The sequence below is a fragment of the Amphiprion ocellaris genome, chromosome 5 (genome assembly GCF_022539595.1).
Source record: "Amphiprion ocellaris isolate individual 3 ecotype Okinawa chromosome 5, ASM2253959v1, whole genome shotgun sequence".
Classification (NCBI taxonomy): Eukaryota; Metazoa; Chordata; class Actinopteri; family Pomacentridae; genus Amphiprion; species Amphiprion ocellaris.
The window spans coordinates 15,778,722-15,922,070 of record NC_072770.1 but is presented as its reverse complement, the minus strand read 5'-3'; the positions used below and the strand labels follow the sequence as shown (position 1 = coordinate 15,922,070).

At 40.8% G+C, this 143,349-nt stretch overlaps 4 protein-coding genes across 5 annotated transcripts; 2 read left to right on the top strand and 2 right to left on the bottom strand.

Annotated features, from left to right (window-relative positions):
* Window positions 1–15,923: 15,923 nt before the first annotated feature.
* Window positions 15,924–33,982, bottom strand: rybpb (RING1 and YY1 binding protein b). The gene is made up of 5 exons (XM_023299730.3): window positions 33,825–33,982; window positions 33,083–33,208; window positions 19,668–19,973; window positions 19,472–19,570; window positions 15,924–19,136 (listed from the first exon to the last, which is right to left on the bottom strand). Exons 1-5 carry the CDS (start codon window positions 33,848–33,850, stop codon window positions 18,887–18,889), a joined length of 807 nt encoding a protein of 268 aa, XP_023155498.1. The 5' UTR covers window positions 33,851–33,982; the 3' UTR covers window positions 15,924–18,886.
* A 25,918-nt stretch (window positions 33,983–59,900) lies between these two features.
* Window positions 59,901–98,926, bottom strand: shq1 (SHQ1, H/ACA ribonucleoprotein assembly factor). Its single transcript, XM_023299705.3, has 12 exons — window positions 98,827–98,926; window positions 97,790–97,956; window positions 97,238–97,302; window positions 91,699–91,827; window positions 91,403–91,563; window positions 91,180–91,292; window positions 90,993–91,090; window positions 83,283–83,440; window positions 82,692–82,745; window positions 77,031–77,154; window positions 69,966–70,086; window positions 59,901–61,166 (listed from the first exon to the last, which is right to left on the bottom strand). The coding sequence occupies exons 2-12, from the start codon at window positions 97,930–97,932 to the stop codon at window positions 60,488–60,490; spliced, it is 1,845 nt and encodes a 614-aa protein (XP_023155473.1). The 5' UTR covers window positions 97,933–97,956; window positions 98,827–98,926; the 3' UTR covers window positions 59,901–60,487.
* A 2,436-nt stretch (window positions 98,927–101,362) lies between these two features.
* Window positions 101,363–133,781, top strand: gxylt2 (glucoside xylosyltransferase 2). 2 transcript variants are annotated; one of them, XM_035943617.2, is made up of 8 exons: window positions 101,363–101,841; window positions 113,088–113,286; window positions 114,303–114,434; window positions 119,362–119,613; window positions 119,910–120,033; window positions 122,174–122,346; window positions 126,054–126,212; window positions 127,140–133,781. In XM_035943617.2, exons 1-7 carry the CDS (start codon window positions 101,534–101,536, stop codon window positions 126,186–126,188), a joined length of 1,323 nt encoding a protein of 440 aa, XP_035799510.2. In that variant the 5' UTR covers window positions 101,363–101,533; the 3' UTR covers window positions 126,189–126,212; window positions 127,140–133,781. The 2 variants fall into 2 exon arrangements, with proteins under 2 accessions (XP_035799510.2, XP_023155484.2); XM_023299716.3 differs by lacking the exons at window positions 126,054–126,212; window positions 127,140–133,781 and adding an exon at window positions 123,892–125,076.
* Window positions 133,782–133,957: 176 nt separating this feature from the next.
* On the top strand, window positions 133,958–142,677 carry ppp4r2b (protein phosphatase 4, regulatory subunit 2b). The gene is made up of 9 exons (XM_023299682.3): window positions 133,958–134,088; window positions 134,790–134,871; window positions 135,378–135,548; window positions 136,398–136,491; window positions 137,250–137,287; window positions 137,404–137,478; window positions 137,614–137,754; window positions 137,854–138,158; window positions 141,154–142,677. The coding sequence occupies exons 1-9, from the start codon at window positions 134,055–134,057 to the stop codon at window positions 141,528–141,530; spliced, it is 1,317 nt and encodes a 438-aa protein (XP_023155450.1). The 5' UTR covers window positions 133,958–134,054; the 3' UTR covers window positions 141,531–142,677.
* Window positions 142,678–143,349: the final 672 nt, after the last annotated feature.

Below are 143,349 nucleotides of genomic sequence, written 5' to 3'. Positions count from 1 at the left end.
TGACCTACTGAACATTCTGACAGTCAGAGAGAATGACAAGCTGCTGGCTTCACATTCAGTGGCAACGTGAGACACTGACAGATTTATGTGGAGTCCAGTGTCTTCTAGCTAGTCATCCACACTGACCAGCCTACTTGGTTCTGATAAGAATACCTCTGTGAGGTCACCTGTTAAATGTATTCCTTCCAAACCTGCAGGGAGAGAGAGAGAGAGGTCCCAGAGGAGGTGCATGAATTAGGACTTGGACTACAACCAAGCTGCCTTTTTAACCTGACCCTAGTACTCACTGATAGAATGCATGTATGGGTAATCTCTGTGGGTACATTTGAATGCCAGGTCAAACAAAGAACAGCAAGAAGAGATTACACTATTGTATAATCAGCCAGCTGAGTGAAGCCTTTTGATCTGAATTTAGGAACTTGTACTGGAATGCTATAATATGTCTATCTAATTACATGAATGCAATAATTGTAGTATTCATGATCATAGATTTTATAATTTCATGAATTACATCATTGATAGGATAAAAATGTAAAGCTTTTATTATACTCTCTCGTGAACATGCACACGGAAAACTGTAAAATGCATAGTAGAATTAGTTACATAACTTTTATGCACGTTGACATTCGTACTGAGCCCACACGTTATTGGCGCTGTAGCTTTGTTAGACATAGATTTTGAGATGCAGACAGTTTTGGACTTGTAGAGATGATGAAATTTACGTGACATGAACCCAAGCAAATTTACTACAACTGCGTACATAAAGTACAGTCTGACTCACCAAATGCAGATTCCACATATAAGCTCACCATTGGCAAAGCTTGCTCCTAACCTTTTGCTACTTGCTTGTTAGCATTTTGTAAAACCCCTCTACTATATGAAACAACAGCTTTCATGCAGCAACCTACCGCAACAGACAATGTGAAAGTTTTGATTGTCCAGTACCATTATAAAAATTCTACACAGCACTGTGTAGAATAGTCTAACACGTCCCTAATACTAGGTTCATATCAAAAGTGGAGCTGAAGTCAGGAGGCAATTAGCTTAGCTTAGCATTATGACTTGAAACGAGGGGCAACAGCTAGCCTGGTTTTCTACCAAAAAAAGGTTAACTGATTAATGTTTTGTTGCTCATTTGTATAATTTGTTCAGAAACTAGGACATAAAAATGACAAGTTTTGGTTATGACATAAATGCCAAGTATTTCTTCTCCGAGTGTAGTGATTTCCCTGAATCTCTTGTAACATAATGAAAGAAATGACTGTTTCTGTTCAATTTCTGTTTATGTTTATTAATTAAGATAGATCTTAAAAAAGAAATATGTTCATAAATCCTTTATGACTGGCTGTTTTCTACTTCTTCCCAGCTCTTTAAGTTAAACAAAGGTATTTACCTGCTTCACATATATGATACAACCATGAGACAGATGTCCATCTTTCCATTTAACTGTTAGTATTTCTAGAATGTTGCACAATTTCCTTAACAGTGACAGAGATGGCAATACATGTGGCTGGATAACTTAAAATTCTGTTATTAGTGAAATTGAATTAGCAACCTGTTGATAAGTCAACAGCTAACAAGTGTCTGGTAAAATAATTAATTGGTTTATTTCTGTTACGAGTGGAGCTTCAAGATCAGGAGTAACCCACTACACAGACTAAAAGCCTCTACTGAGTATTACAGAAACACTGCAAGAGCAACGGTAAATGTAAAATGCATGAAGCATTATCAAGTCACTGTAGACTTACTAAGACGATGAGAGTGTATTAATGATTTTTAGCTGTAGGTCTATCTGCTGTGGCCAGCTACCTCCCTGTTTCCACGGCAGCACGGAGCAGCAGAGGTGCATAACAGCACAGCAGCCTGCTTTCACATTCATAGAAATCCTAGCCATTAATTCCCAAGAATGGAGGTGAGTTCCAATGCTGATGAAATATATGAGAGGAGCAGAGGCAATTTCTATCTTTAAGCCAACAGACAGCCCCTTCACTTCATTCTGTCTTGGCTGGCTGGGGTGGTGTGGTGAGGAGTAGCAAGGTGATGTAGAGAAAGTGGGCCGATGGTTTTTTTTCCCTGCCAGTAAGTCCCCCTGCATCTCAATCAGATTGTGAAAATATCAGTCTGACTTACGCTATGATGGAAGACGGAGGCTGGCTGGCTGCAATTCATGACTGCTGCAACAAAGCCGAGCTACAGCGTTTTCCACTCTGCCGTTATATTTGTCTTACCCCCTAAATCTCCTTTACAGTACATCGCAAAAAAAGTGTGTCATACAAGCGTTGGCAAGTTGAAGCGAGAACATAAATGATTCACTGGCTCGCTGACTCTGAGGGGCCCACGGTGCTCTGTGGGCGCAGCAGGAGAGACGCTCAATATGCAGCGCTGGTTGTGCCAGTTGGCAACAGGGCACCGTCGGCTGGCACCGCTCACAGCCCTTGTAGGTACTGACATCTTCAACATGATTGTAACATCCCATATGCCCCCATTCTTCCACCCCCGCTCCTGAATCCAGACAACCATCCTCACCGGAGCCTGAAATAAGGCTGAGGCTCTACATACTGTGCTCTATCTCCTCTCAACATCTCATTATGCTCCCTGCTGCAGACAGAGTGGTTTTCACAGCTACATGCAAGCCTTGGAAGATAATCAGGCAGCAGCTAAGGCACTTTTCAATCACACCAGTGCATGACAACCACTCACTTGTGAATTAAATGTCACAGCAGAAGCACCTTTATTTTTCCTCCCTTCAGATTTCTAATCCCTCTCCTCCACCACCGCCTCCTCTTCTTCTTCTGTGTCGTCTTCATTATCAGCCGCTGTTAGGAGAGCTGCAGCTGCAGCAGCGCAGGCAGCAGCTGTGGCGTTGCTGCTATGTTCACTGTCACCTCCGTGAAGATCAGAAGCCTCCAAAATCACTATCTAGAACCCAGATAAACATCAGGGTTTTATGAGCAACTTCACAAGCACTGACAGGTGAAATCCCTGTAAACCCCAGCCAAAGCAGCAGATTACGTTATCTGTGAGGTGATAACGTTGCGCTCTATTCCTGACATGAGATGCTTTATGAAATGGTCTCCTCCTATGTCAATCTGTGAGCGCTGCTCCTTGAAAAAGTCTTTGTCTCAGCATTTTGGTGCATAACGTGTACAGTCTCCTGCGTTGTTGCTGTGTTGTTGCACAGCAAAGACGTCCTCATCATGATTGGAAAATCTGGAGGACTACTACCGCTGTGACACTGTAAAGAGGAGGCAGATTTTCAGGTGCTGTAACAGTTTGACAGCCCTAGCAGCAGCAACAGAGGCATACTTGCAAATGTACACTGGCAGCGCAGGTTCCCCAGCTGGAAGAAGAGTTGAAAGTCACGCTTTCAGCACTTCATTATTTCATCTCTACCTCAAACACTGAATGGCAAAGCTGTCAAACTGTGTTCTTTGGGGCTAAGTAATCTTGTGAAGTGAGTACATTGTAGAGAAACAGCTCGACCTGGGAGTGGATTCCTTTTCCTACGCTGTGATGTTAGAATTCTAGGGGGGAAAAAAGCTCCTGAAGCCCGGGGTCGCTCCAAGTGAACAAGTTCATGTTAGCCTTACTCCAGTTCCCTGGATCGCTCATTAGGAGCTTGGCTGAGCACTCAAGGTTTTGTTTGGATGGCTCCCAAATGGAAACACAAGTTTGGAGCCGTGCCAAGCTGTCAGCCTGGTGCATGAGCTGCAGCGTGAATGATGGTCAGCGGCTCAGATAGAGCAGTCCTCCGGGGCTGTCTGTGGAACAAACTTTGTGTCCAAATGAGGAAAGCACTAATCACTCAGAGCAGCATGATCTGACTGGAATATTAATTTTAATCTGACAACAACTGAACAAACAGTAATGGTTTTTAGATATTCTGGTAAATGTCTGCCTTCCTGCTTTCACCATTCTATAAACAGGTTTCCGTTTACAATTGATGATGCACATGCAGCAGTTAGTAAAAAATGAGACTAAATAAAGCTCATTGTTGGTGCTACTTGGAAATTGTAGTGAAATAAGCGAGCAGTTATTCTATCAGGGACACTGCTGGACACACATTGAGATGAATCTTTTCAGAAACATGTACCTTGTCACATATTATGGACATTCTTAACATGTTTTTAGTTTAAAAAGCCATACCCTGCACACGCAAATAAAACTTTTTCCCATAAAATGAGTGGCAATGACCTGTCGATTCCAAGATCGTCCCATCCTAAACTAAACTCTGCACTATTGCCGATTTTACTCGAAATAGGAACATGACTGTACTTACAAAGTCTTGAAACTAGTTATTCAGTCACTAAATTCATTAGAAAAATATTTACAAAAGTAGCAAATCAAGTGAGAAATAGGATCAATTTCTCTTAGATTTCTATACAGTCAGACTTCTTTTTGCAACCAGAGGAGTCGCCCCCTGCTGACCATTAGAAAGAATGCAGGTTTAAGGGTCTTCGACATTGGCTTCATGTTCAAGATCCAGAGGCTACATCCATCTTTTACATACAGTCCATGGTTAATATATCTTGTCTTCTGGGACTTCCCATTGCTCCTTATTTCCACAACAGTCATAAAGTCACATTATAGCTACCTTAATGGAGCAGATGCTATGAATTATCCTTTAATATGTGTCAGCCACACAGGACTATGAAACGAGACTCTGCACACCTATTTATTAAAAATATTCAAAGCATAACAATGCAATAAATTTCATCAGTCTGCTACCACATGTCAAAGAAATCACCGTAGCTCTGATCACAGCGCCTCATATACATTTGCAACATCCATTAAACAGCCATTCCCAACAGACATTTTTTCCTCATCAGCTCCCTGCAGAACTCTTCGCCAACATCCGACCAGACTCCTGGATGCTTGTAAATGAATTCTGAGAGGTTTTATTTTTGGCATATTGAACATTTTTCACATTACCTCTCCAGCTCGTCAAATGCGAGGCAAAACACAACTTGTCACAGAGATCTCCCTGTAAACTCTCAGTTTGTTTCCTGATCCCCACAAACACGATACCAGGAGCAAAAATGTCACTAAGTGTGTGGGAAAACATAGATGTTCCACTAAAAATGATCCTCTTTTTCCATAATTTCATTGTAATAGTCAGGGTCCTGTATTGGGCAGTGTGTTGCTGTTGATCCCATTTTATTACAGGAGTCTCCTTGAATCAGCTGTAGTTCCAGTTTCCCTCATCCTGGCTCCGATTCGGCTTCCTCTCCCTCTCCGTTGACTTCACTGGGCTGTGCAACTGCAGTTATTAGGAGCACAGATTAAATGGATGGTGCATCCCACGCTGTTTGATCCTATTAATAATTAAGCAGGGCGAATATTATACAGTTCACATACTTAAAACACGGAGTTCAGTGAGTAGGTCAAGAATGATTACACACTGCTGGCTGACAGGCAGCGAGAATCCATTTGTTCAGCAGTAATTAGCCTAAATGATAAAGTAATGCATGCCCATTAAGGGAGAGAAGGCCCAGCATTCAGGAGAACACTAAAACTGCAGAGGAGCCACAACATCCCGTGTAGCACAGACAAGGATTTATTTGCATGAGAACAATACAATCTCCTAAATCCTGTGAAGACTCTTGAGGCTGATTTATATACAGTATTTCTTGCAGCAGTCATGTTTAATGTATTTATCGTCTAAGTATGATGTCTAAATGGTGTCAGATAGCAGCCAGCAGGCCCTGAGGGCGAGCTGTGACAGCTATCAGAGGCTGAGTTTCTGACCTCCAGGTGAAGCTTCTTTACAAGCCTCCCAAGGCTCCAAGGTTCATCAATAATTTACTGCACCGGCGGTCATGTTAACACCATCCTTAAGCGCGTCTATTATGTACCTCACACACACACACACATACATATATTCAACACAGATGCAAAGACTCTGATATCGGTTCGCTCCATCCTCTAAACACACACAAACGGGGGAATGAGGTTATAAAATGATCCTCATTACTTTGAATCCTCTGGACGAGCCGCATAATAAAAAACAGTCTTGTGATGCATTCACAATGAAGGGGATTTAATGTAAAATATTCCAAGACATATAGGATTGCCTGCAATGCGCGTTTCTTTTTCTCTTTAGCTCTTGGCACAAAATAGGAAGAAAAAATGCAGCAGCTGTAAAAAAAAAATAAAAAGTGTCCTCCCACAGACAGGCTGGAAAAAAAAGAGGTAAAGTTCTTCAACAGAGATTTACTGTGGCTGCTGCTCAATAAATCCTTTATCATTGTGCTTTTATTGGGAGATCTGATCTCAGCAGACAGATGGGGGGCAGTGCCAAAACTTCACAAGCCCACACTGATCATGTCGGTGCGATGATGCTCGTGGTGTTCGCTCATGTGGTGAGTAATCGTGGCTGAAGGCTGAAGCTTCCTCCATGGACCTGTAAGCTCCCACGGCTTGTGCCAAGGCTCCGGTGGGCTGCAGTTTGTCATGCGTCCTTGATTGAGATGTCTTCATGGGCTTTATCATAATCGCGTCAATAGAAATACACCACAGAGCTCTTCAGTCAGCTGTCTGGCCATAAATAGACATCTCCGAAATGAGCTATCATCTCTGCCCAGCCACAATTACACAGAGCCGTTTGCAAAGAGAGATTCATTCCCTCAGAATGGAGGTCGATGTCATATTGATTGATAGGCACTAAATAAGTGGTTCTCTCTACAAAGGTAAAATAAGGACTACTGGGGTTTATGTTTGTCTATATGCTTTTTATATGTACTGATTACCACTCTGGTAAATAACAGCGTTTGGTGTAAAAAAAACAAAACATTTCTGCACAGCTTGAATATGTGGAGAGGATGGATCTATAATACCGAACAAAAACAATTCATCTCTCTCGTTCAGATCCACTCTGACTTTCAGGACGTGAGCTTTGGTTGAGCTGATTTCTATCGAAGTACAGGAGCTCTGAAGCAAAATCAAGTCCGACTTCTAAGGTGTAAACACGCAGGATGTACAGCACAAAGCTTGTCTAACATGCTGCGAGCTGCTGCCAGTCATCAGTTAAAAAGAAGATGCCTACCTCCTATAGCGAATCCCCTGCTTCCTCAGCCTTTTCTGTCCAAAAGAAAACAGCAAATATTTGATACTTTTGGCATTTTTCGAGTGTAGAGTTAAAACAAGTTGTTAAAAGCTCCTTTCCTTGGTATTGACTTATCTCTGTTCTTTAAAATTACCGTAACTCTCCTCAGACATGGTCTCAACTTTGCACAAAGGCAAGTTGTAATATTGAAGTAGTTAAGATATGAAAACGGAAATTGATTCTGAAGAAGCAGAAGAAAAGTGGATTGTAATCAGAAAGGTAGTGTATTTCATGCATTGCTCTTTACAACTCTAGTAACATAACAGTTATAGTTAAATTGAGCCTTCAGCTTGACTATGTTATCAAAAAGATTCTACTATGTTTCAAATGTTAGAAAAAAAGCTGGTCAGAATTTCTCCTTTTGCAAATTTGCAACCAAAAACAGTACATCTCTTATTCTGTGCTTCTCATCTGATGAAGAAAGCCTCAACCTGCAAGTTGACAGGATTGGTTCCTTCCATGGTTTCGATTGTTTGTCATTGGTACACTTCATTAAAGGAGTCCATTGGGGTTGGATTACCACAGGTTTTATGGAACCCAACACAGATCTTGTGAGATCATGCAGGTATTTTTTCTCATGTGGGAGTATGCAGTCAAAAACGAAACTGTAGGTCCTGGAATTTACAGCTAACCTGAAGAAGAGTCAGAAATGAAGTTTGATGACTTTATTGCAGGCACGTATACAAAGAAACTTCAAAGGGTTGTTCTTGCATACTTTTTAACATAGTCTCCTTTAACTTTAATACACTTGGTCCACTGATTATGGTTCTGTGTAACTTCATGGAGGAAGGTTACATCTTGAGCCTCCAGATTCTCCTCAACAGCATGCATGACGTCATCGTTTCCCTCAAAATGGCAACCACATTAGTAGAATCTGAGTTTGGGAAACAGAAGTCAGAAGGTGCAGGTCGAGTGAGTAAGGTTCGTGGACCAACAGTTCAAAGCCACATTTGGCTGCTTCTGCCACTTGTGATGTGTGGATGGACATATTGCCCTGGAGCAGTAACACATCAGCTCCAAGCTTTCCTCTCCTTTTTCTTTGATTGTGTTAAACATGCGAGTCTTTGTGAACAGTGATATAAGGCCTTATAGTATACAGTCATGCCCCAAATGGGAGTTACGCCCCTTGCTTCCAGGTGAGGTCAAGAACCCTCCAACAACTGGCAAAAATCTGCCACTTGTGGGTTGAGGCATCATGCATGCTCTGTTCTCCCCGGTCAAAGTAAACCCTATTTTAAAGATTAAGCAGTTTTTCCTGCACATTTTACACAAGTCGCTATCAGGAAAATGTATGAGATGTGTACTTACCGCACTAGAAAAACAAATTACTTGAATATATTAGTAACTTTGCTTCAATATTATTGACAGGGAAGTGTCTGTTCATTAATACCACACAGTAAAATAAGCATTTTTTTCCTACAGGATGGGAGAAAACACAAAATCAGTAAAGCTCGATATTGTGTGGGTGTGAAGGCTCGCGGGTCTATACAAGAGTGGAACACACACACACTGTGGGAGTGGGCAGTAATGGTGAGAAATCCAGTGGGACTAAGAAAAAAAAGACTCCTGTACAGTTTCAAGGTGGATTCTTGTCCATGGCTGCTTATTTTGCTCATGTGTCTTTTGGCACATATATATATATATATATATATATATATAAAAATAAAAACATTTTTTTTTTTTTTTTTTTTTTTTTTAAAAACAGCATTCGGACACAATATCAAGGTAAAGAAACTGCATTTTTTTACTGAAGGGTGTCTAATAATAGTCTCCTGTGGTTGGATTTACATAAAACAACAAAAGTCTTGAAATTATGAAACAATATCCCTGAAACATATGATTCACAGACTCAGTTTATTCTTAACTGCATATATACAATAAACTTTGAAAAAGAGTTCTCCATGTAGTCCAGATATGTAAACAATAACGTCATTCTCATGTTTAGTTTTAAACTAGCAGAAGGAACATTCATTAGGTTTATAAATAGCTAGTAAGTAAATTATTCAAGTTCCAAACTGAAACTGTGCTTGAAATTAAATTTGTATCTTAAATGTGACTCGACTACAACATTTTATTTTATGGCTTATGTGGAAACAGTCCACTGCTTCAGCTAGTAAAGGCGAGAGAACCGGGTTAGTTGGTTTTACTTGCACAAATCTGAACAAACTCATAGAAGAACAATCAATTTCACCAACAGAAAGAACACAACAGACGTCTAGAAGAGTGGCATTATTCCTGAACTGTACGTACAACTGTGAGCACACGACACGCACAAGTGTTTGGCAGCTTGAATATCAGCAGCAGCAGCTACTTGACAAACCGACTGGCAACACACAAAGCACCCAGTTGGAGGTTTACTTCACCCACAGAGGCAAAACAGTCTTGTCCACTCCACTCTGTCACTACACACATTTTATTATTTATGATATTTTGAAAGCTGTAATGACTGTGGCCCCACGTTCCCTGTTGTGGTCCGTTCTTTTTACTTGTTTTCCACTGTGCCACCTTAACAGTGCTCTGATTATTGTATCAAACAGCCCAAATCACAACGCTGAACAATCGGTCCGAGGTTTTCCATTTGGGACACATGAAGAATTTTAGGTTTTTACACCAACAATGGGGACAATCCAGCGTTACCCCAAAATATTTTATATTTTATTTAAGATTTTTTTAAAAAGCTTGTGGTCCTAATGTTTTCAGAAATGTTCAAAAAAATGCATTGTGGCCGGTGTAAAACTGAAAAAGTCTGTAAACTGCATCATGTTGCTTTGATGCTATTTCTAACTGAAATAATCATAGTTTGTCCACAGTAGTTTGTGTCAAATTCATCTTTAGTGAAGTGATGGAGCTGCTGTGTTTTTCCATGTAGCTTTCTGTTACCTTCATAATTTAAACAAAATAAATAATTTCAAAGTCTAATATGAGCTGTAATAATGTGTCATTTTACACATTTTCCGAAACCGAGACTCAGATCCACCCTTTCCTTTTCTCACACCTGCTTTTTGTCTGTTTAATTACAATAAATCCTAAAAAATGTTAAAATGAGCATCATCTCAATAAAGTGAGAAAGTGTCTTTAACAGTTCTATTAGGCTAAACTTTGTAGGTTTTTTGTTTGTTTTGTTTTTGTTTTTACACCATGGTTTATTCTAAGTTCTCGATCAGCAGCTGACCTTACCACTTTTAGGCAGCATCGATAACGAGGGAGTGGACTGCAGGAAAAGAAAGATGCATTCCTGACGAGGGCCTTTCCATTCAGCTCCAGAAAAAAATGCACTGGATTCAGGAGCTGGTGGCGACAATCAGGGCCAAGTCAGGCCGAATCTTGGGACGGCATGTTGAGTTTCTTTTAAAAAAGTGGTTGAAGAATAGGGGTCAGTGCTGCCCTTTCAGAAAGGCACCCCTGCGGTGTTGAATAAGCCTATTCTGATTGGCAGAGCATGTGCATGCTAATTTTCAGCGTGCCGATCCCAAAATGATGTGCCCACAGAGCCCCCATCATTTTTACCATCACTTGTTGCCAAGGTTTCCGTAGCCTCCATCTATAAATGTCACATCTTGCCAAATTGCCAGCAAACCCAGACTGGACCTGTGGTAAGAGTGTGTGATAAAGCTGTGGAATGTAAGTGGACCCTGAGCTGAGATTGGCAAGAAAAAACTATAAGCTTGAGGTGTTTTTATGTTTGAGCAACTGAGTAAAACAGTGAAGCCTATTTACGATACAGTGCTCTATGCAGTATTTACTGTCTACTGTTTTACCTGAATGCCCAGACTGAAAGTGAGTAAACTTATCTACTATAACCTAAACAGTTGTGCAATGGAATGAAAAGTGCAGCGTCTGTAGCATGTCCAGTACATTCAGTTAACAATCCCACAATGCTGTGTGTCACATTTTACAGGGATTCGACAGCTGGCGATGGCGACGCATCCAAAATTGCAATTTACTACGCATTATTGAGTCAACGCTGGAGGGTCCATTACACAGGGAGCAGAGAATTTCTGACACAGTATTTTGTGAACTATTTCGGGTGTTTTTGACACCTTATGACAGAAAATGTTCATTTCCTAGATCAGCTTGGTTGAAGTTTCTTCCATTTTACTGTTTGCCTTTGCTTGCGCCGTATATTGGAAGAGAGAAAATGGCATACGGAATTTGGTCAGCTGTGTTATTCAAATGACTAGAGTTAGTTACAGATAGCATAAGTAGTACAGAGACTATCAGTATTTAACCCTCCTGTTCTCTTCATTTAAGGCCACCAAAAAATATTGTTTCCTTGTCTGTAAAAAATCCAAAAATTCTGCAAAAAAATTCCCCAAATTTCTGAAAATGTGCAAAACCTTCTGGAAGAAAATTCCAATAATTCTTTAAAAGTTTCCCTTATAAATTTTACTTTTGAAAAAAAATCCCCCAAATTTGGCAAGAAAATTCTTCTAAATATTTTCAAAAAACGAATAAAAATCTTCCAAAAAAATCCTAAAAATATCTAAAGTGATTACATATTTACCAGTAAAACTTCTAATATTTTCTTTAAGAACATTCACAAAAAATCAACCAAAATCCAGCGAAATTCGCTGGATTTTGGTTGATTTTTTTTGTGAATGTTCTTAAGAAACATTTTTAACATTTCTTTTTTATCACCAAAAAATGTTCAAAGATTTCCCAAAAATGTTGAATTTTCACTGTGAAAATATTTTTTTCTTTCACATTTTCAAACTTTAAAACTGGTCAATTTTCACTCGTAGGACGACACGAGGGTTAAATTGATAGTCCCTATACTAATCCTCCTTATTTAATGGGATTCATAAGCACCCTAAAAAGGGTCCAAATTCTTCCAAAGGTTGTGCAAGGAATCTTTAAGGCAATATGTGATTTTCTCAAGTTTCAGAAAATGCACACTGTCTCTAAACCATCTAAACCATTTAATTGCATTAACTTTGCCTTTAAGGGAGCAAGTTTCAGGGGTCAAACTAAATAAAGCACATTAGGAGTGATGGCTTTCTGAAATACTTTGGTGTATTTTGCCACATCTGGAGCAGGACCAGAACATGGGCATTAGGACCTGCTGGTTGGAATGAAGAGTCTATATGAGGGAAACATTTAGTCAGTCTTGCTAAATTTCAAATCAGATGAGTTCTCAAGACATCCTTAAGTTGTATCAGCTTGTGCCTGGCATAAAGGGAAGAAATCTGTAATTTCTTTTCAGCCGTCGTTCTCCCAAACTTTCCTAACATCTTACATTACAGTGATGGATGATATATATACTATATATATTGTTACAGATGACTCAGATTACATCTTAATATGTGGCAGTGAAAGGAGAATATAATTAGCCTTATTGTTTAATGAAAAATCTTACTTTCCTGAACAAAGTGCCTAAAGTGGAGATCTGAAGTGCCAAGAGCCTATTAGTTGTATTTTTTTCACAAGCTGCCTCTGTGCTGTAATTAAACTGTCTTTATGCTATTTTCTGTATTTCTGGAAATTATGTGCATTTGTGTGAGATTATATAATCGTGTGGCTACAAACGTGAACTTGTAAAACCTTATTTTTGCCATTTTCGACAAGATCAGTTGGATGGCACAGCCCACATATGGAGTAGAGTCGTGAATAAGAAGTGGGATGAATGACTCATCGTGACTACGGCTCAGTGGTAAGAAACAAACATGAGTGAGCTGAAGTTGTTGATAATGTTACTATTTAAACTGTCTATCATGCTCAGTTCATCCGGTGCACAAGGACAGGAACCCGATGTAAACATCACACAGTTTGTGGTTTGAGAGGAAACATGGCTCGCTTCACCTTCTGCTTCACAGATTTCCAGTATTCTGCATCGGGCGTCTTGATTTCCTTCTCACAAAAAAGTGGTGTTTTTTGGGGGTGGGGTGAGGGGTTTATCTGCAGATGTTCAAACCCCTCCTCGGCATATGGATCTAGTCAAGATATGTTCAGTTTGGGCTGGCAGAGGGGTTGATTCTAGTGGAAGACGCTCATCTTTTTGGAGCTTGACCTGAACGGAATCAGTCCCAGAGAAGCTTTTGACTGCTTTGAACTGAAGCAAAGAAGAAAAGAAAGAAAGAAAGAAAGAAAGAAAGCAGCGGAGAAAGAAAGAAAGCAAGCAGCGGTCAGTTTTGATGTTTGGCGAACCAGAGCAACAAAAACTAAGGCCTAAATTTCCCTCTCCTCCTCAGAACTCTACCATAGCTTTCCAGAGATTACACTAATGGATTGCTGATATCCTGCCTGCACTGTTTGGCTACGCTTCTGGAATATTTGAAGACCTTGCGAACAAACATCATAACGTGTCCTTTAAAGCGAACGCCAACTTGTTCCATTTTTACTCTGTCACATCAAACAGCAATTTCATTTTATGGCTTAAAAGCTACCTTATATGTTAGGTTTTTGCCCTTGCTACTTGGGCAGTGACCTGAAAGCAATTTTCTTTTTATTATGTACCTCATTTATCCCTCAAGGGGGAGATTCTCTATGCTGCCTCCTAAGCGGCCCTGGAGCAGGTAGGTTAAATATCAAGGCTCAAGGATACCTGGGGATATATGGCCAGAGGTGGGAAGAATACCAAAATATCCTGCTTGAGCTGGAGAACTGCAACTTTGATGATATTTTACTCAAGTATACTTACTGCTGTGCAATTTTAAAAGTTGAGTAAAAGTAAGAATTTGTTCATTACACTGAAAATTTGTTCTACTCCTCTTTGGAACAATACCAACACATTTTGTGAATTATGAATATTGTTTATTTTTAAATCCCCTGTGAAATATCCAAATTTTTGAACCTTAGTGTGTCTGGCCCATTTTTTGAATCTTGTCTAAAATTATGTCAATTTTGGCTATTTTCTTCTGCTGTTTTGTGTTCTTCCAATGCACATGAAGGAAATAAACACGTGTATACCAAAAACATTTGTAATTGCAACAATTTCTGGGAGAAATGGTGTATTTTCTGGAAAAATTCCAGGGGTGCCAATATTTTCGGCCACGACTGTATCTGCTCCTTGTAAATGAAATAATGAGGGAACAACAAACCGTGGAACAGCTGAGCAGCCAGCTGTCCAGTTACATTTGGTCCTTTTAAAAGGTGTTGTAATTCCTACACCGTTCACCTGATTTGGATGTAAATACCTTCAAATTAAAGCTGAAAGTCTGCACTTAAGGCACATTGTTTTATTTCAAATCCATTATTGTGGTGGTGTACAGTGGTGTAAATGCTGAAAACTCGGTCCAAATATTTGTGGGCCTGACTGTATAGACGATTCCCACTTTCATGGGTTGTCCTTACTGACCCACATGATTGCTCACTGTGCGACGCAAAACAGACTGTATATGAAAGTTGGATGTGGCCACTGTGACGTGATCCATTGGTTTTTGTTAACCTTTTTTTGAAGGCTCAAGTTTGGAAATTGGCCGACGCCACCTCTTTACTTTGGAAACTCTGGAGTTGGCTGTTGAGAGAAGGATGTTGCACAAGCTGCTCAACATAATGAACATCGCTTCCCCTGCGTGACCTACTAATCAGGCAGCAGAGTGTTTTCAATTGGAGGCTCCTTCAACCTAACAACCGCTGCTGAGACATCTCTGCCCACTGCACTAATGCAGCACAGTGACTCACCTCTGTGCCACTAGAAGAGGCTTATCTTGTGGGGACTTTGGACATTGAACTTTATTTCCCACATTCAGTTTGATTTTGCACTGCGAGAGTGGTTTATTATCTTATTGTGAATCATAATGTACAACAGTAGTGTGGTCTGTGCAGGATAAAGCAGGTGAAGCTAAATGATGGATGGACTGATTTGTGTCCTGCAATGGTCAAACTGTGAACATTTATTTTAACCCTCATGTTGTCCTCATTTACGGCCACCAAAAAAATATTATTTCCTTGTCTGAAAAAATCCAAAAATTCAGCAAAAAAATTCCCCAAATTTCTGAAAATTTGCAAAACCGTCAGGAAGAAAATTCCGATAATTGCTTAAAAATTACCCTTACAAGTTTAATTTTTTAAAAAAAATCCCCCAAGATTTTCTTTGGCAAGAAAATTCTTCTAAATATTTTCAAAAAATGAGTAAAAATCTTGCAAAAAATCCTAAAAATATCTAGTGATTACAGTAAAACTTCTATTTTCTTTAAGAACATTTTTGTGAATTTTCTTAGGAAACATTTTTAACATTTCTTTTTTTTCACCAAAAAATGTTCAAAGATTTCCCAAAAATGTTGAAAATGTGAACATCAGAAGTTTCACTGTGAAAATGTATATTTTTTCCCACATTTTCAAACTTTTAACAGGGTCAATTTTGACCTGCAGGACGACACGAGGGTTAAAACCATATTAACACTAGAAGGCAGAAGTGAAGAAAAAAAACTTCAATAATCAAAAAGGGAATTTTAGAGAGTTTTTTTAATAACAGTTTTTACAATGTGGACAATCTTAATACATAACTTCATCAGCAAAGTGAATCTGATTTTAAAACAAATGTGAGCATCGACTACTCCTTTCATATCTGCGTAGATTATCAGCGATGACAGAAAAGAGCAAAGAAGTCACTGGTCAGGGCTTTTAGATGGTGCATTAGACTGCTGCTAACCAGCCCCTGGGGAGACAATGATTGAAAGCTGTTGTCAATATGAGGGCTCCCTAAAGCCATGTGTCCTAACACCGCGAGACTTTCTCTCCTACACCCTCACTAGGACATCCCAAATCAATATATATACATCCCATTATCTACAAAACAACTGGAGATGGTGAACTCACGTCAATAGACGCATGATGTAAACAGTATCAATAAAAGAACACAGAAGAGCCAGAAAATAGATAATTTTAACAATTTTATTTGTGAAAAACTACAAGCAAAATTCATAAATAGACATTTCTATTTGAAGCGGAGGAAAATGATCAGGTTAGCCTATAAGCGCAAAGTCGTGCACATGCCAGAAACATGTATTAGTTTAACATTATAAGCTAGACAAGGAGCCGTGATTTGCTGAAAATGCTGCGTACATTTCCACACCAGGAACATAAGGTGACCATTTCACAAGGGGAAACAATGACACATCAGCTATAAGTTAAAAGAAAAAAACAACAAAAGAAAAGAAAAACTGGATTAAACAAAGAATGGATTATTGTTCTCTCCCTACATTTTTTTCTTTTTTCTTTTTTTAAACCGAGCAATAACTTTAAAAGCATTGTACAAGACATTGTTATAGGAAGAAATGAGTTTGTATAATACACTTAATTGGAAATTCACGGTTAAGGTTATACAGTCAGTAAACAAGCATTCTATATTTGGGTCTCTGACAAACAAAGCTAAAAAATGTAACCATCTTTACACAGTAAATTAAGGTTACTGGTCGCACACAAGAACAGAACTGCTTGCGCGGGAAGGAAACGGGAAACAAAAGACTTCAGCTCCAATGCCATTATTCATAGTGTTTGCCTTTGCACCTTTTTAAAATTCTATATACAAGCAATAATTCATATACTCAGCAAATGGTCATTTGTCAATAATTTAACAATGAATCCTTTCTGTCGGAGTACTCAGTCGAGTGAATGTGGTTGCAGATAAGGCAGGTGAAAAGATGGCTTTTTAGGCCCATTTCTAATAGATTGCATTACAAAGCAGGGTTTTATTCTCAGTTAAAACATTTTCCCCTTCTGACCCAAGAAGTCCCATTTTTTAAGTTTCTATTCACATTGCTTTTCCTCACTTTCAACACTGATTCCATATTTGTATGCAATAAAGTACATAATTACATATTAACCATAGCTTAAAAGCAAAAAAAAAAAAGAATACATATCTCCTGGACTTCGAACATTGCTTACGACACGCATGTGATTATCATCCCTACGTGTGAAACCGCAAAGCATTTAGTCGACACAGATCAAATCCTGCCCCTGGGATCCGAGGAGGAGTTTATTTGGGGCATGTTAATCTCACCTAACCTGGTTTTATTTGTGGCTCAGCTGTTGAGCTGGGGTCTCTGTCGGGGGTAGCTACAGGTGCTGGTGGTAGTCCAGCAGAGTGAAGAGGGGCTTACTAAGGCCAAAGTTCTAAACCAGGAGTTCTTCCCAGCTACCCAAACTGCCTCTATTGCCCCCACGATGAGGCAACATCCACTACTTTGTGTGGACCACGACGATCTCTGCCCCGATTTAGCCGCGCACAGAGATGAGTGGACAATAAGAACACCATTTACATGGATTATATTAGTCTTTATTTAAACTGTTATTCATCTCACACATTAGATAATTGCATTTCAAATTGTTATTCATCTGTCTATGCATCATGTCATTATGAAATTCCTTTGGTCCTTCAATAAATAAAACTAAGATATCATATACACATTTATTCTTTATACAATTTCATACAGTTAAAAGGAAATTATGTTGGTCTAGTATCAGCTAAGGTGAAAGTGAATTAAAACCCTTAAATAAGCCTTGCTGTTATAAAATTGAAAGTACAATTGTATTGTATTCACTACTGCAGTATTTTTTTTGCCTTCAATGACAGGAGTCTTAAATTAACACAAAAAAAAACAAGTCAATTGAATTGTCAATCTTTCTAAATTGTTCATGTCTTTGCACTTGTTTTCTGAGTTGAGCGGATGAAGATTCAAAAGTTGTCTTCAGGACCACAAAAAAAAGAGGAAAGAAAAAGAAGTCGATTCACAACAGCTTGACACAACAGGTCTATTTTACAGTTCGACATGGTTTTACCAAGTGGAACTGTGTGTAACCATCCTTCAGTCACAACAGAACAAACTCTGGCTCTGGAGCTGAGAGGACAGCTCTGCCTTCAGCCAGAAAACTCAATATTTAAGTACGGAATGCAGAAAATATCAACAGCTTTTAGTGTTTTACACAACAGCCTACACTGTACAGTTAAGGACATAAGATACTGTATAATCTGCTATAGCATACTAAATCATAGACAATCTATTTGAAAAAGTCAGGTGTCTGAACTTCAGGTGACCTTCTTCTGATGCACACTGACCTGTACAGAAAAGTAGACGGACCTGACGGAGGTCCCGACAGTGTTCAGAGTGAGACAGTGTTGTTGAGAAAAGTGAATGAGAATTTTATTCATCAGCACTTCGTCACATTGAGTGAATGGGCAATCCCAGATCTGCAAAACCGCTTCACAGTGTATCTAGCACCAGTGTGTGTGTGTGTTCGTTTGTGTGTATGTGGTGTTTGTGTGTATGATGTCCTATCATTTTCAAACTGTATTAAAAACACTGAAGGAACCATCGATCGGCAGAGCTACGCAGCAAAGCTTCAACATAAAAAGGAGAATATCAAAGTATACAGGTGCAACAGGTAATAAATAAGGGTAATAATAGTTTAAAGTTATTAAAATGGTGGTGGTTATTGTGCCCAGCGGAGAATTCTTCTTTACAAAAACAAAACAAAGAAAATGTCGACTTGGCCTCACATCCACGTACAAATATAAAACAATACATACAAGTGTCTGGATGCTACCGCAGGGGGGTCGGGGTGGGGGCGTTATTCCGTCTAGCCCAGCTCTCCTCGCCTGTGCCACGGGTGTAACCACGAGGGAAGTTCCCAAAGCGTGGCGTTTGTTTCCGCGGCAGGCGCACCGCACTGTTCCTCTCGGCCAGCCAGCTCCTCTCAGCATCCAGGGGTGATCATGGAATGGAGGCGGGGCAGCGATGGGAAAAGGTGAAATCTCTCCCCCTATGGGATCCATAGTGTCCAGAAACAAGGGGGAAAAGGGGGAGTGGAGCAGGGTGAGGATGGGGCAAAAGAGGCGGGACCTCAGAATGATTCGTCGTGCCCCACAGAGAGATCCCCTTTAGGGGTGGAGGCGCGCGACGAGCCCTTGTCCATGCTCTCGGAGCCGGAGCTCTGGTGCTGCTGTTCGGAGCCCGCGCTGGACGTGATGGTGGACGAGGATGTGGAGGAGGAGCGGGTCTTCTCCTTAAAGTCTGTTATAATCACTGTCACATTCCCTACGGTGATAGCCAACTGCTGGGCGGTACTCCGGTCAATGTTCTTCAGTTTGGGCCTAAAGAGCACAGACAGAGAAAGGAATACACTGATGTCAACAGCCAGAATTGCCAACCACAATATGTGTGTTACAGCAACAAGGGGGAGGCTTCCAGCACTGTGGGGGCGGTTACACTAAATTGCTCAATTCATTGGGTGACACATGAACAGTCAGAACAAGTGCATCAAAAGTGAGAGTGGGTGTTTAGTGTAAAAGATCATTTGTGAATCATTTGAGGTTTCCTACTAACCTCATGCTACACGACTTTCTCTAACAAGAAGTGCTGTGTAGTCATAGAAGAGAAACCATGTGTTCTGCCAAACACATGCAAAGTAAGAGAGGGTGCTACACACCTGGAAATGTGAGAGTTCTTGTTGGTCTTAGTTGTGGATTTGCCAGACTGTATGCTGTGTTTGTCGCTGGGTGGACTCTGATGGTTGTCTGATTTGGGTCTAGGGGACAACAGAGGAAAAGCAGTGGGATTAATACCAGCACAGCAGGCACCCAGAGGCACAAGTGAAGCCCTGACACACTGATTTGAACACTGACCTGGTCTTTTTGCTGCTGGGCTTCTTCGTGACAGCTGGGCTGATGTCCTTCTCTGTGTCGGGTTTGTCTTTGATTGGCTGCTCCTTCTCGCTCTTGTCCTTCTCTGGGGTTTCCACTTCTGGCCTCACTCTCTCTGGACGCTCAACCTCTGGGCGTCCCTCTCCATTAGCTCGCTCTCCTTCGCCGTCTGGGCGCTCCTTATCTGTGCGCTCGCTCCTCTCTCTCCGCTCCTTCTTGGGCGGGGGAGGCATCGGGTACTGCTGAGCCACCTGCTGAGCAACCAGCTGGGAGTTGATCCTGGGTTTCCTGTGGAGGAGATCCAAGGCACAAACATGGATTAGCCTTGTAGTGGAGCGGTGAGCTGACTCTGACCACTCACCAGCACAGTCACACCGCAGCTGACAAAGAGAGGTGACTGAACTTAATGGTCAGCAAGGGAAAGGGGTTGCTGCTCCCAGCTGCTGCAGAGGTAGGTTTACACGGCCGCTTCCTGGTGGAGCAGCTCTGTTTTGAGGGCTAATCTCATTAGCTCACGGCTGTAATAAAATGAATGCACAGGATCACAAGGTGGGACATTTGTAGCACATCACTTAGGTCCTCTAATCTGATTACTGCAGGGTTGGCCCCATTTGTCACAGACTGAGATTCACTTGGACGTGGTGTTGCTGGTCTGCTCACTGAGCTCATCAGCAACCACAGAGCCCTTTTTCTGACTCAACTTAACCACATAAATAACCCGAGAAAAGCAACAACCTCTCTTGAATTTAATCATTCTTATTCTGCAAACACTAAAAGTAAGAAAGATTAATGTGTCATGCAGCTTTTAATTATCTAAAGTGGAGGTTCACATAATGCCATCTGTTTCTGAAATCTTTTTGATCTTTTCCGTGGTTTAACACCACTAAAAGGCTACAAACAAGCAAGAGCAGCATCACCCTCCAACAGCTCTGCAGATGAACAGGGCCTGAAGTCGTGAGGCAAAATGCTAACCCGAAGTCCACGTGTCAGAGCCAACACACACACCTGCAGCATAATGGACACCAGCTGGCAGCATCTGGAGGGGAGCAGAGGACCTCGGGGGAGAGGGAAGGATGACTGCAGCCTTCCAGAAACTCAGCAGAGACCAAACTGCAGCCAGCAACATGGATAATCACAAGCCAGCACTGGGCAAGCATGGTGAGGAGTAAACCACAAGTACGCTCATACACACAAACATGCACTTGAAAAGCTTAGCATGCAAACAAACAGCCTGGCACAGCTTGATGGCTGCTCAGGAGGCCTTTTCAACAGGAACACAAGTTATAGTAGCTACTTGTGTGTACCAAACCCTTCAAAAGTGAATTCTAGCCTTGGCAGGAAGAGTTTTTGTGATATCCCAACAGAGTAGAAGACGGCCCTTGATCCTTGACCCCTAACTGCTTTCGGCGACCTGTGGTCAAGCAGAGAGTCTTGAAAGTTGTAGAGACTCTGCTGGCCTAAGCATCAGTCCAGATAAACAAGTGTTATTGCTGCAAAATGAGGCCCTAGTGTGTCAGACTGATTTCAGTGGCTTGCTGTAGAAAGTGGTTTTCAGACAGCCGCTTAAGTGGTTAGCCCCAGTGTTTCAATTTGGCAACATCATATTGCCAGTCCAGTTACTCTTGTTTCTGCACTTAAATCCTCCCACGCCTTACACGACTGACTCTCCACTGCCCAAGTGTCTCTGCCTTTTAGAAGGTGTCTAACAAAACATAATATGCAGTTTTTCAGAAATATAAAGAAAACAAATACAATCCACAAAGTCCTTTTCTCATTTATTTAAAAGAAATGAAAATATTAAAAAGTGTTTAATGGGCCATAATTCTCGCTCTAACAGTTATGGCTCTTATATCTGGCATACTATCCATAAGAAAAGACTGGGGGGTTGACTCTCAAGCATAAAATGCCCATCAAGACAAGTGCAACATATTCATAATTAAATTAACCATTAAAGCCAGCGGTGTACTTTCAGCTTGAAAAATGGAACAAAGCCTAGCACTAAAAACCTCAGCATTTGCTTTGTCTTCACTCTATTTCTCAGCTCAGTTCCCTCACAACTTTTTCTCAACTGCTCCATCTAACTCATTTAGTCTCCTCATGCTGCGACCCATCACAGACTGCGAGGGGCTCTCCTTGAGGAGGGGGTTGGGACATGCAGCTGATCAGAAGGCAATCAATTGAGGCATAATGGAGCATCATGTTGTAATGCTCACACTACACTCCAATCAATACACCAGCTGTGGTGAATGCTGATGAGCCCTGGGCTGTTGATTCGGCATACATTAGCTGCTGTGGTTCTCTGGAGCCTGGGGTTTTTTCTACCTGCTGCCCTTGTGTGAAATCCTCTTTGGGGATGTTCGGTGGTTGAAAATTAGAGTTGGGAGTGAAATTTTTCTCCGATCCCATCTTTATAATTGCTAACACTATCCTAGTCCCATCAAATAGATCCCAATTCCAATTCAATTTAGAGTAATTACTTTCTGCGCTGAGTATTAGAAGTCGTCCTTATAGTACCTTGGGTAAGTCACAGGATGCTCAGCAAAGCTTTAAAATATATCAGCAATTAACTGGACAATTGCTCAATAAATTATTATATTCATTTTAAAGCAATGGACCTGTACCCTGTACAGACGCATTATTAATTTGTTGTAACATGCCTTTATTGTAGAATAAGCTATGGCATTTAAAACAAACGTCAGAGGATAATAACATAAAAGTCCTATTGACTTCTGTGTATTCCTGAGCTTCACTCTGTCCTGTCTCTGTTCTGATGACATAATGCAGTTCATCCCATTAGATTGCAGCCGGTCCCTGGAATACCACTGGATCCAGTGTCAACAACTTGAGGGAAATGTCACTATGCCACCACTGAGAAAGTCTGAGAAAAATTCTGCTTTTGGGCAGGCAGCTTAAACTACACCAAAAAGCAGCAGCAGTCAAATCTACAATGATGACATGCACTCACCCATGTATACACTCTTGAAAAATTATTTGTTTCTCTAACCCAGAGAGTAAACAGATTGTGCACACAGATCACATCCCACCAGACCAGAAATAATTTTGTTTGGCAGCGAGACCTGTTAGTCAAACAGGTGGTGAATGAGTGAGTGATTGATTGGCTGATAAGCTTCAGGCCTCCTTTGCCCACTGTGGACTCAATGCCTTGGTCAGAGCCCGAGATTTGTGTCAGCAGCAGGAGTGGTGGCAGAAGTTGTCTTAGTAGTTAGGCAGTGATTCAGTGCCAGCTGTAAGTCAGCCATGAGTTGCTCCTGGCATGATACAGCCACCGCTCTCTTTGCCCCATTATTTATTTACTGACCACACATCATCACTTTGCACAGCACTGCTCTGTGGCTCATTAACATGGCTGGGGTTTCTGCATGACACTGTATGTGTGCCACTCTATTTTAATAAATAGCAGTGGCTCACAACAGGTCCTGCTTAAAAATAAACCCATATTCAAATCAAAAATGTATTACAATTCACATCAAAATAATTTGTCCACAGTATAAAGAATATAACATACTAATCAAACTACAACTTTGAGGAAAATTACTCTACAACTGAACCATACTGTTTTTCAAATAGGAACAATCTATACAACACAAGGCTTGAAATGCCGGAAATGATACTGGGAGCAGGACCAGAAGTGAACCCCGGGGTCCAATTGCAGAAATTGCTCCAACCTCCCACTGATGCCAATATATTCCTGGGGAATCTGTGGGGGTGTGAGTGTTATGTGTGTGTGTGTAGGTGTCAAGTGTGTAAAGCCTGCTGTAGAATCATTTCCCACTGTGAGGTCTTACAGCATATTACCTCCCGTTCGCACAACAATAGGCTGTGATTGACAGCTCCTCCTATGCTTGCCCCTAAATTCTACCGTCTGGGAAAGGGAGGAGCGGGGAGGCTCCCTCCACGGGATGCCCTGAAATAACTATCATCATGCTTAAAAGCTCCTAATTCAGTCAGACTGACACCCATAGTTAGACTGCTCCACTCAGCCTGAACTGTCACAGAGACAGACACACCTCTGCTCAGCTGGTGCTCTTGCTGGTCAGGAGCAGCCGATACTTGCCAGCCAAGAGCAAAAGCTGAAGCGGCTGTTTAAGAGGGAACTCTTTCTACACAAACCAAAACAATGAGCCCAAGCACTTCATAGAGAGAGAGTAATGAAGAGAGTGAACGAGCGATGGAGAGTGCGATAGAGAGAGACAGAGATGAAGGAAAGCCCTCATTAACACAGCTCTTTTATTTGAAGTGCTGTGTGGAGGACAAGCAATTATTTCCTGCCAGGCTGAATGAATGCAACGGCAGACAGCTGAGCGAAGACAAGAGAGAGAGAGAATGAGACAGCCAACAGACAACGGTGTTCTTCAAGCAAGGACAGCCCACTAAATAGCTCAGGGTATTAAAACGTCTCCCGCTCTCTCATTCACATTTTGTAAATAACCACAACTACATTGGGAAAAAATTGCAGATTCCTTCTCTTCGATGATCTGCAAAGCTGTTCAGAAACACGAATCCTCAATTCATTTGCATTCAGTAGTGACCTGGTTTCCCCACGCACAGGACTGAGCGGCCATCACAGCCTCAGCCTGGAGCACATGTCTCAGATCCAACATGTGAGGATGCCACAGGGCTTTAGTTTGATCACACCACCTCCCTGTGACGCTCTGGCAATCATCTAACTGATGATCTACATGCACTCATCTGTGTCAACACTTGCTTTACGCCTTGATCATTATGTTGAAACACATGATGTCCTCCCCTCCCCCTACTACTATGAAGGTTGATGGAGCAGAGCCCAGAGCTGCCTGCGCTGCTCCGAATTTATTAACTAGTCAGCTGGTATATTCCTCTGTATGCTCCATTGTTCTGTATTTAAATGTTGGACAGTCTCTCTACAATGGTTTGAAGTTTGTTTGGGAGGAGCACTGCATAGCCTCAGCTCATGATTCTGATAACACTTTCTCAGAAACCATACAAATAAAAACTGTGTGCTTGTGTAAGTTGATAATGTGAAAAAGCAAAAGTAGTTTGGATTGTACAGATTGTCATCAAAGCATCATATATAGTAAATTCAATATTATCAATTTAATACAACTAACACTAAGTGAATCAACAAATATGATTCAGCAGCTATTTTGGATAAGTGACTCGTTTAATTTCCTGGGATTGGAGGCTGTTGCCTGAACAACAGCAATTCAAACACATCAACTTGGGCTTGGCATTATTAACTAATTTGTTGACAATTTCTTCAGATAAATAAATTCTTAAATTAGAAACCAATGAAAAAAAGAAAACAATGAACTAAGTGCTGTCACAAGGGGACACAATTTGCCATTACAACAGAAAAAGCAGCAAATCTTGACATTTGATTGTATAACATTAATAGATTAGAAACATGGATTTTTAGAGCTGGATCTGACCCTCAGCAGTATGACAAAATTAAACTATAATTGTCCTTTCTGCTCATCCTGAGGTGTAGAGCTCTATGTCCAGAGATGCTAAAATACATAAATATAAAGGTCCAAATGTCTTAGACAGAACCTGTAATAAATGTACCTATAACAGTGTATATAAACAAACCCAGTCACTTGTTTCTTCTTGCCCCAAAAGTTAAGTGAAAACTTACAAATACTGCTGGACTGTGGAACTTTGGGTTCCCCGTGAGGAAATTCTGAGCCTGAAGAGACTGGAGCAGTGTTGTCATCTCCAGCCATCCATGAGTAAAACAATGTGTGTGAGTGAGTGCACTGGGGAGGTTGAATGAGGATAGCACCTCAAGATCAGCCTGGGGCTATAGCTCATCTCAGTTTATTCTCACTGCCCACCAGAGGCATTAGATATTCATCCCTTCATCTGCCCCTTCCAGTCAGGATTTTGAGGGCTTAATGTTATTGTCCCTTCTCCACCTTGACCTTCTACAACTTAAAAGAGAGGCCAGAATACCACAGTTTCTAGCAGTTTTTACAAATTTAATCACAATAACATTGATAAAGCTACGTCCTTTGCAGATTGCAGGTCTGACAAACTATCAATAATTGAGGACAAAAATTTAATTTTTCACCGTTAATTACCATAACTCTGGTCATTAGTTAAAGGCAATCTGTCTGTATTCCCTTTTCAATCTTCCAATTCTGTGTGCTGTACAATCAGGCAAAGCCTTTTAAGTCCATTGTCCACATGCTTGCTGCTTCTGCTTGCTTCTAGCTAGTCTGTGTGTCCACAGATTATACGAGCCATTCTTTTTCTATTCCATTATCTTTGAATGCAGCTCTATTTCTGGTGGGTAGCTGAAGCCTGAAATTCACATGTGAATGTTTTACAGTAAATGCCTTTATTTACTGACAGTTGACCTGTAATTATTTTTCAATTATGTGATAATTTGTCACGACTCTGTTTTAGCACATATGGTGTAACTACTCTTTATGTGTGCAATTAGAAAAGCAGACAAACACACACAAAACAGCAAGAGGAGGGAGGAACAAATCTCCGTTAAGGAGAAACACATGATCACTGGTAACAATTTGACAATCTGAACACACTGCCCAGCCCTATCAAGCTGGCCTGATTAATTTTTACAACCTGTAGCTACACCCTAAAACTGACACACGACTTTTACAACTCATGTTACACAACCAACTTGATCCAAATAAAGAAGGTTCTGATTTACAATTATGGGAATAATGAGCTCAAAGTATTGATTTAATAGGCCTAAAACGATTAACTGAGTCCCCTGCGTATCATGTGCCACAATCAGCTAATCATTTATATTATCACTGGTTACTGGAGAGTGACGTTACAGAGATATGTGCACCGTCACATTAACCAACAGACAAACGTGTCAGTGTAGCAGAATAAATATTAATTAGCTACGGCTGATATAATCTACAACAGGTGACACTGTTCATTTTAAAAACAGAAACATTGACCACCAAATGCTATAAAAAAAAGAATCTACTAATATAAGCTACAGGTTTTCAACATCAGAGATCAAATTTGTAGTTTACATCCATGTCTGTCCAGACTTCACTATCTGGATATAAATGTCAGCATTTCATCATGTTATCCAATTACACATGTATGCGAAAGTTTGTCATAATAAGCATCTAAATCTGTGAATTATGGCCAGAAACATATTTTGTGAGATCACAGTGACCATCACCTTGGACAATCAAAGTCTAATCTGTTCATCCTTAAGTCTCCATGTAAGCCAAATTTGAACAAATTTCCTAAAGGCATTCATGATGTATTGTTTTCACAAGAATGGGACGAGTTTGAGGTCACAGTGACCCCCGCCTTGATTACTAAAATCAAATCAATTCATTAATTAATTCCTGTGAATATTTAGGCCGAATTTGAATATGCTCCATCCAGGTGTCCAAGACATATCACACGCACAAGACTCTGATGGATTGACGCACTAACTGAAAACATAACATGTGGAGTCATAAAATGCATGATTTATTAGCATCTGCGCAAAATGTTTCCACAAAATTTTCCCAGTGAAATTCCAGAAAGCACCTACACCACATAACTTTCTCCTAAAACAACAAAAAACAAATCACACCTAACATACAACAGTAGGGATTACTGGCTGTAGTGGGCAGAACAAAGGAACTGGGGAAAGTCTCCTAAAGATATCTCAACTTGTCTGCAACGACTGTAATGTTATGCACCACGCTGGCTGCTGGGAGCAAGTTTTTCTGCTTCTCCCGACAGGCTAAAGGAGTCTGGCTGTCTGGGTTGGTGTGTGTTTGAGTGAATTTAAAGAGGAAATGTCTAACTTTGTGTCTGCTTATGTGCAAAAGATACTTCGTCGTCACAGTGACAAGTCTTTCCATGACTGACCTTTCAGGCTATGAACTGCCTGCCATCGAGCAGGCTGACAGCAAGTCATTGCAAAGGCATTAAGCACATATGAGCTCCTTCCATCAGCAGCCCTGTCACATTGCTCACTATCATTCATTTGTTTTCCTCTTCTGCACAACTGCTCCATCATTTTCTCTTTGTCGCCTTGCTCTTCACTTTCTGCTCATGCATTAGCCCTGCCACTGCTTTTCCTAAATGCTGCACACTTTAAGCAGGTCTCCTCTTCCTGCTGCTTACCTCTGGTGTGCACGAGTTCTCCGTCAAGTAGATCCGGTCATCACATCTCCGCTGCTGTGCTGTCATATTCTTTCCTGTTTGCTTTTGTGTGAACAAAGCCTGTGTTGGAATTTGCTCAACAAATTATCAAGCAGCATGGCCAAAGGGGACACAGTGCCTTCACAACAGGCTCTTGTGTTCTACACCAAGGAAACAACATCTACTACGCAAACAAAAACAAGATGTGGGGAAACCTGACACCAAGACAACAAACATCAAGCCCCTGCTGACTACTGCAGCTGCGATTCAAATCTACCAAACTGATTTGACTTATCCTGGACTATGACCTCTCGACAGTGGTCAGACTAACTATGGTTTAGCCAGAGTAAAGATTAACAGGATGAAAACATCTGGAATTACTAAGAAAACTGTAAATGCAATTCTCACTTCTCTCTCAAACTCAGCTGTGGCGAATGACAAGTAAAATGGCGGTTCTTTAACCATGGATGGATGGTGGTGCTGGTGGAAATATAAGAGGCTGTCCAGTCTCTCGCTCCCTGGGTAATGATGTGCTTTGCTCTGCTTTAGCCCCTGGAGACTCTTGGCTGGGTGAACACATCCCCTTACGGCTATACCCCCTCCTCAACACACATACATAAATGTCCAGACGCTACAGGTCCCTCTGTCCCTTCACTTTTCCGTTTCTATCGATGTCCTCTTTTGCCCTCTCCTTCTTCCTCCTCAGCAAGCTGCAACTCCGCACTAAACAACTCCCTTACGCTCTCTCTCGCTGTCCTCCTTTGCCCTCCTCTTCTCCTTATTCCTCAACTAGCTGCGACTCCACACTCAACAGCTCCCTTACTCCCTCTCTCCTTGTCCTCATATGCCTTCTTCTGTATTTTCCAGACTCCTCACTCTCTCGCTGTCACACTCATTTGCTTGCTTCATCTTTTTTCCTGAAGGGGAGGAGCCCAGATACAACAGCTCTCTCAACATTTCTCTGTTTTGTCAGATTGCCAAATTGGCTATTGTATTTAATCACTCACACACTGCCAAATCCCATGAAGTAATTAAGAACTTTTAAATCCGGCAATTAACATGTAAAGATTAGGGCTACCCGCTCGTGCTCAGGGCTTTAGTGCAGATGCTGATAATGCTGGATAAGCAAAAGCAGTTTCCTCTGAGTGGGGGCTGCTGTGGGGGCAGGGGGTGGGCGAGGAAGTGCGGATATAAATTGAGCGCCAGCATGTCCCTCTTATGTAATTCCATTATCCTCGACAATTTGCCTTAATGTGACAGTGGTAGAATCCACGGATTATAATGACTCTATTCCATCATTGGAAAAGACAGACAAGCACACACACCAAGGTGCACACAAACACACTGCCATCATTTTCACACACATCACACACACATCACACACACATCACACACACACACACACACACACACACACACACACACACACACACACACACACACACACACACACACACACACACACACACACACACACACACACACACACACACACACACACACAAGGACACACACAGACACACTTTTACTTTTTTAGCCTCATTCCTAATCCATGACTTTAGTGGTGGATATCATTTATTTATCCGTCACTCTAATTCTGCTTATCAATGCTGAGTCTACTTTCAAGTGTAGATTTATGGGTGGTCTCCCATATGGTACTATTATAAAGCCAGAATAAATGCATTGCATATTTACATCTGTAATGTCTACAGTGGTGAACAAATATAATGATTGACAATGGCTGACTTACATATGTTTGCCATAGTGATCAGTCAGATACAACACCAGACTGCACAAGTTACAGGAGACTGAAAGTAATTGACTTGTTTTTACTTGTAGCACAGCCTCACCTGTTAGATAAGCACAATAAATGTTGACTGTTGTAAACCTACAGAGGCTGCCTGGTGACACAGAAAGAATATGAATTATACGCAAAAAAGTCACACATCTTTCATTTTATTTAGCTCAGAGCAGCAACTTTATAACACCTCCTGCATGATATTTCACACTGCCAATCCTGATTTCTTAGACAGATTTGGCTTCATTTTAAGAAGCAATCTTGACTTACTGAGACTACCTGACAAATTTTTGGAGTATCTTTTGATCTCTTCATCAACATTTACTGTGCAGGAAACAAAACAGCAAAACATTGCACAAATAAGTTGCTTTGTTGTGATTTCTGTACAAAATGTTAATTTCAACTAAGATCATTTACTACTATCACTAATAATGGCTTAGTGTCTGTGGCCTTGGAGCAGTCTGGGTTTCAAATACCTTGAGGACTATTTTGCAAGTTTTTCTATTTAATCAAATCCCAGCACTGCATTTTGCTAACATGAGAGAAACACCATTTATTCTGTTTTATATAAAGCAGAGATGAAAGTTAGTTGAAACGGTTGACTACAGCGCAATAGAGTGAAGATAACAGCAAAGACTGAGGTACCTCAAGACTTCCTGTGATCCCCACCATCAATCAACTTTAGAGGGCTCCTAATGGTTTCTCTCTGGGCCCCGAGGCTGCCAGAGGTGCATACCAAACACCACCACAAAGCAAACTGATGTACAGCAACACAGTGTCACATTCACACAGCGATCGGGTTCAAATGCCAGAAACATTTAAATATGATAGCATCCACCTCACAGGGGATGTTAATGCAAGCCCTTCTCCAATTACCAAAGAAGCGGGTACTGAATGCAGAGGCTGAACACTTGGGCTGCTTGGACTTGTAGATTAGCAGTGAGGTCAGGTGCAAAAAGCAGAGTGCTTTCTTGTTTAAGAGTCAGAGTGGCAGAGGCTAGATTTAGCCTACTTGGGTATCATGTTTCATCATTGAGCTGGACTGGGTCAACAGGTTCGTTAGGCTGTGCTCGGCTAGGAAGAATGGGGCCTCTCCTTGCATGCTGATGCCACAGCCAGAGTTTTGCTCTCGTTAACACACATTCTTGACTCCATTAAAACAAATCAGAGATGCATAGCCACCCGGTTTCCAGCTTTCCTACCGCTGGCAGGGGACAGTGTGTGATTCAAGCCTCATCAGAGTGTAAGCCAATACCCGTCTATCGCCATGTATCATGTCAAGTGTGTGTTCCCCATCACCACCAGTAGAAACAGCTGGTGTCTTAATGACTTACTGCAGACTGTGAGGCGTGGATCTATCAAATTCGGAGAGGATGCAAATATTCAGCTGGTTTAGAATTTCATTTGAGACATGCTGATAGACCCCGATACAAACTGCAGCCAACATGCACATTACTGTATTAGCATCTGCCAAATGCTACCTGTTGTACAAAAAAACCTTTTCAGTTGTAGGTGAGGTGTACCACTGACTGTGATGCTGCCTGAAACTTCAGCTGCATCCGTTTCCTCCTTCCAGTCAATACCAGCTGAACAGGACTGTCATAACCACCCTACTCGCAACAAAGCCTTTTCAAAAATGCCTTCAATGCAATCATCTCACACTGGTGGCACAAATCAGTATGTAAGATCATCTATCTTGTAGTGAACGTAAATTGATGATCCAAATCAAACTTCGGTGTTGACTTCTACCAGCAGTGAGGAACTCTAATTAGTGAACACGTGTCCTCATGCATAAACGCACATTCAAATTGGAGCACCAGATAAAAGCAGCAAGACAAACATCCACACACAGCCTTAAGTGTAAATCATTTAGCTAAGAGCATCTTGCTTCGTCCCATGCCTAGCTAGAACACATCAAACAGTGAAGAAAAGATGCCTAATTAGTACTCATTAGAATAAGAGGCAGCCCCACAACTACACAACTGAATTAATCAAAGGTTAACAATTCAGATCAAACAGGAATGTGTGACAACCACTCCAGTGATGTCATGTGCTCCCATTTACCAAATAGAGGCAACTGGGCTGTTGCCAAAGCACAGAGGCAGGATGGCTACGACATGCTTGTCTCCGCTTCCTGCTTTCATGCAGCGTGCTCAGCCTACATCATCAGCTGTGGTCTCAAGCTACACGATGCTGGGAAAAGATCATAGGGGGAGGGGAGCTAGACGAAAAAGACGGAGCTCAATCTTCTGGATTCTCAATAAACCAGCGTTAAGCGTGTTCTCCCCATCCACGTTGCACCACGGGTGTCAGCTGAGCCACTTATTGTGAAACCACAGCTGGAAAGGTTAGAGTGCAGGGGACTTGTCAACAAACCCACAAATGACTCATCTGTCTCTCCATCTCATCATGCAACTGATGACATGAGCAAACAAACGCACACACAACTTATTATCAGAAACCTTCCCCCGAACAGAAGGAGTAGGCGTCAATATATACAAAACTGAAAGGGAATCCCATCACAATGTTGTACAATGATTTCATCTCAGTTTCCCATAAGACAATGTCTTCTGCTGACATTACAAAATGTATTCTGAGTTAAGCTCAGGGGAAATGTCTGGGACACACAACCCTGTTACTATAAATGCTGATATTAATCTGGAGAAATATCTGAGACCAAACATCAGTGAATTCACTTCACAGCTTTGGGAATAAAGCAAATTTGAGGGAAACTGAGTTTTGAAAATGATCACTCATTGACAAATGTTTGGACTGACATTGGAAATAAAAAAATATATATATAGATTTGGCCTTTAAAAACTGTGAACTTCACAGGGTGACACCAGGCTGTGTGTGAAACAACATTGCCTTGAACTACAGAGCACAAGAGAAAAAAGTGTGATGAACTCAGGAATATCAAAATGCACGTCTAAGGTTTGACCAGTTTTCTTAAGCTAAGAAACAACCATTCTCCTACTGTACATCAGCCTTATGCACAGTAAGCCTTACATGTTAGATCATTAGGAGATTTTCTGCAATCCTACAGGTAGGCGAAATGCACACACAGGCATTCACCTTGTTTCACTCCATGAAAAAAAAAACATCCTTTTCGATGTTGCTCTGTTGATTCACTGTAGCTGTACAGCCATCATGAAGTATGGTCCCTCTTCCCCACCCCATCCCCCCCCTCTGGCTAGTGAAGCAGTCAGCCTACCTAGACGAATGCATAAAAGCAACGCAATGTTAGTCGCATAAAACCAGAAACTATACGGATAATCCAAGACAACGGCGGGAGATGTGTGCGAGATTGTCCATCAACAAGTCCCCATTCGCTCACAGACAAATAGGCTGTCGATCAAAGTTGTCATTCCCATAAATTGCGATGCAATGCTGCTGCAGCCAGGCAGGCAGGGGAAAACGAGACGCTCAGACGAGAGGAGAGAGAGAGAGAGAGGGAGCGCTACGTTACCTTGTGGATGTGCCCTTCCTCACATCGCAGATGCTGCATTTGAAAGCCTCGGCGGTGTTTCTGAAGGTGCAGACGCTACAGTCCCAATAGCCGTCGTCAGCGGTCTGTTTGGCTTGTCTTTTTGGCCTTACAACAAACGAGACAAATGTTAAGGTCAAGTTAGTTTCAGAAATACCACCAGCGCACATTTCATGAATTAACAAGAACGGAGATTGTGACAAACACCACCCGGCGTGTGATATACAAGCCCCCCGGCACATCACAAAGCGTGGTGGTGTTGTCATTAATTGTGGGTTCGAGTCCCGGCAAGTAGAGCTCCCTGGTTAATAAATCTCCACAGTGGCGAAGGGGGCGACTATCCACACCGTCCGATTGTATCGCCAGCTAGGCTAGCAGGCAGGCAAGCATTGCTAAAAATTTCGGCATCGAAGCTTAGCATGTCGGCTAACAAAACCAATACCAAACAATGCCCATTTCGACATTGACCCTCCAAAAGGCTTCGTCGAGACGGAAGAGCGTTTCAAGGAATGCCAGGCGTATCCTCGGAAAAATTTCCCTTTGTCTGTTAAGTGACTGGGTTGTAGGGAGCGAGAAGCCGCCATAGTGACTGCACTATTCTAGCTAGCTGTGGCATACCAACTGAAAAAGGGAGAAACGATCCCTGTGTGAGAGAAACGCATCCGAATATCGAGCCCCAAAACGCGCAAAACAGCTCGAAATCGACAGGGGACGGTCGCATTACCTGGTAGGGCTCTTTTTGTCGCCCATGGTGAAGAATAGTCCTCGAAAATAAGAAGAAAAAGGGGGCCTCCTTTAATTGTCAGTGAGTGTAGTAGGATCCAGATAGAGCCGCTGCTGAAGCTGTTGGCAGACAGGCTCCACTCAGCGCTGGCTCGAGGCACGGCACAGCGACTGACTGCACTCCACCACGTGACCGGCCGGCAGCCAATCAGAGGGCGCAGGGGTTTAAAAGTCTGGATGGATATTTAGCAGCTATTTTAATAACTACTAGAGATATTTGACAGACCTCTCCTCGCAACCTACACACTTACATACAGATGTGCACAGATGCGGCATCCTTCACAAACCCTCTGATAAAACAAATGGAACTTAAAAAAACATTCAAACTGCTTTATAAGTCAAAAAATAGTTAAAGAAAGCAATGCACAAGCAACAATTTAGATTCATATAATGCATGGCAAAATAAAATAAAGCAAGCATATTATTGCAGGTTGCAGACACAAAATCCCGGTACTGAAGTGCAGGCAGCACAAACTCGTTAGACAATTTGAGACCTGCAGATAACCCCACCAAACTCTCCAACTTAGTAAAAAAGTACTAACTATAATTTATAGGGCTTCAGTATAGAGTATAGAGATGCTCCCAGGAAGATCAGTTCAGTTCTGAAGAACAGAAATATATTGTCCTGAATGAATCATTTCGTAAATGAGAAATGAAACATCTTCAAGGACCAATAAATAAATAAAATAAATAAATAATTAAATAAAGAAAGCATATGATTACAGGTGTGAGTGTGCTTTATTGTCTGTATATGTAACCCTGTGATAGACCAGGTAACCTGTCTAGGGTGTCTCCTGCCGTTGCCCTAAGTCAGCTGGGATAGACTCAAGACCCCCCGCGACCCTAATGAGGATTAACCGGTGTATAGATAATGGACAGATGGATGATTACGGGTTTGTCAAAATGTGCTAGTATGTCATAATAATAGACAATAATAACAAAATCCTATTATTTAAGTGCAGTCGGTACAAACTTTTTGTGCGAATCTAATAATAGTTGATGTGGGTCTATAGGAAAAGACCCAAGAGATCTGCTCTCAGCTCAGTCAACTGTATTAATGATAATCCTGTGAGCTTCAGCAGAAGGCAACTGGACTCCTCTTTTTTTTAGTTCTTGGACACTCTCCAGTGGAGATCAGTTCAGCTCTGAAGAACAGAACTGAAGATGCTTCTTGAATGAGAAATGAAACATCTTCAAGGACCCCCAAAATAAAGCAAGCCCATTATTACAGGTCTGTCAAAAGTGTTATTTTGTCATCATATTAGAGACAAAATCCTGTTATTTAAATGCATCCAGCACTTTAGACAGATGCAAATCTACTAACAATTTAATATAGAAAAACATTAGAGATCTGCTGATAACAACAGTCAGTTCTCCAGCTCAGTCAACATCGATCATTGAAATTCTAAGAGTTTCAGCAGAAGGCAACTGGACGTGTCTTTTATGGTTTTTGGAGACTGTTGAGGAGAGATTAGTTCGGCTCTGAAGAACAAAACTGAACAATTCTGAGCAGTTTTGAAGAACTGAACTGAAGAAGCCTCTTGAATGAGAGATGAAACATCTCCAAGAACCAAAAAAAAAAACAAAAAACAACAAAAAAAAAAACAAGATAAGTTGAGATGCCTTTTACTGAAGCTCTTAGGAAAATGTAATTATGTAATTGTTTATAATAATAGTGTTATTATATTATGGATACCCACAATGAATCGACTGTCTACTGGCTCAAGGAATGTGGGAATCACTGTCAGATTGTTATACTGACAGATTCAGAGCAGTTCTGAACAGTCTTGAAGAACTGAAATGAAGAAACGTCTTGAATTGTTCTTGAAATGTCTTCAAGAACCAAGAATGAAGAGAAAAGTCTAGATGCCTTTTAATAAGGCTCTTGGGATTACCAAAAATATACAATTATTAATAGCAATAATGTTATCATGATGTACATATGCACAATGGACTGACTGTCTCCAAAAACCAGGAGGTCCATTTGCACACCAGCATTGAAGGGTGCATCACACTTTGAGTGCTGAGCCTCTCTCAGCATGCATTTGATGAAAGGGAGGGAAGCTCTCTGGACAGAGTTTGAACATGGCCAGACGGACACCTTTGCAATCAATTTCACTCACAAGTTCACCAGGACTGCACTTTTTTTTTTGACTGTGAGAGGAAACCAGAGTGCCTGAGGAAACCCTGTGAGCATGCAAACCCCACACGAGACACCAAACATAATCCTTCAGTTGCAAAGCATTGCAGCTCATGTCGGCAATCACAAATACATCTGAACCATATAATAGACAGGTTTTGCACACAATATGTTGTCTTTTGTCTTGTGTAAAGTTGCCAGAAAAGTGAACTTGTTGCACTGACAATTTGGCAGGGAGTATCCATTTTTTCTCTCAAAGGCTTTTAAGAGCTTTAGAGAAATTCTGAATGGAAAAGACACAGACTTAATGGACACATTGTTTTGCATTGTTTACCGATACTGGCACATCCACAGTCCCCTGATTGATTCACGACTCCAATAAGACACAGCAGACTTTCCTTCACTCAGCGTCTACAAGAGAAACTTTTAATCAACCCTTCACCCTCCTGGCTCTGATGGGCTGCGTCATGGAATGTGTTGGAGCAGACACTGCACCTCCAGCATGCCTCCACTCTGCCCAGGACAAGGCTGTCTGTGGGGGAGACCAAGCGTGAATCATGTAGGCTCATTAGCTGCTCTCCACGACTCCAGGTCCTATTGTGAATCCCTCGCATTTTCTGCTCGCAGTGAATATCCGCGCCTCCACGTTAGTTTGCCCTCCGCCCAGCGATTGCCTCTGCTTAGCTTATAGCCTGCTGCTCTAATTGAGCTTCATCATGGTGGCCTACTGGTAACTACAGTTCAGTCAAAACAACATTAAGCCCTGCTTCGCTGGCTCTTTAATGAGTTCCTGGGAAAACTGTGCTTTTTTTGTTTTAATTTGCAACTTATATAGCGCTTTCTTGTAGAAAGTGGAGTTCATTTCTATTCATAGGATGAGCCCTTGTGGCTACATGTGTTTTCTTTTTATAATTTGAAATTTGTTTTCGAGAAAGACCAAAACACCTGCATGCAGACGGGTTAATTCATTGACAGAAATGAGGAGCAAATTAAAGCGGGCTTTTAATAACATTTACGGAGAGCAGCTGGCCTAAAGGTGAGAGAAGTGCACAGTCCTCCCTCCCTCATCAACTACACCCTTGAGCAAGGCGCTTACATTACTCGCAGACGATTTCACAAGACAAACAGTTAGCCCTCATTCATTATTTATGAGAGGTGAGTAGCAGAGTTTGAACAGTGAGGCATTAAGGTGGTGAAACAAATCAGGGGTGAGATACAGCGAAGGAACTTTGAGGGGAATGTTTATGATGCAAAAGAGGATGACAGTCATGCCAATTATGGTGGAGCCAGACTGCAAAATTTAATTCCACAAGGCTCAAAGAAAGTGGGAGTCACTGTCAGATTGTTGGTTTACCTACAATTCAAAACTGTTCAGTCTCAATCTGACTGCATCCCTCATCTCAAACAAGCACTTTGTTTGAAGCATGAAGCAGCCTTGAATTCCAATAACTCTAGAGAGCTACAGAGTGTCTGACAGTAAAAGACTGAGGTTGTATTGCTTCTAGGCATGAATGTGTAAAATCTGAGTAATGTCTAGTGTTTGGAGAAAGCGCAGGTTCGGTCTTCGCTGCAGTCAGTGTGCCCATCAAATATCATCATCACAGTGCACAGATGCAGCCTAGTACCCCAAGCAATTATGTCCATATTGAACAACCTTATTTATCTCTGATTCCAACATTTGTTGCCCATGCAGTTAGCAATGCGGTCGTTATGTAGAAAATTGAATAGAAAAGCCAGGTTCTGTTAAAGATGAAGTTATTTTGTGACTTGTTGAGTGAATATTGAGGTGGGGAAATCAAATACGTGGATAACATCACACGTCCTCACACTGCCTCTCTTGGAAGGCGTGCATAGCGTTGCAGTCGGTTGTACACACAAAAGGTGATAGGAATTGTGTTAAGAACGAAAAAAGAGAGCTTCAGAAGTTCCATCCTTGGCTTCTTTCTCACCTCTGTTGTGCTGGAAGCCTACCAATTTGCTGGAAAGGTGGAGAGACGGCTGTTTCCGAGGCAATCTCACCATCCAACAGGCACTTCTGATGAAGCATGCCGCCAGCTTGAGAGTGTGGACTGCACATGCATGTAGAAGACCAGACTCGTCACAGAGCTGTGGTTACCGTTCAACCTTGAGTGAACTTAACCACAGTCTAACCTTAACCAGTTTATATACTGTGTCATCAAACCACATCTTAAGAAAAAGGTGTTTATAGCCGTTCCAAATGGCCCACAGTTAATGGCAGAGTGAATTCCCTGCTGTCGAAGAGAGCAGTGAGACATGAGATTGTTTAAATGGGGAGAACACCACCAGACAGTTTTTCCTCAAAGGCATTTGTAGTGTTGTATGTATTTATACATATTAAAAGTAACCTGGTATGGGAACAAAGGGTCACAGATGCTGTTAGACCATCCAACAAACACAGGATGTAGCATACTGACACTTTAATCACACAGCAATGGTCATGGCCAGATACTGGAGAGAATTTTTTAAAGATGTTGGCAGCGGATGGCTTAAAAAAAATGTTCAAACTGAATGTAATCCAGAGCTTTGCAGAAATTGTTGAAGGTGAATATGTGCCATGATGTAATGGTTGGGATGCTGCAAATCAACTGGGACTTAAAAAAGTAAAGTAGTAGAAATAAAAGGCAAGCAAGTTCTCGCTCTGTTTTATCGCAGAAAGGGAGAGAAATTCAGTCAGTTCTAACACTTTCTGTGCAGTGATTATAGTGTATTTAAATGAAAGTATTAAACAAGCAGGATTCTGAGTTGATAATTCTCTTTCAGTCTTTATTGGCATGACAAAAACAAATGAAATTTCCACAAAGGCCCCACTCAAAGCTGTAAAACACTAGAAACTTCAGCATGTGGCAATTAAATTTACTTAAGAATAAAGCTGTTAAACTTCCCCATCTCAAGTACTTCAGTTTGTACTGAGTCTCCAAAACTCCTCTGCAATTTCACCAGAAGAGCCAACTGTGTAATTTCAATATGCCACTGAATCATTTATGTGGGCACACAGAAAGATGCTGGGCCACGTACACACTTGGTGAGCACAGCCACCCAGGAAAGCAGAGGAGAAATCAGATTCTCTAAATCTCTGTGTGGACCATTTTGCTCTGTTTACTTGTTCCTCGAAAACATTCAGAAACCGAGGAGTTGGAGATAAGATGAAGAGAGCAGAGCAGAAGTGGGAGAATTGGCTGCTAAAAAGGCAGTGGGACAGCAGATTCAGGACACCGTCCTCCTCCTCTCTCTTTCTCTCTGTCTCTTCTTCTGGCACTGATCCATACTCACACAGGAACAAAGTGACTTATGATTAATCATCTCTCACAGAATCCCCCCCAATAACATTCCCCAATCGATACACCTCGCATGCCACGAGGGAAAACGCAGAGCTTATAAATAAGATTTAAAATGATTTAAAGCCTTCTTTTGTGCTTCCCTGCTTGCTCGAATCCCAATTTTTGTTTGACTTTGGGGCAGAATCAGTCCCTTATGGTTGCTTCCTCCCTTTTTTTTCTCACAGTGATGACATCTTTGTCATCACGAGTCATCTTTCTACTTTCCCTAGACTTTTTGTTGCATCTCTCCTAGTTGTTGCCACCAGTTAGATCCACTTGACCTCTCACCTGCAGATAATGCCCATGTGAGTCTCCTCCCGTATTGTTCTCTCGGTAACTCGCCACATTTATCAAAATTAGAAACAACATTGCAGCTTTTTAGTGTACTGCTTTTCCCCAGACCTGCTGTCTGGTTTTCAAAGAGCGCTCCTGCCATGTTAAACAAATTTACTCTTGTAACAGGCACATAACAGCCCTCCAACAGCTCTCCTCCTGGTGCTCTTCACTGTAATGCTTGCTTTTCAACAAATGCTTTCATGGATTACCAATTAAAAAAAAAAAGGCATTCAGTTGAAGAAGAACCTCTTCAACATCTTATAGACAAGTGGGGTGAATTAGCACAGTAAAGGGAAGTTTATTTTTGTTCATTTCAGAGTCAGACTCTTGCTCCAAACCCTAAATTTAAATGTCAGAGCGCATGGTGATAAATGATGTGGAATAAGCTGATCATAGATGTCTTTACTACATTAATTTTTAATTCTTCTGGTGGAGTCTCTCTCTCTCTGTCTTTCTCATACATACCCGTGAACACACCCTCTCTCATACATAGTCATGCACACACTCTCTCACTACGTCTGTTTATCTCCGTCTTTTCACTCTCACACACACACACACACACACACACACACACACACACACACACACACACACAGACTTAACGCCGTCTTCATTTCCATGTCCACGCCTGTGCTGAATGGCTGCAGTCTGTGCCCGCTCTTTGTGTGTCTGTGCATGTTTGTATATGTTTATGTGCAATGATTGTGCAGTGGTCAAGCCCCGGCGGAGCGGTGCAGGATGTGTGGAAGAATCCAACATGGAATTGTGCGGGAAGAAGAAAAAAAAAAGGAGGGTTGTGGTGTGGTGTGGTGGGGGTGGTGGTGGTTGAGGACACCGTTTCCTTCAGCGGTGGAATGTCTTCATGCGTGTTCCTGTTTGGAGAGGCTGCTCACGGCTCCCAGAAGTTGGCAGGAAACCACATGCTGCTTACACTGGGGCCGATAAGAAGGAGGAGGAGGCGAGAGGAGAGAAAAGGGAGGAGGAAGAGGAGAAGGAGAAGAGAGGGGCTGTGGTGGGAAGGGGTGCTTTAGCAAACCTTCAGGAAGGTAGATTATCCCACGAAATGCTGGCAGAGCTTCAGCCTTTGTGCATGCCTGTGTATGGGTGTGTGCACGCATGTATGTGTGTGCGTGTGCGTCGAGGAGAGAATGAGAGTGTGTGTGACAAAAAAGCAGCTCCTTCAGCTCACTCAGCAGTGGAGAGTTTCAATGAATCCAGGGCAGACTCCACAAAGGGCTGCAGAACAAAAGGCCTGCAAGCTGAGAATGTGCAGCGTAGAGGCACGGCCCAATCTCACGCTTTGTTAACTCTCCAACATAACACTGAATAAAGACTAAGACAGTCACGCCTCACTTGTCAATTACCTGCCTGTTGATTAAAAATCTGACAGCTTTACACCTCAGACTGGTGGATTCATACACGACTGTTGCTGAAGCTACATGCAGGATGACCGAGCCGCATCTTCTTGAGGCCAAATTTGAAATAATTGTGTTTCAATCTTAGGCACACTGTGGGGCATCTAAGCAAATAAATGTATATTTTGTAGCTAGATTTTCTTGAGTCCAACAATAATCTCACTCACTCTCTTTCACTTCTATTCATTCACTCTCACATCCCTGTTTGCAGCTTGCACACACACTTGCCCTGTCTCACAGAGCATTTCAATGTGCCAGTCAGAACTACAGCGGGCTCCTTCTGATTGGCTGTTTTGTTCCAACAGTTTGTAGGATCTTTGTCTCAAGGGAAATTAAATCCATTCTGTGCTAGTTTTTGAGCACAGAGTCAGTTTTTGTTTGCTCGGTTTAATGAAGGACTGTTCTAAAAGTACAAAAGTTATGGAGAATGGCCCATTTCAGAAGAATGACTGTTATATTATTGGCCTACAAATTGCTGATGCACTGTATTATTTTACTGCTGCGGCTGCTGCTAGTTCATACGTTCATGTTTAGCCTGTGAAATTTGCCCTGGGATCAATAAAGTTTTATTTTAACTACTAATAATATGTTGCAATTTATTTGTTTATTGTATTTTATTTTACGAATTTGAATGACTAGTAACTGAAAAACTGAGTGGAAAAGAACAATAATATGCCAATACTTCAGTAAAGTACATGAGGCACTCAACACTGCCAGCACTTATCTGCCATTGGGGGCTCAGAATTGAGACATGAAAATAATTACACAAAGCTTCTTTGACTAATTATGATGTTAAACTTTATCGCAAAATTAATTACAATGGATCTTCATAACAAACATGACAAATGAGAGCTGATGAAAAGTCAACACGGGTCACCAGTTCACACTTTGTGACGTTGATTTTTTTAAATAATGGATGTACCAAGAAAAACGGCAAAGACGTATGATTTAGTTCACTTCTGGATCATGCTTATCTGAGTGTGTGAGCCTTCTTACCCTCACAATACAACTGCTTAGTCCTTCTTGTCCAACACACACAGTCTATAGTAATTCCCACAAGTGCACACACACACACACACACACACACACACACACACACACACACACACACACACACACACACACACACACACACACGATCTGGGGGATTATAAATCACAGGCACTTGGGGAAGGTTTCAGCTGACTACGGCTGGTGTTTATGGTTTTCTATGACTGAATCCAGCTGTTTGGAGCCACACAATGCTCTGAGATCTGCAGTCAATTTGGCAGATTAGCGTATTGACAGATGGTGCGCCATCCATCCAGCAATCAATATGTTTTATTTTTAATCCTTTCAAATGTTTACTCAAGAATCTGGACAAAGAATGCCTCTTTCCCCAGGCTGCAGTGGCTGTTATACGGTATCTATGCCCTCCTATTACACCGCCTCCTCCTTCCTCCTTCTTCTTTTCCCTCCTGCTAGGAATGACTTTCTGGCTATCAAAAGCAAGAAAGCAACACTCGCTCCCAAAGTGCAATGGGATATGCTCCCCCTCCTCAAGTAGGGCAGCCAAATCGAGCAATCAGACAAGACATCCATCACTATCCTATAGGGTGGAGTAAATGACCTTGATGCAGTCTTCACACTCAATTTCAGATACCCTTGGGCTCCATTATGGGGAGATTTAAGCTGTGAGAGCGGGGCCGGCCCTCGCATTTGATTCTTACGATACTAGACGTGATAAGTGTGTGATGCAGCGCAAGAAAAAGAGGGTAATACAGGAGGTACAGAAAGTGGGAGGGGTGAGTGAGGGTGAGTCAGCAGGTGATGAAAGCAGCAGAAAATTAAGATGGAGTAACAGGACTGCAGGAGATGAGAGGAGGAGATGGTTGAAAATAGCAGTAAGAGCGAGCAGGTAGAAGGTGGCTGTGGACGGAAGAGGATAAATTGCTTTTCAAGGACTTTCTAACCCCCCCGAACGAGAAGCTCTGCCTCAAAAACCAACAGTACTCCAGGTAGCGTAGACACAATATGAGGGTAATTTTCACACAGGAAAAAAAAAAGATCTCAAGAGTGATCCATCACGGTGGAAGCATGAGTGAATTTAAGCAACTGTGAAAACCCGGTGCTCTCTCTCCTAGCTGGTGGGGAAGAAAGCCAGCCTGTGAATGGGTAAGTACTCGCACCCTTCCCCCTTCTTTAGCTCCTCTCTGGCTGTTGGGAGAGGGAAAAAAAAGATGTATGCACAGATGAGCGCTCTCAAATGAAAACATGTTTGCATACCACACAGGAATCTGGTGAGAGACACTATATCCATTTCGTAAATTTAAAAAAAAAAGTGACTCAACATGAAAAAAAAAAAGCTGAACACCCACTGAGTTTTGATGTAAACTGATTTGGACGATGCTTTCCTTTTTATTTTCCCTCTTTGATAGAAATGTGTGTTCTTCCTTCCCTCTTCCTCCCAGTCAGGACGAATGAGCTGCCTCGGCGCTGCAGCGATGCACGTCGCTCCCCCGGGAGTTCATTTGAGAAACACCACCTGCAGCTTTGAGTGGCATCATTAACAAAGGTCAGATGTGCTCACTGTGAAATTATACACACATGAATTTCTCATTGACTTGTTAATACACCTGATTTCCTTGCCCAGGGTGACAGTTTGCCCTTTGCTGTCTGCCAGGGGGAGAATTAGACAAGAGTGCACCACGTGGGCACCGTGCATTTGATTTAATTAAGAGGCTGCTGATAACACTTTTACTCTTGAGTTAAGCAAGCATGTAAATAAAACTAACATCATTAACGAGCCGAGTGGCAAAACAAATCAATATGGGATGTGTGGAGGATTGCGGTGCCTCAATCCCCATCAGAGGCTGCATGTTCTTATCTGTCCTTTAGGAATTGGAGAATTTAGGACAGTATGTCGCTCAGCTTTTCAGACTAATATTAGCTCTAAGTTTACTTTTTAACATATTTTACTGTAATTTTTTTGCTTCAACCCAAAATGTCAAGTGATTCAAATTCTTTCTGTGTGCACAGCCCCTTAAAATTGGGGTTTGTTCTACATTGTGGTTGAACAAATCAAGACTTAGATGAAGTCAGGTTCACTGAAAAAAAGTAAGAATTGTATGCACTTAAATGAATTGTTTCATTTGGTAAAACACAACTGAATTGAGTTTATCCAGATTAAGTTAACAAGTAGAGTAAATGCTGCCGTTTTAATTTAAATCATCATCTCAAATGAACAGTTTGCACTGCTGCAGCTTAATTTTCAGGAAAGTCAATTTGGAGTTTTCAGTTTTCTTTACCCAAACATAAAATGTAAAACATAATTTTGTCATTCACGTCTGTTCTGTCCATTTCTTTACTCTGTAATTCTACTTAAAGAAAATGGCGGATAGCTGCAGCAGGAAATTGTAAAGAAACTTGGAAACCATGACTTCAGACCTACAATTTTTTGCAATTTCAAGTTGATAGAATCCACTTAATTCAACTGCATCACCAAAGCAGAATGAAAAATGAGATTCATTCAAAACTTACTTCAACAACCGCTCAAACACACTTTTTACAGTGTAAAATGATTCAGTTAATTGCCATGCAGCTGTTGTTCTGTTGTGTTCTGTCTCACATTAAGCAGATTCAACTTTAGAGTTTAAATTAAATATCCTTTTCTCCCAGCATACAAAATTCAATAGACTATAGCTATTTTCAAGTGTACTGAATTGATTTCAAGCCTACCTCGTTGTATATGCTGCATAAAATATCACCAGAGAGGTCAAAGCGGCACTTCCACATAAGTGTGCATCTCTCTAATGGTCCCACGTAGTAGGAACAATTTGCGGTCATAACATTGTGAGAAGGGCTGTCATGAAGAGAAATGCACCATTAAGAGTCAAGCAGCTGTGTCAGATCAGAGTTTTACACAGCCCGCTGCTTTGTCATGTAAGAGAAGGTTGCGGCTTGTCCTTGTCCAGTGAAGCGAGTGTTTGCACAGTGGAAACAGGCCCAGGGCAGGCAGTGTGTGCCGCACTCATCCATGTGACTGTTGCATATAAAATACTCCACGGTGCTCCTACTTTTCCGCGGTGTGAGTAAGCGTTAAATGTGGGGGCTCATGTGGCTGAGACGTAATCGCTGGTAATACAGCAGAACCAGGACAAACGCAACAGCAGTGCGTGTTGTCATGACAAAGCTTGTGATGAGCACACAAATAGAGACTCGTGATGCAGATCACAGAGAGGATATTGTCACAAGGGACTGAATCTGCGAAGCTAGAAGACGTCATAACAGGAGAAAACTCATCTGAGTGTTAAATAAACGCTGTTTTTCTAATGCAGGATTTGTTGTTGTCTTAGAATCGCCTAGCAACTAGACGAACGGCACGCATGAGTTGGGGGTCAGGTCAGGTTAGGGTTCATTAGGTTGAGGATTAAAGTCTGCTCCAAACAGGCAAACCCCCCCACAGTTTGGATCAGACTTTAAAATGTGGAGCAGTTTGGCCGTCTTGGACACAGATGAATTCTAAGAGGGTTCCAAGTGTAACAGCAGAGAAAGAAAGGTTCAGTATTATACCACTTATAGTCAACTGAATGATCTGAATGGGATACACTTCATATTCTACATTTCTGTGGGAGTCACTTAGACTAACTGCATACTATGCACAAAAATGAAAGCAGCATCTTCACCGAAGTAGAATAATGAGCTGCGTTTACGTGTTTAAAGAGCCCACAACACAAAGTTACCTGCAACTAGATCATACAACACTATAATGTGGATGACCATGTTGGTCTGTTGGTCAGTCCCATCACATTGATCAATAGCTCAGCAACTTTTTTGTGGATTGCTGTTCTGCTTTGTACAGACACTCATGATCCCCACAGGATGAACCCTTGCTGGTCCCCTTACTTTTCTTCTAATGCCACCATCTTGTATAGCTTGTGAAGCATCCACGAATTATAATTTGAAGGTTCTTTGTAGCAACATCCATATTTGAAACTGTGATGGCTACAATCTGTTTTTATCAGAATCAGCTTTATGGGCCAAACTTATGAACTCATACAAGGAATCTGACTCAGGTTTTTGTTTACTCCTCAGGAAGTTAAACACTTCACAGCATTATACTGATCTGGACAGACACTGGTGTAAACTGCAACACGATGACTGTATTCCTGTGCATGTGTTTATGTTCTCCTCACTCTCAAGCACATCATCAGATCATATTTTATTTTGTATTTTTGGTTGAACACATGCAAAACCTACAGCACTCCCATTAGGCTCAGCACTGCTTTCCTACTTAGTACAGGCTGAGAAAACTACTGCAGGATGGCTGCAGACTTCGTTATTTGTGCTATTTGTTTCCTACTCGGAAGCTCCTACATCTGTCGCTGAAAAGTTGAGATAGTTAGCTGATCACATAGCTGGCAAACTACAATATGCAAACATAAAATCACTATAATGGATCAGAAATCATTCTTTCTAAATCAAGAGGCACGTTCCAAATGTGTCATGATGTACTGTAGACTGCTGAAAAGGCTGAGTCATCATTCTAAAACTGCCAAGTCATTAAGTGAAACAGCTTGTCTTTATATTGTTGCTAAGTGATGTTGTCAGGAGAAATGGATCTCCAAGACAGCGGTCACATGATGTTATTAACAGCTGAACATCTTTTAGAACCAGAAATAAAATCCCTCGCAGAAGCGGCCGAGCAGCCTACCTACAGAGCTCACAGCATCTCATTCTGATGCCAAACAGACAAACAAAACGTAACAAGGCGACAGCAGCTCAACATGCTTTCTCTACTCTGCTCTAAATACATATCTCACAGTTTGGAGGATGACAAGATGTTCGTTTTTTTTTCTCTCAAAAACTGGTGTCCAGAATCAAGGTCTGTTCTCAATTATAGAGGCTGTCACGATGCCTTCTGTCACATTCTTGTATCCTCCAACAGGCTGGATGGTTGTGAGACTTGCCAAGCTTTACATTTCCAAGAATGATGCTGTTGGCACTGAACTCTCCACTACACGTTATCCTCCGTCTCTCTCCTTCTCTGAGATGAAAGCTGAGAATCATCCACGCTTGTATTTATTCACTGCTGCCTCGCTGACCCCTGACAGAGCTGAGTAATGTTTCTGCCCGAGCTGAATGGTTGAGCACTCCTCGAACTCCTCGGCAGTGTGAAGAGTAAAATTACTGAGGTCAGCTTTTCAAAAGATCTCAAACGTTGCAGATTGGATTTGTAACTTTACCTATTAAAATTGGGACATGTGGATTGATGTCATGTTTAAGTGGTGCATCCCTTTGGGAGAACACATCTCTTGGCTTTGGCAAGCAACAAAAATAAGTGTACTTGAGGCATATGCCAAACTATTCCTTAAATGTCAAGTGAGAAGAAATATTTGCCCATCAATGCATCATTCAGCAGCTCAATGACTTTCATGTGCCTAAGTAGGGAACCTGCAGTGAGTTTGAGGTTTTACGGTGGATGAGTTGGTAGCGTCTGCTTTTTGTCGCCAAATTGAAGTCAGACAAATGAATGCAGGGGCTTGTTCTCCGTTTCTGCTCTGCTTGGGGAAAGTGACATATTATCTCACATTTGCGGGCTCTTAAAGAAGGCCCTGTTGGCTCCTGATAAGATTCACAACAGAACATGCAGTGTGTCCTGATGCTACCCCCCAGGCTGCGGTGATGTGTGAATGAGTGTGCATGGTTTTCGTCGAAACGCTAGTAAATCCACGAGCGATGCTAACGTCCCACAGACGTGCGAAGGCTGCAGTCTCCTGAGTCAGCCGCGGAGATGAATGCTGTGTGGGTGGGCGGGCGCCTCATTGATTTTTGTGTTGGACAGATTAGTGCACGTTAGTGTTATGCACGAAGGCTGGAATACATTCAAGAGGAACATGCACATTTAGCCTGACTGCAAAATCCAGCGCTCCATCCCCCCTCCCTTCCTCCCTCCACTAAGATCAGAGGATGGACCAGGCTGCAAACAGATGTATTACCAAAAATACACATCTCAAGTCTTTTGATCTGATAGTAAATGTTAATGCCATTAGAGTGAGAAAATCTGGGATGAAACAAATGCATATGTTTCTGATTTAAATTGAGAGATTTATTTGGTAATGGCATTTCCTTCCTGACCTTTTGGGAAGAGTACATGTAACAAGATACTCTAAGCTTTTGGACCTTTCATCTGACGGTCACTTCACTCAACAAATGCTCACTACATGAGCGATGAACTTCAGTCATGTGGTAACATCGAGGTCAAATATGGGGGAGAAATTGTTACTGTTGATGTATGCAGCTGGTTGATCGTGTCATGAACCCTGGATTGACCAGTTTTGATCTGATCTTCAGTGACAGTTAAAGTTGCCTGCTTCTGTTTTGTCATTCAGTCTTTTACTATGGGTCTTTGCCTTAAGAGTTCCACACAAGCATCATGTTCTTGCTTCTAGGTTACATTTCCATTATTGTTCCTCACAGCTACAGTCAGACAAACTAACAAGAGTGACGCAGGGAGCCACAGAACACAAGTGATATTTGGCACTTGCTCAAGGCTGGACGGTACGTTACTGACACATCTGTTATTGTGACTACAGGCCGCTGAGAGTGGTGCCATGTTAAACGTGATATGTAAATGTTCCTAGGTCTGACGTAGTAAGATTACTGTTGCCCCCTTTGTAGAAAAGCGATCAGGTTCAGACATGAAGTTGACGGGTTTTTTTTTTATTGCCATCAGATTAATGAAGTCTGAAATAGGATAAGGTTCATCTTTAATTCTGAAAATCCATTGAAAACATGCACATTATGTTTTCCTGCTGGCATGTAGCTTTCATCTTCTAGGAAAAATCACATTTTTACACAGAGTACGACATTGCATTTGAAGTCAGATGGGCAATTTGTAAGGGGAGTGCAATACCAGCTTATGAGTCGGTATAGGCATTCAGCATACTTCAACAGAACCAATTTATCTGCTGTATGTCCTAACATGTTTATAGCTGGTATAAATGGCCACACTTGACATCATAAGCCCTTATCAGGCACGGGATATGTAACATTGCAGACTTCATCAGTCCTCTAAAGTGACAGCTTTCAGGTCATTTTTAATGCTCCTTGTGACTTCATTCAGACAAAACCCCACAGTAAGGAAGAGAGCGGCAACATGTGTAATTCATGCAAGATTAGATAATACACCAAGATGATGTATTATGCATAATAAATGCAATAACAAACAAAGACTAAATATCTTTGTGGCATAATTTATTATTATTAGAAGTATTCAATGAAGTTACCAGCGATGTTGTCTGCAATCGTGCACAGCTCTCTTGCTTTGGAGACACACATATGGATCCTGCTGCTGTTCAATGCTGCAGGTATTTAATCAACTCAGGTGGGAAACTACAAACAGCTGGAAGCAACAAACTAAACCTCATCCTTTATTGCAGTAAATGGATGTTTGTGGCCAAACAGATTTGAAACTGAAAAGCAAAGTGAATGAGAAAGATGTGTTGTGAGTGTTGTGGCACACTATAGGTGCTTTTCCACTAGAACCTACTTGGCTCGACTCAGCTCGACTCGGTTTAGGTTGTTTTCCATGACAATTGAGCATCACTTCATCGTGGGTGAAGACAGAACAGTCTTGACCTCTTTATTCGCCCACAGTACAGGTCTGGTTGCCATATTCAAATTTTGCCAGGTTCCAAGAAGAGAAATGCACACCATCTCTGTTGCCAGTTTTTTTTTTAAATGGTGGGTTTGGTTTTCGTGAAGGAGTCGCTCTCGTGTGTCGTCATTCCCTGTCCAATCAGAGGCCTGCTCTCTGTAGGCGTCACATTTTTGGCTCGACTCGCTTGGAACCCCGGCTGAGTAGGTACTACAACAAGTACCTGGTACCAGGCACTACGTCCTAATGGAAAACCTCACAAAGCGAGTAGAGTCGAACCGAGTCGAGCCAAGTAGGTGCTAGTGAAAAAGCGCCATATATGTTGGTGCTGAAATGTGAAAAAGGTCTGCCTAAGATCTCTTCATGCAACTCAAAGTACTGTTGCTTGTATCTGTCTATCCTTTAATGTGACTGGGTGCAGTTCAGATTTGTGCCGTGCTGAAAGTAATATGGAAATGTTGCTAGGTCTAAACTAGTGACATTGCCGGGGCAGCTTTTATGGAACAGTGTCATTCAGACATTTAGCCGCCATGTTCAGGTGCCGCCAGATTAACGGAAAGGAGTGCGTGTCTGAAAGGGCTTATAGAGTCGGGTATAATGCAGTGACTCACGCTCTCAGACAGACTGTCCTCGAAGGCATTCATGGCATGCTCTAGGTTTTAGATACCAAAAGAGACAGACACAGTTATTTATGTGAAGAATGAAAAATGAGACCTTGAGAAAGGAGTTCAAATCCTGTCTGCTTTCTCTCCTCCCTTGTTGGATTGTCAAGCTCTTAATTCAAACGTGCTATTAGTCAATCTGACAAGCATTTCAGCTGAAGCATTTATAAGCCTTTTACAGTATTTGACAGCAATTGTTCATATCAGAACCTTTGCTTTGTGCAACAAATCTCTGTGTAAGAAGTGCTTAAAATGTAAGAGACCTTAATTCAGACTCCTGGAAAAGCCTATGCAAACTATTTAAAATGCTCTCTGATTAATTCTTGCAGCAAACCTTCAGAGAGATCAAAGTCTCCACTCTGCACACACAGATACTCTGTAACTCTGGTGCTATTTGGACCAGCTAAAGGTCAGTTAAAGTTGCCACTTTTCTGGGGTTCAAAGGTTGCCAGCCTCCTTGTGTACAAGTAAATGGATCTAAGTACAAGCTGCTTATCTGCCTCCTTTCTCTTTTTAAAGTGCCGAGTCACTCAGCTCACAGCCAGCAGATTTTATCCACATTATCGTTTCTTATCTGATCTGACACTGTTCCCTGAGCTTGACACAGCATTAACATACAACATGCACATTTCTCTGCCCTGATGTCAGGACAATCCAGTGAGCTGCCACTCATGTTGATGTCGATGGCAGAGACGACACATTAGTCACATTCTGCTCCTTACTCTTTGTTAACATGCTTTTCTAAAATGTTTCATTTGCCTCAAGTCTGGTTCTTTGAAGAGAAGCGGTAGAAATCTTCCCAAGAAATTAGAAAGAAAGTGTAAGTAGGAAGTTCAGACAGCCACCTTTTTTCAAAGGCTACGCTGACAGTGATTTCCCCTCCTCCTCCTCCTCCTTTTCCCTCCTCTCGTCTCCCCCCAAACCTCTCATTTTTTTCTCCTCCGTTGATGCTGTGTGTCAGCTGGGAGGCACGGTGCTGTACCATGCAGATGTAATCTACACCTCTCCATGCCACAGAACAGCGATTGAATCACGGCGGGGCAGCCGATCCGTGAGCTGCTGACAGGATCGGCGTAGCGACACATGTGGGTATCTGCTTTCATGCAACATATCCCAGGGGGCAGGAATATGGTTGGAGGCCAACTCTTGTAATATGTGCAAGGGTGAAAAGGAGAGGTGCTGGAAACACTGCTCAGCAGGGTGGGACGATGCACGCTTTGTCAGATATCAATCTTAAAGCTATGAACCCTAAAATCCACCAGCAGGCTTGAAAGGCATATTATATCTAAAGAAAAAACACCCAAAATTACACCATTTATCAGAGTCTTGACAAACTGAAAGAAGTCCTTAAGCTACTCACGTGATGCACTTTTACATGGAAAGACTCGACCAAATCTAAGCTTTAAAATCATGATATTCCATCCAAATTGCCTTATTCTACATGTGGGTCAAAAATAAATCGCTTGCGTTAACCAGATTCAGTAAACAAAAAAAAAAATTGTCAAATAGTTAGATGACGAAATTTCAGAAACTCTTCAGCTCAACTGCAGGCAGTACTTATGCAGAACAGATAGGAGACAAGCAAGAAAACAAATGAGATGTGTAAATAGTAAAATATCTAGAGTATGTAGAGCCACCATTTTTTCCAGTATTGCTATCACCTGTGGACACTTTAAAAAACATTGCACTTGCTGTTTCCTTTTTTTTTTAAAATTATTGTCAACGAAATAATCAAAGAAATTCAACATTTATTTGCACTTTTTTATGATTTCTGACATTAAAACTTTCTTATCCTGCACAACAAACATTTCTGAGTTCTTTCTGCCTCTAGCTATGGTTGTGATGTTTCCATAGAGGTGCAAGACTTTATAATGCAGCAAAAAATGAATGCACAGGAGGGAAAATTGCCCAGAAACTGTTTAGGGTTCAAAGGTTTAAAAAGATCTGGTACAAGAGTGAGTTTAACCTGGTGGAGATAAAAAAGAAGGCCACGAGTGAGAAGGAGTGAGAGCACGAAGTAGAAAGAGCAGGTCAAAGAAGCTAACAGGGAAGAGAGCCATGGATAAAACATGGCAGGATGAGGTTGTGTTTTGCACCAGTGGCTGCTTTCAGGATGGACAGTCCATGTGTTTGTTTGCTTGTCAACGGCAGCACCAGAGCTGACACGAATTTAGAAAAGGAGCAGAGAGTGTTTCTGTGTTTACATGCGAGCAGGGGCTTTTATCTGTGTCGAGATCTTGCGTCGGTAATGTCAGGGGAGCTTGTCTGCAGAGCGCTCGGGGAGTACGAGCATGAGAAACCTTTGTTCGCCGTCTGGTTGCAACACACTAACATCCGTGAGGCATCATTAGCTCGCTATGGTGTGAACCAGGAAGGGAAGAAACACGGACTTCACACGGGGGATAAAGGGCACCGTCCCACGGACAGAGCAAACACAGCCGCTGCCTCAGAGGTTCGGCTCACAGGTTCCCGCTCTATTTCACCTCTCCCGTCTCTGAAAACGAGGTATCAAAGAACCTGCACGACGATTGTTCAGCCCACCCGACAAACACCAACAGTTTGTCGATGCCAACCAGGAGAGATTTACCCAGTTTATTTTGATTTCACATGGTGCGCAGGAGTCATAAAAGAGCTGCTCAGTTCCATGAAATCAGGCGGGGGTTAGAAGCAAATATATACAGCAGACGCAGTCGAATGGGGAGAGCGCCAGAAAGCAACAGTGTTGGTTTGTTGTTTCCAGCTCCCCTAGCACTTAGAGGTTCCCTCCAGCACAGTCTCTCACTGAAATATTAATCGTGTTTGACAGCTGTTTTAGCTAGGAAAACAAACATAAGACCGGAGCTTTTTTGGAAAGCGCCGAGACATACGCTCCAGCGTGGACTGGTTCAGATAAGGAACAACTGTTGTGGACAAAAGAGGAGCAGGCTCAAGACAGCACAGTGTGGAAGCAGCCTCATTAGAAATGTGCTGTTGTTTACCAGTGTGAAATTATGACAAGCTGTACTGCGTCTCAGCTGTCATGTCCTCGGGGTTCGCGCTGTAATGCAATAAGTGGAGGAGGATGAAGTTTACGATCTGCATTCATGTATCAGCAGGTCAGAGTCGAGCCTCGTGTGTGGCCGTTCTTCCAGATAACTCTCCTCTACCTTTAACAACATCCCTGCAACCCCGACGTACTTAACAAGGTGGTATAACGATGAGAGGCTCTCCCGCTCGAACACACACACACACAGCTCCAACATGGCAGAGGCAATTTGCAGCATTAAGCTGCCTGATAGCACATGTCCACTGGGAGTTAGGGAGTGATTTAACGGACATTGCTCACACCAATTAGAGTGAATCAGCCAGGCAACGCTGCAGACGACAAGTGGATGCCGGCACTGTCAACACACACACACACACACACACACGCTCCCCACACACACTGCGGAAAGGGGGTATTTCACTGTTTCTTTTGTGATTAAGAGCATGAAAATAGCCCATTTAGATAATCCCACCCTGTCAACACTGTCAGCCTGAGAGACACTGACACATCCCATGCACTCATTCCCTCATTACCATATGCCAGTCATTTCGAGAGGGCCGTCTACAAAGCCCTGAAGACTGAGCTGCAGGGAACGGCCACCTGCTTCTCCCTTGCGAGTGTCGGAGCAGCTCCTCGTCTCTTTGCCGGCCAAGCCTGGAGCGACATGACACAGTGGGAAGGCCACAAAAGGGAGAGTCGTGCCGCACCGGGCGACACGGCCGCGTGAGAAAGAGGGTGCACAAAAGGATTTCTATTTGCACACCCACTGGAGGAGTCAGGCCCTGAAGAGCACCTGATTCATTTCTTCTGGAGGGCTATTAATCTTTTCAAGCACCAGAATCACTTTGCCTCTCAGGAATGGGAGAGGAGATTGAGTTTTCTATTACAATCAACCAGAGGCTGTGTGTCGCAGGGAGAAGGGGGGCAGTGACGGCACTGTCCTTGGCTCTGCCTTTGCCGTTTAAAACAAAAACAAGGGAAGGAATGCATTATCACATTAGTGAGGTTATTCTTAAATTTCTATTCACAGTGGGGCAAGAAAATGTCACAGTAAATGCATTGCTGTTATGGAGCTTCTTTATGTGAAAGGACCAAATGGTTCGCTTTATCTTCATAGGCATCAAACTTGACTGATTTCCCTTTCTTTCAACCATGCATTACTTGTGCAGAGTGGCTGCTTGCATTATCCTCAGTGTCTTCTGAGTGTTTTTGTGTGCGTCCTTAAAAACACAATGCAATTTAGTCCAAGAATTGAAGGGGCAGGATGTGAAGGTAAGCAGAAGTTAAGCTACAATGGTGCTGCTTCCCAGACGTTCCATAATTTAAAGTTAAGGCTGGAAAGTCCGAAAAGTGGACCTTGAGTTAAAGTAGAGCTTTCTGTTTACTCTCTTGCAGTGATTTAGACTGGAAGACCCGTCCGACTCATATCTGCCTCGCTTAACAAAAAGACCAGAATCAGGAGGGAACCAGCTGATCTTAACAAAAACCTGCTAACCAGCATCGTAAAAACTTCTTCATAAACACCTTTGTTTATTACATCTGTGCACAAACCTCAATGTAAAAATGAACAGTTGTGTTTTTGTGAGTTATAAGCCAAACTATTTCTTGGCAGACTGTGGTGCCTTTTCAAAAGTCTCACTCAATTAATGAGTTTAAGAGGTGTTGGTAGGGGGATTTTTTTTTTTTCAATCTTTGGAAAGAGCCACAACGACAGTTTCCACATTTAAATTTTTTTTACGATAAGCTAAGTTTTCCATTTTCTAGCATAAGCTTCATGTTTAATGGACAGATAGCAGGTCAACAAATACCAACTTCTTCCTTTAAAGATCCCAGTAAACATCTAATTTGTTGTTTTTACCATGCTAACATGTCCAGTTGGTGTTTTCTATACACTGGAAGACATATGGTGACACCTTGAAACTGTTCTAATGACATCTCAAAAACATACATTCATACAAATAAACATCCACCATCCATGGAATGCCTGTTGACCTTGTGGACGAGTACAAATATCTCGGTACCATCTTTGACAGCCAGCTGAAATTCTCCTCTAACACAGATCAGAAAATGTCACCAGAGGCAGTATCTCCTAAGGAAGCTCAACTCTTTTGGAGTAAGTAAGAACATTCTCCAGACATTCTGTTGCTCCTTCATAGAGAGCACCATCACCTTCTCCATCACCTGCTGGTTCTACTCTATCAGCCTCCAGAACTGTGCCTGCAGAGGACCGTCACTGTCTGCTCAAAAATAATAGGACTGCCTCTCAGAACTCTGTCTGCAGGATACGAACATTTAACATGCAGACTGGCAAACCGGATCATACGTGACCCCTCACATGCTCTCTTCTCTGCATTTGAGTCAACACTGTCTCAATGCAGGACACAGAGGAGCTACCTTTGTACCCAGGGCAGTCCAACTCCTCAACTCATAAACCATAAGCCCCCCCCCCCCCCCCCAACACACACACACACACACACACACACACACACACACACACACACACACACACACACACACACACACACACACACACACACACCACCACCACACACTGACTTTAATGTGGACCTTCCTTGAACTCTGCCAGTTTGTACTCTGCAATTTCTGTCTACCTTCATATATTCTTGTATCTACCTCATTGCCCTATTGCACCTACTTTTTCATTTGTATTTGCACTACTATGACATATTTGCACTAGTATGTTACTAAATCGTGTTTTTTGTCTATTTTTCTTTTTATTCTTATATTACTTGCCCTAGATTTGTATATATATTTATCCCAATTTCTTTATGACGTCATCATTATTCTTTCGAATTGGTGCATTTTAAACTTGTATCACTGAACAATCCCAGTATTACAACTCGTCACTGTGCAGTATAAAGTAGTTTTACTTTTTTTTTTGTCTGCATTTGTTCTCATTGTTTAACTCCACAAAAGAGGTGTCAACATTGTATGAGATTGATGCATATTTTAGTCTTGCAGCCAAATATTTTAATATTTAGTGCATGTGTGTGACCATCACCAGCCCTCCCTGAAAGCTAAGCAGATATTCTTTATTAGAATTCCCTATTATGAGCCAGGGAGGGCAGAGCTACACCTCAGTGATGTGTGGGGGAAACAAAGACTGGACAGGACGAACAGGATGAACAGGATGAACAGGGAGAGAAACTAACAGGCGGTGCTATTGCAATTAAAGATTGTAAGGTGGTGTGTTATTCCCAACTACTAACTGCCCATCAATAACACAGAAAGAAAAAAAAATAGAAATAAAGTAGTTTTACAGTGTCTGAGCTGTTGAGTTGTAGGTGCGCTGGTGTGCTCCATCTGCAGTGATTGGGGAGGGGAGTGTGGAGAGGAAGGCTGGGAATTCATAGATCTGCACTCAACAGGAAGCAATAGTGTAGAGTTACATCGAAGCCACTTTGAAGCAGGAAAGGACTATTTTCAGAGAAAAACATAGAAATGACTTTAGAGCTGTTAATCAACAACCAGCGAGACATTCCATGGTTGAGGAATGAACTCCTGCACTGAATGTTTACTAATGTTTCTACTTGGCAAAATTAAAAATTTTCAAAGGGGACATTTTGATTTAGACTGCAGTCAAGCAGATTTACTTTTTCTTACTCTCCATATAGTAGAAGTATCTTTAGAAGTGCACCTATATACTATAGGTGCACTTCTAAAGATATGACAACAGTGCTCATGCCACTTCCCCTTGGACACATCTACAGCACAAGGCTTACTAGACTTACCTTCACCATTAGACATCTGCTGTTACTAATTGGCTCATTACAAGGATGACCCAAATCAGTCTTGAACACATTACACCATTTTCTTAGACCCTTGAGGGTCAAAGGGGCACACTCACTACATGAGTAAGGGCTGATTTATCAAATTCAAGTCAAAATAAAGCATAGACATCACATTAATTACTGCCTTGTATAATTTATCAGCAATGTTCATTAGACCATGGCCTCGCCTCTTGAAAAATGTCTGTCGGCAAGAGCATTAATTGCGAAAGAACCAAGTGAAGTAGTGAGCTTGGCCACGGATGCCCCAGTCAGGCTCTGGGACAGCAGCACTAATGGAGGAATATGGAGGCCACTTTAAGATGAAAAACGACAACGGGGCCCCGTGTCACTTAATCAATGTGAAACCCCGGCGAGGAGAGGGAAACACCGCCTGCGGGGGCCGCGCAGTCCCAAGACTCATGTCCCCGGAACGAAGGGGGTTTTAAATGGGTCCACTTTCACGGCGTAACTCATCTCAGTCATGGCGATGATGGCGTTGGTTCCCAAGGGGGTGTTGCAAGGAGGCTGTCTCTTCTTGGGAGGTGCTTAGAAGCAGCATCCATCTCTGTAAGACAATACTACAGACGCCGCCTACCTAAGGAGACATCATCACCGGGGGCTCCAGAGATGCCTTCATTCACTGTGGATGAAATTCCTCATGAAAAAGCCTGAGGCACTGCTGTGGCTGTGCTAGATCAGTCACTCCCTCACAAGCCAGTAGGATCAGAAAACCTGACAAACTCTGCTTATTTGGGTCATTTCTGGAATTCTCTCTCACTCTCAATTACAGTAATCAATGCAGTTCTACTCAGGGGACACAGAAATTAACATTTTTTCCCTGCTAAGTAGGGTCGGAGCCAAGGGGCGGCCGAGGTTGGCCATGGCCATCACAGACTTGTCTTTCCAATTTTCCCACCCATTTTAACAGTGGAACCACAACCACACCCATACAACCAAATACAGCCATGTATGCTGTCTATAAAAAGCATTTAATTTCAAAATGAAAACAGATTTCTACAAACTAATAGGAATCATTTAAAACATATGAAACATAAAATCTATTATTGCATTAGTAGTCACCCCCTTGAAGTCAGCATTTAGTAGATGCACCATTTTAATTGGCCACTTTTGCAGCATTGATCCTGTGTGAACATGTTTTAATCAGTCTTGCACATTTGGACACTGAAATTTTACCACATTGCTTTTTTTGCAAAACTGCTCAAGCTCTGTCAGGTTGCACAGGGATTGTAAGTGACTAAACTTTTTTCAAGCCTAGGCACAAATTTTTGGCTGGATTGAGGTCTGGGCTCTGACTCAGCCTCTCTAGAACATTTAACTTCTTGTCCATAAACTGTTTTTGTGTAGTTTTGACTGTATGCTTGAGGTCATTGTCTTGCTGGAAAACAAGAAAACGAGTGGCAGTTGTCTTACAGACTGCATCACGTTGTCCTCCAGGATTTCCCTCTACCGTCACAAGCCTTCCATGACCTGCTGCCGAGAAGCATCCCCATCATGATGATGCTGCCACCACCGTGCTTCACAGTGGGGATAGAGTTTATGTGATGATGTTCTTTGGTAGGTGCCTGCCAAACAAAAAGCTCAATTTTGGTCTCATCAGACCAAAGAACCTCTTTCCAGTTGACCTCAGGGTCTTAATACTTATTCAGTCACTTATTTTATATTGTTTTATTAACTGACAGTTTCATTTTGATGCGGAAGAATCTTTATTTGGAATTTCCTGTCAAAAAAATGCCAAATTGAATTGATCATGACACAATGTTGAAAATAAACAGGCATAGAAAAAACTGCCAAGGGAGTTGAATATTTTTTAATAGGCACTGTACATTTGATGAACCAGAAAATGTGTAAATTAATGTGTAAATTAAGAATTTGTGCATGTTTTCATAATTTAAAGTGCCTATAATTTAGGCTTTGCTGTGGATTTAGTTGAAGCCCTCGTGTAAATTCTGCAGTTTTAGTGTCTTTGTAGATTCTCATCAGGTCATGGTAATCCTGGGAGCTTCAGTAGAAATCAACTGGACATCTCTTTTAAATTCTTGAGTGAGTGACTGAAAAAAGGACTATTTGACTGACCGCAATTTGCAATGCAGAAAAAAACTAATTGTGATATATCAGCTTCAGTCCACCCCAATGTGAGTATAAAAACTGCTTGGCTCTGCCACTGCCACAAAGATGTGTTTAGTGCTGAGACAGGATGGGCCATTGCATGTAGACATCTCCACGGCTGAGCTGAGCTGGCCGGAGTGTCAGTTTGTCTCTGCTGGCCCTGTGCTCCTCTATCTCGCGGCTGCCTCCAGCCCCGGGGTGCTCTTATCTCTCAAACAAACGGCTCCTGTGCTGCAGCCTCGCTCGCAGCCCTCATCTATCTGCCTGACATGTGCTTCCTTGTTTGTTTTCTCTCGCCTGTTAGACGCGGCCGATGATATTGAGCTGTGTCGACGGCGCTCCTCCGCTCACGCCAGATGAATCAATCACTCCGGCTTGCTCCGCTGCCCTGTTTAGTGCAGACAGAGTGTTTTCCACTTCAATCAATGGCGGGGCTTTAGGAAGGGGTTTGCTTTTCCTGCTATTTATTAGGAAAAGAATAGCTCCCTCCAAGTAGCTCTGCCAGGCACTTTTGAGTGCTGAGTGACATACAACAATGACAAATGTTTGTGAGTTTCCTGGAATGGCTTTCCGGTTTTGTTTATTAAAGCCCAACATGGATATGCAGGCTAAACATGTAAATTTGGTTATGTAAATATACATGTGTAACAGAGGACTTCCACAGTGTTGGCAGATCACTGCCAGCACACCGAACTGAGCTCACAGACGCTGTTGAATTACTTTCAGTAATTAAGAAGGAGCAGGAATAATTCATATCAAATCAAACATTTTATGTTCAGAGAGTAGGAATGTATTTGTAAACCAAGTAGGGAGCTGGAATATAGACAGGCAAGGGGGAAAAAGGTCAAGCTGCCTATGAATCTTGTATATTGGTGCTTGAAAGTTTATGAAAGCATCTATAGAAATGTGAAAAAGAAATTTTAATAAGGCTTTGCAAAATCATCAATTATTAAAATATAATTCATTATGGAAACCAAACTCCTTTAGAGGAGAGGTAAAACATTAAAATAATAGCTTGGCAAAACAAAAAACAACAGAAGCAATAACACATTTAAAACACATAAATGAAACCATAAAAAACAACATTTTCTTAAATGACTTACATGAACTTTACAGTTCAAAACACTTGCTATCAACTGATGAAGTCCCTCTCAAGATCACTGAGATCTTCCTGTGTTTGGATGATGAGCAGAGGGTTTCTGCGAGCGCTCGGCTCTAACAAAGTCCCACTGCTGCTCCGCCCAGATGTTCCTTCAGTCTTTGCTGCAGCATCGCTCAGCTGTGAACAGCGTCTCTCTGCTGTGCAGCTGGAGTCAGCAGAGACTCTCAGCTCCTCGGCCACCCGTTCCCCCAGCTCCTCGATCAGCTGTCTGGAACCTTCTGAGGCTGAAGGAAGGGAGTTCACCTTCTTTTTTTCTGCTGAGAGGAGTGCGCTTGTGGGTGCCTGGGGGATGGGAGAGACAGAGCAGGAGGGTTGGTGCTGTAGAGGGTTGTCCTTAAACGCCTCTCCTCCTCCTCCTCCTCCTCCTCCTCCCTCTTCGGATTCAGTGCAGCCTTGTCCTTCAGCCTCAGATTCCTCACTCTCAGATGAGTCGCTGCTGCTGCTGCTGCTGCTGCTGCTGCTGCTGCTGTCACTGGAGGCACTGCTGCTGTCACCACAGGATACGCCAGCACTCCTGGAAGCTCTGTGCTCTTCTTCCTCCGCCACCATTGTCGCCGCGTTCTCCAGCTCATCAAGCTCCAGCTCCAGATCTTTTTTATGCAGGGATGCTTTTTGTAGCGCCGCGGACAAGTCTGTCACCTTTTTTGACCTGTCAAGATTGGGAAGAAGAGTGACAAGTTAGGAAAGCAAAAAGTTTCACCTCAACAAAACTGGTATATGGCGATGCACAGAGGGAGGAGAAAAAAAAAAAAAAGAGACATCCAACTACAACATCATCAGCGACACCCGAGAGAGAGGCACGAGGACTGACTGATCGACTGGCTCTGCGTACTAAAGACATAGCCACAGGATAACCATCTACAAATCTAATACCCATTAACCAAATCCCATTCTCATATGAATGCTAAGTAGACCACGATTTGCAGAGCCGACGGGGGCTCAATGAAATATGGAAATATGGATGTTTAATAATGTAGGAAGATGAGTGCTGCTGATACACGGGGCTCGGGATCCTCTCCTTCCCCCACCGCTGCTCTCCCTGCAAGAGGTGATAAGAGAATGAGAGGAATTACAGAAAGAGGCACACCTCTCCTCCTCCTCCTCCACCTTAACATGCAAAAACATACATTCATTTTTACTTCTACATATGGAAAAGCTAAGCCAACGCTGGAAACTGAACGAGAGGAGAGGTAACAAAGATTGCTTACAACCAATCCACTCTTGCCGGAGGTTGATAGAAACCTTCCACAGCATAAAAGATGTGATTTTCATATTTTTAAGAAAGCACTTGTGATCCCTTTTAACAATTTCAAGAGTGGGCCAACAATGACTGAGAATATAATGGATGCCAGAGAGAGAAAAAGATCCAACAATCATGCTGCAGTGGGAACAAACAGAAGGTGAATACATTCTGGAGAATGAAAGCAGGGAAATCTCAAGAGGCCGACGAGACTGCAGAGTTGCACGGAGTCTGACTGCAATACAGTCAATAAAAGTCTGGACGGAGAATGACTGCAAGCTGCAGCCCCATGACGAAATGCCTCAAAAGATTAAGATTAAGAGAGTGCCCTCACAAAACAGTACATTAAACAATGTTCCTGTCCAGTCACTTCAGTTTTATAGCTGTGTCACTGCAGAAGACACAGCAGACTTGCTTGAAGAAAGAGAAGGTGTTTTATTGCTGATGAATGTCCTCCTACAAGGCCCTGTTTGTGTAAAGCCATCAGATTGTGTGGAGGCCCCTGCCTGCACATTATTCACGCTGGGAATGCCTGCCATGCTGCCAAAAACTTAAGTGGTTGCTATTCGTCCCCTAGTGCGGTTAGGGTGTGTGTGCCGCCCCCATTGCCATGGTGATTACGAGCTGACCTCTGCGGGTCACTGCGATTCAGACTGTCTATTCAGAGTGGGAGAAAGTGTGTGGGAGCTATGCTGGTGTGTATGTATGCGTAGACGGGGTATGTGTTGGAGGGGCTACTCTTCCGCTGCCATTCATATTCACACACGTTCGGCTCCTGTTGCCCTCTCTGGCCCAATTAACCCACTGCTGAGCACCAGGATGGCTCCTCATTACTGTGCAGTCCTAATGAGTTCCCTATTCTGGTGAGTAAAGTGTTTATGGAAGCAGCATGTACTAGCTGTGCATTCATTTAGGAGCCCAGGAGGGACTGTGTAAACAGATCTTATAGTGGTGCTGCATCATATGGGCATACACTCTTTTCTGGCCACTGGAAAACAGAAAGAAAGAAACTGGAAGTGGAACGCCCTTTCTCACATGCCCCTTAATCCACAAATGTTTCTCACACAATGTGGCAGAATTTGAGAGCTGCCAAAGTCGGCTTTCCTGCTAAGACCCTCGGGCAGCTTGCCAACTCAGGACCAGTAAAATCTTCCCGTGTGGTTTCAGTCTCGGAGTTGTGAGAGCAGGAAAAACACACACAAATATTCTCCCGCTATCTAAGCTGCATTTCCTAACAAATGCATCTCTAAAGACTATGAAGAAAGACAGACTTGATATCAAGTGTATCCATGAAAAACCCAAAACAAACTATGAAGTGATCTTGCAGCCAAAACCTGAAATACCATATTCACTGTAGCACACCCATCAAGCCCTGCGGTGAAAATACCAATCTGGAATCACCAAAGTAGTTAGGTTTCATCATTTTGGAGACTGCAGACATCTGTACCAAATTTCATGGCAATGAATCCAATAAGTGTCGAGATATTTCAGTCTCAACCAAAGTGGTGGACTGACTCGCCAACGCTGCCATCCGTAGACCACAGAAATTAGTCTGGCTAGCGTCTGTGTAAGGGGAGCTGATTTTCCAATTTGTACAGTAGCACATAAAGGCACCACACTGGCAGGTCTTCCGAATACAAAATAAAGACGAACACCAGAGATGCCTTGTGTTGCGTGGGCAGTGGTAAGTCTCCATACACAATCACGGCAGCACATAAGCTGTCTGCGGAGGTGACTTATATGTGAACACAGAAAACCACTGCATTCCTTGGATAACTGAGTGTGAAAGCCACTATAGCCAAGTTCCCCAAGTCCAGCACGACTTTTTTTTATACAGAGACAACAAGTAAAGGGTTTCAAGCCATTGCTCCATCTTTCACTGATGATGACAAGTGTGTGTAACTTGCATGGAGCCTGTTTAGGTCCCAGCCTCTATAAAAGCCCATGTGAGAGCTTCATGTAGCGAGGCTGGGGCAGAAGACTCTCCTGCAGCACAGCCACTTCAAAGACTGCCCCGTATTCTCTTTCCCCCGTGGGAAGTCATTATTGAGTTAGCATTGGAGAGGTGCGCTTGTTTTCTCTCCCCTCCCTTGCTCTGTGGTGGGAGAAGCTCAGCCTGCGGTGAATACAAAGACTGTGTCCAGGAGGGGGAGGGATAATGTTGTACACAATCCAGTCATTACTACACTGCTGTTGTGGCTTGCCTTCATTAAACTGAGGAGGGGCGGCTTTTTCAAGGTTGGAAAACTTCTGGCGAGACAAAGACGCCTCCATCTGCCAAAGTCTTTATATGAGAATGGGAAAAGAGAGCACATATATGTGTGTGTGTGTGTGTGTGTGTGTGTGTGTGTGTGTGTGTGTGTGTGTGTGTGTGTGTGTGTGTGTGTGTGTGTGTGTGTGTGTGTGTGTACGTGTGGTGTCTGTGTCTGCGAAAGAGCCGAGCTAAATTACAATCTGACATTTCTTTCATCAGGCTTGTGTTCACTGAAAGAGCAACTCATTCAGCGTGTCTGTGCTCTTGAAAACATCTCAGATAAAGCTTGTCCTCAGATGTATAAATCTGTGTAATATAAGCACCAGATTTCCTCAGAGTAACTCGCGAATGCATCATTCACTAGCTGAGGGGGATAAAAGCCGACATGAGGAGATGCGATCCGTCAGTGTGACTGAATACTGGAACGGTCTGAGGCAATGGTAGCCGCTCCGATTCCAGAAATGAGAAACACAGATGCATTTATCCGCTGAGCCAATGCATGAGTTCAGACTTACAGTGCTTCAGAAAAGAGTTACTGTGCATTTGAAAGACTCATCAATGGTTCATGAGATTGTGTCATAAATATCAGTTAAATAAACTCTACCTATGAAGCACTTTTTTACCTTTGCATTTTACCAAGCCTAACACGTTTTGCTGCTTATTCATCCATTTCCACACACATGCAAGGTGGGAACCATCAGGATCAATTTGCAGTTCAGTGTGTTGCCCAAGGACACACGAGTTGAGACAACTGTTGACTCAACAAATTTACTGCAGCCATACGTGGGAATCGTTTCACGTGGCCAGACTAGCACTGACACAGAGCTGTGTACAATGGTCTAACCGTGCCTCATTATCATTCTGTTACTAGGGGAAACTGTAATTCTTTAAAACAATCACAGTTATATCTGGTGGGGTGTTTTAGTGGAATATTTGCATTCAGGGAGACAAGTACCATAATTAAAATGGCTAATTCAAAGAAAAAAATTAGCAGGGCTGCCTTACTGCCCAATCCGAACCGCTTGGAAAACTTGTGCTGTTGTCGTTGGGAGACTTTGTAAATAGATAGTGTAAGGGGACAAGGTGTGAAATGCATGGCCAATGGCAACTTACACCAACTTACATACGATGAGTGCAGCAATTTCACAACTGACTATAACCATTGTACAGAAATTCTCAGGTTAAAAATTTTGAGATTATTAATAAACGTGTTGGGTGGAAGCATACATCCAACTCTCAAATGTGACGTCCTGTATTTACATTAGTTGTAAAAGTGCCCAGTTTTGTGGGGACAGCAGACTCTGGTGGTTGACTGTCCACTTGGGTCCAGACTTTAATATTTTGACAACTCAAGGATGGACTGTCATGAAATTTTGCACAGGGATCAATGGTGTCCAGACAATGAACTTTTATGATTTTAATGATCATCTTACTTGGATTTTTTTGCCTTTTTTTGCCATTTTTGTTTTGTATTGGATGGATGGCCTTGAAATTCTGTACATGTATTCATGTTCTCCTTTAAAAAAACCTTTGGTGACTTAATTTTTCCTCTGTTTCCACTATCTGGTCATAACTGGTCCAGTGCTCTGGTTTATGGCCAAATACTAACTTTAAGGCATCACTCATTATATTTTGTTTACTGCTAATCAGCAAATGTTACAATACCTCTATGCTAAACTAAGCAATGAACATGATAAACATTGTCTGCTTAACAGCTAGTAAACATCTTGACAGTAAAACTGCTGGTGCAATTCTGTTCTTCTGTTACAACTTAGCTCAACAATGAGCCTGTTTAAGTACAGTCTCAGTGGAGCTGCTAGCATTGCTACAGACTAATTGTGCTTCTTATACGAAGCTTGGATTATGACCAACATTAAGTATGCACTGACTTTTTGTGGAATAACTCTTCAAAAGCGTGTCTCAGCTGACACTGTTCTGTTGTAATTCCCACATCACTGTTTAGGTTTAAAAGCTGAGCTGAAATTTTTATCAATAAGTGACAGATTTAGTATCACAGGCTTTGATTTGGTCTTTGCTCAAAAAAGATAAAGCCCTAAGGCTTGAATTTGAAACTTTTTTCAAAATTTTCTGGTCAAAGTTTCTCTTCTGTTGGGATTATGGGAGTCTTACTAAAAACTATGTTTGGCTCTTTGCTATCTGCTTTTACTGTCTTCTCTTTGACCTTTATTTATGCAATCACACAGACATTTAGGTCCTAAAATTGTATTACAAGTTTAACCATTGCTTTATATTCCACGTTTAACACTGTGTGTGTAAATCTAGAAATGACAGAATTTACAATGCAAGGTGCTCTTGTTTAATATGCCTCCATCTAGATGCAAGAGCTTTCGAAGCTGCACAGACAGGCAAAAAATCACAAAAATCAATTGCATTAACTGAAGTGGGCACTCCAAACATGGGTAGTGGAAGTTATGCAAGCAGTAGTGTGTGTTTAAGATAGGCCTGTGTATTCAAGGCAAAAATCTGGAGTGGACTCATGCTGAGAGGAAATCTGTACTACTTATCCGTGTTAGCTGAGCAACATTTGTGTCTTTGTTCTCCACAGCGGGGATTCTAAAGATCTCCTTCAGTGCTGAGGCTAACATCAGATAGAGCAGCTCCATTATCTGTTTCAAAGCTTTTAGGACAGGCATTTGACAGTTGTGTGATGCTGCCTGGTAGAAGTCCTTCAAAACAAACATCTGGGTGCCACATCAGCTGTGGCATACAGCAGAAACAAGTTTTAATACCTCATTTTTATTGTGAGGGAGAAAACCTGAGAGCAAATAAAATAAAAACACCTATTGTGTTGAGTGGCTGATGTGAAAATCTGTGTAATAAGTGCCTTGTGCTTTAAAATAACACACAGAGGTGCAGTAAGGTGAACCGACAGCCCGTGCTCGGCAGAGTGGAGGGTGGGTGTTAACATAAGTGCACTTTGAAGGCGTTTGACCGCAGCCCTCAGCTAACATGCTGACCCTATGCTTGACCTCGTTGCCCTGAGACGCTCCCAGTCGTTAGCGCTCCAGATGCTTTTCCCTGTGGGGGAGCTGCTGTCAGAGCCGCCGACAACTCTCCCTGACGGCCATTGTCATGGACACAATACAGCGTATGAATGAGGCGAGGGAGGTAGAGCGAGTGTGTGGAACCACTGAGGGCTGCTCAGTCCTCCAAAAATAAAACAATGTCTACAACTTCATTTTTTGTCAGCTTCCTTTGTGGCTTTCATGCGGTGCTGCACACATGCTTTTATAGCACGCACTCCTTTGTACAGTGAAAACAACACCCTTTGTTTTTGAGAACTGCTCACTTCACACCTACCATTCACAATTACTTGAGTCTGTCCATTCATCTGTTATGGTGTGAGGCTGAGCCCATCCCTAAAACCATTTCTTGTCAATTTTCCAGTCTTTGGAGCATTGTGTTATTGCCCATTTCACACATCTTAAAGACAATTCGCACATTTGCTCCACAAAAGAAACAAAAAAGGAGAACCAAATTTTTTTTTTTTTTTGCCTTTCCACTAATGTCTTTATCCTCCTCTCAGACAAACCCCGGAGCACATCACTTGTATGCTGTGGTGTTTTTTTTCCTTGCTAGAATCTAATTGACCCAATTAATAAGGGTGGGTGGGTGGTTGTGAGTGAACCGGTGCTGAAAAAGGAAGTTGTGGCCCTTCTGATTTAACTGAGGTACTGTAACACAACACCAGGCTTATAAGCTTTGTCTGTGCTGGCTGCCGTGAATCTACGTTGGCACGTCTCCAAGCTTTTTGATAAAGGGAGGGAAAACAAAGAGAGAGAAAGTGAGGCGACTCGGTTTTTTTCTCTGCAGTCCAGCAACTCTGCAGGGGTTTTTGGCAGCTGAAGACCTTCAAAAGCATACACTGAAACTAACAGACTGAGGAGGCTACTGCTCCATTTGGAATAAGACTTTCTGCTAACAATTCGGAGATAATTAGGATTGGACGGGAGTGTGAGGGCGAAGTTAAAACAGTTTCCAACAAAGGAAGTGTGTGTTAAATTCTGGAACAGTGACCACTCCTGCGAAAAAAACAAAAGTTCCACATCACTAAGACAATGTGAGGCTCAATGGACTTTGAGGTTGCTCTCTTGATTTCAGCACACAGGGGCTCTGCTCTGATTCTGTGTAGAGTCAAGGAGAGCGCCTGCCTGGCCCAGGGCTTAAATCACGGTGAAGTCTTTACGAGGTTGTAAATTTGAGACTGATGTCTCGGCAGTCAGAGGAACTTTAGGAGTAGAAATGCATGTGAGACAGCGTTGAGATTAAATAAATCAACCCCCCCCTAGCCAGCAAACATCCATTAATCGCCATGTCCATCATGTGCAGCTGATCGCGTCTGCCTCGTTGGCGGCAGGGAATGACAGGATACAGGGATTGCACCGGGGGTATAGATTACATCTCATCTAACCGCCTGGCTCCCAGAGACGACTCACTTAGCGGAGGATGACAAATCCTGCACAGGGGAATATCTTGCACCGAGGAAAACAATGCCTACACGATCTGTCATCAAACCTGTCACAAAACACAAAAGGGCTGCCACAATAAACTGCATGTATGATAGCAGAGGTTGGTCTGTTGAAATCACCGCTGTACTGCAAACCTCAGAGAACAGACCTCGCTCTCCTGCGCTGCTTTACATTTTGACTGCAGGCTCCTTTTAATATTACACCGCAAACATGGGAACATAGTTTCATAAACCACAAGTGGAGATTGTATGTAATGTCTATTGAGTGTGCGCCTCAATACCCATACTCGGAGAACAAAAAAAGCCATTCATGCTTGGTTGCTCTCTCAAGTGGCTGGAGGTGATAGAAGTGGTTTTACTAATCCGTGTGTCTTTTTCACAATGTGACAGCTTATATGTGGTGATGAGAAAAAAAAGTAGCTTTTCTTTATCAGAGAGAAACGTCACAATTCAATCACAGGTCAGTGCTAAGAGAGCGCGGGCTAATCCATTTAATGATCGATGCAGGGCGTAGTAGGAGTCAGCATGTTAGGTCAAGCTGACATTTAGTTCCAATGTTCAGCGGGGGAAAGGAAAGGAGGAGCAGGGAGGGGAAACAGTGCTCCGGTGCCCCTCAGCAGAGAAGAGACTGATTGAGTTTTTCAGTGAGTTGACACAGCCTCAGCAGCTCTATGTGCTTACAGAGTAAGATAGAGTGTGCATCTTCTCTCTGCCTTGAACACGAAAAGGGACACACCATACCAAACATCCACTGCATTTTTTTAAAGTAGAATTTAAGACTGGAGCTGGAAAAATGTAGAAGTGAGGATGTGAGGAAGGGGTGGGGTGGGGGGAGACCACTAAATCCCTGCAGACCTTTTATCGTGTCTGCATCTGGGCGTCGAGCCTACAACATCAGGCACACATTTTTCAACTGGGCTTTTTCCAGACGAGCACACCACTTGGCTGAACCCCGGCCAAGAGTAAAACAGAGCTCATTACTGAATGTGCTCGCGGGCTCACATTTCAAATGTGTAAGTAATTGTTAAATACGAACTAGGAGGAGGAGAGAGAGCCATCGGACCTGTATCGTTTGGGAAGAAAGTGCAGATTTCACATATTTGGCTTGCAGTGCTGGTTGAAAGGATACACCCACGGATGATTTGAGAAGACCAGAACACACATGTGCACTTTTCAAAGTTTCATACAGAGAATGTGCTGGGTGCAGCTGGCTCTTTTAAGACTCACTGATGGTACTTCTGACACATGATAATAAAGACAAGGCAGACTGCATCTTTCGCCGGCTCGGCCATTCAATTGGTCCTGCTGTGACAAATGACTCATCTAATCCTCTCCTCTAAAGCACCGATGCATCATGGGGGCTGAGTGGCACTTCCCGTGGCTCTGAAGGCAGTTCTCTCTAGATGAAGGTCTCTGATGTGTGATGCGAGTGGATGGATTTGTGTGCGTGCGTCAGTGGACTTACTTGACCCTCTGGATCCAGATGCAGTAGTCTGTGATGTACAGGTCGTTCAGTATGTACGCCGGGTCGTTCTCTCTGAAGACTTTGTGAATATCCAACAGGCATTTGAGGACACAGGCTTTCCCTGGGCACGGGAACACAGCGAGGCAGGCAAATGGAAAAACAGTGTTATTCGCGCTCGGTATTAAGGATGACAATGCACTCCAGCTGCTGGCAGACACAGCATGAATCTAAAGGCTTGCAGTCATTGTTCCATACATAAAAGCCAAGGTATGGGATCAGAGGGAAATCCCCGTGTGCTGCACAGTAATTTGATCCATATGGTGGAGACAAAAGAGCCAAAGAAGACAACTCTATTTTTGGCATCATATGTGTCAATTTAATAGCAGTTCTGCTCAGAATCTGTCAAAAAATGTGCTCTCTTTGATTTACAAGAAATAGCACTGAATGTTTTTGATAATTTTCCGCTTGTCATCAGTTCTAGTGAAGGCCTGATTTACAAACTTTGCACACATCAATTAATTTAATCCAGGGAGGTGATAATGTGCAGCGCATCAAACACAAATGCAGGTCATTAAACTACACAACTCAAACTCACTTTATGTTTTCTTAGTGCTCTTGAATCAAAGAATCATCTAAAGGCACAAACTCCTCATCTTTTGGAAAGATGTGCTGTTTTAAGAACAAAATAGGTCACCCAGAAGATTCGTGCAGATCTGAGGAGAAATATTTGTTCTGAGTGTGAGGTATGATGTGCTTATGGTACTAACTCTAGCAGTCCAGAATAATGATCAATAACAATGATAAGTAAAGGTAAATAATGGTATGATAGTTGCATGTTGGTCAAAGTAGTTGGCTTAGCATGGTAGATAGGGAGTTGGGCAACTGTTTGTAGGATAATGTGGTAAAGAAATGCGAAAACATCAGCTCCTGATATGCTGGAGACAACACAAACATGTTCCTCTGTCTGAAAACCGTGTTTAAGGAATGTTTACTCTGACACGGGGCTGATGCGGTGTTATGTTTCAGTTGTGACAATGCTAATTCAGGTGGTCCATGTTTGTTAGCATATAACCCACAAACTCAATATACTTTTTTTTTGTTTTTGTCAGCTCTTGCATCTATTTATTTAAAATGGTTCATCTAAGGCTGTTTTACCCTATAATGGCTGTTAGAATTTAGCCCTTTTCAAACACGGGATACGTAACATTGTTGACTTAAAGTGATGACATTCTGCCACTGAGACATGGATCACTTTTATATTAATATTCCCCATGGCTACATTCAGACATATTCACCACAGTACATCAAGTGATGTATAATTTGCCATAAAGTATTAATAAACAAAAGATAAAATTAAAACTAGCCTTGTATATTTATGATTTCCTTAATCACTGAAAGTGTGAATGTGTGGTGAGAATGTAACTACATCTTTAGAAGTAGGACAGCTGCTGTGTAACAAATGATTTAACTGCAGCTGATAAACTGTGAGTCTGTGTGCGACAGCTCAGCCGTCTGAAGTAGAGAAAAGCACACAGTGTGACTTGTCGTTAGATCATGATCGATCCTGTCTCCATGCTCCAGGTGCAGAAATGTGCACCAGTGTCTTTTTTTGGAGACACTGATGTGGATCCTGCTGCTTTTTGAAGCTGCAGGTATTTAATAAAGTCATAGAAATGGCTCCCACCAACAAACTACACTTCAGCTCCTGATAAAACATGGATTCATCCATTATTGACGAGTCCCACTAATATTATGTGCTACATTCTGTCTTCAGTTCCTGTTAATGTTTGTCATAACATTAACATCCTTTATTGCTGAGTCTCATTAATATTATCTGTTAAATTTTGTCTTCATTGCAGTAAATTTTTGCTTTTAGGGACATTCAGTTTGTAATAGATGTGAAATTGTAGATCAAAGTCAATGAGAAAGAAAGGTATTTTGTGATTTATGACATGCAAATTGTGCATTTTGCTCTTTTGCTGTGATGTTTTTTGACCAATATTAGCGTTGAAATGTGAAAAGGCCTTCACAAACTTGCTTCACACACCTCAAAGTATGTCACTTTTCACCTGTTTATATGACGGCGTCTAAGTGAGATCACCATCAAAGCTTTCACAGTAAAGTGAGCAAGGAGTTAATTTGCAGACATGTTCAGATGGCGTCAGATTAATGGAAAGGAGTGAAAGAAGTCTGCGAAGGGCTTTAGTTTTGAGGCAGCTGCAAATATACATGTAATAACTAGAAATGAGCATGTAAAGGAAATACCTTTCAAAACCTTCCCCTAAGGGAGAATGTCCTCAGACCCTTTAATTTGTGGTTTTCTCTATCTACACAGTATTTTCACCTTTACTGCTTACATGTTGGCACCCTTAATCATGTTCTCAAAGTCATTCTTTGGCAGTTTGTAAATTTTATCTGGTGACAACTCTGCAGTAAAGATGAAGACCATAAACTATCTGAGTACATTTAATATTGTCACTTTTATAGCGGGAACACTTAAAACCTGCATGGAATTAATATATGAGGAACAGCCAGAGAGTTGAAACCCGCAGTTTAATCAGCCACTACAAAATTCAGAAATGCTCCAACCTGACTAATGTGATGATACTGAGCTTATGCTTGTATTTAGGCCTTAATCATGCTAACATCTTGTGATGCCAAGTTCTACTTTCATTTATACTCTTCTGGTCTGGATAGATGTTTTGATTATCTGATTTTTGGTGTGTTTTGGAAGGAGGCAGAAACAGAAGTGATTGGGTTGGCCTCCCCACAGATCAATAAGTCAATCATCAACAAGAAGCAGACGAGGCAGACCTTGATGTTTCAACTTCTATGATGAGCCTGCTGCAAGAAGCATGTAGGCAGCTTAAGGAAATGTGTGCACTTAAATACCGGTCCATTAAATAAACAACAAAAATACACCTTTATGCTTTGTTTATAGCCACCAGCAACATCCAGTCCTACAAGAAGACTGTAAAAGTGAGCAAAGGTTTATGAAATTAATGATTTAAATTATGTTTCCTTCAGGGTATTCATCCGCTTTTTAGAATTTCACAGCTAGAAAAGAGACCACTATAAAAACACAACTTACAGCATCATGTATGTGTAGAAAGAGAGGTCACCAAAGACATGCCATACTGTTTTAACAAGAACATAAATAATGTCATGCGGACAGATAAGAACAGCAAATATGTCAATTGTAGATTTGATTATTCCAGTTCATGAACTGTCTAATGTATAAAAAATCCACATAAATCTTTTCTTTTATTCCATTTCAGCTCTGTAAATGTTCATTTATGTCTGGGGCCTTCCATGTGGAACATTTGAAGCATATGAGGCTGTATGAAAATAATTACAGACCATTTTAAATGAAGCATGATTTAAATATATAATCTACCAGCCAAAGTATGTAAACTATCAGATGTGTTTATGTACTAAATAATGGTGCTTTAAGCTATGATTGACACCTGCGCTTTGACAGCGTGTTTTGACATTGTTTGAGGTGAGCATGCGTCATCCTTTCAATGCCACAAATGCATCACACATGCAGAAGTACACCAAAACTGCTTTTGTTATTCTGACAAATGGCTTTTTCCTAAAACTATACAACAAGCCAAACTGCCGCAGCATTTCTCCCTCTAATCAGGCATATAAATAGCCTTATGATGTGGCCAACAATCCACTGAGGGCAGGAGAAAATGCTCCTCTCCACCTCCACAGAGCCGGTTGGCATTGTCCAGAGACATTCCAGACCAATCAAAATAAACAGCACACTCACAGTGAGGAAAACCTTAAACAAACATTTGGTTCTCATCTAAAGCATGGGATCATGTGCAGGGAACTCTGCCCTAAAAAACTCAGGGCTTGGATCATGTGAGGCAGAAACACACTCGCTTCCAAGATCTGACTTCTTTTCAGAGGAAAGATTTACAAGTTGTTTGTAGAAAAACTGGAGGAAAGGTTGCTCTCTGCACCAGTTCAACGCTACGCAAAGGACAAGAGAACAAGGTGTGTTAATTTGGTAAAATCCGGTTATCCAACGAGCACGGAAGAATGTGCACTCCAAACGTCTAACAGTAAGTAGTTCATAGCTGCTGAATGGGCAGGCTGGCATCGTAGTGGTGGGTGTGAAATGGACCAAAAACAAAAGCCTGCTGTGTTTGTTAGACGCTAATGCAGATTCCAAAAACTGCAGCGACAGCAAAGTGAAAATGATACATTTTTTCCATTCCATGCTGTATTTCAGTCCTCCTTTGGTTACGAATGTCATCTTTATGGTTAAAGAATTTATAGTAGATTCAAAAGTCAGTCAATTAATGTACAGAGATCAAGACATAATAAATGAGAAAAAATTTAATATTTATCTAAATATGTAAGCAAAAACATGATACAAATACCACTCTGCACTATCTCATTTGACTATTGTAGTCCAGTATCACTCCGACAGGGATTAAATAATTTAGCAGATTTTGTCCAATGAATGTTTTTTAACAACGGATTTTTTCGACAATCTCTACCAAAAACTGACATGCACCATCTGCAAAAATAGAAACACAATGCTGGATTTCCTATTGGTTTAAAGTGCCCACATTTTATTCATTTATAGCTTCGTAATTTCATTCTTGGGGTTGACTACAATATGCTTGCATGCTTTAAAGACCCTCTACAACTTTTCCTGATCATTCTTTACTTAATGGTTTCCCAAAGTAGGTCCTAGACTTTTCTTATGGAGAAGTGTTACATGGTGGCATAGGTAAGAAAGAGACAGGACACAGAAAAAAAAAGCCTGGACTTCAAACAAGGCATTTCCGACAGGTAAGGAGCGGTATTTACTAGAAGACTGTAACTTCCTTTAGTATGGAATTCAGGCTTTGTAAGTTTGTTGACCATGTCCAAAATCACTAAAAACACTCTAAAAGAAAGGGAAAAATTGCAAAGCGTAATATCAGCTCTTTAATGTTTAAATGCCTTGGTAGATGGTGTAGTCACTCTACTGATAAAATGCATAATACAGCACATGGTTAGTGTCTGTAAAGGTTCCTTAATTCAAGTACACAACATTTCTCAAACTGTATTATATGCACTCTTTTAGAAAGCAGCAGGGAGAGTTCAGCATTTCACTGATGTCACAATTAATGATGATGTGCGCGAAAGGCATGAGAGACACATCTTCACCCTGTGTCAGGTCTAATGTGACAGGACAGTTTATCTCAGTCACACATGCACAAGCACAATCCATGCCTCTCATCCAATAAAAGATCATCAGCACCCAGACCCTATCCTGGCCTGCATGTAAAATTTCATTACTCTTCCTTGATTTTCTGTAACTAGGCCAGAGTGCCTTATTTGACCTAAAATTTGACTTCCACAGATTAAATTGCCCAAACTTTCCCAGAACGCTCCAGAGGAAATTCTATAACCACTGCAAAAAACAAAAAAAAAAACAACAGAAAAAAAAAAAAACGCCTGAATGAAGCAGAGAAGCATGGTGGATGGATCTGGAACAAAGGTCACATCTGACATCCCTTGCCCTGTCCTGTCAGTACGATCATGATGACAGCATGACCTCGAGGTCTTCCTGGATACTTCCTTGTTCCAGGTCCCCCCCCACCCCCCAGACTCTCCGCTCCTCTGTACCTGCCTGGTGGCTCTTTAGTTACAGCCACTTAAGAAGCAGGTGGAGGAGCTCCTTGAGAATACTCGCCACACTGCCAGAGGGCTGTTCAAATATTTACCCCCGGATTACATTTCCTCTAAGGCCTTAACCTGTGTGCTGCCATTAATGGGTTTGTTTTGCTAATACCTATGAATGTTTGCTTTTACAGCCACTCATATGAAGTGCCTCAAAAATGGGAGCGCGCATTTCCATTTGCCTTATCCTGACAAATTAATTAGTGTGTGAAGTAACGCTGGGAGGAAACACACCCTGAGACACGTGCCAGGGTGAATTACTGTAGTGTTACAGTTCATTAAGGAAAAGCCTTGTTCCTCATTCTTCTATAATTCTTGTTAATAATGACGGTTATGAGTCAAGAGTGAACTTTATTAAAATGAATTATAAAATTAACTGAGCTGAATAAATTGTTATTTCTTTCCCTCTATACATTGTAACAATATAAAACCTGCCTTGATGTTGATGCTTTTTATTATCAGGACATTATTGGTAGAACTGGAGCATGATGTTCTGCTCTGAGTTTAAAGGAAACAGAGGTCTCTCTACAAGAGAACGATATTTCTCTTGTTGGTAGGTAAAAGAAAAAAGGTGAGGAGAAAGAGCGACTAACTGCTGCTTCCCTGCCTCTCCTGATCAACTCATCTTCCTACTTAATGAAGCGAGGAAATGCTAATCTGGAGCTTAAAAGGCCTTTAATTTGCTGTCATTTACCAGCGTTAAAATCATCACAAGCTGGATAATCTTAGCCCTCACACATCCTGAGTATGTTTACACTGCTGACTTTCAGCTGTCTGCAGGGGCTTTTGATTTAAAGATTACTCTGGGCTTTGAGATATCAAAGTCAACAGTCCGTTCTCAACTAATCCACATTTCGTTCCCTGAGGGGTGGGAGCCCGGCCACTCTCCTGCTTAGCTGGAGGAATATTACTTTCAAACGCTCGCTGCAGTGTGCTCAAGAAGCACTTTCTCTGACTGGCAGGCTGTTTCTGCTAGACAATACACTACAAAAGCATGCCGGCTATCAAGCTGCCTTTTCAGCAGCATTGACTCACAATCGAGCCGCATCCCACTGCTTACGGGCATGCGGCAGCCTCTATCTGACTGCACATGCTTTCACCTATTTACATATGAAAACACTGCTCAGAAGAAACCGCAGGGTGGACAGAATTAATTGTCACTAATTGGCAAAGATCATGTGTTAACAGTGGACAGAAAATAAGTTGGAGGTAGCCTCTAGTCTGAACTAAAAACCACAAAACCGACTCGAGAACATGTGGCAGACATCAAAGGGTCACTACCAGTCTGCAGAGGTGAAACGTTGCTGTTATAATGCTTCTTTATGAGCTCCTATGTGTGGGGGGTTGCTGGTGTGGTGCTTTTAGGAGACTCACCTGACTGCAAAACCTTAGTCGTGTCATGAACAGCCACAGAGACCAAAGAAAAATGTCTGTAGAGGGGGTAACACAAAACCCTCCGTCCAAATGACACCAGGACCTCTTGCAGTGAGCTGTATGTCTGCAGGAAAGAGAACATGACATCCATAAAAGGATCCTGCACAAAAGTGGACCATGTTTTTATTCAAGGAGACAAAGAAAGAAAAAGAAACACCAACATGCAACTGACAGAAAAAAAGCTTGTTTCTGACAGATACTCTGACCCAAGAAATCTTCTTACATTCTTAGGTTGAACACCAGCATTCTTTGGTGTGCATTTCAGTTGATGGTGCTCTAATTAGTCTTAACAACTACTCATTTATAGAGCTGGCAAAATAGGGGCTCGCAACTCTTAAACACCTCTGCAGGACTGGCCTGTTAATTGCTGCTTCTCTTTAATCACTGCCATCACTCTCAGATGTTCTCTGCACTAATAGACACACAGCCTAGAGACAGAAACAGAGATTTTTATCCTGTTTCTTTCCCTCCTTTTCTTTGTGGCTTGTTAAGGATGTGTTGTGAGCTTGCGAGTGCGTGTCATCGGGGATCATGCTCTCCCCTGGGCTTGTTTAGCGGGAGTGTAAATAAGGTCTGCTGCTGGGGGGGGGGGGGGGGGGGGGACTCATTCACACCAGCGCAGTCGACTGAGGACAAGTAAACATGCAGCAGATGGAGGGAGGAGGGACGGTGGTGTGGGTGGGATAAAGTGGTTGGGAAAGGGGAATGTCTGGCATAAGCGAAGCAAGACAGACAGCCAGTGAGTGAGGAAGCAGAGCTGATATCAGCGGTGACACACAGATAGACAGGCAGTCAAAGACAGAGAGGAATCCATAGTAGAGCAGAATGTGAAGGGAAGAAGAGAAGCCTGGGAGGGGGGATTGAGTGAAGTGGACTGTCAATGGGAGCTGACAGCTCTGTTGACTGACTGACGAGCAGCAGAGCGCTGCCAGGCAGGTTCACTGTCACCACAGCAGGAAAAGTGCTACCTCTCAAACTGCGGTCAAGGTCTCAGCATCCAAACTCCTCCAAGAACCCTCGCTTGGCTGGTTTACAATTACAACAGAAATGCATCCTGATCACAAGTGGCGACAATGTGTGCAACACCTAATGAGGATGCTCTGGGATCCCTTCGCTCACAAAATATTCAAATATGCTCTGGGACACATTTACCACATCTGCGCCATAGTGTGAACAAAAACGTGTTGCTAACATTAATGAACGATCACCTGTTCGGCTGCGTCATCTGTCTTGGCAGATGGATGATACATGCAACAACTGGCAACAGCAACCTTCAACCCCCATGAGCAACAACAATAACAGAAAACAACAATACATATCTCTATTGAGCACCAGTGTGGGTCTGTAGAAACAGACGCGGTGCAGTCTTCAATGACTAAGTGTCAGCTGAGATTTAAGCTTGATTTATAGCCGAGTGTTAGGGGATAACAGTGTAGCAGATGTGCTCCTTCTAAATAATTTGACTGCACTTCAAGAGCTACAACTCAACTACAGAGATGAAACTGCAAAGTGGGACGAGTAATTGTGCTTCCACAAGTGAAAGCCTCGCTCATTTTTCCACATTAACAATGCTAGGTGACTGATATTTGGAGCACTTCTATGGCTTGGATGAACAGGGATCATCAGTATAAAATATTATGAGCTTAGAAAATATTGTCCAAAGCACATGCCTGAGTACACTCCAAGCTAAACATCCACTACAAGTCTCACAGTGCACTTGGGCAAGAAACATTCAACCACTAAGTTTAATATTCCATCACGTGCTGCTAACGGCAGGTGGAGGCTAATGATTACAAGATATGGCAACAGCAGAGGTGGTTTGTGGGTATTCAGACACACATCTTCCATACTGTAATGATATGATCCAGAAACAAAGCTAAAATAAGCAGCACTGGTGCAATATAAACATATATGGCTGGTAAAATAGTGTTACTTGTTTCTGTTCTACCAACATTGAAGATATTGTTCAAGAAGTATATTAACATTCAGCCACCATCCCTCTATCATCACTAAAAGTACTAAAATAGTGTGAGGAACAGAAAAAATGGATGGATAGCATACAGTGCATTTATCCAGTGTTGCAGTGAATAGAGAAATTTCACTGCTGAGCCAAAAATCAAAACCTGAATGTGTATAAAGTGAGATTTAATCCTTTGAACTGACTATAAATCCATACATGACATGATTTCTGAAACAAGGTGGGAAGTGCAATTTACAGCAGCTGCATCTACAAGTAATCTGGATGTGTGCTACACAGTGCACAGGTCTGAAGAGTCTGTCAGGTATTTTTGCAGAATGTGTTGATTAGGGTGGAATGGTTTCCACTTCAGTCTGACCTCAAATCCATGAGAAGCTTCCACGGAGTGTCACAACACTCCAGCATCACAAAGCCAAAGGGAAATACACATTGTTTTACATAGAATACCTGCAAATGCTTCTCTTCTCCCTCTCTTATCAGCTTATTTGTACGTCAGTACTGTCACTGGTGATGTGACAATGCAGGCTTTTCTTCCTAGAAGCAGGTTTATTGTGTAATCTGGATAACTTTGCTGACTAAAATGCAGAACCTCCTCAAACCTGGATCAAAGTCTGATGTAAAAACACCTGCTGAATGCCAGGTTTTACTCATCAAAGTTATCCAGATCACTCAGTAAACCAGCTTCTTGGAACAGATCCCAAGAGTCAAGCATATCTCTATGAGACTAAATAAGACAGATCTTATCAGTTTGACCAAGAATTTAGTTGACAGATCAAATGCCATTTCATGCTTGTGAAAACTAAAATAACAAAAAGTCCAACACCAAGTATGTGTTTGACTAACCAGAGAGGTGATAACAGTGAACAGAAACCAACAGAATAAAGGTGTAATAGGACGACAACAAACAGAGCAACTGTGATTTTTATCAACCACTTCTCCTAGATGCAGACATCAACAGCCCCTGGAGGAGGGAGAGAATTAACTATGTCTTGCTGTTTTGGCATGTCAGCTTCAAAAACAAACTTATCTGAAAACAACGCTGTGAATGGGACCCAGTTTGACACAAAAAACATCCAATTTATTCTCCTATTGTGGTCATGCGTTAAGATGTTTGACAAGCTGCTCTCACACGGGGAAATACTTCTATTTCTAATGCCATTCACACACATTACACACTCAAGTGATTATCCAGTGGCAGGCTGAACAGGCAGACCAAACATACTTTCATTTGCTCTTTGAACTGGCAGCACTTGTGCCTACTGCTGTGCAGCCTTCAGGTCATGTGCCTACAGGCCTAAGGTAGTGACACAAAGCCTGGACATGGACTGTTTATCTCAGTGCAAAAATCAGTGATGGACATGTCTGGAAAATCAGCCGGGGGTTTCACAAAGTTTGTTTCCAAAGTAGCTCCTTGCCAACATAAACCTAACTCGAAGAATAAAAGATCTGCCTCTTTGAGAAAGTCATCATTACGCCAGAAAGAAAAACTCTGAGCCCTGTTGGATTCCCTCTACAACCAGAATTACTGCCTCCAGTTGTTTGCCTCTGCCAGTCAGTCAAGGTGCAGTTTACATCTACGTCTGTCCAGATTTATATGATATATGCAGTACAGACTTTTAAGGAGTTTATTTAACTGACTTGCATTTTTTGGCAAACTGGAATTTATTACATTGACAAGAATCATTCCAGTGAAAAATGTTCTGTCATAAACGGGTGGAGACTATGAATGTTGCAAGAAAAAAGCTGCAAATTTTAAAAGGTGGATGCTTCAACGTGACAGCCCATAATATCTGCATAGTATTTAACCAAGTGTTCCTGAGTATTGGCACTGCATAATGGCCAGGAAAGTGTTTTTGCAGTTTTTGTCACAGTGAAGCTGACCTTTTGGACATAAAATGTCATCCCTATCCTATTGGACATTTGCATGAAATTTTTTTCATTATTTGCTTATCAATTTTTGAGCCATAGTCAAAAATGTGTTGTCACCATGGTCACCATGATCATGACCTTTGACCTCCAGCTACAAAAATCTAATCAGTTCATCATTAAGAACAAATAGTATTATGCTATGTTAACTTTGAAAACGCTCCTTCCAGGTGTTCACAAAAATGGGACGTACTTTCGGTGTACTTTTGCTTATTTAGTGCTGTCGACGTAATTTTAACTGGAGATGATTTTTCAAATTAATCTACACTAAATAACCATAATGACAAAATTAATACAGAGCATCATAATAATGGAGCATGGCAGTGGCAGCATCATGCCATTGGGTACTTCTCAGCAGCATGGACAAAGAGGCTTTTCAGAAACAAGGGAAGGATGAATGAAGTCAAATTCAGAGAGCTCCTTGAGGAAAATCTGTTCCAGAATGAATGTGATTTGAGACTGAGGTGAGGATTCACCTTTTAATACAACAGAGAACCAAAGCACCAAGACAATGCTGGTGTGGCTTCAGGACATTCCTCTGACTGTCCCAGTGGCCACACCAAAGCCCAAACCTAAACCCCACAGAGCATCTGTGGAAAGACCTGAAGATGGCAGTTCACAGATGCTTCCCATCCAATTTGATGGAACTTGACAGGATCTGCCAGGAAGAATGAGAGAACCTGCCCAAATCCAGGTGTACAAAGCCTGTAGAGACTGTAGACTGATGGGAAAAATGCCAATTTTATCCAAGTAGAAATAAATTCTCACACAAACTAAAGTGTGTAAGAAATTAAGTGATCAGAATACTTCCTGACAACTTAGCATCTGTCCATTTGTTGGCTAGTGAAAACTAGTGATGAAACTGCAATAGCATTTTATTTGGTGCTTTATTCATTTTGGTAATTGATCAAATAAACCAAAACCAATAAAACTTTCAGAAAAACTCTTCAGCTCTATGTTCATATCCTGGCATCAAGCCAGTTGGACTTTTATAGAGAAGAGAAACAAAGTCAGCAAAAGCTCTGAAAATATGATAAGAACCCAGATGCGCTAAGGAATAGCAGAGGCAAAGTTTTCACAGCAGGGTGGCAACAAGACCTTTCAACATGTGTTCTGAATACACATCTTTAACTCAATGGAAACTAGTCCCATCTGTGAGCGAGTCCTCACCCTTAGTTTACCACAGAAAATTTAAAAAGCAGAAGTGTTGAATCCTGATTTACATGAGGATTATTAAACAGGAAGAAATTTTAAAGGCCACATTATTGAAATCATATAAAGTCATTGGTAACATGGAAACGAAGGCAAACTGAAGCAGATGGACAATAAGGGGGATATTTACTGATGATTTGCTGAAAGTGTTAAACAGAAATAATGTCTGTCCTTATATACTTATGGGACTGCGCCAAGGTTTCACAACTGCAAAAAGTTCAGCAACAGAAAAAATATTCCTTCACAATCCATATCTTTCAAGACAACGAATGTCAAAGTAGATCAGGAACCAAGCTGATTTAGTTGTATCTGCAGTTTGGTTCATTGACATTGGTGGTCTTAGTAGGAAAATTGCGATGTCCTAAAATTGTAGACGGGAGGCTAATGTACCACATGCTTAGTAAATATCTCCTTGTGTGTCACTAAAAAAGGTAAAGTAAGTAAGGATCACTGCTCATCTTATTTCACTGTATTAACTGACTCACCTCCAGCCAGCACAGAGTCCCACTGAGTTTTCTGATAGTCCACGGTGACTCCACCTGTAGAAGAGAAGGGATCCACCCTTCATCAAAATAATAACACACAAGGAATACTACAAAAAACACAGATCACAATAAATTCTACTTGGACAAAAGCAGCTCAGAGTTTTGTTCATAGTAAAAAAAAAAAAAAAAAAAAAACAGGCTACAAGGCATTTGAAATGAAGTGGGGGACATAGTCTGGACTCTCTCCATAGTCTAACATCACAAAGTGGAAATTTAAGTGCTCACCCATGACACATTCTGTTTTCATAGCAGAGCTTTAATTCAACAGTCTGCTGTATCAAATATTTAACACATGCTACAAAGTGTCTTTGACAACGAAATGAGCCTTGTTCACCTCGCTTTTATGCAGCTACCTCAGAAGAGTGACACAAAGAGGCCTGGACTGAGTTCAGGGATCTGCTGGTAATCTCTTAAGGCTCTGAACGAAATGGAAGGGGGTCTAAAGGATGTGAGGATATAGGGCTTTGTCATCCAAGGCCTAAGTGCTGCTCAGGAGGAGTTGCCTCTTCACACATAAATACACACACTCACATTGTGCTCTCCTTCTGTAGAGCGCACTTCATAGGAGTAAGCCAGCAGGATGTCGATGAGGCCGAGCCATGCTTGGTGACGGGACGTCTTGTCCAACAGGTAGGAGCGGTTGGTGAATTTCCTCAGCTGCTCTTTCTCGTCATCGGTGAATGATATAGCTGCATGAGAACAAAGATGCTGTAGTCAAAAGAAGTGAGACAGTCCAGTATCCAACATATGTAAAAGCGATTTTGTGAAATGCAAAAGAATCCAGTATTGGGTGTGGGAAGCGGTCACAGCGGTTAGGTGGAGGAGGAGTTGCATACACTCCTTTGCACACGTAAGCCTCTAATGTAAAGTCGGTGTATAACTTTACAAACTGTCCACACCACCAACGTGTAATTTCAGCGTGCTTTAAAGCCACAAGTCAAAACACAAAGCAATGATTTTCACATCAAATACATACTGACACCATCATGTATCAATATAATAAAGGCACACGGTTTGTGTGCAGGGATAAACAGCTTAATAAAAGTAGGTTTAGTGACCTAAGTCTCTAAGATTATGTCCACACTAAGCCGGATAAATATGAGATGAATGTAGTTTTGCTAACCTCATGTTTCAGTTTGAAACCTTTTGAAAAACAATCATATGTGCAGTAGGGTTGAATGGGGACAGATGGGTCACCGGTCTCCTCCAAATCCTGAAAAAACCTAAGATTTTTAGTGTTGCTTGTGACACTGGATGCATCTGATAAAACAAAAATCCCTTCTCTAAATTTCACACTGCAGTCAAAGATACAGTACAACCCTGAAATGTCACTGGTATTCCAAATACTTTTCAAGTTAAAACGCTTTAGACTTAATGTAATCAGATTATAGACTGATGATACTGGATCAGATGTCAAATTCTAGGCTAAAATGAAGCCCAATAATGATCAGCCTACAACCATTTTTACAAGTATAACCATTAATCATGATACGAAACAATCTCTATATCCCTTAGATGTCTTTAAATTATGACCAAGACACATACAAAAGTTGATTTTGCCATTTAATGCTTTGGTATATCTGTTCTTCAGTTTCTTGGTACATATCAGCTGACATATACACAAGAACAGCTTTATCCGTAATAAAGGGGCTTTCACACAGCAATGCTCAAATTAGCTTTGACAAATAGCAACATGGCATCCAGAATGAGGCATCCAGCCAGGCACAGAAAGCAAACAGGGGAAAAAGCTGATGTTGAGAGTTTGTCTGAATTCCCTGAATTACATGACACAAGTCGTTAATTGTGAAAAGAACCTTGGGGATGAACCTGGTATCTTGAAAACAGGTTTCCATCTAAGTAAGCATGTCAGGTGTGTTATATGTAGAAAATGTGTGTAAAAATAGCTTTGGTTTGCTATGCATTCCTCCTCATTAGCTCTATAGACCTGCTAAAGTCTCTTAATGGAAGTAATGAGGTGAAGAGGTATGATTCATTTTCATGAAATTTAAAATTTTATCTTGTTATACTCAGTACTCAGCAATTCTCCTGAGCCGTGTGCTGAACCCAGCAGGGAGCGCAGCTCATGTTGTGTTGTATCTGAACGGCCCATATGCCAGTCTAGCTCTAAATCAAACACTTAGACAAGGGGGACACTAAAACCCAGAATATCAAAGTGCAGAGCAGCACCCAATAAGTGCACATCAAGTACGGACGGTAGCCTAAACAGCAACAATATCCAGGAATTTCCAGAACTCCTCAACCTGAGTCAACATAAAGATACAGCATGAAAAGGAATTTTTATTTCTTCCTACACAGTGTTAGGACAGAGCCAAGATGGTCATACATGGTTAACTGTTAAAAGTAATGAAATACAGTGATTGTTTTTTCAAAAACAGCCACTGTATTAACAACATAATACTGTATAATAAAAGCTTTCTGTAACCACTGACATTTGGATTTTCTGCAAAACAAGTCAGTTGTGTTAGAAATGTGAAGAACTGACAAAGAAAACAGCTGGTTACTTTGATAAAGAACACAAAATAATGACTTCATTTAAGGTGCTGAGATTCTGTCTGTCACTAGGTGATAATTGGCCCCACAAAACCCGAAGTATTAAACGCAGAAAACAGCTGCACAACTCCCAGGGTTTACTGGAGGAAATAAATTGGATCAGACTAAATGTTTGGACACATGTAACAAATAAAACAAAGTCTACCCCATTTTTCCGATATTAGAGTTGCAGTCTTCAGCAGTAAAAAAAAATCTATAATGTTACTGTGTAGAATCTCATCACAACAGACTTGAGCCATGTCGGTTTTACCTGAAACAATCCTCATATCTAATCTACATGATGGAGCGACTTGGTGACTGTCCAGCTGCTGGAAACAGCTGCTCCGCCAGGACTTGTCCACAAATACTGTCACAATCCAACTTGGTCGGTTATGGAAATCCATCAGTATTTAGTGCCACTGCTAAAATGTGTTTATCCCCAAAGCAGAAGAGTGTCACTGATACAGTTCATCACTTTTACTTTAACGTTGGTTAAAGCATGTAATCAGAGTCCTTCAGCTCAGGCGGCTAGCTAAACCGTACAGCAGCCAGATGGTAACTCAGAGGAATTTCACAACTTTAGGCGGCAGTGATCATCAGCATGTCTGCCACAGTTAGTAGACAAAAACAAAAAGCTTTGAATTAGAATTAATGCCACCATGGAGGCTCCTAGTGGCTCAACTGGGTGCTCTGACAAATCTACAGTCAGTTTTCTAATAGTTAAACTGCATGTTGCTTCTCTGTATTATTTGTTGACCATTTTATTAAATTTAATTGAATATATAACAACAAATAATGAAAATCCATAATTCAGATGTGTTCTGTTAAGAGACTATGCTGGAAATATTAAGATTTAATAAATTTTTTGAGTTTGTTTTTAAAATTAAATAGATTTTTTTTGTCCTCTGCTGACACGTAAACTACTGAATGCAAAAAAAGAACACAAGAATAAATCACAGGAAAAACATATTTTATGATTAATTATCTATCATCTTGTATTTCTAACCTAATCATTTTTTGTTTGCAATTTTCAAATCTTTAGAGAGCCATCAACTCTATTTGACGGGGTTAAAGTAAAGGAGATCACAAAGAGCAGGAGTGCAAGTGTCTCGGTGTGGATGGTGATGAAAAGCAACCTGAATGCACCTCGTTTTCACACATAAACAGTTTTTGACTCTTATTAACCAATAAACGGCTCTTCTGTCTTAGCTGATGATAAAGTCCCTGTTGAGGAGCATGTGATGAGCATAAACAAAATAGGCCATAGAGTCCCACATTAAAAGAACAAAATTAGTGATGCCAATACCATTTATGCGTGTGATAGCTGAGCGGCTCCGCATTAAGAAAATTTAGAGCTCCGTTATATGAAAATATCTGAAAAGCGCTGCTTCCGTGCTCTCTATAAATTCACTGTTGCCTTTTGAAAGAGACATCTGCTTAATGGGGATCTGTGGCAAGCCTAATGGGGCGACACAAACAGACTTCAATCCTATTTAAGCAATCTGCATCGTTCAGTATTGAATGGCACGCCGAACGTCTGCAGCAGTGTGCTGTAACTCAACAGTTTTCTTCCCTCCCGGCAGCCTATACAACAGCTGAAAGCAATTCCTCTCTCTGCATGAGAAAAGGAGAGTCCCTGCCCAGAGCCCCTGATGTGCAAGGTGTGTATTGGCTGGAGCAAATACACACACACACACACACACGCACACACACACACACACACGCAGTGCTTCATAATGATCTCTCTGGCTGCAGTGGGAACTTGGCTCTGCTGCGAAGGAGATTCCTGCTGCATTACGTCAGGTTTCAGCTCCCTGCAGACACTACCTGGGTCCCTCGTCAGTGCAGCTGCAGAGGGAGCCGAGCAGACACAAAGATCTGCACGTGCACCCACATCTGTGCACGCTGTTCTCGGAACACACGCATCGAGAAAAGCAGCGGAGAGAGAGAGAGAGAGAGAGAGAGAGAGAGAGAAAAAACCCACACAAAATTGGCACGTCAACTTGCAGAGTCACAAGCAACAGATATCCAAGCGAATGTGCAGGAATCGCCTTTCAAACAGACACACAAATGCAACACATGATGCACAGGAATAAAAATCATGTATATAATTGTTGACATAGAGTGAATGGATTTATGGGTTTCAGTCGACTCAAATGATGTTTGAGGACCCATGTTGCATCACCACATGTGCAACTAAAATTGATATTCCAATCATCTAAATCCAAAATCTGACTGGAAACTGAGCACTCACTCTCTTTAAAGATGAACACAGCAGCATTATGATACAGATGCATTTTCTATTAACGCTGCAGACCTGATAGATTTACCCGTCACCACGTTCATTCATCTCCACTATGGAGCCAGTCAATTCTAGAGGGCATTAGCACGCAGCGTATGAGGGCTTCTGCTGATTGCAAATTAATTTCTGACCTAATTCCTTCAGTTGGAACGGCAGCCTGGCTCGTCACCGCACTCTACAGGTCCAGATGGCCTGATGGCATGGAGCAAATATGCTTCGTCAAAATACTGCTGAGGGTTGGAAAACGCTCCCAGAATCTCGCAAATGCTAGAGGTCAATGTATGACCTTGCGTGACAAATACGGTTAATTTTGCGCATTCACACTGTGATCGTGTCAAGAATCAAATCAAAGGGATGTTTAATGAACAGTCTGCTCAAACCCTAAACGTGGTTACTGTGGGTAGCCCAAATCAACAGAAGACTATCTAAGTTGGTCAAAGGTCAGATTTGTAAACTCAGCCATAACAAAGTGCAGCAGGTAGACAGAGGTCGAGCTGTCAGGACCATTTAGGCTGGACCAGTGGGTGAATACAGGCCTCCAGTGGACAGCTGTGGCCCGTCAGTGTGCTGGCTCTGACACTGGAGAGCACAAAGGGGCTGGTTTCTACTTCATTAGCACTTGTGTCCACATCCATCTGTCAGGTGACATATATATCAGAGTTAGCAGAAGTGAAGGAGGGGGTGGGGTCTTAAAAACAAATACACGGAGGACTAGCAGTTCTCCATTTGAAATACAGGACAAAATCATGAGCGCGCTTTCAAGATCTGACGGCAAAGCTGCTTAAATCTCCTGACCGACACCATTCTTCACACTCAGCTGAGGCTAATGCTATTCGAGCTGTCAATCAAGCCATTAGGTTTAATTTGGCCCATTTATCTACGCCTGGGCTCCCGACTGAGCCACTCTGTCTTAGAATGCAGAATGAGCGGAGGGAGCCGGCGGGGCTACGGGGAACCGTAATGTTCTTCGGAGGGAGGCTAAACTCAGACGGCAGCTAATGGCCTTTGCATCACTGACTGATGGCTGCTCGTCAGCGATCGGGCCCTCGCGCTGGTAGAGACACGACCGGCAGCAACACTCTCTCCTGCAATAATGCTATCCGTTCAATCTAAATCCTCTTCTAAGCGTGCAACATCCGTGCACTACACATAAGCTGTAGCTGTGAGCCACGCGCCTGCTTAAATCAGTGGAAGTGCTGGAATTAGCAAGCTGTTAGGAGAGCAGGGTGGCACAATTAAAGAGTCTCTCAGTGCCATGACGGGGTTCACAAGCTATCACTCCTGTGGAAAAGAAGCTGCAAGGCTCCAGCCACTAATTTAAAGCAGACAGGAAGTGATTGGAAAAAGACAACCTGAATTTGAAAAAAGAAGAGAAAGGTAGGAATAGAGGCTTTTTTAATTGTCACACTCTAACTCAGCAGTCTCAGCACTGTAAATGTCTAAATTGGTCAACAGGCAGCAGGGGGAGGTAGTGATTAGGGAAGGTCCAAGGTCAATCTCTGATAATGGCGAGTGTCTTTCCTGTTGAAATGCCTTGAGGCTCTTTAGGAGGGAGTGCAACTCTGTAGCCGACTAGCTGAGGTCTGTCTTTCCTTTAGAAGGCGGGCGCTGAAAAGACTCATGCGTCCTTTGGGAATTCATTTATCGTCGGAGAACAATGTCAGTGTCTGGCAGACACAAAGCTCAACTATCACATTCCTGGTTGCAATACAACATTTCAATTCACTATAGTATTTGGGGAAGATTTGAAATAGTACAACTGGGAACAATAAAAATGATCCATAAGAATAGTTTCATTTGGTCAGACAGTAAACAATGCATGATTGCCCTACCAATTTTTGTAATTTCATGCCACCTTCTGGTAGCCTTCAGTCACTACTTTGTAGGTGCCTCACTTCATTTGTATGTGTAAGTTGTTTTTCATTTTTGGGCACTGAGGACGGTAAACCATGCATTGCAATGTGTGTGTAATATTCGAACTGGATTTGGAGGCAGACAGGAAAATAAACATGATCAACCTGCCATTTTAAAAATACACTCATAAGTAGGTTATAATAGTTATAATAGAGGGATAGTTTACTATGCACAGTGCAGCAGAATGGCTCAGTGGTTAGCACGGTTACCTTGCAGCTAGAAGATCTCTGGTTTGCATACTGGCCTGGGATCTTTCTGCATGGAGTTTGCATGTTCTCCCTGTGCATGTGTGGGTTTTCTCCCACTCAGGCTTCCTCCCACAGTACAAAAATATGCTGAGGTTAATTGGTGATTCTAAATTGTCCGTAGGTGTGAATGTGAGTGTGATTGTTTGTCTCTCTGTGTAGCCCTGTGATAAACTGGTGACCTGTCCAGGGCGTCTCCTACCTTTGCCCTAAGTCAGCTGGGATAGACTCCATCCCCCCCACAACCCTAATGCGGATTAAGCATATAGAGGATGTGTATAGCGGATGGATGGATGGATAGTTTACTAACATCGCTACAAAAATGCAAAAGACAACAGGAAAATCCACCCATCAATTCAGTTTCATCAATTAAATCTTGTTTTAGTCAGTATAAGCAATAATTTAACAAGATAGCTGAGAAATCTTTTACTCAAATTCAGACCCCATAAAACAGTCCTGATGATAAAATCAAATGCTCCTAAAATAATAATTATTTCTTCAACCTTTCAGTTAAACACGTTTGTGATTGTGTGTTAGGGGGAATATATACAGCTGAAAGAGACAGTTTGTATATCCTCCAGGTCAGCTGAGAGGGCTGCGACTATGTTTTACCACATTTACAATGCAAACACACACTACTTCATACACTAAATATTCTCAGTTGTTATGCCCTACTGTTGAAGTCTTCTTAGGTAACGATGGGAAGCAACTGAATACATTTTCTCAGATATGACTGTAGTGTTTCAGTTTGATGCTACTCAACTACATCTCAGAGAAAAATGCTGCACTTTTTAAATTTCACTCATCAACTCATGCCCTTTAAGATTTATTTTGTGACTTTTTTGTGGGGTCCAAACTGTTGCTATAATACTAAAATTCTGCTTACATGGTCCAACATCAGTGTCAACAGTTTAACAGCATTATAGATGACACTATCAGCCCTTTTTTTCTGCAGAAAAAGTATTTTTTCTTTGATGCTTTAAGTACATCTTGCTAATAATGTTTCTGGTCTTTTATGTAAAATCTAAATCAGAACCTTTAACTTAAATGCCGTTATTTTACATTATGTTGTTGCATTGGTTGCTTTTAATTCATTAAATGATCTTAGCACTTTGTCATCTTTTTTTTCCTAAAAACTGCATCTTTATCTTATTAGCAAGCAACACATTTCAGATTTAATTTCTAACGCATCACATTTCCGCAGATCATGATACTCTGACTTAAACTCACCGGATTCTTCCTCTTGCTCTGTAGAAGGGCTCAGCTTTGCCCACCATGGCTTAAACTTCAGCAGTGCCTTTATCTCATCATCCTCAAACAAATCAGCCCTGCAAAGACACATGGATGTTAGCAGACCAAAATAACACGGAAAGAAAGCCCTGTCTCTGTCAGAGGCTTTTTGCTCTGCTAAACTCACAGATAATGGTCAGGAGAGAAGGCAGCTGTCTCTGCTTCCAGTCGTTCCTGCCTCCTCTCTGCTGCTGACGTTCCTTCTGGGTTCTTGACGTCGATCACGTCGGTGAGTTCTTCCTGTCGGGACATTTGCAGCATGTGTAATCTAGTAAAGTCATTTAAACTATATTTGCATCATTTAAAAAACAAGTTTAGAACGACAAAGAACATCTATACATTTATCTCACCTGCAATCGGGCAAATACTCCAGACCTCTGATTTCCAAAGCCATATTTCTGCAGGGCGCTCAGCTCCTCCTCAGATCTCTCTACGTAAACCTCCTGCTCAACCTGCCAGTCAAATTCTTCTTCATCTTCCTCTTCATTTTCTGCTGCACTTTCACTGCATTCTTTTGAAGTGTTAAGAAGCCACAGTTGATCTGAGGTTAGTGCCTCATCCATTCCAAGTTATCTTTCCCACCCATGTGCTGAAAGTGAAAGCCGATTTCACAAGCAAGTTAAATGGATGGATAAATATGACGTACCTGCGCTAACATCTTCCACCAGCGGTTTTGCTGATCGGGAGCCTTTAGGGGCGAGGAGACTTGTCAGCATCTGAAGCCCTTCAAAATGCTCTCCGGGTGTCTCCTTAGGCACCTGAAGGGTGAAAAGACCTGCAGCAACAGAGGACATGAAGGGGAGGATTTTACCCATTACGGATCTCCGATTTAAAAAGATCCATACAATCAAGGCAAACTGGGTTACTGCAGGGTCTGAGTTAAACTTAAGTTGTGTTTAATACACAGAAAAAGTAATTTAATACCAGCTTTCATATGCAGATATAGGGAAAAACAGCTAAAGTCATCTTTATTCAGCACTTCCAAGTAATATACAAGAATTCTTAATAATATAATTATTTAAATGAATGCAGTCTGAACACTAATAAACAGCATACAATGGATGGGTGCATTAAATATTTAAAATGATTAATACATTTACACAAATTTGTGGTAAAATAGACATCTGCACATTGGATGATGAGCTTCCTAGCCACACTGAGAGCACAATACAGTCCCAATTATTTAACTATTAACATCTCAGCAGCATGCCGTCCGATAAAAACATTTTACAGCCAACACTACTGCCTATCATAAGCAGGGGAAAATACTGAAGAATTTTGAAGAATAAATTCCATAAAGACTTTTTCTAAGGCCTTTGCTGAGTTAACTAGCTTCAGCGCTTTTTAGGACTTTTTTTTGCACTGTTTCTGCACTGAAATTAATTAGAGGAATTCATTTTCCATCAAAATAATTCCTTCTTACCTTTAAAATGGCTTAAATATAACTCCACACTGTTGCTTCTTCAACTCTGCATGGTGCTATGAATATGCAAATGAGTTCCTGCCTGCAGCTAGAGCACACCTGCTCTATAATATTTCAGGAATTCATTCACACGTTTCAGCCAGAAACCAGTTCTAAAGAAAAATAATGATAAAGTGAGCCCCACCTTGAAAGTTGGCAGGATTTGTCCTTTAGGTTTGTTATGTATACAATGCTGGCTGTCTGAATCTGTGTTTTGGGGATGATAACTAATGAATTAATCAACAAGTTCTTTTTAAATATCACATTCGACTCTGGCAGTTTCAGAGGATAATTGTGATAATGGAATCATTGCATTTTAAATCTGAAATACTGTCTAAGAAGATTAAGATGAAGTTCTGTCTGACAACATGTTTGAAAAAGGAGATATTAAGTAACTGACAACATATTACAGACTTCAAAACACTAATTTAAATAGGCTGATTATTAAAGTAACAGGTTTGAATTAAGTATATTTTTTCACACCAAACATTGCTGATCAATCAGGCCATCTGTGCAACGCTTTAAACTTAAGGAGCTGTTTTACAAACTGCTATTAAAACTAAACAGGCAATACACGATTGATAACTTGAACGATTTGGCCACACCGCAGAGATAATCTGATGGTTGCCTAAAGACCTCATAAAATTTCAATGCACCCAAGTGTTACAGCCTAGAAGTGCTTTACAATAGAAGCTGACTAATTGCTTTGAGATGCAGGCCTTGCAGAAAGGAGAGCCGGAGAAGAGGGATCTTAATGATTGCTCATTATAAGTCTAAACAAGGACACTCATTAGCTGAGCTTTATTAGCAGATGTTACAGGCTTATTTAGACACAGCGTGTTAACTAGAGCCATGCTGATAGACAGGCAACGAGGTGTCAGAGTCCATAAGCCAGACGTCTCCATAAAGACAACTTCATTATAACTGATTACGTGCAGCAGAAAGTCACAGACACATCACGGTGACAGAAAGTAGCGTGTACTCGCGAACGTCACGGCAACAGTCATTATGATTTGTTTGTTATAAAGTTAAAGAAAATCCCACAGAAGCTGCCAGTGTCCCTGCACAAAGAGCTGCCTGCAGGCTGTAATCATTATGACATTACAGATGGTTCCAGTGGCCCTTTAAATCGGATGAAATAACATGATCAGTTAAGCTAATTTACCATGACTGATAGACTGAAGCACAAACTAAAGATGCCCCAAGGATCAATCACTGACTGCCACTAGAAGCATGTTTCAAGATCTTGTAAGGATGCGACCAGTCAACAATAGCAGACACACAGAGACATGCTTTTATCAGCCACGGCATCAGAGCTTTTCTAGGCAACAACATAAAGCAGCCTACAATGTACTTTGCACCAAATAAACATACTGTCAAAGTAGTCAAAAGCTTTGAAGACAGATACCTGTACCCATTCTTCTCCCAAAATGACACACCACATGGAAATCACAAACCTGCACACCTCTAAGACCTCACACAAGTGCACTCACCTCATTATTGTCACAGCATCTTATTTCAGCCTGCATGGTGGCGGCTCTCACACAAGAAGAAACTTGTAGTGTAATTTTCCATTGCAAAAAATAGATTAGTGGTTCTACCTTGTTGGTGGTGACTGAAAAATGACCATAAATCCAGTCAAACAACACCAGTTTGGGAATAGTGGTTAACACACATGCCATAAACAGCACTTTGCTAAAGTTCTAAGCTCTTCAAATGTTTACATTCCTATTAGTCAGACGATAAAACTAAGGAGGTCTTCGACTGGTTCCAAGCTCATTCCACAGCGTGACAACGAACCTAACCGTACAGGCACAGTGATAAAGAATTATCTTCAGCAAGAAGAACGATGAGTCCTACAGCAGATTGTGTGGCCCTCAGCATCATGGATTCGGTCTGATGCCAAGAAAAACAATCTTTTACGGACGTCACAAACATGTCATTGCTCTATATGATACCATTACCCACCTGCTTGGGTAATGCAATCCATACACGCACACAAGGTTAACGTCTACGTATTACCACTATTGCCCTTTAGCATAACTTGGGGACACAAGGTTTTGCCTGCACACAGACATCTGCAAAGAGATCCACAAAAACCTGGGCAAACTGCCAAATTTACTCTGACCCTATATGCAGAAAGTATAACACTAACCTGAGATTACATTAAGAGAGCAAAAACACTGAGAGAGCCTAAATCCACAGAAGAACTGCCAAAATTTCTTCAACACTCCCTCCAACAATGTGAACTGGTGCTACTGGTGGTTTAGAGTTGATTCAATTGTGATCCTTCGAAGAACTGCTTTGCTTTTCCACAGGCTACAGAGCCTCCACACAACAAAGCCATTATTGAATTTCCTCCTAGTTTATTCTGAACTTCTGTCGAGGACAACTGCACAAGGAGACAGTTTGTCTCCACTGCTGGAGAGCTGATGTGGTAATTATTTGTCTTCCATTTCCTGCCGTTCGATGTTACCCTATCACCAGTCTGTGTTCATAAACGCCGTTGCAGCCAGCACTTAACATTTGTGAACATTGCTCTAGGCGCCAGCGTTTGCAGTGGTGTTTTTTAAGCATATAATACCATTTGCAATTAGATCAATAATGATGTCATCAGCTTTCAAATTCATGTCCACACTGAAACTGTAGTTTATCTTCTTCGGATCCTTTTGCTTGTTGTTTGAAAATGGTGGACGCACAGTTCTGGTAAGTGTTGAAGGCGCCAACGTAACCGTTCAAAAGTTTGGGATCACCCAGAAAATTTCATGTTTTCCATGAAAACTCACACTTTTATTCATGTGCTAACATAACTGTACAAGGGTTTTCTAATCATCAATTAGCCTTTCAACACCATTAGCTAACACAATGTAGCATTAGAACACAGGAGTGATGGTTGCTGGAAATGTTCCTCTGTACCTCTATGGAGATATTCCATTAAAAATCAGCTGTTTCCAGCTACAATAGTCATTTACCACTATAACAATGTCTAGGCTGGATTTCGGATTTATTTAGTGTTATCTTCATTGAAAAAAACTGCTCTTCTTTAAAAAATAAGGACATTTCTAAGTAACCTAAAACCTTTGAACGGTAGTGCAAATGTACCTTACAGTCATTGTGCTGACTACATATTAAATAAAGCGATAAATAAAAACTATTTATGCACTATTTTGAAAGCATCCTCACTTTACTTTAACCAGAACTTCTGCACAATTTTTACGATAACTACAGCCTCACAGGTACAATTCCAGCTGGGAAACTTATTTTTCTTCTTAAATACCTCTTTTTTTATATGTTGTATCTGTATGCTCACTGCAGAACTATCCCATAAAAGGTGAAAATGCCAAAAACACTGCGCTGCTTTTTACAACTCCTGTACAGCATATAAATTACTGGAATCTCTGGTTGGTTCTGTAGTTCAGCATTACTGTGTATGAATTATAGCTCAATATGTGGAGACAACATTTGTACAACTTGGGAAAGAATAGGCTGAAAAACTGTTTTTTCCTTGTTGAAACAAAGGTCAGTGCACAAGGCAAAAACTACAGTTGTTAGACTTTAGAAATACATCCTTGGAAAAATGCTTTTACTTGTTTCCATGCCTTTATACTGAAAGAGTATAAGATATCAGATCCTCGACAGTGTTCCTCGTCTTTTTCTCTTAGCTCATAGAGTGCTGATAATTCATTCTTTAGAGAGTGAAACAAATCTATTTTTAAGACAGCCAAGGCAGGATTTTTACAACGCCCAATGAAACCGGTTACTGACCGAATCGTATTTGATTACACAGGGTGTAAAAGGTTGGAGTGCACAGGGATTCATTTGTGTGTGAGAAATCAGCTCCGCTCTCTCCAAATTGTGCTCGTATGTAGACTGACATAGAGGCTGTAAGTCTGCCAAAAGTCTGGCTTCATTTAATGCAACAGCTGTCGGTATATTTACTGCAATACTTCATCAAGCATTTTGTCAAGTAATACCATAGCATGACCAAGGCTTAAACTGGGATTTGTGAGTAAGGGAAGCCGTTGTCCAGGGAGGTCGGGGCTCAAACCATGACTAGTCGACGACTGACAAACATTAGTCAATTAGTTAATGACAAATGTTGACATAAAAAAGGTACAAATTTAAACAATAAATCCTAAAAATGACTTCATGTAAGAAATAAAAGTACAAGTGGAAAATATGGCATTACCAAAGTCAACTATATGGAATAATGTTCATGTACTACTAGATATGATGCAAAATATTTTTTGAAAGCCTGTAAGTGAAGCGAGATCTGGCTCCTGGTGGGTGTTTGAATATGCTGGTTCCTGCTTGATCTCTGTCCTGGTGCAACAATTTCTGCAAAGGTACTCTATCTGTGCTTTTGGTAGCTGTGCTGGAAAAGAAGCTCATCCACTGTATCTGCGGCGTTGCCAGCGGCAGGAAAAAGCCTCTCTGATGGAACTGAGGTGGCTGAATGGCAACGAATTCTCTTTGCAAGTTGAGCAATGCCTGGATAAGGTGGTATGTTTTGTTTCCACAAGATAGTTAGCAAGCTTTGTTAATGATTTACCCTCAAATTGTAGGAAAATCACACTATCTGAATCACCCGACTAGTCGACTAGAGGAAAAAATTTTCAGTTGGGTACTGGCTAATTGTAGTCAACTATGAAGACCAGTTGTCGAAACCCTAATAGAATTACCACCACTATATGTGTTGTCATAATGTAATAAATCAACCTACCTTTATCTATGTCAAATTTGCCCTTTTCCCTCCCATCCTCTACTATTCTTCCAGGAAGAGTTAATCTGAAAACAAAAAGGTTATGTTAATATTAAGACACTATGAAAAGAACTGACTAAAAATTTAAATCAATGTAATACCTGGTGTCATCAGAATTAGAATCAGAAATGTGCTATTGATTGCCGAGGGGAAATTATTTACATTGCAGTCATTAAAGTCTTACAAATATAAGCAGTACAAAAAAATAACTCTACATAAATTTCAGTGTGAAAGTAGTTCTAAAAATATATATATTTTTTAAGAGGTATAAAATGTAAAATGTGCATTGTAATAAAAAAAGCATACAGTGTAATAAATAGTAATGGAGCTATATTTCTGTTATTGCGCAGACAAGTAGTTATTATAGTTACTGCAGGGTATTGAGTGTCAATTCAAGAAGTGAAAATTAGACGACTGCTTGCAAGGGAAACGTAATGGCTCCGGAGTCAGACTGTTGAATAAGAGTGTCTGACAGTGAGTCAGTTACATAAGTATGTGTACTGATAAACTCACCTGAGAAAGTAAGGCTTTGCATAGAACTTGAAATCCGTTCCATCGATGCAGAGGTCAAACTCTGACGTCCTGGTGTACGGCACACGGATGCTGAGGATCAGGTACTCAGGATCTTGGCTCAGGTCAAACGCAGGAGTTATCATGATGAATTATGATGTAATGCAAACCTGTAGTATCAATGACAGGAAGCATTTATAAGCTCCAGGCACATTGCATTGGATTGCATCCCACATCAGCCTGCCAGTTTGTAATGAATCAGGGGCCGCCTGACTACAGCACGCCACCTGGTGGACGACTCCGCTGTATGTTGTTGATCACATGCTCAGAAACCCACATGTGCCACGCTGACAGTAAAGACTACAAACATAGCAACCAGTTTCCTACCAACGGAAGTTACAAAATATGTCTTAATCAATGCTGAATACTCGCTTTAATTCGTTTTCTCGTTTAGATAAGTCTTCGTACCAAACTCCATTCGAAAATCTGCGGTTTTAAAAACGATCTTGCCCGGTGTAAAACGTGACGCGTTTAAAATGTGGCTTAGCATGTTTTTCAAATTATCATGTATTAAAATCATCTCCAGCACACACGTCGCCCCCCAAATAGGAAGTAATTCTTCTGTTTCACGTTAAAATAGTCTTATGTAGCCATGTCAGTGAAGCACCTGAAGTTGGAGTCGTACCGCACTTAAAACTCAAGATCTAAAATTTGTTTAAAAAGTGTTGTTAATTAGCAATGAAGCATGCCGAATTCAACTCCAGACCCTCACAATCACAAAACAGTAAGTGTTAACATATGAGGCGAAAGCATTTGTAGATAATCCAAACGCGACTTTGACTACACAGATTTTTAAATGAAGCTTGGTTAGCGGTTAGCTCGCTAAAAGCTAACACATGACTAGTCTCCTCGTGTGTTTGACGCTGACAGCCGCAAGCCAACACTGTTATCATTAACATTCAGGCAGTGAAGGCTTACTGCTCGAGTCATTTTAGTAAAAGCCACTCACAACAAGATAGTTAACATAAATAAACACTCACCAAAACACAGTTATCCCAACAAGCTGCTCTGAGTGCTGTTTGATGTAGCCTCCATATTTACCGTAGTACACATAAGAAAGACGCAATTCAAATGTGTAGGGAATGAAACAGAATGCATATAAAAGATCAAAAATACAAATCTGAGGTGACATTTGTTGCTATAACAGTGATTAAGATGTTTAAATTATTTATTAGCATATAAGCATTGTGTATTACATTATGTGAAATACATAATGTAATACACAATGCTTATATGCTCTATAATGACCATTACTGGATAAAAGGTCATTATTTTTCATTGCTTTTGTTTATACAGGCCATTATCTGGGGTCCGTTTCACGAAGCAGGTTCAACAAACTCTGAGTTCAACCCTGAACTCTGAGTTGATCTACTCTGAGATAGAAAACTCTGAGTTTCCCTCATTTCAGGGTTAACAAACTCAGAGTTTTCACTAAACCTGCTTCGTGAAACGGGCCCCTAGTCTCTTCCAGTGTTTGTGATGAGGGACAAAATCTACAGTCCTCGATCTATGCAAAAATGCATACCGTAGTTTAACTGTAACTAACAGATTATACAAATCAAATGAGTCTCAAACAACGTTGGAGTAATTTTAGTGCTTTTTGTGACGGTCTATTCAGAGGAGCTCTGGTGAAATGCAAAGAGAAGATTATGTCCTAAAATTATTTGAAATGCAGTTTTTCACGAAATCGGGAGAACTCTGGGTTTTGACCCCCACTGCATCAAAGTGCTGCTGAGAACAACATACCTTCGGGCAGCTGTGGAAAAAAAAAAAAAAAACTAAATGAAAAGAAATGACGACAGACAATGAAATTATAGCAAAACAACCATGTCATATCAAGTTTCCACAACTGAAAGATGGTGTTTTGCTTTAATCTGACATAAAATTACAATACCTAAAACTTATTCTTTGCTTTTTAATGTTAAATGAAGAATATTCATGTGTGTAAAAAGCAATAAAATAATCTACAAATATTGAAATATTAATATAGCATGATAATGCAGTTATTACTTGGCATTTATGATACGCACAATTGTTTTAAAAATGTTGCAAAAATAGTAATTCGGTTTCTAATTGCAAAAATGTGGTGCTTACATTAGATCAGTTCAAATGTGATACGAGTCTTAACATTCTGCATTACATTAAAATACTCTATATTTGACCAAACTTTTAAGCAGCATGTTGACTTTTAAAATGAATTGATTTATTTTTGAAAACCCAAATTTTTAAAGTAAATATCTATGAATTTGGTTACAACAATATACTGTGAAATTGACATTACATAGCAAATAATATGCTATTTTACATGTAACTTGCATAAAAACTGTGTACATTTATCAAATCTTTACAGTTAAAGTATGCCCAAATATAAAATTATGAATTTACCTTTGAAAAAAATGGAAAATCACTGCTTTTAAACACATATTCATGACTATAATTACAACTATATACTGTTAATTTTTGAGCATGTCATGTGTAAGGAGTTTTACATTTAAATCTACATAAAAAGATGTTAATGTTAAAAAAGGATACATGCAGATTATATAAATATATTTATTTATTGTATTTCTTCCATTACAAACATGGTGTTATAATCAGTTTAGCATTTTTTTGAAAGATGTTTAAGGACTTAAGGACACATCTTTAATCTAATTTATTTCTTATTAAATTCAGTATCATATATATATATATATATATATATATATATATATATATATATATATATATATATATATATATATATATATATAGATATATATAGATATATATAGATATATATATAGATATATATAGATATATATAGATATATAGATATATATAGATATATAGATATATAGATAAATAGACCTGTAGGTATACCTTAAAAATGTATAAACATTATTATTCAACAAATCATGTTGTAACCAAAAAAAACAACATAAAAAAACGTTAATTCCTAGATCATATTTTGTATTGATTAAATGTTTATGTGTGACTTTATGACTATTTAATGTGCCAAAATTAATTTCAGAAACAGATGTTATGTTTTGTTTTTTTGAATGAAAACTAAGTTTTACTGTATTTCAGAAGTTCATTTACAAAACTTACTGTAATAACTATCTTTAGAATTTGTAGAAATATATTTTATTCTAAATTATATGACAAATCAATCAAATTAAAATCTTAGCTTTTCGATCATGTAGCATAATTTAAATTAATGGTTTAAATGCAAATTTTAAAATGATAATGTCTTTTTAATATATGTTCAAATGAATTTTTCATAATCTCAAATTTTTAAAAAAATGTAAATGGTTTTGTGTATATACATGTTTGCATATTGTAGTAATCAGTTTCGTATTTTTAAAAAGATGGTTTGTCAACAAGCTTTGAAATATTTTATTCTTATTTTATTGTTTCTTCAACGCTGATAAAATTACACAGATATTCTTATAAACTCGTATGTATACTTCTCCGTGGTCTAATACATGCGCTCGTACTCTCATCATTACGGTGGAGCAGCGGAAACCCCGCCTCCTGTGAATAATCCTCCATGGACGATGAGAAGCAGCTCTCGGCTCTCCATCATCATCTGCAGAAAAATGCGAGCGGGGAGCGGTAAGAAAATGCCAACTCGGACCGCTCTCCCTCCGCCGCAGACATGAGCGCAGCCCCGACCGCCTCTTCCAGCCGCAACAAGTCGCTCTCACCATGCGGATCCACTGCAAAGTAGTTGTGATCGCCGTGTGTTTCGGAGTTTTCCTACTTTTGTACTTTTGGGGGGGCAACGCCGCGGACGATCCGCTGCTCAAAGAAGTTGGAGAGGAGCCGCAGCGGCAGCGGCAGCAGGAGAAGAAGAAGAAGGAGGAGGTGGTGGAGGAGGAGAGCAGCAACTCTTCCCCGTCGCCCTCCGAGCTCCGGCGCGATGTTGCTGCAAAGTTTGCGGGGAAATCCTCCGCGGGAGTCGGCGTGCGTCCGGAGGAGCCTCGGAAAGAGAGGAGAGGGGTGAATGCAAAGAGGTGAGGGGAGTTTCTTTTGTCCACTCTTTCCCTCTCAACAAACACACTTCTGATCTTTTATTATTCTCCTCCTTGCTGCTGTTAGGAAGTTTAACAGTGAGGGTTTTTTATAAATCACCAGACTGCCCTGTGCTCAAGGACGCAGGATTCACAATAGCCTCATCTGTCAGGGGACACTCCAGCATGCATCTGCTTGTCTGCCTTTGGTTTCTTTCATTATTTCCTTATGCACTCAGATTTGTGGTGTGACTAATGTGATTTGGTTTGGAAATAATGACAGGGATTTCCAAGAGAGGAGATCAAACAGCAGCAACAACAGGGTAATGAATCATCTCCTGACCTCCACATGTTCATCATTTGACCACTTTTTCATTGAATGTCATCTTCAGAGCACTCAAAGGGCTAAAGGTCACCTTGAGAGGCATACATTGACTGATAAGAGATGCAGATGTGCACAGCTGGTTTCACTCAAGCTGTCAAAGTCTGCCAAAACAATCTACGTGAAAAGCTTATCAGGTGTGACTATTCTCCTTTTTCCTTCCTTTACCTTTAAGTCACCATATTGTCATTGTCTCAGGCAGAATCTGTCAGCTGCTATTTCTGTCCAAGAACGGAAGGATCATTCTACCAGCTTTCTAATTCTGGCTCGCATTTCCTCCTGGATTGCCATCATTGGCCAGAACGTTGGTCATGAAGATGCCCACTCTCTAATGCATATATTCTGCTCAAGAAACCAAGCCTTGAAGGTTTTTTTTTTTTGTTGGAGGCAGGGAACGCTGTTTGGTAGATAAAAAGCCATCAAGGCGTTTCATGCTGAGAAAAGGGCCTTTTGCGTCCTCGCAGAAATCACACTCCTCCATGTGTGCTTGGTGCTGATAAGGGAGATGGGGTGGAAGGGGTCACTGGTGGCCGTTTAGAAAAAGAAAAAAAACCACGTTGGAAAACGCTCAAGAATGACTGCTACGATTAGAGGAAGCACGCTGCGAATACGGCCGAAGCTTCTGAAGAACTTTCTTTTGTTCTTTCCCTTTTATTTGCAGCAGCTAAGAGAGCTTTCGGAAACAAAAGAGCGCAGTTTCCAGGTAGCAGACATGCAAATCATGTAAAATAGTCAATGCAAGTGCACTGACAACTGCACATATGCGTTAATTAAAGAGCGAAATTGTGATTTTAGTGTAGAAATTCCTCAGTTTTACCTCTATGACACAGAAATACACTAATGTACACACATGTGCATGTCACACAAAATGTCTTATCAATGCATTTTTTAATATATCTGCTCCTTTTACGCTCCATTCCGTCTGTAAATCTGAGCGTCGGACAAATTTCCTGTGCAGCTTGCCTAATAGACAAACATCCCTGTTTTTTCTAATCATATCATTTCCTCTTGACACATCACACTGCTTCCCGTGACCAGAAATAGAGAGAAGAGCTCCAGCTGCTCACCACGCCCCAGACACCATACATGCATACCGGAGCCTCGTCAGTTATCAGAACAGTTGCTGCTTTTGCATTCTCAAACAGGAGGTTTTGCTCTTTTCTTCACTTCAGATCGGACCTCATTTTCTTCCAATTCTTATTTTCCACTATTTGACTCCCCCATCATAACTGAAAATAGAAGCAATAACAGTAGAAATAGACCAATTATCAGCCTGGCTGAATATTGTGGCCGATATTTGACATTCTTATTATAGGTATTGGTATTTTTATTGGCTATTTGTTGATAAATTAAATGCACTATTTCAGGTCCAATACAGCCTCCTCTCTCTGTCTGTTGTCACTCTGTGGTCTCAGGATTTTATCTCAAGATGAAACTACAACAACTGAACAAGAAACACAAACTGTAGACACAAACCAGGAAATTAAGATAAGATCTACTTCATTCATCCCGGAGGAAATTATTTGATAAATGGTGAAAAAAAAAAAAGTAGTTAAAAGAGGCAGGACAACGAAGAGCAACTACGTCAGTTCCTCACACAGTGGCTAATGCTATGCTAACGGCTAGCAGCTAACAACTGAGACAGAAAGCAGCCACAGATTAACCTGAAGCAGAGTCTGGAAAACAATAATTAATAATGCTTTAAGATATGTACCGTAATGGATACTGAAAATTGCAAGATTACGAAAATAGAGAACAACCGCAGGAGACAAGCTGATCAATCTCAATCAATGCCACATAAACAAAGATGAGCATCCTAATTTAACCCACTCCTATTTGTTTTTTACATATTCAGTTATAGTCACCCTTATTAATGTAGAAGCCTAGTGAAGAATGACAGGTTCTCTGCTATCGCATGCTCTTAAAACATTACGTTTAATGTATATTGGCGCCAAATATCAGGTATTGGCCTTGGCACATTATTAATACTTGGCATCGGTATCGGCCCTGGAATACCCATATCAGTCGATCACAACTAAACAGCATCAAATAGTGGCTTTTAATCCTCACAGTAATTACATTTTACCTGTAACTTCCACTTTCCCTCTCTCTGATTTCCCAATAATCTTCATTATATGCTCCAGAAGCACAATACTACACGTGTACCTCCTGTATCCCCCCTTTTTGTTCCGCGGCATTAGGGCCTCTGCATCTGCGGGATTAGATTGGTGTTGATACTTTGTGTTGAAACAAATCCCCGGGCCTGTCACTTCAAATATAGTTAAGCAGCATTCCTCGCAGTAAAGAAGTCACTCTCTCGCAGTGACATTATGCATCGCTATAAAAATGTCATCTTGCATGACTGAGCGCTCACTCTGCTCCGAGTGGTTCAGAACATCTCCCTGCTTGCCTGTGCAGCCTCGATGGCGAGGCTGGAGAGGGCTGCTTGTAGGAGCCTCATCAGGGGGAGTTGCGTCTCCGTGTTTGTTTGGCTAACTCGCTTTTAAATGACTAGCGAATGAGTCATTTAGGGTGTCGAGGCACAAAAAAGATAGGAAGCGAAATCCAGCATTTCTAAAGAGCATGTCAGAGCTTAAGGTTTCTGGAAGACGATTCTTTTTTTTTTTTAGCATTTCCTGGCAGCAGGATTTGGTGAACAGTCACCTGATTCATAGATAGCAGCTACAACTTTGATGATCACTTACAGGTTTTTTTTTTTTTTCAGGCTTTTCACTAAAGTAAGCAAGATCAGTCCACCAACGATAAAGACAATTAGTCTGTTTCACTTTGTTTAACAGAAATCGATGCTTTTTCCTGTAATTTCGGACCATTTTATAAACAAATTTGCCTCTTATGCAGCATGCAGAGTAAATGAATCCCCAGTTAACAACAACTCCAAAACTTTCTTATTCTCAGTTTCTTCTCATTTTGGTGCTCGTGATTCTTCTTTGGGAGTAGCTGAAACCTCCATGGGGGCTGTCCAAATTACCGTGCAAAGATGCCAGAGTTTTGCTTTGTACATGGTGTTCTTTATTTGACGTTGTTGTAAATTTTTATGAGTTTTGGGGCGTTGGCTCAGTCAAACTAATGATTAGAAGATGTCGGCTCAGGCTCTGAACATTTGTGATTGGCATTTTTTAACTAATGTGTGACATTTATCATATAATCATGTAAGGCATTCTTTAAAAACAAAGTTGATGTATTAATAGGTAATAAAAATATTCGATCTCAAGTTGGCCGGACTGGTAAGAACAGAGCATAATAAACTATAAATAACCACAACGCCCAATTATTCCATTTGTTTTAGTGCAATAAAGTAGAAGTACATTCTGAAATTGCTCACATTTAATGAGCTGTCTTCTTACAAAACATTATGAAGAACCTGGAATATCATAACACTTTGCAAAGTCATCCTGCAGGCCGGATTGGACGCTCTGGCGGGCCGGTTTTGACCCGCGGGCCATATATTTGACAACCCTGCTTTAGTTGCATGAGGCTGATATGTGATTGAATAATATGCTGCAGATCAAGCCATGTAAAAGAGGTATTTGGGTGATGTGCTTGCAAAAGGCATGATTGTTTCCAGAAATTTACCCAGCTTTGGTTCAACAGTGTCGACACAGTTTTCATCTGAAACACCACAGTTTGTCTATAGCTTATTGGGAAACAGCAAAGCTCCCAAATTTTAGATCTGAAGTTTACCACAGTGCCTTGAGGAATCTAACACTCATACTACGCACCAAACCTGCTGTGCCGGTGGAAGAATTTGTCAGAGTTTACTTCTGCTACTATAAGAAATAGGACGTTTGCTGTCAAGATGACAGCGGTGTCCTAAAATGACCAGCTCAGCTTTCTTATCTGCATCAGGGCTGCACGATATTGGAAAAGAACCCAACATTGCAATATTTAGATCTTTGTGATATTTAGTGTCATATGAAAAAAATACAGTCATTTTCACCAGATGAATTGGGGAAAGAGAATCTGTGAAGAAAATTGAAGATTTCTGCCATTTGAAACCTTTCTCATGTGGTGTAACACTGGAAAAGGCATCCAAAATACTATATAGGATGGCAGTCAGATCTGGCTTTGCACTCAGCCCTGCAGAGCTTTGTGGTGCTGATTTAAACAGTAAAACTAAATAGTTGGCTTGTCTCATGTGGCAGCACTTGCAAGAGACTGATTGGTCAACATCTTGCACATGCACGTCAACAAAGTCTCTTTTAATTAATTTAAAAAAACATAAATCTGAGTGAGTTGTGTTTTATCAGACAGGCTTCTCCTGTAGATTAGCTATGTAAAATGAGAACAGTGCAAGTTTTCTTTTTGTATCAAGCTGCAACAAAAGTTCTACGATGACATGGTTGAGTTAATTTGTGTGAGTTTACATTGCGCTTTTGCTGTGTGCACTGAGGCAAATCAACTGCTGAGCACATCGCAGTGTTGATGCTTAAACAATATATTGTGAAGCCCCAGTTTACTCCTCCTCCGCGTTGAATCTGTAGCTATGCGCTGTACATTCAGAGGCTGTCCTGATTGGCAGGAGGCAGCTAACAGACTACAACTGCCAAAATTTACCCAGTGGAACCTGCATCTACAAATTTAGATTTCAAACTAATTGTAGTGACTTGAGCTAGTGGAAACATAATTATTTCATTCATGGGGAGTTATACAGCCATGCATGAGTTTGGCACAATGGTACATTTCAGAACCATACTTTGCCTCCAGACCTCTTAGATCCTCAGAACAACAGCTTTTAGTTGGACCACCATTGAGGTTGGTGTGCAAAGTAGATGGAGCCTTTGTTTTGAAAGCTTTAAAGCTTCGGAGTAGCCCTTTTTACAAGTTTTATTCTGTTTTCTGAGTGGCTTTTTTGAGCATATTTGTGTTGCTGCCTGTCTTATATCATGTACAGCACTTTGGTCAGTTCAGGTTGTTTTAAAATGTCATATATATATTCAAAAATATACTTGATTTGAAAATCAAGGGAAGAAAATAGTGTATTAAACTGAATAATTTGTGCACCTCGAGTGTTCAGTGCTGGTACAATATATTGTTCAGTGTTTTAGCGTTTCAGCGTTCAGGGTAGGGGTGTTCGATAATATCAGTCCACCGATATTATCGGCCCGATATTGGCATAAAAATGTAATATCAGTCAATATCCTTGTCGATTTTTTTTTTTTTTTGCCTATCACGAAAACCGATAAAATAATGCCTGGATTTCACCGGCATTTACCGGTGCGTAAATGATCACATCATCAAACTGTGTCGTGAAGCATGTAAACAGTGTGGCTGCAGTAACAAGCTTGCTGTGCCTGACTAACAATATGTCTGTGGTTTGGAATTATTTCCACGCCCACATATATCGGTATCGGTAGATATCGTAATCGGAAATTGAGAATTAGACAATATCGATTATTGGCAAAAAAGCCAATATCGGACATCCCTAGTTCAAGATTTTCCCTTCTCAGATCTATGATTTTGAGTCCATATTTTAGTGATGTGAAAGTGGCGCTCTTTCAAACCGTGTATCTAATATGTCATCTACTTTAGTTAGCCCATCTTGGATGAAGAAAGAGTTCTTTATTTGGTTTTTCAGCTAGACTCCCCGATGATTGCAAATCATCTGAGAAGGCACTGAAATGAAAACAGATTGTCTGGAGTTTGAGTCATCTAGCTGTGGTTACATCAAGACGTGTTTCGGACCAATTTCGAATCTGCTGAAGTGCAACAATTGTTGAATAAAGTGCAAAAATCCACATCCGGAAGGATTCTCTCCAGGTTAAGTTGTCATATAGTCTCACCTCTCTGTCTGTTCTGAGGAGCTGAATCCTGTTTCCAGCCCTCATCATCATCGTCTGAACGTGCTCAATTTAAAGGCTTTTGATGCTTCAAACCGAAGCGGGTGTGTAAGATACAAGTCCACCAAATGACCCAGTTTTATTGAGATTCACTAAATTCCTCCAAGGTGCTCTTTGGTTTAGTTTTTACTCTGACTTTTCACTCTGCACGTGTACATTTTTCTTTGACATTATCTTTAAAGGTGCTGCTTTTTTTTTAACCCCCCCTCCTCTTTACATGATTTGAAAGGCTTGGTTGTGGTGCTTTGTAGGCAGAGGCCCCTTCTTCTTCTGCTCACTCTGCAGCCAGTAATGAATTCAATCCTTTTGTACCTCTTCTGTGCTTTTTGACTGCTTCCAGATGTGGGGAGCAGTGCCATGACACAAACCATCATGTGTGCAGCGCATGCTTTACGCAACAAAGCTGCTTTTTTTTTGTTGTTTGTTTTTTTGTGTTTCGTCATCCAATTTTATGCAGAAAGCATTTCATTTATTTTGCATGACTAAGTGCAACATAATTGCGGTCTTGTAGGAGATACGGAATGCATTTTTTTGGAGGGAAGGGGAAAAAAAAGGAATGTGTGCTCAACAACCTTGACAGAGCGTCAGCCTTTGAAGCGTGGCAGACAGATTTCTCAGCACCTTCTCGTTCGTCCTAATCTGCCGTTCATCATTGTCCCTCAGCCATGCAGAAAACGAAGTGTCACGCTTGGAGGCTGCCCTGCAACCCACCTGTCAAATTTCACTCTTCTTCCCTTCCTATCCATTCTATCGTTCCTTCAGACTCACAGGAAATCCGTGCCTTTTTAGAATTTTAAAACCATTTACCTGTTCTCCTCCACGTCGAAACAAAAGGTTCTCTGTTCTTTTTTTTTCTTGTCTGCCAGTCTTTTTTTCCCCCCTACGGCTTCGACAACATTTATGTCGAGCATGTTGTTCCAACCAGCCTCATGCAGTGTGTGCGTGCAGGAGGACAAGTAGATGATGTTGGCCTTAGCTTCAGGCTCCCCCATTGTACAAATGTTTCCCTATCATAGTGGGAGATACTCAGCACTGCTGAGTGTATTTTAACTCCACAGCAGCACTAGCTCTGCAGAGAGAGCAATTTTTTATTTTTTTTTTTTACATCAGATAAAGGACCTCCTTGCCTTTGAGCATGGAAGAACAAAGTCCAGCGGGAACTCTCAGAAGTGCAGAAGAAAAGAAGTGGTTTTGTGTGTTGTGGAGTGTGGAGGTAGCGTTGAGCAACATACAAAGCGCAGATGTCACACCTTTAGAGAAAACGCCTTGATGTTGCATCTTGTCTATTTGACAGGAGGATGATTTGATATTTTCTTGGAACACTTTGCTTGTTTCCTCTTGTCTTGATTCCCATGAAGCTCCAAATGAATTTTTTTTCCGAGCCCTCCTACATGTTCATGAAGTGACATGTTGTGACAGCTCAACGCTGACATGTTGGCAGGTGAGGACGAGAGCTCCCATTGACTGGATGCGTTCGCTGGCAGACACGTGTCCCAGTTTGCGTGTTTTTTCTTTGTGGAATATTTCTAGTGGAGGCTGTTTATCTGTATTCTGTGGCTTTGGGAAGCTTTTAATTCATTCTGCTGGTCAGATTTCCTACTTCGAGGCCTGTGTTTTCAATATAGTCTTTCTAAAGTATTTGTTTCTGATTGTTCAGAAGAGGAAATTCTAATGCATTTATTGAGAGATTAAACAATTTTCAACCATTTGACACTCACTTTTGTTGAGAAGTGAATGAGACCATTATGTCGCTGTTATTATATATGAAGCAACTTTGAAATCTGACAACTATTGAGTACAGTACATTATATAAAATGCTAATATCATACGTTAGTTTAGTTGAAAGGGTTATTTTTTCAGTAGAAAACTAGCTGAGTTTGCTTTAATAGGTAAATTTCGAGTTTGAAACAGAGAAACTATGACTTTATATGAATGTGTTTCCATGAAAGCATCATAAATCTGTAACTTGGGACCCTGAGTGTTGCTGATAACATTGCAATGGCTAATTTTAGATTAATAAATTATGTCTGTCAGATATCTGCAACTAAGAGGCTTTTGTGCCCGAGAAATAACATGTTATCAATTTAGACACAAATAGGATAATTAGAATCATATTTGGAGTCTGCAATTCCAAGAAATACAGAATAATTTCCTCATTATATCAGCAGCTAATGGAGAAAAGTGGAGAAACAACATTAGATGTTAAGCATAAATGGGAATAGAATTGGGTGTGGATATGTCAAAAGATGAATAGTTGAATATATGAAGAACACAATGCTTCACATCCTCTTTGGAAGGAGTGCAGTTGGAAGAATGTAATTAGATTTAATTTATTACACTCAAAATTAAGAGCAAATATTTGTCTATAACACAACCATGTCGGAGGCAATGTGGGGCAATAAATTCTGAATATTCTCATGAATTTGTGGAGTTTTGGTGCACTCAGAAGACACAGTGTCAAGGAAAGTGGAGAAATGGAAGAAGGAAGGCAAAACTAGACACTGAACAATTGAATATGTCACAGGAATGAAGAGGACAATCCACAGCTATTCATGTATTCTGCCTTTTTTATGTATGCAATTTAATTGTTATGAATAAGCAAAAGTAATAATAAATAAAAATTCTATGAAAATTACGAAATGAAAATCATACATTGCTTTTGAACCGTGGTTTAACAGAATTATTTAAAAAAATAAACTCATGAAACAGGCCTGGACAAAACTGATGGTACCCTTAACTTCATATTTTGTTGCACCTTTTGAGGCAATCACTGCAATCAAATGATTTCTGTAACTGTCAGTGAGACTTCTGCACCTCTCAGCAGGTATTCTGGTCCACTCCTCATGAACAGACTGCTCCAGTTGTCTCAGGTTTGAAGGGTTCCTTCTCCAGATGGCATGTTTCAGCTCCTTCCACAGATGTTCAATAGGATTTAGATCAGGGATCATAGAAGGCCACATCAGAATAGTCCAGTGTTTTCCTCTTAGCCATTCTTGGCTGTTTTTAGCTGTGTGTTTTGGATCATTATCCTGTTGCAAGACCCATGACCTGCGACTGAGACCAAGCTTTCTGACACTGGGCAGTATATTTCTCTCTAGAATACCTTGATAGTCATGAGATTTCATTGTACCCTGCACAGATTCAAGACACCCTGTGCCAGATGCAGCAAAGCAGCCCCAGAACATAACAGAGCCTCCTCCATGTTTCACAGTAGGGACAGTGTTCTTTTCTTGATATGCTTCATTTTTGTGTCTGTGAACATAGAGCTGATGTGCCTTGCAAAAAGTTCCAGTTTTGTCTGGTCTGTCCATAGGACATTCTCCCAGAAGCTTTGTGGCTTGTCAACATGCAGTTTGGCAAATTCCAGTCTGGCTTTTTTATGATTTGTTTTCAACAATGGTGTCCTCCTTGGTCGTCTCACATGAAGTCCACTTTGACTCAAACAACGACGGATGGTGTGATCTGACACTGATGTACCTTGACCTTGGAGTTCACCTTTAATGTCTTTAGAGGTTGTTCTGGGCTCTTTTGTTACCATTCGTATTATCTGTCTCTTCCATTTGTCTTCAATTTTCCTCCTGAGGCCACATCCAGGGAGGTTGGCTACAGTCCCATGGATCTTAAATTTCTGAATAATATGTGCAACTGTAGTCACAGGAACATCAAGCTGCTTGGAGATGGTCTTATAGCCTTTACCTTTAACATGCTTGTCTATAATTTTCTTTCTAATCTCCTGAGACAACTCTCTCCTTCACTTCCTCTGGTCCATGTTTAGTGTGGTACACACCATGTCATCAAACAGCACAGTGACTACTGTAACCCTATAAATAGGCCAACTGACTGATTACAAGTTTGTAGACACCTGTGATGCTAATTAGAGGACACACTTTGATTGAACATGTCCCTATGGTCACATTGTTTTCAGTCTTTTCTAGGGGTACCATCATTTTTTGTCCAGGCCTGTTTCATGAGTTTATTTTTTTAAATAATTCTGTTAAACCACGGTTCAAAAGCAATGTCTGATTTTCATTGGCTAATTTTCATAGAATTTTTATTTATTATTACTTTTGTCAGATTCTAATTATTTCTGTGACCATTGCCAGTTTTTCTTTCATTAACCGAGGGGTACCAACAATTTTATCCACGTGTGTAGATGTTCAGGAGCTGAGCTTTGTTCAGATGCTCAAAAGAAATTGTCAGATTTTATATTTTCATGTAAACAAGTGAAACATCAGCCAACTCAAATAATGCTTAATTTTTTTTCTGATGCAACCACAAAAGCTGTTTTTTAAATGCTATCTTTACTGCGACCATGTTCTACTGCTGCAATGAAGCAGATAAATGCACTGTTTTTATGAAGGTAAAAATATATTTTTTGAAGCAAATGGGAATTTTAAGGGGACTATTAGCAAGCAAGAAGATAATTACTCTGGTAGTGTAGTGGTACTGTGGAGGGTTTGAGGTGTTCTTAAAGGCTTTCCCACCCATTTTATAAAAAAAACTAAAATGTTAATGGCCATGTATGTGTTGGTATTTAATAACGGTCAGGATGTGTTGAATTAAGTAAATTGGAAATATGTGCATCAACTAGAGCGGAAGAGGAAGTTTCAAATGCCAGTGTGTGTCTCGGTAATTTCATTTCCTATGTATGTTTTGACTCAAGTGTACTGTAGTCCATCTGTTGAGTACAAATTGCTCTTCCCAAGCTCTGCAGGTCAATTTAGCTGCGATGAGTGAGAGAAACGGGATTTGTGACCGTCAGCAGATCCGAACTCTCTTCCACATCCCCCCCTACATGTGGCCTTGGCCCATTTAGATCTAAAAAACACTGCTGGGTGAAGAAAACTGCACATCCTGCACATCATTTGTTCAATGAATGGAGGCAGTTTTTTTTACATTTCCATGTCCTTATTTTTCCATTTTTATTAAAAATAGATAATAGGACAGTGTGACTGCTGGAATCGTTTTCTTTTGTACAAGCAGCTCATCCTCATTCCTGTGTTTTCTAGTAAACCGCGGAGCAACGTGGCCCAACCTGTGAGCAAGCGTTCCCGGGCCGAGGAGTTCATGCACTTGGCTGTGGTGGCTTGTGGGAATCGTCTGGACGAGACCCTCACCATGGTTAAATCGGCCCTCCTGTTCAGCATAAAGAAGATCAAGTTTCACATTTTTGCTGAGGACCCTTTGGCCCCGCAGTTTGAAGAAAGGGTAAGACGCTCTTACTGTGCTGAGGCCATAAATATATAATTACAGTGCAACAACGCATAATCAGCCGAAGTGCTCTTTTCTGCATGTCTTCAGTGGATCTTTTCTGCAAAGCGTCTGATTTCGGATTTAATGCAGCACGTATTTAACACTCCACCTCCTCTTTGCAATAGGTGACATCAAGATCAGAGCACTTTTTAACTCTGCCGCTCTGACTCACTCGAGTACAGACATATAACCCTTTTATCTCAAGGCCTGGGCGTAATATATCACCAAGACACCGCGCTTTTTTCTCTCAGCACCGTGCAACACTTCAAAGTCACCTTTACAGAGGGGCCTGGCATGACTTTGATTAGTTCCACTGATACAGTAACTAACAGTCTGTTAACATCACCTCAATTAATAGACCTCCAACATCACCTCAAGTAGTTAAAATGTAAATCCTAAACCTGCAAGCCTGCCTGCATGAGTGCAGTGAATCAATGCCACGTGTAGAAAATTCCCTCGTGGAAGATGTGGTAGTCGGGGCCCTGATAATGTAGCACATATGCTGGGTTTGAGCAGCGAGGAGCTTACGACCAGCTGCCGTGATAAGAGAAACGGTGTGTGCTTTAAGAAAGGTTGGTCTCAATCTCCGTTGATCCCCTGTCCTTGTCAGCACAAACCCTGCCAATTGCTTGCAGCGGTCTCGCTCTTTTCAGGGCCAAACCGTTTAAACTGATGATTACGGAGGGATTCAGCGACTAACACTGGATAACACGAGCTTCAGCAATACGACACGGACTTCAAGATGGTGCCTTTTCTTGTTTAGACTGTGGCTTTTTGATAAAACAGCAGCTGGCAGCCACAAAACAATGTTTTTAATTGCCACCTCTACAGGCTGATAATAAGACTGTGAAAAGACAGAGAGCCAGATTAGCTTTCAGTGTAATTATTGTTTATCCCGACTCTTTCTCACACATTCAGCGTCCATTAGACACTTCCTCGGTGTAACTTGTGATCTGTTGTTTTACTTGCAGCTGAACCAATGGCCTCGCGGCATCTCAGCCAAGTTCCAGTTCAGCATCTACCCCATCTCCTTCTCTGTGGGCAACGCTGACGAGTGGAAGAAGCTCTTCAAGCCCTGTGCTGCTCAGAGACTCTTCCTCCCCGTAAGCCAGCAGCACTTATCTCACCTCACATCCTCGCCACGCTTAATGTCATTAGCGCGGCATTATAAAAAACGTCATTAACCAATTTCATTTCTACCTAAACAGCATTTTCCAAAGCCTTTATTTTCTTTCACTGCATGGTTAGAATTAATTACCTGCGTGATTATTGATGACTTCACACCGTTTCTGCAGCACTTACTTAACAAATAAGCAGCCTCCAGAGACTGAATCCTGTAATTTCATCAAGTGAAGCTTGTGCCTGGATATTGATTTTCTTTTTCTACTCGTGTTCATTGAAAGAACAACCAGTTTACTTACCATGTAATGAACATATTGCGGGTCAAACGGATCCATAGCTGTTTTTCTCTCGCTGCAAGGCAATCAATGGACATTCAATATTCACTGCATAAGGAACACCTACTGAGCACCTTGTACTCTTGCCTCTACAACAAAATTATTTAAGAGCTGAGTCGGTCCCTCTTGGTTCAGTACCATCACTTAATTCTGCAGATGTTGCAGAAATCCTAATCCAGCTATTCTTCAAAGTGTACTTTTACACTCCCAGTGCACAAAGCTGTCAGCCTGACTTCGATGTGCTCTGAGTTGACACATTACTAGGGTCAAACCAGCATGTACACTGCAGGGCCTCCACTGAGAAATTGCTGGTATCTATTGATGTTTTCAAGTATACAGAATACTAAATCTATGCACATGCAGCAATGTCAATCCATATTCCTTGGGTCAAGTCATGTTGGCAGAAGGCTAAGCAGTGCATTTTAGACATTCCTCTCCCTAGTGACATTTTCCAGTTTTTGCTGGAGGAGCGCAAGGCGTACCAAGGCTATATGAGATATGTAAATCCTTCCAGTGAGTGGGGACAACTCTGGGGTCTCCTACCAGTTGGATGTACCCAGAAGGCCTCTGAAGGAAGGCTCCCAGGAGACATCCTGATCAGATGCCTGAACCACCTCAACTGGCTCCTTTCAACTTTAAAGAGCAGCGACTCCACTCCAAGCTCGATATCCCCAAGATATCTTTAAGGTTGAGTCTAGCCACCTTATGGAAGAAACTCATTTCGATGGCTTGTAACCGCAATCTCATTCTACCCAGAGCTCATGATGATAGGTGAGGGCTGGAACGTAGACCGATCGGTAAATTGACCACTCAGCACATTACTGCTGATGTGGCCCCAACAACCTGTCCATTTCATGCTCCATTTTCCTGAGTTAGCGTAGCGGCTGGGCTAAGAGTCGTCACTTCCAAGTCTGAAGCCATGATTCTCTGCCGGGAACCAGTGAGTTGCTCCCTCTGGCTTGGAAGTGAGTTGCTGCCCCAAACAAAAGAATTTTTGACAAATCCCTTCAGATGTGACTCACACGTGACGGGAAAATGGTAGCGTAATGGTGGTAAATCTGACAATAACAACAGACATGTGCTTAACTCATTATATTCTGCATCACTGTGGCATTTATTAAACCAAATGTATATTGTTTGTATGGTGTTGGGGAGTACACTACTCGGTTAATTACATTTCCCAATAAGGTCAGGTTAGTGGTTTTTTTAAAATCATGGAACATTTCCCATAGTGATTTTTTCCCACTAAGTAGCAGCTCAGTGGAACCACATTATTTATTTTCTGTAGAAGAAAACAACTCATACACTGCATCCAACACTTTGTTCTTTAATATGCTTTACCTGCACCTGCATCAGCTGAGTCAGGAGAGAATCAAGCAGTGGGCTGGTTAGCTGGTACAGAACAGAGAGAAAGTTTTGAGGAAAGTAGGTTTTATTGGATAGATGGTGGGTTGGGTGTTCCATTCTCATTCAGTGTCTGTGCTCTAATCTGTCCACCTCCTACTGCAGCAGCTCTTCCATTATTTAATGATTGTGACATTTAAAAGTCATCACATGTAAATGTGAAAGGAAGTCAATATGTTAGCAACATTAATTCTGTTAATATCTGTCTCCTGGCTGCACTCATCAACCGAACAGAGCATTAAAATGATTTGTCAAGGTGTCGCCTTTGTAATAACTGTAGTCTATCTATGGTGAAGATATAGTCATATGAAAACGCAAGTACAGAGAATTGTTGTTTTTTTTAGGGGGCATATTCAGACAAGCCTCTTTGAAAACAGTGCAAACAGGTAAATGTGATGTATTTGAACAAAAACACAAGGAAAGCTGTCTTTTTTGATAATTTATTCAACAAAAATATCAATAGGTGTTGTTTACTTCAGTAGAAAGAATAGGCAGTTCAAGTATGTACCTCAGGAGGTAGTATTGCCAGAACTGGCCACTAATCACTGACATCAGCTTGTTGAAATTTGTGACCATTCTTCCTGCAGAATACCTTTACTTCCAAGATATGTGAAGGGTTTCATGCAGATACTGCTCTGCTTGTGGAGGGATTTGAAATAAGCAGTGGGCTTTGACTAGGCCATTCCTTAACCCCGTATGTTTTTCTTTCTGAGCCTCCTCTGTGGACCTGCTGGTGTGCTTAGGATGAGTAATGTGTTGATAGGTGAACCTCTTCAATTTCAACTTTTGGAATCTTCACTCACTCTTTGACAAGATCCAGAATCCACAGTTGACACAAACCTAAACTGTAACATTTCTATCAGCCTGCTTGACAGTTGCTGTGAGATTCCTCTCTTGAAAAACTGTCTTTGTTTTGTACCAGACATGTCTGCTCTTAATGTAGCCAAACAACTCTTGTTGCTGTCTACACCATATTATTCTAAAATGTCTGCTCTTTGCCTTTGGGTTGTTTGAAAAACTGTAGTTGTACTCAAATTGTTCACTTTAGAGACCAAATATTTTTTTTTCCTGCCATGCACCCCATGCAGGCCAAATATGTGCAATCTCATTCTGATTCTAGACACAGCACTTTGACACCAACAACCGCAAGAACTACCTGCAGATCCTGTGATGAAATTCTGGAGTTCTTTAAGACTTTTGGCTCTTGGGAAGAATTTGCTGAGTCCTGGACAAACTGGCAGTTATTTGAAATCTATACCACTTGTGGATAATCTTTCTTACAGTGGAATAAGTCACTTCAAATAAATTAGAGCTCTTTGAAAAACACAGTGGAAACCCAAGGCACCAAAGCCTAAAAGTTCAGGTTATGAGAAACCTCAAGTTCAAATTTCTGTTGAAAGCTGCCTATAGTTTACAGAGGCTGACTGAAAACCATACCCCGGTATTCATGGCAGGTTCTCGAATGCATTGCTATGCCAACGACATAATACTGTGCAGCTCTTTGGAACTAAACTTCATTAACCGCTTTTCTTATCATTTAATTCGCAACACTGCAGTGAACGGTGGCTTTTTCAGTTATGACTTCTCACGTCACAATGCATTTATATCTGTTTAATTTATTTAACATCGTTGTGGAGGGAAGCTTAAAGAGAAAAGTTTTGTTCATTTTGTGACCATTCAGTCTGTTTAGTGGTTTCTAATCTTTTGTAGACATTGAGTTGTTTACAGTTTAACCACACTAGCAGCATTTATACAGACTGAGAAATGTGTGTTCTCCTATTCAGAGAAGTCATTCACAGCTTTGCAATGATATGCAAAGCTGTGAATGTATACACACACGAAAATAGGCGGCCTGTTGCTCTGTCAGCTGCTGTCAGCAACAGAATCCAACATGGCATTAGTCCTTTCTTACACTATACACTGGGATGTGCCTTTGACTGTCTGACCTGCAGAATAAGCAGTTTAAACTCTTAAAGCTTCCCAACTCTGAAAATTGCCTCCATGGCAGTGAGGAGTAAAACCCAAATCTTATGTGAGCCAAACTCTATAATTTTTCTGCCATGCACTGAGGCACAATACATCAGCCGATATGGGATGTAATTATCTTTAATTCATCTTATTGTTCTCAGCTGACAATAGAAGTCAGCATTCTCTTGTGCAGCTGCAGCCCACAGCTTCAGTGTTGGATGATGTGTGAATTCGAAGTTGCTCTTCCACAGATCTCCTTGACATTTATTCTGACTTTGTATTTTTGGTATTTTTCACACTATTATCAGTTATGAGCCAAAACATTAAAGTGCTGGAACTTGGCAGCTGTTGAATGCTGAACAACATTCAAGGTCCCTTAAATCACACAGTGTTTTCACACATTTAGTTAATCTGATCTGGACAACCTGTTGATGCTATCTGTTGCTTTACTGCTAAGTTTTATTAATATTTGAATGAGGAGGTGTCAGGATGAGCAAGCTGTTTGTGCAAACACAGAAGTGTGGTATGACACTATTGGGAAAATATGCTTTTTTTTTCCTTCTATAAAGTATTAAAGGCCATGTATCAACAGCAGTTTTGCATCATTGCACATTCTCATGTCAGTCTGCAACTGCTTTAGTCCAGACAGAAAGATGTCAACAACTGCTGGATAGATTGCCATTATCTGTGGTGCAGGTGGTCATGTTTCTCTCAGGATGGATTCTATTAGTTTGCCTCCTGACATTTAGCGGCAACACCGTGTTTTGTTTTTTTCCAAAACTGTCTCTAGTAAGTACCTGAAAAACTAATAACAAACAACAGCTGTGCATTGTGCTAATTAGCAAATATTAGGACGGATGCAGACTCGGTAGATGGAGATGGTGAACTTGTTTTCATACATCCAGTCAAATCTTGCATGAAGCGTGAAACATCGTTTTTCTATCATTGGCAGAGCAGACAGTCAGCCTGCTGCTGCACAACACAACAGTCATAAACTCACTGAACAAAAACTCACATTAGTTGTCCTGCTAAAGTGACTTTCTTATCTAACTCACAGGCATCTAATCGTACATCTCGGCTTGCTGAATGTGCCACCAGACGACAATGCATCAGTTTGCAGACTAGATTGCTAAACATGCCTCCAGATGTCACTTATTGTGTGGCATCAATATTGTACTAATAGTTGGAATTGTGCTCCCAGGTCATACTGAAGGATGTGGACTCATTGCTGTACGTGGACACGGATGTGTTGTTCCTGCGGCCAATGGATGATATCTGGAGTCTCCTGAAGTCCTTTAATAAGACGCAGCTGGCAGCGATGGCCCCGGAACACGAGGTGCCCAAGATCGGTTGGTACAGCCGATTTGCTCGCCACCCTTTCTACGGAGTCACAGGGGTGAACTCTGGCGTCATGCTGATGAATCTCACCAGGATCCGCAGCACACTGTTCAAAGTAAGGTCAAAGCCCTGTTCTTCAGACAGTCTGCTGTGATTTCCATTTTGCATTCTGATGGGTTTGTTTCTTTGAGGCTGAGAGCTGTGAGTGGGCTCTGATTGAAGTGTTCCAGATTACCACGCTAGCATCACAGAGTTTTGCCCTCAGAGCTCAATTTAGCAGCTTTAGTACTGGCAGCAGATTGAAAATGGAAGCTGGAATGTAAATGGGCTCCTCCTTTGATGATTTGTTTTTTCAGTTTTGCAGAAAAAAAATGAAAAAAGGCGCTGTTGTTGTTGATGTTGGTATTTCAGAACAGTATGATTCCCAGTGGTCTGTCATGGGAGGATCTTCTCCATCCGCTCTATCAGAAGTACAAGAACCACATCACCTGGGGGGACCAGGACCTCCTCAATATCATCTTCCACTACAACCCAGGTACATAGAAAACACATGAAAACACACAAAGGATTCAAAATGAATGAAACGAAACTGATGGTCCATTTAAGACATAATCAGAATTTTAAACTGTATAAATAAATGCATTTCAGATTATTAGTCTGCACACAATCAACACAGCAGTTTCACACTATCAACATGTTCATATAAACTGCCCTTTATTTCACTGTTTACAAACCAGTCTACACCATGAATCTGGCTCAGTAAACATGAGGTTGTGGCCGAAGGCAACAGCAGACTGAGTTCCAGCTGCAGCAGCCAGATGTGGGCATAAACTGCTCCGAGCCATCGGCAGTGCTGGCATCGCCGATGTTTGCCCGACATCAGAGCCGAGCGGAGTGTTTGTTTCACGCGTTAAGACTTGGAGAGGAATATTCATGTTGGTCCATCACCGTGTTTCTGACCTCTTTTTGCTTCTTGCTCGGCAGTCAGGAGAGTCTTTGATCTGCCTTTAAATGAGGATCTGATGGTGTTTAAAAGGAATCAAATGGAGCTGGCATTTAGATTCATGTTGTTTTTGGCAGGAATGGCCAGTCCTCATTATATGTACCCTTGTATATTATTGACTTTTCATGTTATATATACACGCTGCTCATAAAAAATAAAGAAACACTTAAATCACACAGCAGATTTTGAGTGCAATGTAGGAGCGCATAGTGGAAACCAAAATTATTAAACCACGTGGGGGGTTAAAATATTTTGATTTCCCAAAATTTAGTTGAATTGGTGTATTACTGTCATGGTAAAGTGTTCCTTTCATTTTTTAAGCAGTGTCTATATACCATACAAGGACCATTAAATGCTAAAATGCATCGAATCTGTAACTATTTTGGGTTCAAATGACCAAATATACACTCAACAAAGATGAAATTGCAGCATATAAATAGTCTTCTTTCTGATTTAGAGAAAACAAAAATTGTGGTTATGGTTGGAAAATTATACATTATGGAATATAATATGTTGTCAGTTGTTGCACAAATATTTCTGAGCTGTTCAACTGCTGACAAATTCTCGACCAAAGAGTTATTAACTATAAACAACTACCTTAAAATGCAGCTTTATTTATTTGCTATGATGCTAAAGATGACGAGAAAGATGAGAATGATATGTTGGTTTTCTTGACACTGTCATGTCAGTTGAGGCAGTAAACAGGCAGTTGAATGACAACAGTTCCAACATTATTTGTCTAAGAAATCATTCAGACAGCTCTTAATGGCTGACAACGTGATCCTGTCCTCCCCAATGTCCACCAAGTCATAATATTACTATAATATACTTAAAATGTGACATGTTGTGTTTCTATTTTGTTCAGTATATTTAAAGATTTGTGCTTCCTTTTATACTTGATGTTCACTGTTTGCACTATTCACACCTGGCAGCTGTAATGTAATAATCATCAGCCGCTGAGCTGCAGGTGGAGGCTGATTGCTTGCGGTGTAAACAACTATTATGTGTTATTTTGCTGTCTTTGTTTAGGTGCAAATAAATAAACAGAGAAACAGTCAAAATCATTAGAAGATGATGCCGTTTTCCATCTTCCGTTATTTTTTTCCCCCTTCATGTTGTACATAAGTTACACATGACATGACAGATGCTTTTTACATAAACATTTTAACTATCAGTTGCATTCAAAACACTCTGATAACATATTATTTTTGTGCATCAATGGGCGTAACCAAGCAGCCAAAGCCGACGCCAGAGAAAGACTCGACGACATGTCAAATCTTGAATGCGGAAAATTGGAAAGCTCTTTAATTAGACAGAATGGGGAGCGTCGTATTCATACTGATACAGCAGTTGTGGTTTGACATATCCTCCTACTGCTGCTCGTGTGGTTAGTTTTCTCTCCAAGAATGCTGCCTTCTTTTACAAACAATTTAAAGTGTGGGTACTGTGGTCACAATTGCATGTTTGATTATGATTACCCAACTCATAAAGCATAAATTAGAAGTAAGGGAGGAAAAGCTTTATATTGTATGTATGAGTAGCTTTGTCTCACATCCCTGAAAATGTACAGTACGTTCTGTACTCTTGGTGTCCAGATTCTAGAGAGATACACATGTAGTGGTTTCTACTGAATGTATCGGTGATGCTGTGTTCCTCTATGTTTTCCCCACAGAGTGTCTCTTCATTTTTCCCTGCCAGTGGAACTACAGACCCGACCACTGTATGTACGGCAGTAACTGTAAAGGCGCTGAGGAAGAGGGTGTGTCCATTCTCCATGGCAACCGCGGAGTGTATCACGATGACAAGCAGCCAGCGTTCAAAGTGGTCTATGATGCAATACGTGATGTGAGTATCCCAGTAAGATCTTCAGGTTTAATCACCGACAGTCTGGTCCTGATTCATAGCGCCCTCTGTTGAAACACTACTGCTGCACATATTGTGAGAAGAGGTTGGAACAAAAGGTTCCACCACCACTGAATAAAAAAAATATTGAATCCTATGCTTTATTCATTCCTATAGGTCACAAACACTTATTTAGCTAAGGTGAATTATTGCAGCGAATTGAACTGATCAAACTAGAACTGACCAGGGCCATAAACTTCAGCACTAGTGGCTACAAAAATACACAGTTTTCACAGGTGTCACTAATCACGTCACTAATGGCTGCATTCCATTTAGCTGTGTCAGTTTCACTGCCTTCATTACTGTTATTAGTTACAGCTGTGCTTTTGCTGCTATGGCACAAGAAAACGTCTGCTTGAGAGTAGATCTACCAAAGTTCTGCAGTCAGTATTACATGTGCATAATTCAGTGCTAGTTCAAAATAAAACATGATTTTTTGATTTCCTAGTGATTTATTCAAGCAAAGGTCAAATTATTAAAGGCAAAATAACAGTGTTTAATGTGTGTGCATGTTTTCAATACAGTTTTTGCAGCTAACATTGTCCACAAACATGAAACCCTGCACAGCTTATTTTCCAGAAACTTTCAATTCAGTGGGGGGACAATGTGAGTAGAATTGGAGGTGTTGAAGTTGTACTGATATTGATAGTAACCATGATATTTAAAAATGAAATATTCATATCATTTTAATAGTACACTTATGACATTTTCATAAATAATCCACCAACTATCTGGTTGACACTCCATCATAGGAATAGCATACACTACAGTTCTTTTTACAGATTTAGGTGTAATAAAAGAAGAATGAAAATGAGGAAATTGACTGATGGAAGTACTATTTTTCACATTTTTTGAATAAATAATGATAGGATATCATTATTATGAATTATTTGGGCCGTAATACTTGTATATGATAGCCCTGCCAAGAATATATGGAATAATCTGCAACATAGGAACATTATTACTCTTTAACCAGTGTGAGGAGAAAAACTAAATACATTTCAGTTGTGCTTCTAATATAGTTTGACATATTTAGTCCAGGGAAGCTGCTGGCCAGGCCCCGTTAAAAGAGGAGGAAATGCTCCTTCCAGCAACAGCCCCAGGGTAATACACAGCAGCATATTCCCCACGTGTTGTACTGCTCCTTTAACAGCTTCCTTTGGCTCAGAGAAGAGAGCAGCTATGAGTATTTATTTTGTAATGCAAATTCTCTCCTCTTGCTCGCATTAAACAATCTGGGTCAGTTTTTAAATTTAGAATTTGTTGTCTCCGGCAGCAGAGTCGGTTCCCTCCCCTGCTCTGCTGAGATAAGCCTCTTAAAGATGAGCCGAGTCGTAATTTATGATTAATACGGAGCCCCACCCCACCCCTGCTGACAGAAAGTGTAAATACCATTTAGCGTGTGATATGTTCCATTAAAAAAAATATCAAACTGAAAATAGCTTCTGGGATCGACGCTGACAAGGGACGATGTCTCTGTCTCTGCAGTTTCCCTTCGAGGACAACATGTTCCAGTCGCTCTTCTACCCCATCCAGACCAAGTTCCTGGACACGGTCAACACCCTGTGCGGTCGGATTCCTCAAGTCTTCCTCAAGCAGATAGAAAAGACGATGAGGAAGGTGTTTGAGGACAAAGTGGTGCGACATGTCAGACCACACAAATAACAGAGAAAATGGACTCCCTGTGGATTATGTGTCACACCAGCATCTCTCAGATCGAACTGGTGGCTCTGTGTTTGCAGTTTTCAGCACATGACACCTCTTGGATTAAGGGTCTTATAAACATTATGATCCTCTGGTGATGGGTAAATAAGGTTATGAGCCTATACAGGAAAGCATGCAGTGCTGGTCAGTGATGCCACAGAATAGGTTTGCCTTATTGTCTTTGTTTTGTGTGCGTTGATGACATGGTTGAGAATGTTGGAAATGGACAGTGAAAAAAGACTGAAATGATTTCTTTATCATGAAATGAAACTATCAGCTCATCTCAAGTGTTAAAGAAAACATGAAGGAACACTTTTGTCAACTAAGTGTTGCACGAAAGCAGCTGCCTTCTTTTTCTTTCCTCATGAACATTTTTTGAATTGTTCCTCCTCACCATTAGGGAGGAATGCGCCACACAAAGGCAACTTTGGACAGCTTTACTACGTGGAGTAGTAGATCCAAGAACCACTCCTCTAAAATTGTGAATGTTTTACCAGCAAATAACTTGAAATGTGAGCCTGGTGTGAATGAGAAGTATCTGTTCTGCAGTTGCCAAATGCCACTGACAGTATTAAATACAGCAAAACAGATGAAATATGGACTTTTATGTTAAATACCGAATGTTAAAATGCACTTTGAGAATGATATTAGGACTTAATGGTTTTTTTGTTTTGTTTTGTTTTTTGTACACATCCACATTTGATGCAACACTGACCGAATCAAAACCAAAAGTGCTAGCATTTTAGAAAAGAGTGACAGAATACAGCTGATTATGTGCCATATAAATATTAATGTCCGCTATGTTTACTATTAGAAGACGATGAATGGTGTAGGCCACTGTTCCCTCTAAGCTGCGCGTGTGCGCAATTGCGCACTGCTGACACGGTCTCCGCGCACAGAAAATCTGCGCTGCGCACAAAAAAAGAAATCCAACCTAAATTGTAAATAAAATAAACACGTAACAATTCATTCTGTGCTATTTTTCAATGTGAGTCGGTGAGTGGCTGCTGCAGCCAATGATGCGATTCACATACGTAGTTACCATAGACTGTATATAATGGTATTTACGCAGCTAATCAACGTCCTGCGTACTTATGTGCAGCCACCGTTGTTCTCATAGATATGAATGAGTAGATAGGACACGCCCCTTTGAGCTGCGTGCTACGAGGTTAAGCTAGTGTGGGCAAAGTTTCAGTGCATTCCGTTGATGTAGACGGCGTGAAAACGGAAACAACAAGTATGCCGTCTCACTGTGCTGCATATAATTACACACTGCGTCGTACGATTGAGACAAGGAAACTTGGAATGACTTTTCATAGGTAAGAATAGTTTTTGGATCTTTTTTCATGATGAAATCTTGTTGAGAGCTTCTAGTCTATGAGAGCTAACTAGTTAGCCACTAGCAAAACGCTAAGGCGAGCTAGCAGCTTGACAACCAAACACCAGACGATTAATAGTAGCTGTAGTATAGTTGTACAAGCAGTAGTAGTAATACTAAAAGTACAAGCAGCAGTAGTAGTATAAACAGCTGTTAGAGTCGTAGAAGTAGTATCAGCATTTGTAATAGTATTACAAGCTGTAGTAGCAGTGCCAGCAGCAGCAGTAGTAGTTACTGTACTACCACTACGAGTAGTAGTCACATTGCTATTACTACCACCAATACTACCAATAGTAGTTATAAAGCCTAACTCATGTATATCCAGATTACCATCTATGTTCTTCCTCCAAACCCATTTTATGATTGGGATTACAGGCAGTTCTTTAGGACTGCTCTCAAATAATTGAAATGTTACTAAACAAGGTTATACTTATCAAATTAAATAACTCTGGTCTCCAGTATATTGGCGAATTCGGTTCTTTGTACTTAATTTATTAGCATGATTTCTTTTTAATATGTTGTGTACAGACTTAATTACTTCTCTGTCTACTTTTCTTATTCCATGTAGGTTTCCCAGAGACTATGGGTTGAGGAGGAATTGGAAGTTTGTCGGCTTAGACCTGGTGTCATTCCATCAGTGTTAAACTTCCCGGCTCATCTTGGAAGAGTATGTGCCAGAAAGACCACGACCAAGCAGCCTTAAGATCTTAGGCAGTGTCTCTCTGAGGTGGGTGTCAACGGTGTTCACAGTCAGGTCTGTGGTAATCCCATCAAAAAACAAAACAGAAAAAAAATCTAGATTATAAATCAACATGTAACCAAAGCACTCTGTGTATAACGCCATAGTATAGGATGTAGTTCAGAAAATGTCAAAGTATAGTATGCTTTACTCAAGAATAACATAGTATGGCCTGTAGTTCATAGTACAGCATGGTGGCAAGAAAAAAAAAACAAAACATAGATTATTATGTGGTTCAAAAAGCGCAAAATGATAGGATGTTTCCTAAAATTGTCATGTATGATATGTGGTTCAAAAAATGTCATAGTGCAGTATATTGCCAAAATAGTATGTAATTCAAGAAAACATCAGAGTATAATATGTCATCTAAAAAATGCCATAGAATAATAATTTCATTGCACAAGTAAAAGTATAGTAACTTTTAAAACTGTTCGAATTTTTATGTTGCTAAAAAAAAAAAAAAAAAAAGTCACAGTAATATGTCAATTAAAAAAGCCTATAGTATAGTGTGTCGCCCAACAAACATCATAGTATAGCATGTCACTCTAAAAACGTCACAGTATAGCCTTTAGTCCACAGCTGTCAGTCGGTGAGGAGCAACACAAAAACAGTCCAAACGCTGGTTTCCAGAGGGTTAGAAGAGTATTTATTTGAAAGAGGAAGTTTACAACAACACAACATGTGAGGGGCTTAAAAGAAAATGGGTGTTAGTAAAATAAAAATAAATAAACAGAACTAAAAGTGAACTTCATGTTGACATTGATGGGCATTCCAACCAGGAACAAAGTAAAAGATAATCAATACAAAAAAAAACCTCTTCCTGTTCACCTCTTAAAACCCAAAAACACACCGCAGTAGCACCCTAAACTAAAACTACCAATGGGTTCTCTTTTTTCCTTTCTGAACAATTCACAGGTCCCTCTCTATCTCCCCACACATCCACCAACCACTGGAACACATCTCCAAAGTTCTGCCAGGCCAGCTCAGCTTCCCCTCAGAAGAAGTTCCGCCACCTGCCAGATGAAGGAGCCTTTTGAGAGGCAGCTGGCATCGTGATTGGACTGTACTTTGGTCTGTTCCAATCCAGCTTCAGCTGAAGAGACGGCAGGCGGGACGAGTCAACGGAGGCCGGGTGGATGAAGGCATGCAGCTGAGTACAATCCAGAAAACAACAGAGGAGGAGTGCAGCGGCCCAGGGCCAGAACAGACTGTTAAGAAAGGCCAAAATCCTAGTCCTCCCCAAAGCGGCAGTGGCTTGAATGCTGCTAATTTTCCGTCTAACCTGGGAGTGCATCATGCCTATTACCCAGGTGGACTTGCTGCACCCATCATTCTTCCCTTTTGGCTTGCTCTGGGGGTCAGGCATATGGGTTCTGTAAAGCGTCTCGAGACAATTTGACTGTAATTGGCGCTATATAAATAAAATTGAATTGAATTGAACAAGCAGAGTAGCATCGTATGTCTCTTAGAAAACATCCTAGTATAGCCTTTGGTATGAAAAAACACCATCATATACATCGTATATTGTACAACTGACGAGTCAAAGCAAAGAGACATACATTGTAAAATTGTAATTGTGGGCTGACTGATTTACTGATTATCAGTATTTTATTTTTTACTGATTTATGGTAATAAATACATTTAAAAATGGCACTACTTTGGCGCTGAACCTTTATCTACCTGTGGTCGCTCTGTCTTCTGGAGTGATTTGATTGGTTATACGTCACGAATAAAACTCCTTTAACTTAAGATCTGTAAACAAAACAAAAACGTATCAACAAAGTTTTCTGTTAGAGTTTGTGTTCTTCTAAGTTTAGCTCCAAGATTTTAAATACTTTCATTTACTGCAAATGAATATCTACTCCAAATGTCTCACTAATAATCATTATCAGCCTTAAAAACCCACAAAACACCCCTCTATACTCCACCACACTTAGTACAGTCCAGTTCCCCCTTCTATAAATCTGCTTGGAATCGTCCACTTCCTGTTTGTCAAAATGGCCTTCTACCTGGACAGGTTTTGTTGGAGCTCATGCAACAAACATTTTGGGTAACTGCACTTTAATATGGATGGATGACACTGAATTAGAGTCTGTTTTAATGAGACTGAGTTAAGATATGTAGCTCTGTCATTAAATAGTAAATTATTTCTGTGAATTCACAGAGAAAAGTCTGAAATGTTTGCTAGGTTAGCATCCCACATGTTCTTTGGCTCAGCTAAAGCTAACTCTCTCCAACTTCTGGATCTCTTGAGTTGCTTGTTGTTAAAATATCTTGCTAGAGGTGCTGAAGCTCAGAAAGTCTGAGATGTTTGTTCAAAATAAGCTCATTCTCAAGTCTTATCTGAACTTTGTTTGAACTTTCCCTAAACTTAGGAGTTAATGACAGAGCAGCACATTCAGACTCTCATTTATGTAGCGATTAAACTTCAGTGTCATTCATTGATGTTACAGTGCAGTTTTTCAAATGTTTGTTGCACATGCTCCTGACCAAACCAGTCCAGGTGGAAGACGATGTGAAGAGAAAGCTCCAGAGGATGAATATCACACATTTACGCTGGAAATAAATGTCCTTTAATTTGACATTGTCATGCAAAAGTTGGATTTCCCTTTAATGATGTTCAAATCTTTGAGTGCTTTGTTGATGTTGGTTTCTAAATGTTTTCTGACACTCGGCCCCAAAGATTAAAGGGGGGGGGAGGCCGCCACCCACCTCCCCGCCTACTCTCTGCCCTGACTCCACCCAGACTCTGCCTTGGCTCTACCCATGTGGTCACTTCAGGAACTACGATCCCAAAGGGACGACGAAATTATTTCTATTCATCTGATCTGTAGCTCAGTGACTTAAGGGTTTACCTGTACAGCTGCAGGTCACTGGTTCAAGACCAGACCCTTCTTAAATTTTATCAAAATCCTGACAAAGACAAATGCCAGTGGTGGGTCTTGAACCTGCAACCTTCCACTTGGTAGTCTGTCTTCTTATCCCCTGAGCTACTCGCTCAGATACTAACTCTTCTTTTTTTTGCGCATTTATCATCTATTTTTTTGCCATTTTCGAGTTTTTTTTTTAACTTGAATCTCGACTCGACCGTTTTTCTCAGGATGTTGGACTTCAGCCTTTGTGCTGGAGGGTTGAACCCTCAGTTCCAAGACTTTCCAAAGCCTCCACACCTCCCGAGTCCTCAGGACCTGAGCTTTCACACAGTCTGAGGGCTGAAATTTTCTAAGTCCCACAGTAGTTCTCTGTTAGATTTAACTTTCACACAGTCTGAGGGCTGAAATTTTCTAAGTCCCACAGTAGTTCTCTGTTAGATTGAACTTTCAGACAGCCCAAGGACTAATATCTTCTAAGTTCCTGAGTAGTTCTCTGTTAGTTTGAACCTTCAGACAGTCTGAGGACTGAAATTTTAAAAGTTTCCCAGTACTTCTCTGTTAGTTTGAACTTTCTGGTTAACAGAAGCCTTAAAACTTGTGACCATGAGTCTTGATTTCACATTTAGACCATCCATCTGAGTTCTTCTCAGACCTTCACCTGTGGGTTTTTTAGAAATCCTCAACAAACTTTGATTCTCTTCACTGAACAGTAAAGTTTGTGGAGATCAGAAGGTAACATTAGTTTGATCAATGCCTTCAACTACTAGTAGACTTTATCTGGAAAGCAGTTTTCTGAAATGAGTTCTTAGTAAATCTATCCACAATCAAACCAAGAACATAGAAAGAGGAAATGTTTGAAGAAACAACTTGATGTTTTCGTTTCAGACTAGAAAACGCTTTAAGAACTTTATCTGTTTTTGCTCTTTTTGATTGTTTTATTGTCTCTCCTGTTTAATTTGATCTTCTAAAGTCTAACTGGTGTCTTTTGAAATGTTTCGTCTTTAGTTTGATTCTTCTTAAACGTTTAGTTTTGCTCTTTTCTCACCTTTCATTCTTTTCTAATGTCTGATTTGATTTTGAAATGTTTTGTCTTTTTAATGTTTAATTGTTTTTTCAAATGTTTTATCGGCTTGTTTAAGTTTCTTTTTCTTTCCCAATATTTAATGTTTGGATTAAATCTTTAAGGTTTTTCTTTTTAAATGTTTTACCACCTTTTAATGTTTAATTTTCTTTTTAAATGCTTCATTGTATTTTCTGTGTAATTCCTATTTGAAGTTTTATTGTCTTTAAGATGTAATTTTGTAATTAAACATTTAATTTTTTAATTAAATGTTTTGTCTTTTTTTGGCCTTTTTCAGCTTTTTATTGGATAGGCATAGTGAGAGACAGACAGGAAAAGGGGGAGAAGAGTCGGGGGAAAACATGCAGCAAAGGGCCGTAAGCAGGAATCGAACCCAGGCCACTGCGTCAGGGACCAGCCTCGGTACATTGGTCTCCCGCTTAACCTGTTGAGCTATACGGGCACCTATACTTTAACTTTTTAAAGGTTTAATAATCCAATTAAATGTTTTGCATTTTTTTAAAGTCGTTAATATGCTTCTTGTTTAATTGTATTTTTTTAAATGTTTAATTGTGGAAAATATTTTATCTGTAGTTTTTAATATTTGTATTTTAAAAATTTTGTTTAATTTCATAATGACATGTATTGTATCTTGTTGAATTATCTCATTCAATATTTTGTCTGTTTAATATAATTTAATGTAATTTAATGTTTAAGCATATTAAACTATCCGGTACAATGCCCTAAAACACACCAAGAAACACATTAAAGTCTATTTTACTGCTGGAAGCTGCAAGCCAACGCCTAAAGAACAAACTGAAGCAACGGAGCCAAACCCGGTTCACTGGTGAAGAGAAACAGAGGAAATGTTTGTCTGCAGCTAAATAAAGCAGGAAGACACTGAGCTGCTCAGGTGTTCCTGATAATACCAAGCAGCCACCTGGACAGCCAATAGGAACACAGCTTACTGGAAGTCCAGAGGGCTGGGTTAGTGAAGGAAATTTAATTTAAAGTTGAAGCAGAAAGTTAACAAAGAAAGTTGAAAACCACCTTCTGATACCTGAAATCTCTGAGTTTTCACACAAAGAACACCTGAACATGTCAAACTGGTTCCATAGTAGAACCATCATTGTAAAAATGTCATAGTATGGTGTGTTGCTCAAAAAACATTACAACCCGGCTGTCAGGGGACAAACATGTAAGAAACATGAGAACAGAGAGAATCCAACCAGTAGGTCACAGTTTATCATCCCCCAGTCATCTCCTGAAGTCCATATGGTGAGAGACATCAGTATCTGGTTGTTAATTTACCAGAGGATGCTTATAATCATGCTGATGTGGTCTGTACTCTACAGTATTTTAGTGACTCAATAAATGCCTAAGTTTTTTTTAATGCTTTTTAGTTTGTAATAAACGTTTGATAGCCTATATGTAATCAATAAATGGCCTTTGCCTATCTTAAGAAAAATTCACTCAGAACTCTGATATGTTAACAGTACTAAATAAATCAATAAATACATGCATACACACAAAAATAAGTTAATACATTAACTGTGTTAAGATAAGATTTAGATTTTAAAAAAAGTTGTTTATGTTTTTGCAGAATCCAGTATTGCTCACTGGTTGGTCATTACATTTTGTTAATTTGATTTCACTATTTAAAATGATGCCACCTCTTTTCAGACAGAACCTGTGATAATAAAACAATACAAAATTTTTAGTTCCGTGTTAATAAAGCACTTAAAGCTTTAAGTATGGCTAAATGCTTTTTTCAAAATTAAATATATCACTCCTTAGGTGGTAGTGGCCCCAAGTTCAGTAAAGTTGAAAAGATATTCACAGATTCAGACTTCCAGCATCAATAACTCGTTAGATATAGGTTGTCAAAACATAAACGGTGCCTCTTTCCCATTGTTGCAAGGCAGACAATGTGCTACAAGCCCAGTTTTATCAAAAGTAGCTGTCTTTCAAGCTACAGGAATAACATTGGTGTCTATGGAGTGAACAGGGTCCGTCTGCAATTTGCAAAACCGCTGCAACAGTAAAGAGAGACAAATATTCAATAACTTCACTCTTATACATCGTAGTGTCACTAAAATCACTGCAGCCTTCAACTGGCTCCTGTTGACAAAGTGTCTTAACAGAAATGTAAATGCTGTAATTTGATTCTTTTAATGAACCATGTAACTTGAATGGATGTGATGCTGGTGTGACCACAGTGCACACGTCTGATGTTGCTCACAGTGGTCCAAGGGACGCTCAGGGAGTTTGTGTGTTTGCTCAGACTCAGGAAAAATTACAGGGAACATTGGTGTAGACGTGTGTTTGAGAGGGAATCTTAGCTTGTAATATGACCTGTGGTCTGTGGTGAACATATGAGCCATATGTTTTTACATTACTCTCGGTGTGGTGTAATGGTCTAAATGTATCAAATCATTCAACCTGGAAACTGAAAATGGCTGTACAGTCAACACGTGTTTCTAAATAAAACAATGCAATGTACTGAGCCTGCTGAAGCCTCAGTTCTGCACGTAGATGATAATATGCAATTTTTGTAGATGGAAATATATGAATTTAATGCAAATTGATGAAATGCAATCCTCTTAAAAAAAATTTTCAGTCACAGTCACGCCAAACACACAGTGCAGTACACATCCATGGGGTAGAAGGTTCCTAATCCTTTGTTTCGACAATATCTGCATTTATGTTTGGATTAATACTTGATCTGGTGATATAATAATTCGAAAGTGATTTGAAACTGAACAGAAAGGCCCCCAGAGTCTGTCTCTTTAGATTTTCCAGCAAACTTAGTGCTTTAAATCTATTTTCAGTGCCTGAATCAATAAAATCACCTTTACAAATGTACAAAGACATACTTTAACCAATTATTTGTAACTTACTGCATGCACAATTGCATGTATACAAATAGTTAAGAGGCATGGAAATTGTGTAGGGTGGCATGGTGATGCAGTGGTTAGCGTTGCTGCCTGCTAGTTTTTTGGTTGAGGGCCTTTCTGTGTGAAGTTTGCACATTTTCCCTGTGCCTGTGTGTGTTTTCTCATGTAACAGATGAATGGTAAGTCATTCTAAATCACCAGTGCGAGTGTGTAATGCTGTCTGTCCAGTGTACACCTTGCTTTTGGCCCTGTGGATAAAGCAGGCTAAGCTTCTGAATGGATGGAAGTTGTGCATTGTAGTTAAATGTTTAAGATCCTACAAAACCTAATCCCTGTTTGAACTGTAATCCACATTATTTGATAAAATAAGATAAAACTTTGTTCTTCTTGTGCCAGATATTGCTCAGAAGAAACTGAATGACATAAGAAATGCAGTGCCTGAAAAGTAGAAAAGCAACAAGATATAAGGATAATACATTACTGGATAAATAAGTGAGCTAAAATAAGACGAGAACAGAACAATAAAAAGTAATGCCGGCAGTAATGCTGAGGTAATGAGTAATACCACACATGGTATTTAAAAATTGTGGCTGAAAAAAGAGATGAAAATGTAATATTTAAAATATTTGGTGGCACACAGTACTGCATACATGTGTTAATGTGGATTAATATATCTATATGTAGCATATTACATTTTCTGCAAAATAAAGTCTATTTTTCCATGCAGGATTTTTTGTTTCATTTTATTATTATTCATTTATTGCTTCATTATTTTTGTTCGAGTTATCAAGTAAATGTCAACATTGTATTTTATTTAATTTTTAAGTAAGTTGGTTTGTTCTACTCAGTACTTTGCCCTGTGTGTTAGTGAACAAGCAGTGACCTCACGGCGCCATATTAAAATGCTCCCTCCTCTTTGCCTGAGACTGTAGCTTAGCAGCAGCAGCTAGCCACCAGTCTGCTTTTTACATCCACAAGACTGACAGAGGGCAACGACGTGATGGAAATTGACTCGCTTCAAGAGGCGCTCAGAGGTCACTTCAGCTTATTTCGTTAGTTTAACTGCTGATTGAGACAACAGGATACACGAGTTTATCGGAAAATGTCCTGTAATAAAATAAATAAACGCCTTGTAGCTCGCAAGCTAATGTCGCTAGCTAAGGTGCTACTCAGGACTAGCGTTAGCTAACAGTACAAGCGGTTTCACGGAAATGGTTAGCTGTCTCTTGAATTCATTAGCCAGAAGAGAAAGCTAACAAAATATGATGATTTTCGTTATCCGTACTTGCGAACTTGAATGTGTTTGTGCTCAGTACTTAACAGTATTCTCACTGATATGAAGTAACTGCTCAGTGTCACCGGCTTTTTGTAGACAACTGTTTGCCGGCTACGCTCTTTCGGCTAACTTAACATGCTAGCCCGTGCGCTGAAGTTAAGCTAGTTGTAGCTAGCAGGCGACCTAGCTAGATTGATTATGTAAATAGCTGTCGTTCATGAGACAGTGTGACTGTCTTTAGCCTGAGTTTCGTCGGACACCTACTAAAAGGCTTTATTTAGCAGACCGCTAGTAGATGATCACTGCAGGTAGTCAAAAAGTATTCAGGTTTTAAGGCAGAAGTATCAAAAGCTATAGGTTAACCTAGGATAAATCAAAGCCTGTTCATCTCTACTATCTACAACATCAGGTAGAGGTTTGTTTATTCACGCCGTCTTTTATTTTGTCGTTTTTCTTCAGACTTCGATAAGAAAGCAAAGAAGGAGGCATCTCCTCTTCTGGAACAGTTTCTATGCCATATTGCCAAGACTGGAGAGACCATGTAAGTGAACACTGCAGGCCTTACACAGTTCCTAGTCCCTATCGTTCCAAAACGCATACACACTTCATTATTTTTAACTTGACAACGAATGTGTTCATAGTTTTTCAAGATGTGCACTTCAAAGGCCGGTTTCACAGTAGTATACTTTGGCAATGACTTATTTCTAACTAATGGTAGTTCAGTATGTGTCTGTAGCACAAAGTTTTTTAAGGTCATTACTATCTTAAGGTTAACTTATTAGATTTCAATTTGTTTTACTTTTGTTTCAAGTAATTTGTTAAAGGGATACATGAGTTGTCACTGACTTTTAGCATGGAAATACAGGTTTAACGTAGCGTCTTATGTTTACTTGCATCGGACTAATCTAATTTAGACTGGTTTAAGACTATCGGCAAGTATGATTTTGTCTAACTTTTAAGATCTAAGTTGTTTTTTTCCCCGGTATTTTAACATTGTATACCAGATTTGTTGAGCCTTTTTCTAATATATTTCTGCCTTTCTTCTAGGGTCCAATGGTCTCAATTTAAGAACTACTTTCTGTTTAAATTGGAGAAGGTAATGGATGACTTCAGAGCCTCAGCACCTGAGCAAAGAGGTCCTGCAAATCCCAACGTGGAGTCAGTTCCATTTGAAGATATGAAGGAGAGAATCTTGAAGATTGTGAAGGGATACAATGGGTACGTACCCAGCTCAAGTACCACATTTTTTTGAGCAACGGGTAGTAGTGGGAAGGATAGCAAAGTCAGACGAAGAATCTCTGGCTTTAAATGACAAACACACACCATGGCTTGTGTTCTCTGGCTCACCCTACCGTACAACTGCATGCCAGGATAATAATAATAATACCTAATGTCTGTGTCACATGTACACATTTGTCACACAGTAACGTCACATAATGAGACTTTTTTTGTCATGCTTCAGATTGTATAAGGTCTGGTACCATTACATAAATTAAACATCTGAATATATATTTGAAACATTGCGGTATGGCAGTGAGATGAAAAATATGACCTGAGTATTACTGAGCGACTGATTATTTGTTGTTTGCACCTGTTATTGTTACAAATGGCTATTGGACATCATAGCTAAAACTTGAATGCTGTTTAAACCCACTTTCAGATTTGTGAAACCTTTTTTGATAAAGCAAAATATGATGAGATTACTACTTTTTTTTTTTAACTTCTCAGGACGACATTAGAGCAGTTTTAAATCCAAACTCTACTATATGCTGTACTTCTCTAAGTCTGGACTAGATTAGTATTTTATTACTAAATAGGAAAGTACCAGTGCCATGCATTTGCTGTATCTATGGTCAGTCATAGAAAGTAGCTGTCATGGTGAACACTGGACATAGCTTTGCTAAATGTGTGTAACTGAAAAAGAAAAGAGCTGAATCTTTTTTTCAGTCTTTATTTCATGTCATTATAGTCCTTGACCTTTACTGTTGTTACTGTCCCAGTTTTATATCCCTTAGAACATGTCCTAGTCTGTTTGGATTTACTCTATTTGTCTTTTCCTCCTTATAGAATCCCATTTACGATCCAGCGCTTGTGTGAGCTTCTCACAGAACCCAAAAGGAACTACACAGGAACCGACAAGTTCCTTCGAGGGGTGGAAAAGGTAAGCCCTCAGCAAAATAGTTTTGTCCTTTCTTAAAGTCTCTGTAAAGTAGTAACAAATGACTCTCCTGAGTTTGTCGTGACACAAAAAACAGGTATGATTAAAAAATATATGGGGAGGTATATGAAACTTCATTTCAAAATCATAGAAAAAAAATGTATTTCTTGCTTTGAAACTCTGGAGGTGGGTCCAGTGAAGGTGATTGGCCGCTTTGACACCAGCCCAAATAAACTTTACTTGTGGGGGAAACGGATGTGGAATCCCAAATGTGCACTGTAGATACGGACTATTTTCATCACTCTGCCGATGGGGATGGAGACCATTGGTTCAACCCCAATTCATTAGCAGCGGGCTGTCCAAGAGTCTCCGAGAAGAGATTGTAAAACTTCCACTCTGTAAAATAATCACTGTAGAAGCAAGTGTCAGTGTTTTTGAAGAGAAGATGCATTTTCTGGAAGTGACTGTGATAAGTGTAGTAACTTCTGATAGAGAAGAATCACTGATGCTAATAGTCTCTTCTTCTTAAAATGTTAATAGTATTGGTGGGGGTAAAGCTAAATATGACTCCAGTGTGTCACCAGTCCATCAAAGTATCCACAAAAATGGTTTTACTCCACAATTCATCATTACATTAAGAAGTCTTTTCACATGTTTCAGCAGTTGTTACCTGATATATGGAATGTGTTTGAAAACAAGTCTCAGTTTCCCTGGCATGGCTTTCAGTTACTAATTTGATAATTTTTATATATTTTTTGTAGAATGTAATGGTGGTAAGCTGTGTCCATCCAACCTCAGAGTAAGTGTTGGGCCAAGTTTTATAGTTTATAAAACATTTCCAAGTATACATGCATGCAGTATGAATGCATTTCTCCTGGATTAAGAGTGTTTTTTTTCTTTTCTGAACTTTTTTAGGAAAAATGGATGCAGCGCTGTCAATAGAATGAATGGAGTGATGCTTCCTGGGAACACATCTGCCTTTACAGAGAGGTTGTCTTTTAGAAATAATTCTCATTTGTCCTAAAATTCACATCATGTAAAACAAATTACTATGTGATTCAGAAATATTTTTTAAAAGCCATTTTCATTCTGTACCCCCTTTTTTAAAATTTTAATTGTTTCTAGGAAAGTGAATGGTCCAGGAACTCCACGGCCGCTGAACAGACCAAAGTTGTCTTTGGCTAACTCACTAGCAGCGAATGGCCTGCCAGACAGCACAGACAACAAAGACCTCAACACAGAGCAAGAAGGCGACAAAGACTCGACGTATGAAAGAATTTCTAACAAACCCAGAAAATCTATTTTCCATATTAAACACAACTAAAGCCGCTTGAATCACACCTGTATCTCCTGTTTCTTTTTCAGTGAGGTCTCGGCGTCAGAAGGCTCTCCAGGAAGCTCGGTGAAGAACAAGCACCCAGACACAGACGAGGACATGGAGGCTGAACAGCAAGAAGTGAAGAGACTTAAGTTCAGCAAAGAGGAGGAGGAAGAGGAAGATGAGGAGGATGAAGAAGAAGAACAGGAAGTGGACACTCTGAGGCCTTTACATGCCACCTGCCTCTCTAAAGAAGCAGAAGCCATGGTCCAAGAGGAGGAAGAAGAGGAGAAGGTTGCATACAGCAAGGAGAATGAAGCATCCAGCAGCGCTCCTGCCACTGAAGACCAAGGTAGGCTTTCTTATGTGCTGCATGTGTCACTTGGTTGTTGATTTTATGCGATGCATTTAATATTGTTGAGAGGAACATAAACAGTAGTTGTGTACATTTACTACACACATGGGTTATGGAAAATGAGAGCAATACTACAATTTCTAGCTTTAATGGCTGCACAGTCCTTTGCCACACTACACCAAATACAGTCCACTAATGGATCACTGAGTATGTCTGTTCCAATGCTTTATGGTTTTCCCCAGTTCAAAAACATAGAAAAAAACACTCCAACAAAGGGAAACACAGAAGGAACTGGAACAACATCACTTCATCTAGTTTGGAGTCGCTTTATAAGCAAAATAATGACTCAGTCTCATGTGACAGTGCTGCTGTGACCAATTAATGTGAAAAATTGTCGCTTTTAAGTAAATGATCATTACCTTTCTGGTACTTAAAGAGTGTTGGAAATGACATGCTTTTTCTTGGGGAAATGTTTGATACTCTTGTGTAAAGTCAGAGCTGACTATAGACGTGTCAGGTCCTTTCATTTTTTTTTGCCTTGACTGTGCATATAATTTTGGTGAACTTTTCTGTGTAAAAACGTTTGCGTCTGGCACATTTTCCATTAGCGGCAATTTTCAGCTAGCTTTGTCATTTCTCCCACCTAATGCTACTTTAAATTCACTGCAAGAGCACTTAGATGTGTCTAAGTGCAATGGCAGCGCAATGGTGTGGTCGACAGTTTCTAACTAAACAGAGGAAAATTCTGAATAAAGATGCAAGCAATCTTTGGACTGAATCAGGGCACAGCATGTGACTTCATGGCATGTTCATATTTTTTGGTAATTTTACACAGACAAAGGTTTTGGCTGTTGCTCTCGCTTTGAGAATTCAACTCATTTAGTTGCGGTTCTAACCACTCATTCCAACCAGTACTTTGAGTGTAAAATATAGCTGCCTGCCAAAGTTCAGTTTTATTTCCTTGGTGAAAATGAGCACAAGTTCAGCTGGGACTGATTTTCTCTCTTCTGTTGTGGGAAAATGTTCATGAGATCAACACAGATTTTTGTAATTTTCTGTCCCACGGCATCTGTATCGGATGAAGATAGATAGTAGACACTGATGTGATTTACATCCACATTATTTGGTTGACCCATTCCAGTTGACATTATATTAACATTTAATCAGGCTGTGCAAAAATTGTGATGTTCAGCTAGCCAGGTTTATTTTAACACTAAGACATAAATCTGTTAAAGGTTGTGTTACTCAACAGTATTCTTCATATTGGACTTGTGACAATCTCAACCTAAAATACACCTGAAATGTAAATCTAGTGTAGCTAAAGTGACAAGGTTTGTTAAATGGTAGGTAGAGTAATTTGTGATCCTTCTTAAAATGTGCTTCCTGTTAAAAACCCAGCAAATCAACCAGTCATTCATCTTTTTGAAGCTGTCTCGAAACATTTAGGCAAATTAAGTCTGAGGAATATTAGAACCCTTTAAGTAGGCCTTAAGGAATACCTCTGTATTTAACAATCAAGAAGCTGGGTTTTCAGTGCTGTCAAATACAAATACTCTGCTTTTCTGTTACCCTATTTGCATGATGTAGTGCAGTGCACAATGCATGCCCCCAGAGGCCAGTCATGATACGGGCAACTGGCAGAACAGAGCTTAGAAGGATGGCAAGCACTGGTTGTTATGGGGAAACCTGAATGATGAGGTCTGCTAGACCTGTACCAAACCAAGTGATGATCCATTACATGTAGGCTAAGGATTTAAGTAGCTCAAATTATCAGCCTCTTAATGCATAATATATTGTTTCAGCATAAACATGTTGATGTGCATGTGCAAAATAGTGACATTGCAGAAAGTGCAGTGGGATGTAAGGAAAATCAACAGGTTTTTTTTCACTTGATACAAATACAAAACTCACTGGCCTAATTCTCTAGGACTAATCAATAAGAGATGTGTGTCTGATATTTATCTAATTCATTCCAATTTAAGGGTTCTTAGATACACTAAGTTTATTTTTAAACTTCACTCATGAAACACAAGAATTTGCTGACCTGCAAGTTCCACATATGCACAGAAAAATGTGCAAAGAACAGAAGAGAATTGCTGTGAAGTAAGATTTTATCAGATGTATGGAAAAAATTTGGCTACAAAATTGGTTTGTTGATTAAATAGCGGTATGCTGTTGGCAGTGAGGATTGTTGCCACTACGTGAGGCAACACAATGTTGGACCATTCAGATCGGCACCACAAAGCTTCGTATAATTCATCTGTCATATCTACATGAGTACAAAGCCTGATCTGAATGCCATTCAAAGAGAAAACTCTTTTGAATTCCTTTGTCTCTGTTTTACATGTGAGAAATTGAATTTTTAAAAAATAATTTTTAGTGCAGATACTCCCTACAAAGTCTTCCTCGTTAATTAGTAATTATTTGAGGCATCTGGTGAATATTCCTGTGTATTTTTTCCTAATACAAAATTTCACAGAAATAGAAAATATCAGTCATTCTTATCCAATATTGTGCAGTCTTAAATCTCTACATGTTTTTTTTTTTTTTTTAATCTCATTCAGCCAGAACACCCACAGAATTATCTTTGCTGAACAATTTTTGTGAATAAGTGTTAAATCCACTAGCCTGCTTGTATTTAATGGCCAGTACTTGTCAACATTCTGCATTGAAGGGATGTGAAACATTTTTACTGGTGGAAATGACAAGTTAAAAATGAATGAGTTTACAACAAGGGACATGCAGAAGGTTTATTTGAAAGTCAAGAAGATTCACTGTTTGGTAATTTTTTTCTATTACTTTCAATCATAGTGCTGCAAAGTAATAGCGGTCAAAAGCATTTACTCCAAGTGTCACAAGTTGTTGGAAATAAACAGTCCTTTAGTTCAGAAAATGTATTTAACATTTCTGAATCAAATATTGTCATATACTGCACACCCTGGTGAACCCGAGGGATTTTATCAAGGTATACTTTCCCACTTTTCCACTCCAGAACCCACTAGCAGCACGCAGGCTGAGGTGAGCTGTGCAGGCTCAGGTCAGGAGGCGGAGCAGGCTGAGAGGGAGGTGCCGTGCGGCTCCGAGGAGGAGGGCAGCGACATGGATCAGACGGAGCAGCAGGCGCCCGCAGGCGTCCTGGAGAGCCCCGAGACCAGCAGGGACAGTGAGGAGAGCAACAGTGACCCAGTGAGCAGCAGCAGCAGTAGCAGCAGTGGTAGCAGCTGTAGCATAGAGGAGAGTGCGGAAGCGGCCAGAGAAGACGTAGCTCTCGCTCCCTCCAGCAGTACGTCTGAACCTCCTACAGAGGGCGCCATGGGAAGTGCCATCTCAAACACTGGGACCACCGAGGAGCCTATGGAGCAGGACTAGACTGAAGGCCACCCTGCAGCCATGTGTGACCATAAACCAGCTTGTCCTTGAATCCAGCTTGACTGTCGCTGGGAAAGAGGACAACTGCACCTCATACACAAGACGAACGCCTCGTCCCACTTTTGGACACTCCTCCAAAATGGCTACCTGGCATTGATGTGGGCATACAAAAAAATTTTCAAGTTTTTTTTTTTTCCTTTTTAACTGGAATATTTTAACGATCTTCTTATCTTTTGTTTTTAAGTTTCCCTTAAAAGGGGTTGGTTTCAGCAGCCTTCAATTTCTTGGCTGGATTTTTTTGTTTTGCGTTCATTGGGATTGTTCTAATGCTGTGGTGGTCTGGTTCTTTTCTAAATACCACTCACTCCAACCATTTGGACATATGACAAATTGGTAGTTTAAGCCTAGTGTACTACACTACCATGGTCAGAACAGAGCCATACCAGCCCTTCATTATTTATGAGTTGCTCAAATATGAGTTCAAACCGTCATTTCTGTTCCTGACTGAAAAGTTCTTTAGTCATGGCCTGGATCCTAACACCCCACTACCCTATGTGTTATTCCACCAGGCTGTTCAGAACATGCATCTGTTCAGATTTACCTCTCCATCCTTGTGAGATGGGAAACCTTTTTTTTTCATTATGTCCAGCTCTTATTTAACCATATTTTTACAATGACACACTACCAATCCCACTGAACAATACTATGACGTGCTACCTTGTGGAGGCGTCCTGTGTAAAATGATATATTTTGGATGCATAAAAAAACAACATAATTTATATGATCATTTCAATTCAATGAGTTATTTTGGAGTATGTTTTCGTTTCGTCTGCCAGTTGTAGTTTCCAAAACCAGCTGTAAGTACAAAGATGACTTCCGCTTTCTTTGTATCGTGATGTCACCATGTTGTTTCACCGACCGATATCCAGAGCAGTTTCTGGTTCAAGTTCTACACCTGTTTCTGCAGCTGTACTTTTTGATATTTAGAATTTTAAATTTCTGTAAAGTAGATTTTTGTAGATTGTAATACAGTATGTGTTCACTGCCTTTGTGAAACCATATATAATTGTATAATTTCTGTGTATACTCTGAATGCTTTTGCTTTCAATGCAGTATTCAGAAACAGCAATAAATGTTAACATTTTTATGCGTAGTGGTCTTGCTTGCTTGCATAGTGCATTTTTGTTTCTTGTGTATAGAATATGCATCCGGGTTCATGCTGCAGCTGGTTACTTGAGCAGATATTTGAACTTACAGCAGGAGAGGCACAAATGTAATTACTTAGATGGTAGCTGTATTCTTTTGAAATTAAGCCAGTTCCAGTTGCATATATCTGCTCACATGAGAGAGAGCTTGGGAAATTAATGGAATAGACACGGCATTAATGACTTTAGCAACACCTAAATTAAAGTAAATCCTTCCTTGTAAAATTACTTTAAAGTTTCAAACATTCACAGTAGTTTCAACTTTATAATTTGGAGTCAGTTTTGTAGGACACTGTTTTGCAAATTGACTGTAGCCTTTCATCAGCTACACAAACCTCTGATGCACACACTAGGTATTTTCAGAAATGGTATATATTTTTTCTTATATAGTCTTAAAAGGAATGACCACTAAACTGTGGCCTCAGAGCAGCTCTGCAAATTCATCCGTACCAGATGTTTTCAAATACACTGTGGAATAACTTTTATTAGTTTGCCTACTCAGTGACACGCTTTCAAGTGAACCCCACAAACTCCAAACCTGATGGCTGTTTCATGTAGTATGGAAGTGGGACACAGCTGGAATTCTCCTTGCAGCGCAGGTGTATTTTGGATTA

Coding starts and splice junctions, on each gene's coding strand:
- gxylt2 (XM_023299716.3), top strand. CDS start 101,534: ATGCGGATCCACTGCAAAGTAGTTGTGATCGCCGTGTGTTTCGGAGTT. Junction 113,287..114,302: donor CCCCGCAGTTTGAAGAAAGG/GTAAGACGCTCT, acceptor TTTTACTTGCAG/CTGAACCAATGGCCTCGCGG. Junction 119,614..119,909: donor TCCGCAGCACACTGTTCAAA/GTAAGGTCAAAG, acceptor TTGGTATTTCAG/AACAGTATGATTCCCAGTGG.
- rybpb (XM_023299730.3), bottom strand. CDS start 33,850: ATGGGCGACAAAAAGAGCCCTACCAG. Junction 19,571..19,667: donor CCCAGCAGCAAAAAGACCAG/GTCAGTGTTCAA, acceptor GTTGTCCCCTAG/ACCCAAATCAGACAACCATC. Junction 19,137..19,471: donor AAGAACTCTCACATTTCCAG/GTGTGTAGCACC, acceptor TGTGCTCTTTAG/GCCCAAACTGAAGAACATTG.
- ppp4r2b (XM_023299682.3), top strand. CDS start 134,055: ATGGAAATTGACTCGCTTCAAGAGGCGCTCAGAG. Junction 134,089..134,789: donor GCTTCAAGAGGCGCTCAGAG/GTCACTTCAGCT, acceptor GTTTTTCTTCAG/ACTTCGATAAGAAAGCAAAG. Junction 134,872..135,377: donor GCCAAGACTGGAGAGACCAT/GTAAGTGAACAC, acceptor CCTTTCTTCTAG/GGTCCAATGGTCTCAATTTA.
- shq1 (XM_023299705.3), bottom strand. CDS start 97,932: ATGATAACTCCTGCGTTTGACCTGAGCCAAGATCCTGAGTACCTGATC. Junction 97,303..97,789: donor GCAAAGCCTTACTTTCTCAG/GTGAGTTTATCA, acceptor TTTTGTTTTCAG/ATTAACTCTTCCTGGAAGAA. Junction 91,293..91,402: donor GAGTATTTGCCCGATTGCAG/GTGAGATAAATG, acceptor ATGTCCCGACAG/GAAGAACTCACCGACGTGAT.